General features: G+C 31.1%; 17 protein-coding genes across 26 annotated transcripts; 12 read left to right on the top strand and 5 right to left on the bottom strand.

Moving 5' to 3' along the window:
- The first annotated feature begins 4,234 nt into the window (after window positions 1-4,234).
- Window positions 4,235-7,179, top strand: LOC137830145 (uncharacterized protein C24B11.05). Of its 4 annotated transcripts, none has more exons than XM_068637310.1 (9): window positions 4,235-4,630; window positions 4,881-4,983; window positions 5,144-5,214; window positions 5,451-5,516; window positions 5,617-5,714; window positions 5,987-6,112; window positions 6,208-6,465; window positions 6,587-6,652; window positions 6,780-7,179. In XM_068637310.1, the coding sequence occupies exons 3-9, from the start codon at window positions 5,163-5,165 to the stop codon at window positions 6,930-6,932; spliced, it is 819 nt and encodes a 272-aa protein (XP_068493411.1). In that variant the 5' UTR covers window positions 4,235-4,630; window positions 4,881-4,983; window positions 5,144-5,162; the 3' UTR covers window positions 6,933-7,179. The 4 variants fall into 4 exon arrangements, with proteins under 4 accessions (XP_068493411.1, XP_068493410.1, XP_068493412.1 ...); XM_068637309.2 differs by having other exon boundaries at window positions 4,616-4,669; XM_068637311.1 differs by lacking the exon at window positions 4,235-4,630 and adding an exon at window positions 4,776-4,795.
- Window positions 7,180-8,633: 1,454 nt separating this feature from the next.
- On the top strand, window positions 8,634-11,065 carry LOC137830144 (Polyketide cyclase / dehydrase and lipid transport protein). 2 transcript variants are annotated; one of them, XM_068637307.2, is made up of 3 exons: window positions 8,634-9,200; window positions 10,169-10,336; window positions 10,818-11,065. In XM_068637307.2, exons 1-3 carry the CDS (start codon window positions 8,757-8,759, stop codon window positions 10,992-10,994), a joined length of 789 nt encoding a protein of 262 aa, XP_068493408.1. In that variant the 5' UTR covers window positions 8,634-8,756; the 3' UTR covers window positions 10,995-11,065. The 2 variants fall into 2 exon arrangements, 1 of the variants encoding a protein (XP_068493408.1); XR_011084161.2 differs by having other exon boundaries at window positions 8,646-9,200; window positions 10,169-10,443.
- Window positions 11,066-13,456: 2,391 nt separating this feature from the next.
- Window positions 13,457-14,636, top strand: LOC137830143 (germin-like protein subfamily 2 member 4). Its single transcript, XM_068637306.2, has 2 exons — window positions 13,457-13,699; window positions 13,829-14,636. Exons 1-2 carry the CDS (start codon window positions 13,585-13,587, stop codon window positions 14,374-14,376), a joined length of 663 nt encoding a protein of 220 aa, XP_068493407.1. The 5' UTR covers window positions 13,457-13,584; the 3' UTR covers window positions 14,377-14,636.
- A 7,985-nt stretch (window positions 14,637-22,621) lies between these two features.
- Window positions 22,622-25,486, top strand: LOC137830141 (integrator complex subunit-like protein). Its single transcript, XM_068637304.1, has 6 exons — window positions 22,622-22,892; window positions 22,978-23,193; window positions 23,292-23,415; window positions 23,589-23,662; window positions 24,549-24,706; window positions 24,892-25,486. Exons 1-6 carry the CDS (start codon window positions 22,768-22,770, stop codon window positions 25,059-25,061), a joined length of 867 nt encoding a protein of 288 aa, XP_068493405.1. The 5' UTR covers window positions 22,622-22,767; the 3' UTR covers window positions 25,062-25,486.
- Window positions 25,487-26,103: 617 nt separating this feature from the next.
- Window positions 26,104-27,531, bottom strand: EXPA17 (expansin A17). The gene is made up of 3 exons (XM_068637302.2): window positions 27,240-27,531; window positions 26,779-27,100; window positions 26,104-26,691 (listed from the first exon to the last, which is right to left on the bottom strand). The coding sequence occupies exons 1-3, from the start codon at window positions 27,370-27,372 to the stop codon at window positions 26,382-26,384; spliced, it is 765 nt and encodes a 254-aa protein (XP_068493403.1). The 5' UTR covers window positions 27,373-27,531; the 3' UTR covers window positions 26,104-26,381.
- A 4,000-nt stretch (window positions 27,532-31,531) lies between these two features.
- LOC137828206 (knotted 1-binding protein) lies at window positions 31,532-33,747 on the top strand. The gene is made up of 6 exons (XM_068634675.2): window positions 31,532-31,719; window positions 32,075-32,146; window positions 32,247-32,393; window positions 32,489-32,562; window positions 32,662-32,799; window positions 33,406-33,747. The coding sequence occupies exons 2-5, from the start codon at window positions 32,087-32,089 to the stop codon at window positions 32,792-32,794; spliced, it is 414 nt and encodes a 137-aa protein (XP_068490776.1). The 5' UTR covers window positions 31,532-31,719; window positions 32,075-32,086; the 3' UTR covers window positions 32,795-32,799; window positions 33,406-33,747.
- A 3,326-nt stretch (window positions 33,748-37,073) lies between these two features.
- On the top strand, window positions 37,074-41,160 carry LOC137830138 (uncharacterized). The gene is made up of 10 exons (XM_068637301.2): window positions 37,074-37,294; window positions 37,879-38,008; window positions 38,392-38,530; window positions 38,635-38,847; window positions 39,049-39,187; window positions 39,610-39,760; window positions 39,853-39,962; window positions 40,041-40,138; window positions 40,318-40,387; window positions 40,880-41,160. Exons 1-10 carry the CDS (start codon window positions 37,202-37,204, stop codon window positions 40,967-40,969), a joined length of 1,233 nt encoding a protein of 410 aa, XP_068493402.1. The 5' UTR covers window positions 37,074-37,201; the 3' UTR covers window positions 40,970-41,160.
- A 1,103-nt stretch (window positions 41,161-42,263) lies between these two features.
- Window positions 42,264-43,402, top strand: LOC137830137 (uncharacterized). Its single transcript, XM_068637300.1, has one exon. It carries the CDS (start codon window positions 42,417-42,419, stop codon window positions 43,317-43,319), a length of 903 nt encoding a protein of 300 aa, XP_068493401.1. The 5' UTR covers window positions 42,264-42,416; the 3' UTR covers window positions 43,320-43,402.
- Window positions 43,403-43,552: 150 nt separating this feature from the next.
- Window positions 43,553-48,753, bottom strand: LOC137830136 (DEAD-box ATP-dependent RNA helicase 3, chloroplastic). The gene is made up of 10 exons (XM_068637299.2): window positions 48,192-48,753; window positions 47,977-48,119; window positions 47,470-47,884; window positions 46,532-46,630; window positions 46,119-46,343; window positions 45,291-45,668; window positions 44,741-44,884; window positions 44,523-44,618; window positions 44,106-44,377; window positions 43,553-44,004 (listed from the first exon to the last, which is right to left on the bottom strand). The coding sequence occupies exons 1-10, from the start codon at window positions 48,552-48,554 to the stop codon at window positions 43,917-43,919; spliced, it is 2,223 nt and encodes a 740-aa protein (XP_068493400.2). The 5' UTR covers window positions 48,555-48,753; the 3' UTR covers window positions 43,553-43,916.
- Window positions 48,754-49,407: 654 nt separating this feature from the next.
- Window positions 49,408-53,811, top strand: LOC137830135 (uncharacterized). Its single transcript, XM_068637298.1, has 6 exons — window positions 49,408-50,046; window positions 50,718-50,791; window positions 51,442-51,591; window positions 51,868-52,153; window positions 52,570-52,803; window positions 52,992-53,811. The coding sequence occupies exons 1-6, from the start codon at window positions 49,900-49,902 to the stop codon at window positions 53,355-53,357; spliced, it is 1,257 nt and encodes a 418-aa protein (XP_068493399.1). The 5' UTR covers window positions 49,408-49,899; the 3' UTR covers window positions 53,358-53,811.
- A 1,508-nt stretch (window positions 53,812-55,319) lies between these two features.
- LOC150025991 (uncharacterized) lies at window positions 55,320-56,164 on the top strand. The gene has a single exon (XM_090305492.1). It carries the CDS (start codon window positions 55,566-55,568, stop codon window positions 55,917-55,919), a length of 354 nt encoding a protein of 117 aa, XP_090161618.1. The 5' UTR covers window positions 55,320-55,565; the 3' UTR covers window positions 55,920-56,164.
- A 7,016-nt stretch (window positions 56,165-63,180) lies between these two features.
- Window positions 63,181-63,645, bottom strand: LOC150025990 (Fasciclin-like arabinogalactan family protein). Its single transcript, XM_090304846.1, is given in 1 exon segment — window positions 63,181-63,645. A coding segment is annotated over 1 exon segment (318 nt). The 5' UTR covers window positions 63,499-63,645.
- Window positions 63,646-74,539: 10,894 nt separating this feature from the next.
- Window positions 74,540-80,547, top strand: LOC137830134 (phytochrome A-2). Of its 5 annotated transcripts, none has more exons than XM_068637295.2 (6): window positions 75,051-75,330; window positions 75,827-75,866; window positions 75,957-78,021; window positions 78,367-79,183; window positions 79,642-79,932; window positions 80,157-80,547. In XM_068637295.2, exons 3-6 carry the CDS (start codon window positions 75,969-75,971, stop codon window positions 80,365-80,367), a joined length of 3,372 nt encoding a protein of 1,123 aa, XP_068493396.1. In that variant the 5' UTR covers window positions 75,051-75,330; window positions 75,827-75,866; window positions 75,957-75,968; the 3' UTR covers window positions 80,368-80,547. The 5 variants fall into 5 exon arrangements, with proteins under 5 accessions (XP_090160644.1, XP_068493393.1, XP_068493396.1 ...); XM_068637297.2 differs by having other exon boundaries at window positions 75,053-75,330; window positions 75,952-78,021; XM_090304518.1 differs by lacking the exons at window positions 75,051-75,330; window positions 75,827-75,866 and adding an exon at window positions 74,540-74,631 and having other exon boundaries at window positions 75,952-78,021.
- Window positions 80,548-81,702: 1,155 nt separating this feature from the next.
- Window positions 81,703-86,314, top strand: LOC137830133 (Glutamyl/glutaminyl-tRNA synthetase, class Ic). The gene is made up of 6 exons (XM_068637291.1): window positions 81,703-82,059; window positions 82,615-82,711; window positions 82,914-83,067; window positions 83,398-84,521; window positions 84,698-85,165; window positions 85,909-86,314. Exons 1-6 carry the CDS (start codon window positions 81,920-81,922, stop codon window positions 86,125-86,127), a joined length of 2,202 nt encoding a protein of 733 aa, XP_068493392.1. The 5' UTR covers window positions 81,703-81,919; the 3' UTR covers window positions 86,128-86,314.
- Window positions 86,315-87,287: 973 nt separating this feature from the next.
- LOC137830131 (germin-like protein subfamily 2 member 4) lies at window positions 87,288-89,274 on the bottom strand. The gene is made up of 2 exons (XM_068637290.1): window positions 88,836-89,274; window positions 87,288-88,009 (listed from the first exon to the last, which is right to left on the bottom strand). Exons 1-2 carry the CDS (start codon window positions 88,960-88,962, stop codon window positions 87,465-87,467), a joined length of 672 nt encoding a protein of 223 aa, XP_068493391.1. The 5' UTR covers window positions 88,963-89,274; the 3' UTR covers window positions 87,288-87,464.
- Window positions 89,275-92,259: 2,985 nt separating this feature from the next.
- LOC137830130 (5'-3' exonuclease family protein) lies at window positions 92,260-97,481 on the bottom strand. 2 transcript variants are annotated; one of them, XR_011084160.2, is made up of 19 exons: window positions 97,358-97,481; window positions 97,152-97,268; window positions 96,984-97,042; window positions 96,785-96,844; window positions 96,619-96,672; window positions 96,445-96,493; window positions 96,284-96,331; window positions 96,105-96,170; window positions 95,983-96,033; window positions 95,548-95,667; window positions 95,390-95,474; window positions 95,191-95,272; window positions 94,865-94,979; window positions 94,666-94,722; window positions 94,523-94,569; window positions 94,376-94,430; window positions 93,579-93,764; window positions 92,630-92,722; window positions 92,260-92,521 (listed from the first exon to the last, which is right to left on the bottom strand). XR_011084160.2 is itself a non-coding variant. In XM_068637289.2 (18 exons), exons 1-17 carry the CDS (start codon window positions 97,367-97,369, stop codon window positions 92,651-92,653), a joined length of 1,149 nt encoding a protein of 382 aa, XP_068493390.1. In that variant the 5' UTR covers window positions 97,370-97,481; the 3' UTR covers window positions 92,260-92,521; window positions 92,630-92,650. The 2 variants fall into 2 exon arrangements, 1 of the variants encoding a protein (XP_068493390.1); XM_068637289.2 differs by lacking the exon at window positions 93,579-93,764.
- Window positions 97,482-104,294: 6,813 nt separating this feature from the next.
- Window positions 104,295-107,792, top strand: LOC137830129 (protein NRT1/ PTR FAMILY 4.5). The gene is made up of 6 exons (XM_068637288.1): window positions 104,295-104,621; window positions 104,701-104,761; window positions 104,848-105,065; window positions 105,237-105,659; window positions 105,851-105,966; window positions 106,511-107,792. Exons 1-6 carry the CDS (start codon window positions 104,619-104,621, stop codon window positions 107,493-107,495), a joined length of 1,806 nt encoding a protein of 601 aa, XP_068493389.1. The 5' UTR covers window positions 104,295-104,618; the 3' UTR covers window positions 107,496-107,792.
- The last annotated feature ends 13,871 nt before the right edge of the window (window positions 107,793-121,663 follow it).

Below are 121,663 nucleotides of genomic sequence, written 5' to 3'. Positions count from 1 at the left end.
TTTATTCTCTTTATTTGGGAATCTTGATATTATCTTTAGGGAAATTCTTCCTCCAACATATTAATTTTAACTGTACTCTGTATTTTTTGAAATTTTTAAAATTATCCTCTATTTGATGTTTGAAAATCTGAAACACAAAATAAATAATTCAAAAGTTAAAATCTCGTTAAAAAAAAAATTGAAAGACAAAAAATATATTCCAAAAAAAATTTGAAATACAAAATTTGAAATACATTATAAAAAATAATTTCAAATTTTCAAAAATTTATTCTGGAAATACAAATCTAGAAATGTATTTCAAGAAAAGGATTTTGGAAGTATTTTTCAATTCACATATTTCTTTCATTTAAGGTTATTTTTATCATTTTAATGGTAAATTAGGTGCAGATTAAAATTGATACTGTGCAGGAAGAATCTGTCTCATCTTTATTATGAAGTTTTTGGTGGGCCAATAAAAGATAAAAAAAATTAAGCTTTTAGTCGATAAGGTTCATCTTGTAGTTTTTTTGTCGTTATAAAATTAGGTCTATCAAAAGTAATAATTAACGACATATTTATGTAATTACCATGATAAAGTTTAGCACTAGAATGATGATATATTCTCATGCTTAAGTACAAAATATTAAAATTACGACTCCATATAAAGACGGTTAGTAGAAAACTATCCTAAAAAAAATTGTGGCAATTTTGTAGTTATATTGTATTTTTAACGACGGTTCTTGAGACATAAAGACGATTTTGGGAAGAATCGTCATTAAAAATTGTTTTAGGAGAGATATAAAGACAATTATGGAAGGAATCGTCGTTAAAAAATGTACATTTTTTTTAAAAGTGTTGTGTCGCATGCGTCTCCTTCTCCTATTTTGTCTCGTGTTCATTCTTCTCAATATCACTTCTCTCACTCTAACTATCACGCATTCGTCTCTCTGTCACCACACTCTAGTCGCGACCTCCATCACACCACGAAATCACCATCGTGCAACCAATTGTTGTGCAACCTCCACCACATTGCGAAATCGTCTTCGCAAACCTCCATCACTCTAGCCGCGCGACCCCGCCCCAGTCGCACTGCACCGGAAAAGCACCAGCTCATGTGACACTGCAACCTTCATCCTCAGCCTCAATCACACCTTACCGAAAACGCATCAGCTCCGCGCTGCAACTTTGCACCGATCACAATTTTCGCGTCCACTCGCCCCTCATTGGAGTTCTTCCCTACGCCATTTTTTTATTTTTATTTTATTTATTATTTACTGAATTAGCGACAATTCTAAATTCATTGTTATAAATTGTTAATTTATAACTACATCTAAATTAACAAAGATTTTAAAACCGTTTTGGTTAATGTTATTTTATGCGGTAATAGTTATTTCCAAAACTAATTTTAAGACACGGTAAATTTTAAATTTATTTTCCCTAACTAATGGAAAGTTTCTTTACATAACTTGTTATGCTATGTGTTAATGAAATATATGTTATTATTTTAATTACTTTTCATCACTCTTCGTTGTAATATGACTCTTCCATTTTTAAAGACTATCTCTTGAAGTTATATCGTGTGAATTTTCCATCTCACATTCCAACACATGAATGTTTAAGGTTATCATATTAGAATAAAGCATTATAAAGTTTGAAGTTTAATACTAAACCAAGTTTAAAAAAAAATCAAATTTTAAGTGTTCCTAAAGTTCAAAGATTAAAAAAAACATAATTATTGATAATAACTACCTGATTTCAAAATTTATCACAATTACATTGATTAGTTTGTTATATCTTTATTTACAGAATAAACATGAACTATATGTTCATCATAACCTCCAAATTTCAAGAGTTTTTATATTCTTATCAGTCATTCAACTGTAACAATGTTCATTAAATTTGTTATAACGGAATTGAAAATATTCTCAAACATTATGATCTAAAATAGGGAACATAGATTTTTTTTATTTACCAGAAAAATGATCTGTTTAAAACAATTAATGATTTAGACTTAAATAACGTTTAACAACCTACAAAGTATGATTTTGTTATACAAACTCTAAATCAATATTTCATAATTTGAGAAGGAACTTTTATTGAAGAATTTTTTAGAAAGTTTTGTCCAAAATGTAAATATTTACAAACAACATGATAGCAGTGAATATAATTTCTATTAAAATCTAAAGTCAATATATGTATCTAATAATTTTTTATATTTTGTTTTAATTTAAATTCTTAACAAATATTACCTTCAATGCATATACGAAAATCAAGAGAAAAATTAGAAATAAAAGATGAGGAGAGAAGACCTTTTAAAAAGAAGAGAAAACCTATTTAAAAGCCGTCTTCAAATTGTTTTGTTCAACAAACAACCTAAGAGGAAAGTGTCAAGATTAACATGATATTTTAGCAAAAACTATTTTTTTTTGAGATTAAAAATTGTTTTGTTTCTATTTATATTAGAATTACGGCTTTATAGATTTGAAATAGATATTTTGCATAAATATATCATATATGACTTTTTTTATTAAAGTTTTAGAAAAAAATAGCTATATAATTATAAGACATCTTAATCCGAATAACCTAATCTTAATACATTTTGACATCTCCATTAGCATCTAGTATTTTCAAACATGCTCTATTTATTTATATTAAACACTTCACATGGGATGTTATGATTAACACTTCAGATGAGATGTATATGTTGTTCACCTTAGCCCACTCATTCATTGAAGTAGAACTTGTCCATTCTTTGGGCCACTTTGACAAATTCTTTCACATCTTCATATTTAAAACCTTCATATGCTATAATATGCTAATTAGATTGTTGAAATGTTTTGTTACTTTGGCACAATATTCCCAAACTTTTTCTGAGTTATTTGACCTTCCATTTTTTTTCATAATTTTTGTTTTGTTTTATAAGGTATTACACATAGATAAATGTTGGGATTCCTCCTTAATTTAATGGGAGACCATGATCAATGATTGATAACTGATCCATTGAATATATTCAATGATGGTCATTCCAAAAGTTTTTTGGAATTGTAGCTCTTTTTTGAAAATGTAATGAACATTAATCTCTTTATGAAGAAGTATTCCTCTCATCCTCTGTATAAAGAAAATTTTGAGGGAGAGAAAAACAAGCAAGTGAGAATAGCAACATAGAGAGAAATGAGAGAATAAATAACCACCATAATGGTGAGATTAGAAATCCTAGTGAGATGCTAGAAAAACTTTGTATTCCATCTTTCTTGGTTGAGATTATAGATTCTAGTGAGATGTTAGAGAGACTTTGTATTTCATTCTTCTTGGGTGAGATTAGAAATTCTAGTGAGATGCTATATAGACTTTGTATTCCATCATTCTTGGGTGAGATTAGAAATCTTAATGAGATGTTAGAGAGACTTTGTATTCCATCATTCTTGGGTGAGATTAGAAATCCTAGTGAGACGTTAGAAAGACTTTGTATTCAATCCTTCTAGGGTGAGACTAGAGATCTTAGTGAGATACTAGAAAGACTTTGTATTCCACTATTCTTAAGTGAGATTACAGAGATAATAGATATCCACCATAGTATGAGATTAGATATCATAATTATAATATATATATATATATATATATATATATATATATATATATACACACGCGCGTGTGAAGTGCAATCCTTACCTTATACTTATCTTATACATTAATTATTGGTTTTGTAGGATTGAATTAAGTATAAACATAATTAGTAAGATATTGTCTATAGCTAGTCATATACCCTTTAACTAAGTTAGTTTTTCTTATTTATCTCTAATGTATTATGATGATAAAAAAAGAAAAAACTCTCAACAAAGATCTATTTATACCTTATTGATGCTTAAAAATATATTTTCATAGTTTTGTAAATGTATGAAAATATGAAGCATAAAATAAGGAAAATACAAATGTAGTTTGTGAAACTTAACCAATTAAACTTGTCATTATTATGAAAAGGGTTAAAGTTGTGTGGGTCCAACGTGGAAGATTTATTTACTCCATTCCATGTTGCCGTGGCAATATAAACCACCACCTCTTTAGTGCTGATGATTTGGCTTCTACCACTACCAGCCTAACATTGTCACATGCATGGACGGTGGTGCCTTCTGTTTTGTACGCAAAGGACATTAACTAATAAGTTTTTGAATGGTCCTTTATGCTTTATTTATAATCATACACAACAATGATGCTTGTATATATGCATATATATAGTTATATTCCATCATAGTTAAACGAATAACCTCATCTCTACACTTTCCTTGGTATGAAAATCTCATGCCTACCACCACATATCCTATGAACCAATTTATCCAGTTTTCTTCAAGTGAAGCATGTGGAGATAACACATTTGTCAACATGCATGGAGTCATGTAAGTTTGCAAATATCAACTCCTAACTAAAGGATTGAACCTAATACTTAATGAAAAATGGAGCAGTTATGGCAGAGAAAGTGACTGAAAAAGTAAAGATAGATGACAAAGTCTCAACAATTGAAAAATGACGATGCTCACCACCTCAGAAATAGTTTGTCACCTCGCACATTATGCGTAGTGGTGGGGTCCTCCTACAAATTCATATGCATATATGAATAGATTTTGTAAGCCACGAACCACCATTTCGTGCAGTAGAGGTATTACATTGGAACACTCTAGTTTACTTTCGGGTAAAGGTACTATTACGTTTAGTTTCCTGCCACTTATTGCATTTGTTTTTTATCTCTGTTCACTAATGTTAATGTTCATAAAGTCTAGATATGATTTTATTTTAAATAGGTTTATTTATGTGGTTCACATTGGTAGGCATGTTTCAACGCATTGATTATTTAACATAAGTCATGAAATGACTAATACTTACTAACTTGCTATTTTCCTAACAAGCAGATTCCAGTGGAGAGTATCGAACTATAAATTCACCATTTGGCTTCTGTGTTAGTAATCCTGTGATCTACTTGATCAGTGGTGTATTATCTTCTGATCAAATTTGGTGAGTTAATGCTTAAACTTTTATACTCCTGCTTTGAAACTAGTTAGCTATGCATGTTTTAGTTGGTTCTATTTCATACTTTTTCAGTTGCTCATATTCTTATAAGATCATCAAAGTGCAAATATAGTGTTCATTATGCTATTACTGATGTTTGTTGCAGATTTTGAACTTCAGCTAAGATGGATACTGCTCTCAGGAATGCTGGAGTCAAGTACGAGTGCTTGCTTTTTGGTATGATTGGTGCAACTCAGTAACCTTTTTGCCTCTTGATTTAACTTCCCTCCAGCCTGCTAGAAAATTGCCCAATGAAATATTGGCTCAGTTTTATTTGGAATTGTTGGACAATTAGCAAACCTTAAATAATTCAAATTTTCTTGTTTCAAAAGGGAAATAAAGGTTAATGATGGTGTGTTTTCCCCCTAAAATAGAAAATGGAACTGATTTCTAATTCCAAACGTTGGTCACAGATATGGATGACACTCTCTACCCGTTGAGCATAGGTCTCAATTTGTTTTGTCGCAAGAACATACAAGGTACATATTCTAGTGTTATAATAAAATCGTGTATATTCTAATTCAGGTAATCTCATATGTGATTCAAGTACTATGTCAACCAATCTTTTATCTTTTGCAGAGTATATGCTAGAACACTTGCATATTGAAGAAAATGAAGTGCCAAAAATGTGCTTGGATTTGTATAGAGAATACGGAACAACTATGGCAGGATTGAAGGTATGAAGATTTGGTTCTGCCTCATTTTTCTCTTCATCATACTTCTGAAATCGGTTCACTGTCAATGATATGAACTCACTGGTTTTACGTAGTTTGAAGAGAAATTATTTTTCTACAATGTTTTCTACAACTAGGATAGATAGATAAACATAGGAATGAAAAGAAAGATAAGATAAGAACCATGATGGGATGAAAAGAGACAAAAATGAATCATTTGTAAGAATAAATAATTCTAATTTGAAGCCTTAATTTGATTTAATAATTCCTCTCAGGTCCTTGGTTATGAATTTGACAATGACGAGTTTCATGCTTACGTTCATGGAAGGTTACCATACGAGAAACTGAAGCCTGATCCAGTATTAAGGAACCTTCTGATTTCCATGCCTCAACGTAAAATAGTATGTCAGGAAAAAAAGTTAAACCTTGTACATTTTAAATTTGTGCAGTGAAGAGCATTCCATAATATCCTTTGACTTGAAAATGTTATTTCCAGATATTCACCAATGCAGATCACGCACATGCAGTTAAAGTTCTCAACAGAATGGGTTTGGAAGATTGTTTCGAGGGCATCATATGCTTTGAAACGCTTAATCCTCACAAACAATACATGGATTTACCGAATGATAATCATGTTCTCACGGATATAGCAGAGAGTGGATGTTTCAATTCCCACACACGTATCCTCTGTAAACCATCTGTGGAAGCCTTTGAAGCTGCTATTCGGACTTCTAATGTGGATCCAAAGAAAACAGTAAGATTGAGAACTACATGGGATTATTACTTATGTTATATGGTTATTTATATAATTTTTTTACCCTCATTCTAAAAACTCTAGGAATCAATTCATAGCAGTTCTATCCTATCTTCTGCAGATTTTCTTTGATGACAGTGTTAGAAATGTTGCAAGTGCAAAAGTGGCTGGACTTCACACTGTTATAGTAAGCTCTAGTCTGCTATCTATGCATTTAACGAGAAGATAGAAGAAATTAAATAACTCAACATTCCTGTTCATTTGTTATGCAATATGGCAATGTAATCTAACAAGTAATAACCTATTGATGGCAGTTGGGGCATTCAGATTTGGTGCCTGGTGCTGATCATGCCCTGAATAGCATTCACAATATCAAAGAAGCATTACCTGAAATATGGGAGATTGAAGAAAGCAACCAGCAGCAAAAGATTCAACCCCCAGCAGTGGAAACCATGGTCCTAGCTTGAGTTTTGCTTCCATGAAATATTTTAGCACACTTATCAAGCAAATCAAGAGTTACAATAAGTTTGAAATCTCTCCATAGCATGGCGGTGCTTAGATATATAAATGTTCAAGTTGGCATTTTGAATGGATGAGAAAGTTGTAAATGTAAATTGCAGAGCCAAAAAATGGTGAGAGAAAAAGCATCTACTCATGTACTAAATAAGGTTTTCCATTGGTCTGGTAAATGGTAATACAAGATATGTTGTTGTATCTCTCTGAACAATAGTTCACTAAAATGCACCAACCGAGAGCAATGGTAATTCAGACGCATATAAACACTGCAAATATCCACACCCCTACACCCTTTTCAACTGAAAATATTAATTGACAGTTTGAAAATTGTACTGCATTTCAGTGTTAAGATAAACTATATAGTCAGTTCACCAGTAGCAATCTTGCATGGCCTCTGAGGGCTATGAAACTTTCTTGTCTCCTGTGTTCAGGGTCCTCTAAACATCCATTCCATCAATGCAATCTACAGACACAGCATTAAGGTTCTCTAACCATGGAGTCTACAACATAAATCAACATCATTTACTTAGTAAGGCCAAAACATAAACAAATTTTAAGCTATGTGTGTATGCAATGGTTGAAATGAAAAACCTTTGGATGGCTTAGCTAAGGAATTGAGCATTAAAATAAGTGAACCTACATTGCCAGAAATATTTGTGTATAATGGACCAAAAGTTGTTGCAAATGTATTTGGTCAACTTCATTTAAGAAAAAAAAAAGAGTTGATTTTTACTATAAGTAATAATTCTTCCTAAGGACGGATATCGACCACAAGTGAATTATAAGTTCTTTGATTATGCCCATATAAAAATTATTTATATCGATTTTTCATATATAATTTTTTTTTAAGAATGTCGTCTAATTTTTCGATCTCTCGCATAATTATAATAACAACTTAGAACAAAACTCAGACGCTAATAGCAATTAACATTTCAAGTTTATTCTTAGTTTTCTAGGATTAGATTGCTTACTGTGTCGCGTTAATAGGCTAAATGATAAAATATAAAAAAAATGTTCAATCTTTCTTTGCATCTTTTTCTCTTTTTAGTTCAAATTATTATTCTTTACTCAAAATCTTCGATCCTTCCTAAAAATCTGCAATTAATACCAAATTTGAAAATAAAATGTTCTTATTAAATAAAGCTCATAAAAATATAAAAAGTATAAATTTATAAATTAAAAATTATTTTATATGTAAATTAACAATAAATCTTTATAAATGTTTATATTTTAATATAAAATATTACTGAAATTAGACACTTTCCACAACTTTAAAAAAATTAAAGAAATTTCGTGACAGAAACACATAATAATACTTAATTTTGACAAAATTGCATTTTTTTAGCTTACTTTTAATTCTTCATATTTGATTTTGGTTTTTTAGTATCAAAATTCGCAATTTTTTATATAATACTTAATTTTGTATACGGTGTTTTCTTGTCCAACTTAACGTTAATCCTTACATATTTATCTAAATACTATTTAATTAATTAAAATATAAAACACAAAAATAATTCATGATACAAAATTAAAAATTAGACAAAAATTATAAGTTGTGAATTTTTCTTATCAATAGCAAGCATTCATTATTATCCTCAGTGTAATAGATGAAGGTGGTATTTTTAATTAACTATTTAATAACAAAAATAGTTGGGTTAAGTTGTAAAGATTTTTGTTTTGTTGGCGACAAGTTCAAGAACATGGCTCACGTAGTTTTGCGTTTTGCAAGAAGAAAAAGAGTATGGTAGAGAAGAGAAGAGAGCACCACAGAAACAATGCGCGCCATTCCAGTTTCCTCAGAATCACACTCCGCTTTTCTATTCCCTCAACCACCCCCTTCCTTCTCTTCTAATTCCGTTCCCATAACTCACTCCTCTCTCTTCTTCTTCCACCCTTTTCATTTCAAGCCCCATCATTCACTATCCACTCCCAAACCTTTCTCCTTCAAGTGCACACCCTTCTTGTGCACTGCTGCTTCAGAACCCGACCATGTGGGGGTTGAAGAGTCGGAAGATTCCTTAGTTGAGGATGGGGTGTGCATAGAGGTGACGAAGCTGGATAAGAACTCGCGCAGGATCGAATCGAGGATTTCCATTGAAGCTTCTCTTTCTTCCATTTGGAACATCTTGACTGATTATGAGAGGTTGGCTGATTTTATTCCTGGCCTAGCTGTCAGCCAGTTGCTCCAAAAGGGTGACAATTATGCCCGTCTTTTGCAGGTTCCTCTCTATCACGTGTTGTTCTCCAAATGGGGTTCTTAAAGTTTGATTTTTTATGAAATTAGTTGCATTTTTTTGGCTGTTTGGCTCACGGTGCATTGTGCTGATTTGATTAATCTCAAATTAGGTGCTAGGGTTGTTTTGGGCCTGCTTTCATTTTCTGAATCAAAATCCTTTATTCTTTATTAATTTGGAGACGTAATTAGAGTATTTCTTATTTCATTACTGAAGTTTATTTGTATTGGACTACCCTCGTGAGGACTTGTGCAGTGTGTATAGAAGTTTAATTGCTTTCTGTGTTGCTGTTGCTACGTAGGGATCTTCCTTTACGGGATAGTTTATTTTGCTTCTCTGTTGTGGAACTCATGGTTCTTATTACCTAGCCGCCCGGAAATTGCTATGTAAACAAGAGAGAGGGCACTTATGAATGTTTACCGAGTAACAACTTGTTAAAGCTTTGTCTTGTACTTCGTTCTTTCTTTTTGTTGTTCCATGTATTATTAGAAAACAAGCATCGAACAAGTGTTTTTAAAACAAGAGTGAATTTTTAGAAACAAGCTCCATTTTGGTATAAAATCAAATGCAGGCTAGGCATCAATTTTGGGTGATGATGGTGGCATGATACGTACATACATGAATACTAATTTTAGTGAGTGATATGTATTACAAACTTCGTTGGTGCAGCATTTTATCTGGAAATGAGAGTGTGACCATATGCTTACAGTACTATTATAGTTTTGGTTACAATGAATGATTCGGGTTAACGTCAAACCTTTTATATGATTACATTGTGGTAAGGTCAAACCATGGTTTTACCTAATTTACTTCATCTGAGTTGCAACCTTTACAAATTAATGTCACTGTATGTTTTATTTGACTGTTACCTGAACTAAAAATTTACATCATTTGAAGTATTTTCTTTGCTAATGTATTTGACTTGAATTATATTTATTATTTTACCTGAACAGATTGGACAGCAAAATATAGCATTTGGAATTAAATTCAATGCGAAAGGAATTGTAGATTGTTATGAGAAAGAATTGGAGACTCTTCCTACTGGTATTAAGCGTGAAATTGAATTCAAGATGATTGAAGGAGATTTTCAACTCTTTGAAGGAAAATGGTCTATTTTGCAGGTAGGAATTAATATGCTCCCTTGATTTCAGAAATCTTCTGGATCCAGAATAATATATCGCATCAATTTGCATAATATGAGGCACTTTATCATAAATATTGTTCAAAGGTCAAACTTTTCGTTTCTCAGATTGATGTTGTGAAATTCTGCATGCATCATTAATGGCTGACCTTCCTTGGCGAAAAACTAGAAGTGGAGGGTGATATCATATTTTGGAAACTTAAATTTAGTAATTAATTTAGTCTATTGACTAAGTTGTGATTATGATTTATGCAAAAGTTGACAACTAATATTTATTTTGACAAAAAAATACCTCCTTTGCCTTTAGCTATTGACAAAAAGGAATCTCCTTTGCTTTTTAATTTGTTTCAATATTTATTTTGAAAGATGTTCAAATTTTATATTACTTTGAAACCACATATTCAACGGGGTTGGTTAACATACTATACAATAGTAATTAAACAATGGTAATGGTTTTGCAGCATTTCAACAGTGAAAATTGTGAGCCGTCTCAAGTCCGACAAGGTAGTACAACTCTCTCATACGTTGTTGATGTTAAGCCGAAGTTGTGGTTGCCTATTCGTCTCATAGAGGGTAGACTTTGCAATGAGATAAAAACGAACCTTGTATCAGTCAGGAACGAAGCTCAAAAAGAATGAGTTATGTAATTAATGATATATTGTGGATCATACAAAAATGAATGCAAGTATAGTTTACTCCTCCTTCCTCATTTGGTAAATCTTCATGCTTGGTCTTACATGCCCTCTACATAAGAATATCTTCAAGGTCTGCCCACCCTGATCTTTACATTGAAGGTTGAATCAATATTCATTTTTAGACTTGTTGAATGTTGGGTTTGAACTAACTATAAAATTCGGGTGGTTCCAAGTTTTAGAGTTAATTAATTTTGTCATGAGTTAAAGTTCGTGATGTATATAAAATCAGCCAGTGTTTAATACTTTTTACAAGATTTTATTCAATGAATTGTATGAACTTAGGCAGGGCTCAAGACGATGATTTTGTAAATTTTCATCCACATTCTGCAGCATGGTTTATCAAAATCCAAGAATGACTATTTGTTATTCACACATGGATCTTGTTCTTCATTGATTATTTTACTGGTTTATGTGGATGACATGAACTTAATTGGACCTAATATCAATTATGTTGTTATTTTAATTAAAGGCTCTTGGTTTTCTCAAATATCTTTGAAGCTTGGAAATTGCTAAGCCTATCAAAGGAATCTTGAGTCAGAAAGTTAACTTTATTGATACTGATAGTCATTTCTTAGGTAGCAAACCTAGAACAGACCTATGGATCCAAATTTGAAACTTAGTATAATGAATTGCGGATTATATAAAATATTATAAAAGATTGTTTGGAAGAGTTACCTAGACTGTCTTTTGGCCATACATTGCTCAATAAGATAATTTCGTAGTCTTGGCTAAAAGGGTGTTTTAGAATATAGTAAAAATATGTCTCCGTCATTTATATTATATCTGCATTTGTTAAGGCTGCTTAGGTACAGGAACCAAATGTCAACACGTGAGTTGGTATGGGGTTAGTGTATTCAATAATGGTTATTTATTGGTGTAGATTGTTTGGTTCCATTCAATGGTGAGAGTAATTTGGAGTTTGTAGAGCCATTGAATGAAAGTGAAGGTCATCCATTTTCTAAACTCCTGCCACTAGTCCAAGCCTTCAGAGGTTTACAATTTATTCGAGTACCTTGATATATACAAAAAAAAATATAGTAAAAACATAAAAGCTAACATTCAAAATGGGTAGTTAGGTTCCATGTTTAAGAAGAAACTCTACCAGAATGGGCTTCTCGAAGGTCTCATGCCCGATGGAAACTCTCCACTGGCATTGATGTAGAAAATACGAGGTCACACTTGCAAGCTTGATAGTCAAGAGAATCAACTTCACCTAATAAATCCCCAACATCACTGCTTCCTGCAATCACAAGAACAGTTTATGATAACGAAGTGAATTGATTTAATTTGTTGAATAATGTATTAGGAATTCATTTTTAGACAATAAAAGCTATTCAATTAGGTTCTATCCCCATTTGCCATGTCTATACAACAACAAAGCAACCTAGTCAATTAATACAGTTTAGGTTGTTTCTTGCATGGCTGGGATGGAAATAAATTATACAGAATGTAGTGCTTGATTAGGGGTTTATCAACAGAGATATTTGTAAAAGAAAGATAAAAAAATGAAATTTAATATTTTATAAATTAAAATTAAAGTTAATTTTAATTTATAAAAAAAAATATGTTTTTAGTTCTTACACTTTTTTAAAAATTTGATTTTAGTTCCTACCTTTTAAAGAATTTAGTCCTTCAATCGTTAAATACTTTTTTTTCCAAAGATTTAGTATAAGCGATCACTTTCTTTTTAACTTTATATACATTTAATCCATTCAGTTTTTTTAAAACACTTTCCTTCACCTAATTCATAAGGCGTATAATAGTGTGTTTTCAGGACCAAAAGCACAACAGTGAAAGTGAAACTATGAAAGCAACGGTAGAACTGAAGCTCTGTGTGTCCAATGTAAAGGCCAGTCCATTCCCAAGGTTGTTCAGATTTGATATTTGATGCCTTGCCAATGTTCAAAACTCGATATATCTCTTAATACTGACTCATAAATATAATACTCTGATAACTACTATAGTACTGTAGACAGACCAAACAAAGAAAAAGAAAGCAATCAAATGATAAATGTGATTAGACTAAATAATATGTATTAATAAATAGCCAAAACATAAAAACATGAGTGGTTTACTTTTTGAACTGAGTTTGGTTGGAGAAAAGGAAAAGTGGAAAAAATAACAGATGATGAGGTTTTGAGTTAATAACAATGCATGGGAACACTGGATCTGTCAATCATCTTACATCTCTCAATTCTCAACAAACATTTTTTCATTAGATAGCCAATAAGCAACATCCAATTAATCTTTACATTGATTCCTGTAAGTATTTTTACCAATTGCTTTGAATTTAAGTTGAAGGACTTCATTAATGCTTTACCCTCACATCACTACTTCCATCTACCCTGTCCATAACAATTCCCTGTTTACAAATCATGCATGTATATATAAAGAGAGCAACTTGCCACATTTCTCACCATCCAAAACAAACATTCCTCTCTTATCTCTAGCTACATAATAGTTTTTTTCCTGTTTCCACTCATCGATCTAACGCTTTGCTCTTGCAATTGGTATAACTATCATCATCCAAAACATGTCACCAACAAACATTTTGGCAATTTTTGTCATCTTCTGCTCTGCCATCTCCTTTGCCTTTGCTTCTGACCCTGACACACTTCAAGACCTTTGTGTGGCACTTCCCTCTTCAGGTACTATGCATTACCATTCACTATTTTTTTCTCTCTCTCCCTGCTCTCATATGGTTCAAATAAATGTGCCAAAGTTGTGTTTTGGAAAATGGTATAATAATGTCAGTGGTGGGAATTAATCATGTGCAGGTGTGAAGGTGAATGGATTTGAATGCAAGGCAGAGGCAAATGTAACAGAAGCCGATTTCTTCTTTGCTGGCTTAGCCAAACCTGGAGTAATCAACAACACATTGGGATCTGTGGTTACTGGAGCCAATGTGGAAAAAATTCCAGGACTTAACACATTGGGAGTGTCTTTCTCTAGAATAGACTATAAAGCTGGGGGACTTAACCCACCTCACACACACCCTCGTGCCACTGAGATTGTGTTTGTGTTGGATGGTCAATTAGACGTGGGGTTCATCACCACAGCCAACAAACTCATCTCAAAGTCCATTAAGAAGGGTGAAATCTTTGTGTTCCCTAAAGGTTTGGTGCATTATCAGAAGAACAGTGGGGATAAGCCTGCTTCAGTGCTTTCTGCCTTCAACAGCCAGCTCCCTGGCACCTTCTCTGTAGCTGCAGCTCTTTTCAGCTCAACACCAACTGTGCCTGATAATGTTCTTGCTCAGGCTTTCCAGATTGATACTAAAGAGGTTGACAACATCAAGGCCAAGCTTGCTCCTAAGAAGGGTTAATTTAAATCCTGCTTAATGATAATCAAGAGAGAGGGATATGACTCATTGTATCTGTTATGGTGTTGCACTTTCCTTGTTATTATTTTTCTTTTATCATGTGTCCTTTCCTCGTTTATGTCCCATTGAGTATGATAATATATTTGTATGGCGGAATATGCAGTAGAAGGTGTCACCTTTTATGTGGGTATACTCATTTCTTGGTTTTGTGGTTCATTATTTTGTCAACACTGATCAATAAAGATTAGACCTTTACCACCTCACTTTCTCTTTCATGTTGGTTAGAAGTTAAATCAGTTTGGTAAGACGTCAGAGACATCTTATAATTGGAGGCCATCAAATAACCTTTTTAACTTAGGTCCTCTCCAGTCAAACTACTCTTCACTCCTACAAAATCTGAACCATCAATAACAGTTGTTAAAGAGAGAATGGGATCAATGGTTTTATGTTGCAGAGAAAATTCTTCGGCAGAAGGGATAAAATTAATAGGGTGATGAACCACGAGTAAATTGGGTTTGGTGGAAAAAGATATTCATGGTGATTAATGTCCATATATAAAAGAAAACCAAAAAGTCTCCCTCCGCACATCAAGACAGCTGAACTTGTGAATTTGTAAATTATGAATTATAAGTAGACACAGGTTTCATTTTTGCAGTGTGTTCATTTCCAATCATTTCTCATTCCCTCAGGATATAAGTGCATGCATGCAATTAAGTTTGATAGGATCACTCCATTGAAATTGACTCAGATTTTAAGCATATATGTTTTTGTTTGATTTGGATTATCTAGCTGTTCTTTCGATTAAGAAGTACTAATTTATTTGATAACATATCCTCTTTATCTATATGCTAAGAACTTGCATTTTAGTGTATGCATGGTTTTCAGTTATCATAGTTTCCAATACACGTTGAATTGATGTTCCAAGCTTTCAAAATGGAAAACCAAACACAGCATTACTTGTTTGCCTCTTATTTGCCTCAAGCGGAGAAAAAAATACTAGTAGTTCAGGACTCTTAAAGTGTGTGATATGTATGTAACAGCATTATTAATATTAGTGTAACATCCAAGGCCGAGACCCTTGGTAACCACTAAACTTCAATTAACACAAAATTAAAATTAAAAGGAGTATTAGAGGTAAAATTATGCAAGATTTCAAAGGATTAATCCATAAAACCATGTTAATACAGATTCAAGAATAAGAAAGCACAATTCGTCCTTATATATAGGTTCTCCCACACCATGTCAAGATATTCATTTATTGAGCATTAATTATACTAAACAACCAAAGACAGAAAACTAATTTGACCGTCGAAAAACCTTTTATAAATATCCTTCTAACACTATCGACCAAGCACCAATACTTCAGCACATACGACAATAGTACACAACAGGAGAAAGATATTTTCTCGGTCCAATCAGAAACAAATCGCCCTGCACCCCACCGAACAGACGATAACAATACAATACACAACTGGATAAAGATACCTTCCTGATCCAAACACCCAACAAACTCTTGTTAAGATAAGTTTTAAATGGCTATGATACCATATTAGTTTTATAAATCTCATATAGAGAAAAAAGAGAAAAAATAAATAAAAAATAATATTTTATTAATAAAAAATTGTTACTCACTTGCATTGTTAGTATTATATTTATATAACACATAAAAAATAAAAGATAAAAAGAATAACAAAAATTGATAGAGATAGAGTAATTATGACGGATGGAGCATTAAAACTAATAAGTTATAGTTACAATTGAAAAAGTAAATGAAATCATATTTATCATCTAATAAACTTTTCTAATTTATTGGTAAAATTAATAATAGTTCAATTTATATTATACATAGACTAATCATTACGAATCACCTAAATTTGCTTCACTTATTTTAATACTTCATATATATATATATATATTCATATTATCAATGTTTTCATTTGTTTCGGATAGTTCATACCAATATTTTACTAATATATGCTGATAAAGTGTCCAAGTTCTTGCATTTACCTGTGTATTGTAGCAGTAGGTGGGTGGTTGAGGGTAGCAGTGAAGGAAATGTGGTTGTAGAATGTTGAAGGGTAAAAACGTTACGTTTAAACTTTGGCATCCCATTCTCAAATGATGCGTTACTGCTAAGAACATGGGACATTCCAAACAAACAACTACAATAGCAGCAGCTGGCCCAAACAAACGTGCTGCCATAGACAAATGAAAACCAACTACTTCAATCTAAACACAATAATTACATGAAATTGTAAATCATTATTATTGTTTAAAAGATTAAATTAGACTGAAATAGAATGAGATAACTTTTTTGTTTTATACTAGATTAATTTGATACATTAATAACATTACATTTAATGTTATCAATCTGAATGTAGAGTTTAATTTATTCAAATTCAATTAACTCACTAATTTCGGTATATTGGTGAGTTTCAGGTAAATGTATGAAAACTTGTGTTTAAATATTTGAAACTAAAGTCCTATACACTATATTAATTTAAAATAATTTTATTTTAAAATTTTAAAAATAGATAATTATAAACATCTTATAATTTAATATGTAAAGATAAGTAAAAAGAATATTATGACTAATTAGCCTTAAAAAATATTTTTGATTTCAACTATCCATAATGTTGAAAGAAATAAAGTGAAATAAAGTCATCCTTGTTGTTTGTTTTATAAAAGAAACTCTGATATTTGTTAGGTTTCATAATTTGAATAATAAAACATTAATATAGAATATATGTAATATCACATATAATTATCTTAATTTGTTACTTATTTATTTATTTATTTATTTGTTTTATATACACGGCTATTAAAAATATTTTTTTCAAGTTAAAAGACATGCATTTTTATTAACTCACTAATTTAGAAAAAAAATTAATTAAGTTTTAAGTCATCATAAATTTAATTAAAATAATAATAATAATGTAAATATTAATAAAATTAATAATAATTATAATAAAAAATATTATTAATAATAATAGTAATAATAATATTAATATCAACATTAATAATAATGTTAAGATTAATAATATTAATAAATATAATAATAATATCAATAATAATATTAATATTAATAGTATTAATAATAATTAAAATAGTTTTAATAATAATATTATTAATGATAGTATTATTAATATTATTATTAATAATATTACTATAAATAATAATATTAATAATATTAATAATAATAATAGTAATAAATAATAAAAACACAATAATAATAATAATAATAACAAACTTCATTACTAAAGCGCATTTGGTTTAGTGATTATAAATTCATGTAATCAGTCGATTTAATTCAACTTCTTCCTACAACAAAAACATTAATATTATTAATAGTTTTAAGATATGATAACAATATAATAGTTGTACAAAATAATAATTAAAAAAACGGAATCACAACAATATTATTTTATATTAATTATAAAATTTCATATTTCTTAATATCTGAATTCAATTAAAATATATATAAATAAGTAAATATTCAATAAAAAAATTAATACAAAATTGATTAAAATAATCAAATCTGCGATGGATATATCACTTAATTAACCATGCAACAGTGGAACTGCGAGTCAGTGTCGCGCTACTAAAGCCCCAATCCATTTCCTAAGGTTATTCAGATTTGGCAATTGAGTCAAAGTTAATCTCTCTTTTTTTTTTTCTTTTTTTTTGTCAGCAAGTTAATCTCTCTTAATGACTCAAAATATAATATAATTAAATTGAGAATTGATTTTTCCAAAAATTTAATTTAGTTCATATAATAAGTACATTATTGAAACTATTAGTTTTAATGATTAAACACCTTTTTTTCTCTTAAATTTAGACATATTTTTTTCTTCCAAATTTAAAAGTAATATTTAATTTAGACATATTGCATGGATAAAGTCTACATCTGACTATAATATGGCATCTCTCACCAAACTCCTCTTCATTAGACTGTCAATGTCTGCATATTATCTGCAAGCAACAACCTAATTCATACGTTGATTTCTATTTACATGAATAATTTTCTTTTCTAAGAAAGACTTGAAAAGTTCATAGGATTCCTATCAAGCCTTATTACACAATCGCTTTGAATTTAAGTTTAGGGACCACCGAAAAGCTTTATCAGCACATCTTTCCCATCTACTTACTATGTCTATAACCACTGCCTGTTTACAAAATAATGCATATATAAAGAGCCCAACTTGCCACAATTTTAACCATCCAACACAGACATTCCACTCAACTCTTATCTCTAATCACATCAAAAAATCTTTTTTTTTTCTACTTAGCATTTTGTTATGGTCCATAACATTAATGAGTAGCCCGATAACAAGGATCAAGCCAAAGAGATAAAACACCAAACCTAAAAATATTTTGATGATTATGACTACACTATTAAAGGTAAAAGGAAGTAATGGTTGAGAATCTCAGGAAACAAAGGGCATAATAGTATTTTTCTCAAGTTGTTAAGATCTCATAGATTTATTTTTCTGTTGAGACATATTTTTACTCTGTTTTGTTTTGTTTTTCTTTTTTTTTTGTTTTACTATTTTGGCTATATGTATGAGAATCTTTGAGAGTAAATGGAAGCAAAAATAATTATTTAGTCCTTTATTTCTTTTGGAGGAAGCCTAACCTGTAATATAAGCATTGCAATTTGGTGTTTTCATTGAGAGCCAAACACAGAGAGATGTCATGCCTATGTCCAAAAGTGATGAAAAATATTCTATTATGAAATTATTAGAGAGGCAGAAAACCTTATAAGAAGCAATGAATATTCGCATGACCAATTTGAAAACTAAGATGGCACTTCATATTGGAACCTGAGAAAATGCAATGAAGGATTCCACCCTTCAATCTTTTACTCGAACTTCCTTGAAACTGGATATGCCCTGTTTTGATGGGTCTGAACCATTAGCATGGATTTTCAAAATAAACCAGTTCTTTGACTACCACCGTACTCCAGAGGACCAAAGGCTTCAATTGGTTTCTTTTTTCCATGGAAGGAAAAACTCCCGCTTGGTTATAGTGGATGTATGATAACAACTTAATCTTAAGTTGGCAAAATTTCCTACATGCCTTAGAGGTTCGTTTCACACCATCACATTACAAAGACCCAAAAGGAGCCCTCTTCAAACTAAACCTCAATCGTGCGAGAATATCAAAATCAGTTTGAATCGCTAGCAAATTTTATCGTGGGACTCCCTCCTCCCTTCTTCCTCAGTTGCTTCATTTCAGGTTTTAAATTCGAAGAGAGGTGCAAGCCTTTTGATAAGTGCCTAATTTCAGTAATATTTCATATTAAAATATATGCATGCAGATTTATTGCTATTTTACATATAAAATAATCCCTAATTTATGAATTTATACATTTTTACATTTTTTATGATCTTTATTTTAATAAAAACATTTTATTCCCAAATTTGGTATTAATTGTAGGTTTATAGGAAAAATTAGAGATTTGGATTAAAGAGTAATGATTTGAGTTACAAAAAGAATATCGAAAGGTCCCAGAATGTAGAAAAGTGCCGAAAAAGCCAATTTTGCAATAGGAGATTCTTGCTCAAGCGAGAATGCTCCAGAATAGTTTTCGGAAATTGACGCCTTACTTTCTCAAGTGAGGGATTATCGCTTGAGCAAGAATGTGTCAGACATATTGAGTCTTTATTTTATATTTTATCACTTAGCCCATCAGCGCGACACTGGAAACAATATAACCCTATAAAATTATGTTAAATAGGGGGCTAGAGGCTCAACCATAGTGTGCCAAATTGAGAGAAAAACACCATGGAGTGAATTGTAACCCAATTGGGAGAATGAAAGGTGCTAGAAGTATGCGTGGCTAATTCTATCCTTTGGGATTGTGAGTAATATGCTCAAACTCTTATGTATTAAGGTGATATCTTATATATTAATATTCAATTCTTGATTGATTATTGGTATTGTTGTTTTACTTTTAATTTTCTGTGACAAATTGAGAATCTTAAATCTGACCGAGATATATTTTTAGGGTTTAGACCTAAACATCAATACTTAAAATATTTGAGGGCTAGAGATAGACTTGAAATGTTAATTATCATTAACGTTTGATTGTGATTTCTAAGTTGTTTTTATAAGTATGCGAGAGATGGATATTTAGGAAACATTATGCGAGAGATAAATATAAATGAATTTTCTACGGTCATCAATTTCAATTAAAGAACTTAATATTGACATGCTAATCAAAATACATAAGAGTGAGAGAAATGAAACCTAATCCCTATTTTTCCAACTTGAAGCAACTAATTCTTTATCTGTTTTTTTATTGATCATTGCCAACACACTCAATTCAATACTCTTTTTATTGTTTGTTTTGTTCTATATTTAGCAATTATTGTACTTGATAATTCATTGTTCCTTGTGGGATCAATATCCGTCCTTAGGGACAATTATTACTTCTGACAAACGCGATGCACTTGTCGTAGAAAGTCATCAAGTTTTTGGTGTTGTTACCAAGGAATATGTTTGATTTGTTGAGTATAGTTTCCTAAATATTGTTAATAGTCCCCAACCGAGCTCCAAAGCCACTGTGAAAATAACCTGTGTTATTATTGTGATGAACATTATCGACCTGGTAAAAAATGCAAGCAGAAGTTCATGTTGTTGATAATAGAACCCAGTGACCCAGAAACAAATGAGATTGATTTGAACAACCTCCTTCATATAGAGGCCCGACGCTAAATGAACCTTATTTGACCGACCTGCCAGACACAAACCCAACCCAAATCAGTTTACATGCATTGATGGGCCAATTAATTCCGCAGACCCTTAAAGGGTTCTCCAATTGCGACACTAGTAGATAGTGAGAGCACCCATAATTTCATCCAAGATCGCACAACCAAATTCTTGGGTCTTCAGGTTGCCCCTTAAAAAAAATCCACTTCTTAATGGAGAGGAGCTCTCATGTTCATCTGTTTGCAAACAGATACCGTTACCGTTGGGTCCTCACACATTTCCTGTGAATCTATATACGTTGCTATTGAGTGGGGTCGAGATCGTATTTGGAAACGTTAGAACCGATGTTGACTGATTATGAACAATTGACAATAAAATTTATTAAAGCAAGAAAATTAGTTGAACTTAAGGACCAAAACCTAATTTTGTTTACATAATACATATTCATTAAATTAAATTAATATGTACTCATAATTTAATTCTCCAATTTAATCTACTTCGTATAAATCTAAATATTTTCAATGAATGCAACTATTTTTAGGAGTTAACGTTGAATGTACCCACAATTTTGTTTTCTTCAAATTTTAGCATTTTCAAGAGTTATTCCTATATCTATAATGCCACGTGTTTTTACCACTTGGTTTTACTTTTTTATATTTTTAATTTTAACTTTTAACTTTATTTTGATTTAGCATAGAGCTTAAAATATTTATTTTTTAATCATCTCATATCCTTATATTTTTATCTTATTAATATTTTTTATTTTCTTAATTGTTTATCACTTTTTATTATCCTCTCCATTTTTCCCCAAAAATTATGAATATCATTTTTCATATTTGAATAAGAGTATTTTTAGGTAAACAAGAAGATAAATAATTGTGTTACCTAGGCACTTGGGTTTACTTTTTTATATTTTTAATTTTAACTTTTAATTTTTTTTTAATTTAGCATAGAGCTTAAAATATTTATTTCTTAATAATCTCATATCCTTATATTTTTTATCTTATTAATATGTTTGATTTTCTTCATTGTTTATCACTTTTTATCATCCTCTCCATTTTCCCCCAAAAATTATGAATATCATTTTTCATATATGAATAGTATTTTTAGGTAAACAAGAAGATAAATAATTGTGTTAACATATAATAAATTTGGTAGTAATTATCGAGTCACAAATTAATATATCATGGGTTTCTTATTTCATTATGAATTTGTACATTAAGTTGCCTTGAAATTGGAAAACATTAGACAGACATGAGAGAAATTCGTGATCAAATTTCAAACTATTACTCTTTTATCTTTGTCTATACATATTATTGTTAATGTATTAATTTGTTATTTTATACTTATTTTGAATTTAACTAATTTGTTAAATATTGTAAACAATTAAAGTGTATAAAATATTAACATTATTACAAAATTGTGATAATAATATAGTCTATATATTCAAAATATCCATTTAGGATAAATTACCAATATAAAAAATTATCACCTTGTTTACATGTTAAAGCAATAATTTTAAGGGGGAGTCAAAATCATATTTTTGAGCTAAATTTTATTGAAGGAAACAAAAATATTAAATTGAGAAGTGTTGTTAGCGAGTGTCGAAGGGGTAAAACGTTACGTTCAAACTTCTTCGCTGCATTCGCATACGATTCGTCTCCGCTAACATTAACAACGATGGAGGATTCGAAACCACAACAGCAGCGAAAGAAAAACTACCGACAGAGAAGCGCTCCAACAGACGAAGATCAGCGTCTTCAATCTCAGAACAACAATGAATCCGACGACGAACGAGAAAGAAGGTTTGACGCTTATTTCAATTCCGCAATTCTTATACGGAATTTTATGTCAGGGTTTCGGTTTCACTGATGCTATTACGCTGTACAGAATGGCATTGGAGGAAATCAAGCTTCTCCAGAAGCAGCGGGAGAGGAAATCGGGAATTCCAGCAAACCCTAGTTTGCAAGCGCAGAGTGGAACCGTCGGCGCTTTGGCTGCTAAAGCCGCCGAAAAGAACGACGGTGACGGCGGCGACAAGGATGAGCTCGTTCTTCAAGATACCTTCGCTCAAGAGACCGCTGTTATGGTTGAAGACCCTAATATGTGCGTCTAAATTATATTATGTTGTGTTTGTGCTGAGGCTTTTGAATTTGGATGTGGTTGTTGATGTTGGTGTATGTTGTATGTTGTTTGTTGATCAGGGTGAAATATATTGAGCACGAGTTAGCGAAGAAGAGGGGAAGGAATGTTGATGCTGCTGATCAAGTTGAGAATGAGCTTAAACGTGCTGAAGATGAACTTTATAAGATCCCTGAGCATCTTAAAGTGAGGGACTCTTCTTTGTTCTTTGCTCTTCTTTATAGTTTATAGCACCTGGTGACAGTATTAAGGATGTGAATTATTTGTCTTATAGTTAGTGTCTGATACATCCTGCTCTTTCGGTATGGATTACCTTTTCTTGGATTCTCCCTTCTTTTAAAAATGTTGTGTCCTGTCAGGTAAAAAGGCGAAATTCAGAAGAAAGCTCTACTCAGTGGACTACTGGTATTGCTGAGGTTCAGCTTCCAATCGAGTATGCTTTCTCATGCTTGTGCTGGGCTGTATTTGAAGTTTGAATTATTTATTGAAGAAGCATTTAATAATTGAGTGTATTTTTTTAAAAATGTTTATTTCTAGTTAATCATAGTTTGTATGTTATTCATCTAGGGGATAAACTGATCTGCAGTTTGATTACAATGGCTGCCTTTTGTTGACAAGTTAAAAGAAGACAGATCATGTTATTCAATGTTTGGTGCATTTTAAAAATAAATTACAGTAGGACATGGAGTTAGGGAGTGGTACTTGTTTTGTTCCACTGAAAGGGGTGGAACCAAGGAGGACATAATATACTTTGTTGTCTGCACACAAATGCTAACTTAGTGCCCGTATATGGGAAACAAGCAACCATATTTTAAGGACATTGGCATTGAGGCTTATTTTTTTCAATTTATATACTCAAAATTACTCGTCTTGTCCTTGCCTCCTTGCTTGATTGCTTTTTAAGGGTAATGATTTTTTTTTCGTTTCTTATATGTTGCGAGTACATGATGGTTCTTGTTTATTGTGTCTTTTTTTATCTATTTCAACAAGGGAAAAAATGGTATACTTTTTTAACCGATTTGACTTTGCATTTATAATTTTTTCCTGTTGAGTTAAATGTTGGCTACGTGTAGTCTCTGGGTGATTTTTAGTACCCATGATTGGAAACAAACAACCAAATTTTATGAATTTTGGTTTTTCAGCTAAGTGCTTTCATTCCATGATTAATATTCACAATGTTAATCTTTTCCTTGGTTCGTTGCTTTTTAACTGTAATAGTTTCTTTCATATGTTGCAAGTACTTGTGTTGTTTGTGGTCAATCTATTTAACGAGGAAAAAAGGGTGATGTGTCTTAATCGGTTTGATTTCATGTTTGCAGATATAAATTAAAAAATATTGAAGAAACAGAGGCTGCCAAAAAGCTTCTACAGGAAAAGAGACTTATGGGTCGGACAAAATCAGATGTCAGCATTCCATCGAGTTATAGTGCTGATTATTTCCAGCGTGGCAGGGATTATGCTGAAAAACTTAGAAGAGGTTTCATTTCCTTGATGCTGTTATTTTAGAGTACATTCAAATACTTGCTTGTTTACAGTCTCGATTTAGTTATCAGTGTATTCATCTTATGGCATTTGCCATAATAGATAGAAGTCTGACACTTTGTTGATTGTTTTAAAGCAATCTGTATCCTAATTACTGACTAGAAAGCCCCCTATTTGCAGAACATCCAGAGTTGTACAAAGATAGAAGTTTACAGGATGATAGTTCTGGATCCAAACAAAATGATTTAAGCACTGATGCTGCTGGAGCAGTACAGAGGCAGGCTGCAACAGATGAATTCATGTTAGAGCGCTTCCGGAAAAGAGAACGTCACCGTGTAATGCGAAGATGACATGAATGTATATTTGTGGCATACCTTGCAACAGTCCATCAAAGATTGGTGGAGGTCCTGCCTCTGTCGATTGGGATGACAATGCCATTGATTTGCACCAGTTCCTTAGTTCAAACTGTAGCCGCCAAAGATCATAGGGCTCTTTGAGCATTAATTTTTTGTTGGTTCTCTTTAGATCAAAAAAGAATATATATTTATTCACTGCCAGCGGCCTGTCCGACTGTTCAGTGGCTTATGTTATGAGGTAGCAATAGAATTGTGATAATCAGCGTTTCTTTGACTTCCTGAGAGGCTCTAAGATTGTATGAACAGTTTTAGCGAGGGCTACAATAGTGATGGGGTTACCTGCAGACTTGTAAGCCGATTTGGATGTATTGTAATGACACTCAAAATATTTAATCTATCCATTGAAAAGTTTCCTGCTACGTTGGTAATGTCAGAGTGCTCGTTCGAATTGGTGTAACAACCTTGTGTCAAATAATTTGTGTTACGATTGTATATTCTCGTATAATTAAAATTTATCTTGTTTATCTATCAAAACTAAACACATGTCAGAATTTTCAATAGATCTTTGTTCAATTGAGTTGGGTTAGACCCTTGACAATTTGATAAAAACAACAGTTTATACATCTTGTTCAATTGAATTAGATCCCTTGAAAATTTGATAGAAATAAAACTTGATTGTGATTACATGAAATTTTTAACTGTAAAGATGAGTAGAATTAATAGTAAGTATCTTAGTGTAAATAATTTAAATTTAATATTTAAAGTATCATTTTTAATTCTACCAAAAACTAAAATAGCTTATCGAAATCCTACTTAATGCAAAGAAATTTGTTACTTTTCCTTTATTGGCAGGTGAATCATTAGTTGACTCAATGCTAACTTAGTAAGTAGGCATGTTCAGATAAGAAAAAAGAGGGCTGGTAAAAAGAAAAACAGTTAGCATAGATGTTCTGCTTCGTGGGGATATATTTAGCAGTGTATTTGAACTACGAGCCTTTTCAGGGATGGTAGTACTGGGTAATTAGTCTTCATAATCTTAGAAAGTACTGGGTAATTAGTCTTCATAATCTTAGAAAGATAAGTAATAGGTATGTAGATAATTTTCCAAGATATAAGTGCGTAACTAGATCCACTTGTCTGGCCTTACATATTTGGTGGGCTTCATCACGAAATGCTAAAATTTCGGAGCCACAATCCCTTGAAAGCATAAAAATTTAACATACATTCCTCATATAAACCAGTCAGAAGCTGGATATAATTATAAAAAAGACGAAGTAGAAGAATGGTGCGTAAAATTTGTATGTATTCTTCCATTCATAACTGAACCTTGCTGATGAAAGACTGGCCAAATCTCCAATTGGACGGTGCCAAATCATTAGCTGTGAGAGTCTTTCCGTTACTGAGTTGGACTCTGAAGGACAAGCTCTGGCCGTTGAGGTAGCTTAAGCTTTGCCAGTTAGAACCCCAATTCCTTGACATAGATTCCCAGTTACTCATTTTGGACCCTTTGATCCAAACTAGAGAGATATCCCCTGCTCCTCCTACGTTGCTTATAAGCACCAGTTGGAAATAGTCCTTACCATTGATGGTAAATCTGATCCCTCCACTTCTTTTGCACCCAACTCTGCATCAAGTTTGAACATGTGTAAGTTGAAATAATTTTCACTCTCCACAAAATAAAAGAACACTGACATAACACAATATAACATACTTTCTGTAAAAAATTGGTACAATTCCAGCCTTGTACTTGGCTATCATCTCAAAGGCAGGTTGAGACATGTCAAAGTGTGGTCTAGGAGGATTACACCAACCCCCATTGTCACTGGGTAGTGCATAGTTTGGAGGGCAGAAATTTGTAGCAGTGATTGTAATGGAAGTGCCCTTGAGGCACCATTGGGGCACTTGGTTTGCGTCACAAACTATCTGATAGCAACCACCACATGACTTGCCATCATTAAACAAAGCAGTACTCAAAGCAGCTGTTTTTATTCCATAACCATCTGTGTTGAGATTTCCATAGCCACATGCACCACCTATACAAGTACAAACAACCAACTCTTTCATATCATGTGAAACTAATTCCTCTTATTTTGCACTTAAATTCGAATTGAAGAATGCTTTAATGTAATTCAGAAAAATAAAACATTAGTCAAAATGTAGAACATTTTTTACCCATTGTTCCTGAGGCATCACTTCCACCGTAGAAAGTTGCATGAGCTTGCAACCAACCTGCGGATGCTACTCTAAGTTCTGTGGTGAATAACACCACAAGTAGTATTAGACCACTGAAAACTAGTTTCTGCATCTTCTCAATCTCTGAGTATGATTCTGAGCAAGAATTTTCTTAGTTTTGCTTAAGATGACAAACTCTTACGATGTATTTATAACTGCTGGTAGGGACGTTTTTGCCCATAAAAAAAATTGACTCAAACTCAAATTCGTATTATCTAACAAAACAAGTGGTGTTGACCCAAAAAATGTTCTCTTATTATAAAAAGAATTGGTATCTAATACACGTCTTAAAAAAATAGAAGGCAGTTAGGTGGGTGTGAAGAAGACTCAACCCATCAAAATTGTACCCAAAAAAACGCTAATTGCTTTAATATAATATACATCTTATAGTTTCTTCTTATGATTGTTTAGTCTCAATATGCAGTGAAAGAACATGCTTTGTTGGTCATAGGATCCGTGGTACGTAAGTGGTACAGTCAAATACAGCACTTGCTTCAAAGTAAATCATGCATAATAGTGATAAGTTGAATAAATCACTTTTGAGTATTGTCAGAATGTTACACTATTTTAAATGCAAACTAACTAACAACAGATAGAAGAGAAGATTCTTCTCCTCCCTTCTTAACTTTAATCATCTCCAGATCAATAATGATTTAACTACAGATTCAATAAGTTGAATCAATTAAACCACGACATAGAACAAGGACAGATCTTTAAAATATTGAAGGGAGGAATTAAAAGACATTAAAGCAGTAATTTTAAAAGCTGAAAGCTAAAACAGATTTTAGAAGAAGTTCTTAAGCAATCTTTACTTCACTTGTGCTCGTATGTATTAAAAGGTGTTGTTTGTTACAATGTGCTAATAGTGATTTTTTTAGATTATAGTTTATATTCATAAAATTTGGAATCAACAGGTTTAAAAGATGTGAGTTGTTCCCAGTTGATCTGAATTCGTAGTCTGTGAATGCTGATATCAGGAAAAAAAATGCTAATACAGCTTTCCAGAACAATTTTGTAATACACTTTTTACTATTAGTTGGATAGAATTTACAAAAGCATTGCTAAATAAATTAAACTTCACTTGTTAATCACCTTCCTTATTTAATAAGTCTGGTGTAAATATTATTTAATAATAGGATGGATATTAGAAACAAAGTCAATTTTTGCAAGCAAGAGGATGGAAGAAAACACGAGCTTTAATGGTGGTAGTAACATGCAATGGCCTTACCTTGTTTATCAAGAATGGAAACATTTTATATTGCAACTGCTTAAGAAGTTTTGACAATGATAAGTCAGCTATGAATATGGATGAATATATGGCATATATTGTGCCTTATCTGGCGGAGCTACGCCCATATGGCACATGGCTGATGCCATTCCTTGCCATTGCCATGTTCACCAAATCACTGCTTCACATACGAGGTCCCCTTTGGCCATTGCTGACTCTGAACTGCTTGTATATTTTCCCCTTAACCAATTTAAATCTTTTTTTCAAACAAAGAAAGATGGTGATACTAAAACTGAAAGTGTTTTATATGTTTTTTGTCCTGCATTTTCATTCTTAATAACTTTCATGTTAGTGATTAGTAACATTAAATATCGTAATTCACACTGATACTCTGTTTGTTATGTAGAAAAGAATACTGATTATAACTCATTCTATTAGTTTTTTCACTAATATTGTTTAAAATGTCTAAAGTTTAAACTAGAGATAAAATTCAATACACGAAAAACATATTTAACCCAAGATAATATTATAATAATGTTAAAATATCTTCTAACTCATTTTCCTCTTTAAAAATTACAATAATTTAATAAGATAAAATTAATAAGAGAAGAATAAAATTATATTTTATCTTTCCACCAATATTCTATCTTATATATTACCATGTAGCCAAACACTCATTTATTAGTATAATGACGGTTAAAGTTAACAATAACATCTTTTATATATATATTTTCGCTAGACTAACCTTGATCCAATGTTAATATATATGGTATTATATTGAGAAGAAATGGAGGACAATTAAAAAAAATGTTATGTGAATCCCACGATATATTATTTGGATATAAATCAAGAACAAAAACCTTTTCATCTTTTATTCAAATACTTGGTTTTGCCATTTGAAACTTAATGATGTATTACATGAACCCTGCTCTCTCTCATTTATTGCTACATTTACAAGATGATATTGCTTTACCTAGAATGAGGGGTTATTTGAATCTAACTTACTATTTATTTTAAGAAACTTGTTTTTCAATATGTTAAACCTAAAGAAAATAATTTAATCATCTACTACAATTAAATTACCAAAATTTAAGGTGTATGTCTCAGTAAACATTTGAAGACAAAAATAAACAAAACCAATTTCTTTACAATTAAAATTATCTTACAGTGTGTAGAAATTATTTTCTGTTAATTTTTTCAAAATTTAATTTTTAAATTATGAAGGAATTAATTTTCAATTTTCAATTTTTCTTCTAAAAAAGATGTTTCCTCCAAACATGTTCTTACTATATTCTCACGTTCTCACTTTTATGTTTTATATTACACCGACATATATATGCTATTAATTTAAATCCAATCAACTAGTTTTCCTTGTGAACTTACTTGGTTAGAATTTAGTGAAAGTAATTAAAAATTCTAAACAAAATTTAAAAATAACTATAAGCTATTTGATTGAATTTTTTCTATAAAGTAACCAAATTTACTAATAATGTTGGAGATCCCACATCGACTAGAGATTAGAGCCTTTCATTGTATATAAGTGGGTGCAAACCTCAACCCTATGAGCCGGTTTTATGGGGTTGAGTTAGGCTTAAAGCACCCTGATTTTCTGATTATCTTTTTTAAAAGCTTTTTTTCCGGAACATATTTTCTCAAACTCATGAAATGTATTTTGGAAAATAATTTTTTTCAGAATAATACGTTTTGAAATGTATTTTTTAAAATGGGTTTTGGAAAGAGCTTTTCAGAATGAGAATGAATTAGATAAGAAATTTGATCATTTCATCTATTTAATGAGATGCAAGAAGAAATACAGGATGTGAATTGATAGTTGACTGATTCGACACCGAATTGTAAACATGAAAAGACTAAACTGTCCTTAATGAACTTGACATTAGGTTAGTGAGAGATTTGCACCCAATACATGCACCCAACGTTTTTCTCTTCTTCCTTTCTGCAGTGAACCTTACGACGCAACACTCATCTTCGTCCGTCACAACCACCGTCGCAGACAGCATTGTCGTAGGAGCACCACTGTCGTAGGCAGAGCAGGACCTCTGAGGCATCGAAACCCAGGAGCGAACTTCGAAGAAGGAAGCATCATCGGAGAAGACAAGGTAAGTGTTGCGAATCTATTTATTCAGAATTCATGTATGCCTGCGGATATATTCATCCGAAACTCATCTGTGCCTACCGGATATATTTATCCAGAATTCAACTTTGGATACCGGATATATTTATTCGGAATTGATGGTTTGAGCTACGGATATTTTAATCCGTAGCACATTCCATGTCTTCCGGATATTTTTATTCGTATCACATTCACCATTCAATATTTTCAAAAGTGAAGAGACAAGGGCATAATAGGATTAAAAAAAACGTCGGGTGCTAGTCACAATTGATCGGGTGCAAGAAGCAATTGCCTTAATAGTTTGATGTGAATTGATATTTTTGTTGTTATCGAGTCTTAACTGTAGTGTAGAAGGTTTAATATTTAGTTTTAGATTTCTTTTTGCACCCTATATCTCTCTTGTGTAATTCTTTAAATACGAAAATTTCTACTTTGTCTTTGAAATTTGAAAGATTTTTAAATTGATTATGTAATTGGAAACTCTTTTTACTTCAAAATTGCGGAATCTTAAACTTTTTTTTACTTTCAATTTATACAATTGAAAGTAGTTTTTAGGTAGAACATTTTGGATTGGATAATCCATAAATTATTTTTTAAAATTTATATTACAGAGTTTGGAAGCTTCTTTATGTAAAAAGTGATTTGGGAGGTTATAGAATCTGGAAGTTCCTTTTATATTGCATTTCAATACACTTTTTTCTTTAGTTCATGAAAAATATAAAACAAAAATAAATAATATAAAACAAAAATAAGGGTGGCGGCAATAACAATAAAAGGAAGACTTAAGGGGGTGCCGGTAGCAAAAAGGAAAGTTTAATCTCTTAACCACCTCTATGGTTGCATATTGAAACTATGAGTTCCACGAATAAATGTCCGTTTTGCAATCTGCAGTTTGATACGAGAAAACGCGCGCATTTCAAAATCTGAAACGAGAGAGGTTTCTGTTTCAACCGTGGACTTGTACATTAAAAACATTTCTACACTTATCATATTCTTCGCTCTTTCATCAAACGAAAAACTAAATTCATCAATCTTATTTGTTTCTTGTTTCTGAGTTTTTGGTGAGTAACTGATACGTGCTACTCAATCTTTCATCTATATTATTACACTGTTTCTTTCGTTTCTAATTTCTAATGTCTTCGATCCTGCTTTCGCATCAGGTTTGCGTTGTCGTTCAGCTAACATGATTGTGTTATTTGGAGCGACTCTATACTGAATATGATTTTACCTTGCCTTTCTAATTTGGAATGTTCAAACTCAGACACTGTGCTAGGGTTTCGGTCAAGTCAATTGCACTTCAGTCTAATATATGCTGATATTTTACAGTCTTAGGTTAATTTTGTGAATGTTTCGGTTATACTCATAAAATTGCTTCTAAGTTGCGAACATTAACATCATATGTGGTTTAATTTGTAGTTTTAGGCGTCAATGTCAACTCTAAGGGAAAGCACAGAGAGCGGAGCTACGAGGAAACGAATGAAACCGGAGGTAATTGTTTTTTTTGTCTTTCAATCTTTTTGTATCCTGAATTTACCTTCCGTTCTTTTCGGCGTCATTTATATCTTGTTTTTTATTGCATAATAAATAGGTGGAAGAAAAGGTGGGAGATGAAGCGGAATCAAAGACTGTAGAAGAAGAACAACAACAAGAATTTGAGGCCGACGTTACTGGATCTGAAGAAATGGAACTCAGTATCTCTCTTATTCTTGAGAAGATTGAGAATTATACCCAGAGGGTAGCTATATTTAGTTATACACCGTGTGAAGCTTGGAATCGTTGTGTATAATTAATTCATCTAACTCTTTCACATGCTGAACGAATTGCATGTAGGTGTCTGAGCTCCTAGAATCAGGGAAAACAATGTTAAGGGCGCTAAGCGATGAATTTGAAGGGAAAATTATTATGTGAGCTGTGAAGTTGTCACTAAACATTCAGAGATAAGAACTCTTTTACCTTTAATATTGTTAGCTTTCTGCGGTATGATCGTACTTCACAATATGTAGGATTCACAAGCATCAAGTCGAAAAATGGCAGGAAGAAATCAGAGAATTGCGTGCACTCGATGCTTCAAATGAGGAAGCCAATGCTCTTCTGCATAATGCTCGATATCTTCTTCAGCCCATTCGTGATGACTAGTGAGGGTAATTTTCTGATGTCTAAGATCGTTCGCCCTTGTTCCCCCATGTATTAATAAGAAAAATATATAACCTTGGTATGAGTTCTTTTATTGTCAGTAGGAATTGAACAGAGGTTTAGAATAACTCACGCAACCTGTTCAGCCAATCGAGTTAGACTCTCTTGACCTTGGTAGGTGTTTGAATGAGTGCTATGATACCCAGGGAAATACTCAAGCAGTGTTGAGTCATATGGAATTTAAGATTGAATTAGTTTGAATTGGACTGTGGTCCATCATCTGGCTAATCTTAATGTGCAATATATACTCATCACAATTGGTTAATATGGGTGGAATAGCATAATTTTTACTAGTAATAACACTCGATCGGCAAATCTGTCGAATTTAATTTCGACAGCTGGCAATTCAAAAGCAAGAAAGCTGTTGTTTTAATTTAGCAAGTACTACATGGTCAAAAGATGCGTGTCAAGTCCTTATTTCTTAATGCATTTTTTATCTGAACTTGCCTTTTCTTGAATCCAATTTGTTTTGACGAATTTCCCGACTATGAGTTGACCTATGCTAGGACCTAACATTTGTAAGGTTTGACATTGAGATGTATGTTCACATGCAGGTTTTCCAAGGTTTGCGGATTGAGTGAAAAATCATGAGATCTATAATGTCTTACCATTTACCTGGATCCCATTTGTGCATTGTTAGATGTAGTCTCTACATATACATAGAAAATGTATAGATGGTTAAATAAAAGGAAAAAAATTCAACATTACCAATTTAGTGGTTGCTTTGCTTGGTAGCAAGTGAAGGGGAAAACTTTAAGGTTTATAGATATCGATACACTGTGCAGGAAATTAACTTTTATAGCTTTATTTGTATTCTGCTATATACTTACTGGCTAACAATAGGTTGAGAATATCGTACAAAGGACAATATGATATGAACATTGCATTGAAGAGAACAACTAGCCATCAGTGGAAAGAATGATAGCATATGCATGTTATGTCACTGTTTATACTCTAGTCTTTGTGTATAGATTCCCTTGTTCAGTAGTCATGAATCACTGAAGGACATAAACCACAGAAAGGATAAAAATACTCTACACCTGATGAGTTGTAATCTCATCGTTAACGCTATTCAAAGTACATGACAGTGTTGGCAGATTTAAGTTATGCTGAGGCAAGGATTACTCTACGAATGAGGTGACCTGAGGAAGCAAACATAATTACGCTATTTGCACGTTTTTTAAGTCATCCTCTTATGGCTTTTTTTCATTTAGCATGGATTTGGGTCTAGAACGCAAATATGGTCACCTATATTTCTCGATCAAAATGTTTGTTAAATTCATACAACTTCACTTTTAACTTGGACAAGTAAAATGAAACATAATTGTTGTTTCCACATTATTCCTGATTTGTTTTTCCAAATTATTGAATTGCGAACATATTTTAGTCAGTGGTCCCAAATTGCAGCAGGGAAAGAAGGGGTTGGAGATACGGAGAAAATGCAGAGTATGTAACAATTCACGATGTTTTAATGGTGTAATTTTCATTAAAAAAATATTGGTTTATTTGAGCTTTTCATCTTTTTTGCTTGTTTTCGGAATACTTTTTAAGTTTTTGAATTTTTATAAAATTTATTCAATAATTCTTTTATTATAATCAAGAGTGTTACAACTATTTTTTTCTAACAACCTAAAAATTAAAAGATTGATAATAATTCAGCCTTAAATATAATATACAAACTTAATGAAAATTTGACACAATACATTTTAAATAACAAAAAATATTATTTTAATAATCACGTTTTTTATTTTATCTTCTTCACTTATTTTTTTATTCAACATTAATAACACTACACGGGCACTTTTGATAGAGTCACATTGGTTTTCTTTTACTGAAACATATTTTGTTTTAAACTTTAACATGGTTATTTTTAATAAAATGGTTGGACCACATTAGATCTTCTGCAGATTAGATAGTAAACTCTGAACATGCAAACAATTTATTAGTTTTATGTTATAAAACGTTTTACAAGTATAAAAACATAAAAAATAGAATAAATAAATATTTTAGGATTATATTCATTAATTCATTTTTCTCAATTTATGTTTTTTACATTTTAATATGTGAAAAATAAATTACAATAAAAATGAAAAATAGTAATGAACAGTTGTCATTTATGGGTCATTTAATTCTAAGGTATAGAAAGAATTATTTGCAAAAATATTAAATTTTAATAATCAATTAGATTAAAATTAAATTGACACTATATCACTTGTCCTCTAGATAGCAAGACACACGTCATAGTTGACACATGTCATAGTGACAAACATATGACGGATTGATCTATTATTCTATATCTTACTTTCACGCTAAGTTTTTGTTCGTAATTTTTTATGTGACAATTTTTTTTAAAAAGGATCTTAAAATTTTTATGATAATTTTTTTTAATGTTATATTATTATAATATAGTTTATATTTATTTTGTAAAAAAAATATAAAAATTTATTTCAATAATTTTTTTATTACAAGTAGTAAGAGAGTATAAAATTTGAACTAAGAAAAAAAATCAATTTCACAAGATAAAAAATATATTTAATCTAAAAATAATTTTTCTTTCAAGTCACAACTTAAAAAAAAACTTCGGTGATCATATAACTCAATAATTACTTCAAATAAATTATCTACTTTTCCCAAAAATACCAAAAACTTAAATAAACTATTTTAGTTTATTTTTCATTAATCCTCTTACTAAATTTTATCAACAAACAATAACATATAAAAAAGATATATTTTAAATGACTGACATTAAATATTTCTTTTATTAATAAATTACTTTTCACCTATCATTACTCCCAAGTTAAATATATATATATATATTAAATCATTTCACCACTTCCTATCTACATGTGTTTACAACACTTTATCACTTACTAAACAAATTAATAAAAATAATAATTAAACAACTTCCCAAAGAAACTCAAGATTGGATGTACACAAGCAAACTTCACAGTCAAAAGCTAATAAAACATCAATCAAAATATGGTGTATTTTGAAACCCCGAATTTCATGATTTTCTTATTAAAAAAATATATCAAAGAGATAAGAGAGAAGATATAAGATTGTTAAATATACGACCGCTATAAATTCAATATTTCTCATATTCAACAATCAATCCATACAAAAAATAATAAAAAAATTCAACAATATCATAATAATTATTTAAATTGTTGTGTTAGATAACTTAATCTAAATTATCCTGTTTATAATGTTTTTAAAATAAGTTACACACTACAACTAAATCCTCAAAGTTCACACTCTTTTGTTCTAATTTATTTGTCAGGGATTTCAACATTAATATTTCACATAAAAATTATTGAAAACTTATTTTACTCATAAAGAAATAATACTAAAAAAAGTCTGTCTTTGATGATTATTAAACTTGACCTAAATTTTATATCCATTTCTGTCATCAAAATTTTCTTAAAAAAAGTCTTACATTATTACAATTGAAACGTCATAATTACATATTTAAAAAAATAAAAAATAAAAATTTAAGGTTTTTGGAATCAACTCCTTATTCTAATAAGCTTATATAAAAGTGATATTTTAAAATTAAATATTTTATTTAAATTTCCCCTTAATAATAACAAATAAAAACGAGAAGAATAAAATTAAGATAGGAGTAAAAATCTTATATTTAAGAGGAGATAAATAAAAGAAATGATAATTACTATGAAAATAAGGAAAAAATAATTTTTTTTTTTATTTTGTTTGGATTAAAGAGTAAATTTTGGGATAATTTAAGGAAAAGTGAAAGGAAAGTAAATTTTTTTGAGTTAAAATAAATACAATTGAAAATGAATGAAAAATTTGTAAGTTATACGATAAATATAATTAAAACTATATTTTTAATTAAAAAATAAGATTATAACTTTTTTTATATTTAAAAATAATTAAAAAAATAAAAATTTAATTTAATTTATTTATTAATATATTTAATTTATTTGTAATTAAAATATTATTTTCGGTATTGTTGTCAACTTTTTAAAAAATTATAAATTGTATAAAATTGTTGGAAGATGAAATTGTTAATTTTTGTTTGTTTCAATTATAAATAAAATCTCAATATTTATAATTATAAAAAATTAAAAATTTAATATTTATAATTATAAAAGATGTCTTCAAAATTTAAAAAATGTGATAAAATTTTAATAAATTAAAAAAAAGTTACCCATAAAACTGAAAAATGTTATAATTTTTATTATTAGAAGACCATATCACTGCTTATTATTGTTTCTCTTTTGGATGATTATATTATATTATTTCTTTAGGGTCAGGGTTTTTGTTGCTCACACCGTCTTCTCTGCAGCGCGAGTCACCTAGGGTTTACAATCTCGCAGTTCAGAGAATATGGCGACAGTGGTGCCAACCTCCGAAGAAGACGCTGCACTCTCCGTCGTTCGATTCACCTCTGAACTTGCTTGGGCCGATGCCGGTCCCGAGGTCTTTCTTCCTAATTCTTCTCTTTATCTTCCACTGTCTTCAGCACTTCTCTGTGTTTTTCACTCGATGTAATTATAGATGCCTCCTTTTTTTTTTCTTTGCTTTTGTGTTGGTTTCGGTATGAAATATTTGCTTTCCATTGTCTGCTTGGGACATGACGGTCTGTTCAGGATACACTGTCTATATGCTTAGTTGAAAATGCTTGGAGAACTTAAAATTTAATCTGAATTTGTAAAACTCGGTGATTTTGGATTGAATACTCAAATTTTCCTTGGAACTTGTTCTGCATCATTATTTTTGCTGTAGATATTTCCAGATTCACGTTGCTGTTCAGAAAATGAAAGAGGGAGTGACATTTAATTGTTCGTTTGGTAGGTTGGATGGGAAGAAATTGATTTAAAAATAGCAGGAATAGTATTTTTTGTATGTAGCTTTAGGGTTGGTCTACAATATTTTCCTCTATTGCTTCTCTGTACACTCACTCTTCTTGTTACATTGTTACATGTGTCGCGTTGTTGCATTATTGTTTGAGTTTGGTGTTTGTATTATTCATGAATTTAGTTCTTCCCATCATGTTTTGTCAGGTTGCTGAGCCACAAGTTAGTAGACTCTGCATGGAAGCTGAAGAGTTTATTGTTATGGGAAAGTGGTTGGAGCTAGCATCGTTGATGATTACCTCTGCTGAATTGATTTTCTCAAAGGTTTCCGAAAAAGGTAGAGTTATATTTTTTGCTTGATATTGGTATAAACAGCTTTTGGTGTTGTATTCCTCTTGCATTTTGGCCTAGTTCCACTTCATTGCTGAAAACATGAGCCGTATTTGGTGTTTATGTGTTATGCAAATCATCTTTGCTGGGATTCTCCTGCAACTGTGCCACTTTGGTTGGTTGTGCATTGTTGACCTGTGGTATTCGCTGCTGTCTTTCTTCTTTATTCTCTTGCATTCGTGGCTTCCTTGTTGGTTGTTTCATTTCTCGCTTTTTGCTTTAGAATCCAATTTGTTATTGCATAGAGAACTGCTCAGGGTGATAGGATATGCCATTAATGGTCCAGCTCAATGTGAGTGTGTTAACAAGTTCTGCCATATCTTGTATCAGATATAGAGTCCATCTTCACTATCATTTGCAATCTTGTTACAAAGACTGTGAATCCAGATGAAGCAATGGAGATTGTAAAGGTTGTAACTGCAAAAATACTTCAGCAGCCAAACGAAAAGCCTGCCGTGCGATTGAAAATGTAATATCATATGATGCTTGGTTTTAAAATTTCTGGTGATGCATGCTGCTGTGAATGTTAATATTATTGTTTTTGAAATATCTTTTCTTATCTTTTCTCTGCAGTTTGATCAATCTGTACAATCTTTTGGAGACTCCATACTGCCAGTTTTATGTCTACATGAAGACTCTCAATTTAGCCATTGATGGGAAAGTCACTGAATTTATTATACCTTCATTCAAAAAGATTGACTACTTCTTGAAAGACTGGAAAATTGGGATACCAGAACAGAGAGAGCTCTTTCTTGCCATTTCTAACATTTTGAAGGAAAATAGAAGGTATAGCAGAAGTGAATTCCTATTAATGCCAATTTTATTTATTTCCTCTTAAACTCTCTTCAGGGTGGGAGTACTGTACTACCTTAAGTTTTTTACCATCAGACTGCTCTCCTATGCGACAGCAATCTTCTATCTATCTTTCAATCCTCTTACATGTTTTTTAAAGACAAGTAATTAGTATTTCATCTTATTTTATCTCAGCATGTCAAAGGATGCTTTAAAGTTCCTGACCAGTTATCTGGCAACTTTTTTGGGAGAAGATGCCCAAGTTTTGAGTGAAGCCAAGGAGGAGGCTGCACATGCAATTGTGGAATTTGTAAGGGCTCCTGACATCTTTCAGGTACCTTCTCCAATATGTAATTATGATGTTTAATAGATTGTACAATCTTTCAGTTTCATCTTCCTTCACTGTTCAACTATTTCTAGGAGTTAACTTTTGTATTGTCTAATAATATCACATGTTTTCGATTGCTTCTGTTGCTTTGATGCTGCATGATTTTGTGGTCTGTGTCTGGATGTGTATAATTATATATAAGTATGAACCAGTGGAAATTACAATTTTCTGATCAGTACTTAAACGACATAAGGTGATTAGGGCACTTTCTTGTTATAGGGTAGGCCGACTTTATTTAGAAATTGCAATTTTTGTTTGCCATCATGGTTTTTTACTTAGACACCTAAGTTTGCCATTTTTAATGCCATTGTTGGTCTAGATTGATATGAGTTCTGGAAAAAAAATTCACTAAGTTGATTATCATGTAGTGCGATATTCTAGACATGCCGGCTGTTGCACAACTGGAGAAGGATGCCAAATATGGTTTGTTATATGAACTTCTTAAGATTTTTGTCACCCAAAGGCTGGATGCATACTTAGACTATCATACTGCAAATTCCACCCTGTTGAAAACTTATGGTAAACACTGTTCATGAACGATTATCATTTACATGTAGTTACATAACTGCGTTTTACTTGATGTTACTATCAAAATGTTATGATGTTGTTAGGCCTTGTACATGAAGAATGCATTGCTAAAATGAGGCTGATGTCATTGGTCGATCTTAGCTCTGATGCATCTGGCACCATTCCATATGAACTTATCAGGGACACATTGCAGGTAAATTTGTATTTGGTTTCTATGTGTTGTAATTGTGTTCTTCGTATCATAAATGAAATCTTGCAATGCCTCTTTCAGATCAATGATGATGAGGTGGAACTGTGGGTAGTTAGAGCAATAACTGCCAAGTTAATTGATTGTAAGTTGGACCAAATGAATCAAGTAGTCGTTGTTAGGTATGTTCTACTTCCATCTATTGTCTTTCTCTGAACCCTACTATCTTTCTATACTATAATCTGGACACATGGATGTGCACCTCTTGGCCATGATTATTTTGTTGAGCATCATATATCTCCCCATGTTGAAAATTCATTTTGCTGTTATGCACAATTTAAAGCAAGTGTTAAATTTGCAGTCATCCAACTGATCGTGTGTTCGGTCAGCACCAATGGCAAGCACTGAGAACAAAGCTAGTGACATGGAGGGTAAACAATTTCTTGTCTATAATTTTCAGAACTATAATTAGTTATGCCATAATGCACACAAATATTTATAGTATTCCAATTTTTGTACAGCCATCCACATAGTACGAGGATGACAATTGAATTCATAAATTCATTTTAGAAAGAAAAGAACTATCGTTGTTAACGTTTTTTAATCAGAATTTTTGAAATGCTTATGACTTTTTTATGAATAAAAATGCAGTTTGTTTACCACCAACGTAAAAATTTCATTTATTCACTATTGATGGTGTATACATTTTAAATATTATTATTTTTTCCTGGAGAATGTTTGCATCTGCTTATCTAGCTAGCTTTTCACATTAGATCATTATTATGCGATATGTTCTACATGATGGTAGTGCACTTACTCGGATTTTGATTGTTGAGTGATATGTGATGAAGTGTCATTGCTTCGGCACAAGTAACTGATGTTATATTCACTCTGACGTTTGATTACATGTTTCCTATTTTTAGGGAAATGTTGCAAATGTTATCACTACCATTCAGGCAAACAAAATAACGGAGGATGGGCCCCAGGCAGCCCAAGGTTTGGTAGCTCGGTGAGGACGTTTTCAAGTGAAGCAATCTGAGTATCTAGATTTTATCCAGGTGGAATTTTTTGATCTTAAAACAGTGTAATTTGTTTTGTTACAATTTTATAAATTTATTATAGTTGACTACTGACTCTAATTGTACTACCCAACTTTGGGAGAGAGCTATTATTATTGAATTTTACGTTTTGTTGACCTGCCTCACGATTGCGTCGAGGATATTCTCCCAGTCGGTCCTTCACCTTTTATTGACCCAAAATAATAGCTAGACTGAAAGTCGGAATTTGTGGTCTTATCTTGTCAATTTAGTTGGGAGTTTAAAAATGCCATATTTGCCTAATTGCTCGAGGTGCTACTTTTTTGCTGTTTGAATCTGAAAAACGGTGTGGTAGGGTACTTGTTCTCAAGATCACTGAGTGGTGTGTCTCGCAATTGCTAGAGGTGATACATGTATTGCGTAAAATTAAGATGCACAACTTAAGTTGTCACATCAAAAATTGATATCTAACCATGTTTATTCTGCTTAATACGTGTACAATTACCGAATGTCATTTTATGCTGTGGTATTTTTCACTGTCCTCAACAAATGAGAAATTGTCACGGTGAATAATCTCACTTTTAAAAATTAGATACTTGTTCAACTAAAGTGCAACATGAACTGAGTTAGAAAGATCAGATACAGTTGAACCTTGAAGCAAGTCTTATTTTAGTTTAACAATTAATTTTTTGATAACTGGATACGAGAAAATGTACAGGGACTTTCATTCAATAGCAAAGATGCAGCTAATGTTATCGTTGTATATCATTCCTAAAATACTTATCAATCCTGTTATAACTCTTGTTTGGTAAATTATTTAGACGGCAATATTCTTACCTTTTTTAATTTAGATAGTGTGATGTTTTTTCTTCATTATTTTTAAGTAAGTGAAGGTTGCTTGTAGTGAACTTAGTGATTAATGTAAGTTTTATAATGATTATATTTTTGTTCGTTTTCCATTTTTTTAAACGTCAAAACCATAAAAAATCAACAAGATGAAAAAATGGAAAATAAAATTAAAAAAAATTACTTTTATTTTAAAGAATTCGAAGACAATGAATCTTCTAATCAACTTTCTCACAAACAATCAACTGATAATAAAACATGAAATTAAAATAGAGATGTGCAGTTGTTAGAGGTAATTAAAAAAATGAAATTATGTTTATTTAAATTATTTAAAAAATTTAGAAAAATTAAAATCGATTTTAAAACTAATATGGAGGTGAAGGTACTAAGTTAAGCTGCTATACTTCTAGTGTGTCGTAGGCTAAATCGCCCGGCCCAATGTCAGAAAAAGATTTACCAGGGCGCCGCACAGTCGGAATGTACTAGAAGGAATCCAAACATGAGTAAAGAGACTGATTGCCACCAATTACAACACAAGTGAGTGGAGTGATAACAACAGAAGAGAACAAACACGACAATGGCTTCTTTGTGTGGGCGAGGCACAATAACAGCAATACGTCGCACTTTAATTTTGACCTCCAACTCTAACACTAATGCTAACACCTTCAACCACACTTTTTCCTCACTACTTTTACCGCCTCCATCCCCACCCATTTCGGTTTCAAATTCTCACGCCCTTCAGCGCCATTTCAGTTCCACCAAAAATCCCGTCGACACCAAGCTCAACTTCTCCCTCTCCGACTCCGACTCCGACTCTGACGACCAAAACATCAATACCCAAAAAGAAACCGGCAAAACAAATAGGGTAGTCCCACCCCCTTACGACCCCTTCAGCAAGAAGCCCGCAACAGAAGACCCGAAGGACCCAAAGGACTTGCAACAGATTTTCCACGACATGAGGAGCGGCGATGGGTTGTTAAACCACGCAGTGAAGATGTTCGACGCATTATCCAAAGACGGTCTGACCCACGAGGCACTGGAGCTCTTCGGCCAGATCAAGGACAAGGGTCAGATGCCCGACGTGGTGGCCCACACCGCCATCCTCGAGGCCTACGCCAACGCTGCGCAGCCAAAAGAGGCTCTCAAGGTTTACATGCGCATGCTCGCTTCTGGGGTGTCGCCCAACGCCTACACCTATGCTGTTCTCATTACGGCTCTTGCTGCTGATGCAAAGTTTGTGAAGGACGCTATTAAGTACCTTTTGGAAATGATAGGTAAGGGGATGAAACCCAATGCAAAAACTTATACCTCTGTGTTTGAGGGGCTGCTGAAGGAAGAGAGAATAGATGAAGCTACATGCTTGCTGGAGCAAATGAAGGCTAAGGGGTTTGTTCCCGACGAGAAGGCTGTGAGAGAGGTTCTAAACAATAAAAGAGGCCCTGTGTTTAGAAATCTCATAAACGTTCTTTTTGGCAAGTAGTCAAACGTACTCAACTCTCACTGTAACATTGTTTGAACATGTTCAAGTGTGATAATGAAATATATTTCTTTGTCTTTGGTTTATACATGTACTATTTGTTCGTTATGCATTTCACTTTGGTCTGCATGGATGACAAATAGTAGATAGCGTAATACAAACACTCGTCACAACATTGGTAAAATTACGGCCGAGACTAAATTGTGTGACAGAAAGTAATATCATGATTCATGAACTAGTGAAAACCATATTCCTTGTCATTTTTTGAAACATGACGGTTAAGCTGACAAAACAGCATTGTACAGTTAACTGTTCTTGCCACAAAAAATACAATGATGCCGCAATGAAATGATAAAGAGATATTACAATAAGGGTTAAGACAAAAATGTTCATTCTTTAGACGGGTGGAGACCTCTCCGTAGAATACTAATAAAACAATAGATATGTAGTGTAAGATCGATTCTGTGATTCTTTGGGGAAAGCATCTTCAATTTCTTGAACCCCCCACGTGCATAGTGCAGCTCAAAGCATCTTCAGGGCATCCATAGTGCAGCTCCCTAAGTATGGGATTAGGTGGTGCCAGAGCGAAAGATGTACAGACTAGAAAAAGTCTCGTTTTTGGCGACAATCTGATGCTCGATGCCCAGGTTGTCCACAATTAAAACAGGCCCCTCCGTGCCCGCCGCCTCTGCAAATGCACGTTCAAATTTCGTTACGTATTAAATATTACATAGATAAATAGACACAAGTAAAACAGTTACTATAAGTTTATAACTTGGGATGTATAACCTGTTTGGTGATGAAAATCTGTTTGATCGTCCACCTCCAATTAGCCAGTCATCGCCGCTGTTTTTTCCCATTCGAGACCTGTTGTTGCCTGATCTGAAATTTCTACCGCCTCGTCCAAACTCATCATCAGAGTCTTGGCCTCCTTCCCATCCCCGTGAACTTTTAAAGCCTCTTTGATCCCTAGAATTAGAACCCCTTCGGTTACTTCTGTCTCTGTCAGAAAACTTCCCGTAGAAATCACTTGCAGGTTCATCATCTTGCAAAGGAGGTAACTGCCAATGCAATGTGAATTTACATTTGTCAAATTGTTATTCCAATACCATAAACTGATACCAAAATAAGGTTGCTTAGTAGGGGGAGTACACTACACAAACAACAAAAATTAGAAAAGAAGATTAGCCAAACTTTGTTATTTACCTTGGTGATTTTGGAAATAGTGTTCCCAGATGGAACTTCCTTTTTTAGCAACTCTCTAGCAATTTCCTCCGGGAGATCAAAAACAGCTCCTTTAATCTGATACAAACATTACCAACTTTAGAATAAATTGAATGGTGCGATGATTATCTTAGTAATACTGAAGTTCCTTACAAAAAAACTAGCAGAATAGAAATAAATAGTAGTACTCAGCTACAGACCCTCTCATCTGCAATTAAATGTATTTTTCCAACTTCATCAGCAGCTGAAGAATAAACATCAGAAAGAAACCCAGTGACAGATCTTGCAGAAAAAAATCTTCCAGAAGTGTCTGAATCTCGAGTCAGTTGCAAAGTAATCCATCCCTACAACACCCGAGTTTTAATAAACAATAAAATAACCCATGCCCACACATCAGACACACACATACATATATATGAACTTTGATATTTAAGAAAAAAAAAAACAGTTAACTTAGAACCAATATTGTGTTCTAATTTTTCTTTGACGATTAGTTCCAGCTTAAAATCAAGGATCAACTGATCAAAATATTAAACGAGTAGCAAACGTTAAATATCAAAACCATTTATACCGTGATATTTAGCTTTTTATTGTGCTGAATAGATTTTCATTAGATTCAGATGGCACATCCTTTTCATGAAATATAAATCATTATGTATAGTATCCCAGAAGGAATATGGGAAAACAATAAATCCTTTAGAAAATTTCAAGACTTAAATTGCAATTTGAAAACATATGCTTCTACAACACCTGTTCATGATTGATAAGAGACCGACATGATGGAGGTCTAGAGAATCCACTCATATGTGCTAGAGCAGCTGCAAGGGCTCTTGCTCCTTGTTCTTCAACCAGTTTTTGTGCAGTTGCAGTGAAAAATTCAACAGACTCTGGATGAACTCTATTAAGTGTAGCAACAACTTGCTCAGCAGATGACTCCAAAATTTCTTCCATAGCTGGTGGACTAATGAATTCAAATTTGCAGCCAACATCATGCTCAAGGGATCTAACTGTTCTCTTCTGGCTACTGGTGTACATCAATATGGCAGTACCCTCTTTTCCTGCACGCCCAGTGCGACCAGAGCGATGTACAAAAGTCTCAGCATCATTGGGAAGTTCATAATGTATAACCTGAAAAAACAAAGTAACACCAAGGAGCTTCTCAATATGTTGACAACAGACAGCAGTTCGGTATTTGACAAAAGTATGAAAGTAGATTTGATTTCAACAAGATTGTATTACAAGTTACAACAAGCAAACCAAACTTAAGAATTGAGATATTTTAATCTCAAATAGGCAATAAAGATCTAATCCAACCTAGGGATAAGATATCTCAAGACTCAAAGTACAAGACCCTCATTTTCCAACAATTGAATAAAACATGAATCTTCATTAAAAATCCTAATATCTAAATTACAATAATCCAAGTGGCTGGGTTTACTACTTCAACGTTAGTTGGCATCAAGTATAAAATTAACAATAGAAAATAAATAAAAAAATTGCTAAAATTTCAAGAAAAATCTTAATAAAATAAAAAGTTGGAAAGAAGGACTTGACCAAAAATCATCATTTTGGACTTACCAAATCAACATTGGGAATATCAAGTCCACGAGCTGCAACATCAGTGGCAACAAGCACTGTGAATTTCCCTTGCCGAAAACCATTTAATGTTCTCTCTCTCTGATGCTGAGATATATCACCATGCAGTGCTTCAGAAGCCATACTACTCGTTAATGCCATCGATACTTCATCAGCATCCCTTTTTGTCTGCGTAAAAACAATAGTCTTTCCACCCTTTGCATAAACCTAAACAGCACAATAACATTCAGTAAAATTATTGAACTTGAAGTATATTCACAAATTTAAAACTAATTAAATTTGACACACATGTAGTTTAAATTTGCAACAGTAAAATGAGCCTTAGAGAATTCTTAGCCATAAGTTCATGTCAGGGTATAAGATTGTGATTTGTAAAATCATAACAGCAAACTTACAGTTATAAGATCAGAAAGAACTATCCGTTTTGAAGTGGCAGTGGCTGATAAAGCATAAAGTTTGATCCCTTCAGCAAGTTTCTCTTCTTGTTCACCAACCTTGTTCAGAAGAAAAGGGAAAAACATCATAATCAATTTCCTGTCATTAAAACACATCTTAATCATGACTAATTTTCATTCCAGAATAATGTAAGCATTATTAGAATGCACAATTGCATCTGTTTGAAAAAAAAAAGAATCAGAAGAAAAAAAGTCAGTTTAGTGGAAATTCATTCATGCTTTCCCTCTGTCTCTCCGAATCCATTATATCAAACATACAACAAAATGTTTCCAAACAAATGAAAAAAGTTTATGATGAGGAATTGCATCACTGATGTTGTAGATTATTTAAACACACAGTGTAGTTATGACCAGCTTTTTACTCACCCAAAGAAGCCATGTAATAAGTCAGTAACACAAGCTAAGGATTATGCTAATGCGGTCAAGACAAAGAACCTTTCTTTCCAAGGTTCCATCCAGGTCAGTTTTAGTGTTTTGCACCAATAAGTTACAAATAGTAGGGGGTGGTTACACGTACACCTACTAGATTTTGTAGTCAGGACAGATTGAAATACAATTGATAAATTACTAATTATGAAATAATAATCCACTTGTAAGTACAGAACATGTCTTCTATACTGGACAATATTTTGAAAAGTATCCTCACAGGCTCACTCATTACCAAAGCAGACACTGTTTTAAACCACAATCCAACATATCACACAGAGCCTATTTCCCTGCACAGCACCACTTCTTGTTATGAGAAATCTAAGATGACCATGTTATGTGTCTCGTGCTAAACAATGAATCTACACTCGTAGTCCATAAATAAGTAAGTGCATAACAACTCTGCACATTCAGAGAGAAGACAAGCCAACAAAAGCAACAAAAGATTTTACCAAATCAATTGTCAAAGGATTGTTCAAATGCTTTCTGGACAGTTTCTTGACCCAACCAGGCATGGTAGCAGAAAACAGCATGGTCTGGCGCTGCGTGGGAACCTTATCCAAAATGACCTCCACATCCTCCTCAAACCCAACAGCAAGCATCTGATCTGCTTCATCAAGCACCAAATACTGCACCTCACTCAGATTAAGGCTACCTCCATTCACTAGATCAATTATTCTACCCGGTGTTCCAACCACCACATCAACACCGCGCGAAAGTGCACTCTTCTGTGTTACATAAGAAACACCCCCATAAACACAAACCGTTTTCAGGTAAGGTGCTGATTCTTGCATCTCCTTCTCAACTTGCTTGGCCAACTCCCTAGTAGGTGCTAGGACCAATGCCTTGGGAAGATTCCCATGCCTCCTGCAAAAATTAAACACAAACGCACACGTGAATATATGAAGCAAGATAACCTAAAAGACTAAATCATATGCATGAATAATAATAGTGTGGACCTGTGAGAATTTTGCTCATGACCATCTTCATCAGCAGTGAGGCCCTTGAGAATTGGAATTCCGAATGCCAATGTTTTGCCAGTGCCGGTCTTTGCTCGAGCAATGATATCTCTACCTTCTAGTGCAGGCAGTAACACAGCTCTCTAATCACACCATAGAACAAACGTTTACATTTGTGGTAGTTGAAAAAAAAAAGAAAAAAAAAGTACTGATACCTGAATGGGAAAGAGGCTTGTGATTCCACGTTTTTGTAGGGCATGGACGAGGGAGGAAGGTAAAGACAACTTGGAAATGTCGAGTTCGTGGTCGCTGACGTGGACAGGGGTGGTGCCGGGTTGGTGGTCATAGCCAAATTGGAGGCTATTGTTAACGTCGTCCAGAGTTAAACCCTCGAAGGGTTGTTGGGTGAGAATGGAAGAAGTGGGGGTGGCAATGGCCGAAGGAACGGAAGAGAGCGTGGGGTTACGGGGAAGGGCGTTGAATGAAACGGAGGTGGTTGGTCTTCTGAGGAGTTGGAGAGAGGGGTTTCTGAATATGGAAATGGAAGAAGAGAGAGGTATGGTGGAAGAAGAAACCATGTTTGTGCTGTGAAGAAGAATATGAAGAAGATGAAGAAGAAGAAGATGAAGCGGCGAGGGGATAAGGCCACGCACTTTGTTGGCTCTGAAAGTATGGCCTTTTAAACCTCTCTAAGGCCTGTCTCTCTTGCACTGAATCAGAGATACTTGAATTTCGATTCGGATCTTTTCCGGGTCATGTCTGCAATACAATTTATATAATTATCATTTAATATTTAACCTTTTTTTAAATATATTTCATAATTTATATAAATTTGGTTGACATAAAAATATATCATGTATTAACAATGTGATTTTATTATTTGTTAAATTTTATGTTAACTATTTAAAAAATATTTTTTTTATTGATTAATCCTGTAAAGCACTCCTTTATTAAACATGAACATAAGAGTTAAATTAATTAATATTAAATAGCTTTTAAATGTGCGTAATTCAGTGTTCAAATTATTTTACAATATTTCTATTTCTTTTCTTCATTATGTACTATATCTGTTTATGTTTACTCTGTTTTTCAATTTATATTATTAAAAAATCATTTACGATGTAGAATTTCTTAAATTATAATTTACAATACATTTGGATTAAGGAAAATAAAATAAAAATATAAATTTATTCATAAGTTAAAATTAATTTATAATGACATAAAAATTTACTTGTAACAGTTTTTAAAATTACTTATTTAGTTATATAGAATGTAATTTTAAGTTGTCATAATAAACTAATTTGACTTTTATATGTTTATTCAAAGCTAAGCCTATAAAATTGTGTTTTTTTTAAATGCCATAATTTGAAAACGTGGAATTAAATAAGAAAAGTTACGGCATTTAAAGAGATTAAAAATTAAACAGATAAAGACGATTAAGAAGAATAAACAAAAACATTAGACAGAGAATATAGGAGTAAGAAAAAAGTGTGAAAAATAATATAGTAATAAAACCTTAAAGCAAACATGAATTAAATAAAGCATAAAAAATGATCGAAATTATATATTTTTCTGTACCGTTGTGCATGTGAGCACTGGGGGAATAGAATTAGAATTAGAAAGGAAGAAATTGAGGTATTGGCGTGTTAGCGGCACTGTGTCTCCCCTTCCAAATTCCGATTCCTTCATAGCCGCCATTCTTTGGTGTCCACTGCATCTTCCTCTCCTTTTCCCGTTCATTCTCTTCCGACAACTTCCCAGATCTGCTCCTTTTCCCGCCAACAATCTTTTTCTCCCATTCTGCCTAGGGTTTACACTATCCTCTTTCTACCGGCTCCTGCATCAGCCTTCGTGTCATGAATTCGGCTCCGTTGGCACCACTCGCCGATTACCGCTGACGGAGATTCGAAATTCGGCCTCAAAATGGTTCCAATCTTATTGTACATCGTCGCTTTCCTTTGCACGTGCGGAGCTATTGCGTTGTCCTTGCTTCACATTTATAAACATCTTCTCAATTACACCGAGCCTACTTATCAGCGCTTCATTGTTCGTATCGTTTTTATGGTCCCGGTAAGTCATTCATTATTAATGCCTCTTTCGGAATTTGATAATTTATCATTGTAATAATTATTATTAACGAAGTTTTGTCCTTTTTATTTTCGGAAAATTAAAATATAAATTGTTTTGTTGTTTTTTTTTACTATTGTTTTGGTATAGCAGCTGAAATCTGTGCTGTTGTGCTTTGTTTTATTTGCCGTCTTTAGTAGCTTAAGTGATTATGTTACATTTAAACTTAGTTGAAATATGAAATTAAATGCAAGTTATGGCGTGGGTAGCATGCATGTCAGAAAAGATTGTTAAATGAGGTATTTGTGTTAATGGAGAAATGGAGATTGTGCGTTGTTCCATTTTCTTCGTCTTTGAAATTGAAAGTTCTGGAAATCTTTGCAGCTCCTTTGGTGGTCGCACCTTCGTTTATTTGGTTTTTGGTTTGGTTCTAGGCCACACCTGTTTTACTTTCTGTATCTGAGGCTTTTTTGCTGATCATTCGTTACAATTACTTTCCCGTGCCGTGTATATGTGATTCCTAGTTCGTTAAAAACATTTGTATATATTTTATTTACTCTCTATTTTCATGTCACTGAGCTGTTGATCTTTTACTGGGAAACATACCGGTTTGCTTTCTGTTTTCTGTCTGTATGATTTGGTCCACTCAATTTTAAAATTTAATTTTCTAACAGGTTTATGCGTTGATGTCATTCTTGTCGCTTGTTCTACCTGATGGTTCAATCTATTTTAATTCAATCCGGGAAATGTAAGTTATTTTATGTTTCTGTTTTTGTTGTGGTTGTTGCCATCTTGAATTTTAATAATTTATTTTATTATTTTGTGTGTTCGTTTGTGTATCCTGGTTTACATGTCAATTTTTATTTGTTCCTTTTGTTCGTGTAATTTGGGAGATAACCTGTATCCGTTTATGGCTGAACTACATGCAATTATTCTGCTTAAATCTTATCTGGGTGAATAGTCAGATCAGAAGTAGTTCTAGGTGTCATTCTGTCCAGAAATCCCTAGAAGTTTCTTGTGGAACTTACTGGTTTAGTATCCTTCTCCGGATGGAATCAATCCAACCCTGCGTACAATTTCATGTCTTTTCCTTTTAAAAAAATAGTTTAGCTTTTGTACATATCTGATCATGTAGCCACTGAACAGAGCTTGAGAGTAGTATTATTGTTATTCTCATATTCTGTTCATTACGTGACTACTGAGAGGTGGCAAAGGAGGATGTTGCAGCAGAAACCCTGCTTATTCATGTGATGTTGACAGTCTTTTACATTTTTGAGTGTCCCTGCCTTTAATTCGTTAATGTCATTTGTTACTAGTTTAAAATATAAATGAATTTGTGACCTATTTTATCAACTGGAAGCAGTGCATTTAATAACATTATCCTGGCTGCTTTTTCAGCTATGAAGCTTGGGTTATTTATAATTTCCTATCACTGTGTCTCGAATGGGTTGGTGGTCCTGGAGCAGTAGTCCTAAGTTTATCTGGACGGATTCTGAAGCCATCATGGTTTCTGATGACTTGTTGCTTGCCTCCAGTGGCACTTGATGGGTGAGTTTTTGGTAATCTGATTCATATGTTTTTAATTTTTTTATTTCAAGTTTCTGTGCCTGAAAATTGATACCTAGAATTTTCCTTAGAATTAATGTATTGCCAACTTTTGTAAGTGGGATTATGTAAGTTGTGTTATTTGAAAAACTACGAAGTTTTGTGCGAATGTAAAATCTTCGGATCCCAGGGAAACAAAAGTATGATTCAAACATGTAATGTGAGAGCTTTATTATTATCATAGTTGATGATCATCTCTCATTCCTGAACATTCTGCAGGCGTTTTATACGCAAATGCAAGCAAGGGTGTTTGCAATTTGTGATTTTGAAGCCCATTTTAGTTGTTGTTACACTTGTACTTTATGCAAAGGGGAAATATAAGGATGGAAACTTCAGTCCAAAGCAATCATACTTGTATCTCACAATCTTCTATACATTCTCCTACACAATGGCTCTGTATGCTCTTGCTTTGTTTTATGTGGCATGCAAGGATCTGCTTCAACCATTCAACCCAGTCCCAAAGTTTATTATAATAAAGTCTGTTGTATTCCTAACTTATTGGCAGGTACTTCTCATGCCTCTTTCTTTTTATGGTCTATCCTTTCCTTGTATTATCAACTCTATCTGTTGCTTTGTGTAAGCTATAAGACTTCACTTCTCTAGTTTTTTGCTCAAAACCCAATTATTTAAAACATCTCCCAACTATATTAATAACCCCCATAAAAATCTCTAGTCCAGAACTGATTCTAGTAATAATGGAGTGAAGACTATGACTCATGGGTTTGTGTATATATGCTAAGATGTCATTTTGCTATACTGCCATGATTAATTTTTGGGCTGTATAAGACTGTAACTCTTGTCAATCATGCAAAAGTTGTTCTGCTATTCTATGAGATTTAGAGTTTGAAAATGATTCACTGTTAATTTGATACTGTATTCCTGATAGAGGTTTGACGCAACTTTTTGTTTCTGATATTTTAGGGTGTCTTAGTTTTCCTTGCTGCAAAGTCAGAATACGTTAAGGATGCAGATGAAGCTGCTCTACTTCAAGATTTTATCATTTGTGTTGAGATGCTTGTTGCAGCTGTTGGACATTTTTATGCATTTCCATACAAAGTATATGCTGGTGCTAACATAGGTGGATCCCGTGGGTTGTCAGCTAGCCTTGCTCATGCTTTGAAATTAAATGACTTCTACCACGATACCGTCCACCAGGCCAGTCTCACTTTTAATATTCTTCACATAGTTTTACTTTACCATCATAATTCTATGCATCAGACTCGATGTATTACTGCGCAACCATCATGTTGCAGTTCTAGTTCCATGGAATTTTCTGTATAATTCTTTTGTGACTCAATTTGCTTGTTTAATATCTGCTGACAGTTTGATATTGCTTCTGGCAGTTTGCACCGACATACCATGATTATGTTCTATACAACCACGGTGAAGGTGAAGAGGGACCTAGGAAGTATAGGTCACGAACTTTTGTTCCAATTGGCCCAGAAATGGACACTGTGAGAAGAAATAAGCATTTGTTTGGAAACAAACCAGATGACATACAGCTCTCGAGCTTTTCTTCTAATAGTAGCTCTGCCTCAAATTCTGGTCTCAATTCCGAAGTGTCACATACTGGTGGAGTAAAATCTTCCTTGCTCGTGGATGTGTCAAATTCTTTGTCTGTGCCCTACGATATGACACTTATTGACTTGGATGCATCCAGTTATCCTGAAAAAGTTCCAGCAGCTGATAAAGCCGGTACTCGGCGATAATGAACATTCAGAGCCAAGTTAGTGGGAAAATTGTCACTGTTGAAGAGAGGAGAGAGTAATAGGGGCATCCTGCATCCTTCTCTTCTAGGGGAGAATTGAGTTAAGTGTGGTTTGTTTGATTCCAGGAAAGCGTGTAAGCAGCAGGTCTGGCGCTGATCGCTATGTCAATGCTGCTTAAAAGCCCTAATCTCTCCCAAGACCCAACAAAACCAATTTTTGATAATTGGTCTTCCGTGTTGATACTGTGATTGTCTCCACTGATTGCGTATCGTGTGCACATCGTATATACAGAAACAGAAATAGTTGGCTTACTTCAAACACGACAGATCCTGAGTTGAGTGAATTTGGATTATAACTAAACTAAGATCGATTATTTTCTCCTTCGCACCATGAATACAAAACAATGTTGGATTTCATACAATATCATTGCCATCATTTTTACCCTTTTTCAAAATTTGCTGTATAGATTTTTATTTCAAAGATTTTCTGCTTCGGGAATGTCTTCGCTTGCAGATGATGACAATATCTATTGTATTACTGCTAGCTACTCATGTGGGCTGAATCACGTTTTTTAATCCTTAGTTTTCCAAGGATATTTTTTTTTATTGCTTCGAGACAAAGGCCTCAAATAACTGAAACCTTGCACGACCCATCTTTCATAATTTTATATTACGCAGGAATTTTTTTAATTATACTAATGTGCAAAAATAAGTGCTAGCCCTTCTTTTCTTTTCTTTCACTCTTAATAACTAAAATGTAATGTTACTGTCTACATCTACGACAAAAAAAAAAGGGTATCATCAATATACTAATTTATATCAATAGTTTGCACTTCCATCATGATCATATGTGAAATATAAAATGACCCAGTAATTCCTTCATAAATTGGGATACATCAAGCATCTTTTAATATTTGTCAATTGGTCGTCGCCTTCATCAATAGCTTTTGAAAACAACTCATGCTTCCAATTCACACAATTAATTATGATTATCTTCAACATGTAGCATCATCCTCTTCATCATCATCATACATTTCGTTTCATATTGTTGCCATTTTTCGGTTGTATTCAGGCACTATCTGCTGTTGTCGCCTACATCACAACGTTTGGTAGTGACAGTAACTACTGGTCCTTTTTGCATTTATTGGAAGACGCCTATGCTCATGCTTTGGTTCACCAACAATGCTTTTGGTCCCACTGGTTCGGCAATGATGCTCCTAGACCCCCTTCATTGGATGTCTCTGATCCAACCCTACCAAAACATCCGTGGAGCCCACAAAAGTAGAAGGAAGATCGTCTCCACTTGCATGGACCTATACGGATAATATATGTAGGAGGAGATCATGGGAGTTTGTTTCTGCTTAAATAATATTACTCATATACATACACAACATAAACTGCCACAATCTATAAACAGAAAGTAATAAGTGCAGGGTCAAACAAGTAAGGTCGATCACAAAAGTCACCGTCCATATAAGTGAGTTTCTTTTTAGATTAAAGTTTAGGGAAAGAAGATGACACGTCAACAAAAATATCTCTCTACTCAGATATCTGATATATTAGAATATCCAGTTTTACTAAGCTCAACAACCTCTTGGAGTAGTCTAAGTACATGTATGTATTCACTTCATCCAAAATCACTTTAAAACATCAGATAATAGTTTTAGATAAATATTCTTATGTGTGTAAAATGATTGACTTAAAACAACTTTTAGTAATTTTTATGTTTGGATAAAAAGTATTTGTACTGAATTATATCATTGACTTCTAGAATAAAAACTTCTGTTATTAGTTTTTCAAACTGTTACACAAATCCATGTCCACGTGTTAAAGTGCTTACAATAATGTTACATGAGAAGAGAGAAAAAGGAATACGAGTGTTGTGTTTGACTTTAGCTACCATGGTGGCTTAGCAAACATAGCAAAGTAAAATTAGGGGCGTTGAATTTCTACAGCTGAGAGTTCCTTCAGACCCTTTTACTTCGCCTCTTCCACATACTTATCTTATGATCTCTGACAAAACCCTTTTTTCTATTAAATATTTTAATGGCTCTGACTTGAAGAAGACAGAGCCAATTATATTAGCTTGTGTGCTACTTTTCCTTGTGTGTTTTCCCTCTCTTCTTCTTCTTAAGGACCCTCTTTCATACTCCACCGTTTTCTCTCTGATTCAGAACGGTAGTGAGCTTCAGATATCAAGTATCAAGGCATGGGTAGTGTGAGTTTGAACCCATTGTTTAAGAGTGAACCTTTCGGGTGTTACTACTACAACAACAACAACTACTACCCTGAGCAGAACAGCACCATGTTGGAGAAGAGGCTGGTATTCCTGAGAAGCTACCAGTTCTGCAGAAAGAAGAGTCTGACAGAGAGAATCAAAGGGTCTTTGGTTCGTGCCAAGAAAATTGTGTGGCTAAGGCTAAGGTCTGCCTGCAAACTGAGGAGGTCCTTGATCTTCTTTTCCAGGTTTAAATGCGGTTTCTATTACCGCAGGAGAAGGTTCTTCCAGCTTCTACACACCACCAACAACCGAAAAAACGAATCTTCCTCATGTTTATGGTAAATCAAAAAGAGAGAGCGAAACCTCATCTTCTCACATTCAGAGTCAGACACCTCTATCATTCTTTTCTTTTGTTTCTGTTTTCTTGTTATTAATCAACCAGCTACAGTTTCTCAATGAGTTTGTGATGGCCATTTGAAACTGTTACACATATTGTTCATTAATCTCAACAAGTTTGGCTTTGCTTCTGTTTCTGTTCCTCGTTTAATCGATTTGCAGAAATAGAAATATGGAAACTGTTTCTTCTTTGTCCCTCTTTATTTTAGGTGAATTTTCTAGATCAGTGTATAAGAAAATGAGCACAGAGCCATCTACATCTTTAATTTAATCATGTTTAGTATTTCCACGTATGTTTTCATTGTTCACCAAAATTGAAGTGATTGATTAACCAAGTTGGGCAGAGAGAAAATGGTCAATTCTAAACCAGGATTTCATGCATGTTATTAGAATTAGAAACTTCATCCCAATATTATAGTATAAAGTATGCACATACACACACTCCAATGAACGTTTTGGGAAGTACTTCGAGTGTATGGTCCGGCAAAGCTGTAAGGAGTGAGGATTATGGTGGGGGACCCTTTTGTTTATTAAAGAGATTGCAATTTGCAATTTAAGTCTAAGATTTGAGTTCTCTATGATGGAACGAAGCACAAAAAAGTATTTCGAACTTCCAGGTTTGAATAACAGGCTATTAAAATAAGTATTTGTACCTCATAATTTTGAAGTTATAATCTAGTATAGAGTTCACACATCTTATCAGTAAAATTGGTGAAGAATCATCGTCACCATGAGTTTGAATGTGTTTCTTTTTTAGACATTCGTATGCAGAGGCAGCTATGTTTGGTGGTTGCTTCTTCTGACCATCAAATTTATCCATGAAGAGGATGGTGTGAAAAGGGGAAACAAAAGTTATTAGAATTTCTGGTCAATTTATTCACAGTCCAATATAAGGCACAGTGCCCATCACAATACTTTTCCACCAAACTAGCTTTTAACACTTTTCCGTTTTTAATATTAAAATGAGATTTTTTAAAAGGTAAGAGATAAAAGTATTTAGTTTTTATTTATTAAATTAATACCAATTCAATAAAGAAAATTAGAATGTCCTGACAGTAGTATACAAGTTTTTAATACATGTTACTCAATTATTTATCATAATATTATAAGTTTATTAATTTTTACTATAATTAAAGTAGTATATAAGATGAGTTCGTATTGATTGATGATGCAAGAATCCTTTTACTAACATTGTATGGATTTTAAACTTTCAAAATATACTCATTATGCTAATTACGAATCTTCAGAATTAATTATTTTTATTTTAGTGTTAAAATTTTAATTTTGAATCCTTAATTTTACCTAATACTTCATTGTTTTTATGATGATTATTTACTGCATAGTGATGCATGTAACGTGTATTATTGCGATATCATGATGAAAGCATTTGACACAGTTGATAAATTGAAATAATAAAGGCTAAACTATAAGAAAAAATAAACCAAATTTAGGGGAAAAAATTTTTTGGTCATTGAAAAATGTACTTTTATAAGATTTTTTTTCCTTGGCATGTTGTGTTATTATTTTTTTATTGTGGTAATTAACCAGATAAATTGAGACGTTGTGAAAGGTGAAGTAAATAACACGTTCATCATATTTAAAAACAACTAAATAAAAAAAGCTTGAAAATTACTCAATGTTCATCATACTTATTTATTCTGTGTATTTACCATTTGGTTTTTAGCTTGAATTTATTTAGTTAAATATATATAACATGTTGTGTGCTTCTTCACAAAACCACATGACTATTTTCTAGTGGTCAAATTGAATCTCCTCAACATCACTCTCATTAACACATTAATTCATTAATTAATCTATTTGTGGTGACCAATGTGAATCACCAGGTTTGAAAAGAATTTTTTTCACTACCAATTTTGGCAGATCCATGATATAAAAAATGCATAGGAAACTATAGTTTAAACATTTTGATGAACAGGTACAGCTAATGAGCTTAGGAAGAAGTTGACAATATCAACACAAAAATGGAGAAAACTTAATGTGGTGTGAGGTGATCATGCATTTTCTTCCTTAAACCCTGTTGGCTTCTTCTAATTTGATACAAATTTTATAAGAATTTAAGTCCAATTTGTTTATGCAAGATAAAAAATATATTTAATATGATATTCATGAGAAATTATTTAAAAATATTTTTTACAATAAAACTTATAAGTAGAATACATTTATCTTCTTTTTTTTATTATCAATACATACCAAGATTCATATTATAGCTAACATAAAGTTTACATGACTAAAATTAGAATAAGTATATTCATCACAATATATACATACAAGTATAAAAATATCAAGTCCTAAGTCCTTTTGTAACGGATTTTTAAAACTATAAAAACTTCTACTAATATATAAAAGATAATTATACAATAAACAGTCCTACAAAATACAAAACGATAAGGTATTTTGTATTAAGATTAAAGTTTATATATACTAGAGAAAACATATATTATGTATTCACATTTCTATTGCAATTAAAATATATATTTCTTATTATATTAAAATATGATTTTATAATTTTTATAAATAGCTAATTTAAAAAATAAAAATAATAAATTTTATATATATAATTTTTTTAAAATAGTATTCAAAATTGTACCGTCATAGATAAATAATTTAGTTATTTTAAAATAAAAAGAAGGTATTCAATTAAATAAATAAAATATTTTTTACTTGTTAAAAGCTAAAATAATTCAATTAACATATGACAATACATATAATTATAGATAACAACAAAATAATAATAATAAAAAATATAAATCAAATCCAACACTATTGAATTCATTTCAAACGTTTAGAGATGTACTTAAACATAAAATGCATACATGATAACAACAATCAAATAAATATTTTCTGAAAATACTTGTATTAAAATTGTCCATAAGATTTTAGTTTTTTTATATAAATAAAATCTTATAGATAAAATAAAAGTTAGATATGTTGACTAGTAATATTACATGTAAGAATTTCTTAGATTCTTACTACCAAATGTCTTAATATATTATTTATCATAAAGATAATATGTTTCATTTTCATTGTAAGTTTTAATATTTAATATTCAAACCATAAATCGAGTTAACATATCATCATGGATGTGATTTAACTAACCAATTTCTAATATATCGTACATAAATTCAATAAGACTATTCTAAATACTTATATATAACAAGTACAAACATTTACAATCATATCAATTTATACAATTTAGTCATGCTATTTCAAAACAAGTAAAATCAGTTAGTGAATGAATTTAAATAGAAAATCATCGCATTATTCCTATATTGATCTATATTGATATTCATTGGGTGAATCTATTAAATCCCTTAAACAAATTAGAATTGACTAGGGCAAATCAAATTTAAAAATAATCATGATTTTTTTAGATTTGTTGAGTAAAATATCATCTAATGATCAAATTATACAAAAATCAATAGTTGTACGAAATTTTATCAAAACCAAAATTTAAACTAATTCCAACAAATCTAAAGCACCCAATAACACATATAAAACTTAGTTTGCAAGGTAAATCCAATAAATCCAATGTCATTCAATTTCATCGTGTCAAATTGAAATTTAAAGGATAAAAAAAAATAACAACTTCACCACCACAACCAAATTTAATTTAAATATATCATCTTAACAATTTCAAAATCAAGTATATACACAATAATTCCAAAAGGAACTACCAAATAGCTTTCCTTAACTTGAATTTATCTATGTTCAAAGCAATAATAAAAAAGTGTAGAATATTACCGGACAAAATCATTATTAGACTTAATTAGACTTAATTACAGGATTAATGAGTCTATAATTAAACTTAATTATAGGAATATAATCAGTATTAATGGATCTATAATTAGTCTTAATTACAGATGTTATATGAGAAAAAGAATCTGTACGGTTCTAATGCTATGGTTATATATATGTATCATTGCTATAGATGAAAGACATATTAAATAAAACAGAAAATATTCTTTCATAGAACACACAAAAAAAACTTCTAAGAACCTAATGAAAAATACTAAAACAATTAAAACACAAATCAAACATTGAACTAGTTCAAAAAAAATTAATAGAGAAGTTTTAAAGAAAAAATTAATTTATTTTAAATTCGATAACGATCGGGCATGCTATGTTACCTTTTAATCGGTAGTATGTTTTCTTGAAAAACATGGAAAACAAAATAAACAAATTAGAAAAAATAATAGAAAAGAAAAGAAAGTAAAAGAGAATAGAGAATAAGAAATGAGAAAGTAAAATTAGTTCTTCCTATTTTTATATTTTTAAATAATATTTTTTTTATATGATGACAAAATATTGTTGTAATATGAGGTGTCAAATGGAAATATTAAGTTACAGTGATAAAAAATTATATTTAAAAAAAAAATGAAAAGGGAAGAAAAATATTAAAAAGGAAGGACAGGAAATGGGTCATAGGTCCTGCTTCACAATACATATATTAAAAAAAATCACTTCTTTTATTTATTTTTTTTTCAAACCAGCAAAAGATATGGGCTAAGCCGTATCAAGGCCCTGTTGTAGCCCATTTTTTTAATTTAAAAACATATTTAAAACCAATTCATCATCCAATTGCAAGGAACCCAAATTCCGTGTTTAATTAAGTCAACAGTTTTGTTTAAAAAAAGGTCAAAAAAGTAATTATCAATTTTTTTGTGGTATTAATTTTCAAACCTATTATTACTTGAAATTTTTTAAATAAACAGTAATACATAAACATATTTTACTTTTAAACAGCTAAATAATATCGATAACTTTTCTCTATCTTTATTTTTCTATCACATCAATGTACTCTCTTTTTTTTTCTCACGTTAAGTATGATTTAGTATTTGAAGTGTTTATCTATCATTTTTCTTCTTAACAAATTTTCACTCAAACTCATTACTCATATTTTTATTTCGAAAAATGTTAATTGTAAAGATATTCTACTGTAGTTGTTAGATGTTTAATCAATAATATTCTTTAATTAACAAACTTTAAAAAAAAAATTTAACTAAACATTTTTAATTTATTACTTTTTTTATTTTGTAAAAATTCATTTCTTTATTCATTAATTACATTTCTAACTATTTTAAACATTAAAAAATTATTTTTTAATGCATTCAAAATTAAAATTATCAATTTTTTTAATTTATTATTTATTTATTTATTTTTGAAATTTTGCTAGATAGAGAAATAAAAAAATAAAAAGATCCTAGATAGAAAAATAAAAATAAAAATGTGCTAGATAGGAAAATAAAAACAAAGGTGTTAGATGCGTAAATAATAGTGTAAATGGTACTAGAGAATTGAGCCACCAAAAATTTATCATAGTTTTTTTTTAAATAAATTATGAGTCATTATATTTCTATATAATATTTTAAAATTCATAACTTTTATATAATGACAGTTTTTTAAAATAAATTTATCTTATGAACTAAAATCAATTTATGCACTCAACTTCTATAAAAAAAAATGTCTCGTTTGACTTTTTCAAAAGATGAAATGCATAAATTAGTTTAGTACAAGAGATTTTTCGTTTAGTTTATCGTCTGGTTTTTCAAGAAACTCAAGGAAAATTCACCTAAAGATCATTTTTCCGAAACTCATGTGTGTAGTTTGCAGCTTTTCTCATTTCTCCTGCAACAAATTATTACTATTATCTAATTTTCAATATAAATAGGAGAGAAATACTAGCCACACTTGTAAAGAATCTATTTTCTGCTAAAACAATTAATTGAAAGAAGAACATAAAACCACAGCGCTTAAAATCAGTGTGGATAATATTTTTAAGATTTAACTATGTTTTAATTCCTTAAAATATGGAATAATTTTGATTTTGTTTATCTAAATTTTAAAAAAGAGGTATTTTTGTTTCTGGATATTAAAAAAACTACATCAGTATCTAAATACAGTTATTGAATTAAAATTTGAAGATTTAAGGTTTAAAAATATTTGTAGTCCATTCAATTGTGTTAAGGGACTAAATTAAGAAACCAAAATCGGTATTTCTCCAAATTTTAGGCACTAACTATATAATTAAACCTATTTTTAATAAATACTTACAGAAAAAAATCAAAAATAGAAAAGGTGAAGTAGATGTATAGTTCTGCTAGAAAAGGACAAATTAGACAGAGAGAGTTCATAGGCTTAGGCTTGTTCTGGATCTCAACTACACATGCGTTCAATGGTGAAGCAAATGATTGGTTTGGACCTCTATTTTTAAGAGGGGTAACATTTTCTTCTTGTTATTCTTTTGGGATAATAAACCTTTTTGCTCTATTATGCTTGATGGTGACCAAACATTTGTAACTTTTAATGTACGTGTGGTGGAATTTCTCAGTAACTTTTTCTAGAATAAAATAAAAAATAATAATTTTTCTATAAGTTAAAATTAACTCATGTAAATTAATTTTAACTTTTCTTCTCATTTTTATTTGAGTTTTTCCAGAAGTTGCACTTTCAATTTCAATGATTGAATGGATGCTTAAGTTTCTTATACACAAGATTAGAAAGTTTTAAATAGATATATCATGCAAGGCATTGTCATATCGCAGTCCATTCTTTTCAATTCATAACGTTGCAAGAATATTCATCAATGATCCTTTTAAGTAGCAAGTGAATATTTTTGTTTTCTTTTTTCAATAGTTCTTTCTACAGAGTTGCTATTACTAAAATCAAGATCTTCTTCATACAGCACTTTCATGAAAATTTGGAATAATAGTGAATAAGCTAAACTTTCAGGACTCATGAGCAATTATTACACCCTTCTGTTAATGGACTCTTCTTTTCTTCCACTCTCCTCCAATGTTGGCAGGCTTATAGAAAATTATTGGAGTCACTGGTTATGCAGGTTTACAAATATTTGCAGCAACAACATTATACATCATATAGATGTTGTCATTACCGAAAATAAATCAGACATGTACTATGTCAATATAATTTTATGCAACCCAGCCAAAAATATCTGGTCAAAATGAGGAAAAGTACCCAGAATTATACTACAAATCAACATTCAGTAATTTTACATTATGGGAAGGAAATAAACTGTACATACAACACACATAAAATAGTTAAAAAATAGTTAACCAGTACACAACATTACATCATATAAATTGAAATATTGCCACCTTGCATTCTGGTATTTGTGAAGAAGAGGACTTATATATATTCTTATTGGAACAGAGTGAGAAGATTCAGATTAGCATTGAAGCTACCCAGAAAAGGTGCCTTTGGAGGCAAACCCAGTAATAAATAGAACATAAGACTGCTTCAGATTGACATGGGGTACTAAACACCGTGCTGACTTATCTTTTGCTTGAACCTTCTTCCCTTGCTTCTTTGCCATACGCATATGCCTTGGTGATGTCAAATTCTCCTCACACAATTCTGGCTCTTCCTTAATAGTTGAAAGCTTAGCCCTCAGAATCTCCTCCATGTCCTTCCTGGACTCAGTTCGTAAGCATTTCCTGCTTGTGCATGGCACTGATCGCCATATTTTCCTGCATGCTCTCCTCATTTTTGCTTCTTCTTTCAATCTTCACCAATGCACATATCCTCTTACACATCAAACACTAACAAAACTATGCCTCTTGATGATGCCTTGAGTGAGCTTATGACATCTCTGAGTTGTCAATTTTAGAGCTAACTCTTCTCTGAATATATAACTCTGATTGATAAAGCAAGTGTTGTAAATGTACGTATATAATAATGATCTAGGAAATTTCCGCGAGTAATCAATCAGATTAGTTGGAAAGCTTGCAGCTTTGGAAAGGGGCCACAAAAAGTTGTCACTGCCTGCAAAAGCAATAATGCTCATTCCTTTACAACGATGTTTTAATCATAATGAGCTTATAGATTACAGTTTTTTCGCCAACCAAACTAGCATTGAATAGAAATCATGCAAGGGATTAAGTTTAGATTTCATTCATTATCTTTTGAGTAGGTACTGATAATTAATGACCCTTTTGTGTTCCAAGTCCAACTACAAATTTTCAAAATGAACTTCCCTAAAGCAATTCTGTGGTGGGCTCTATATGGCTTTTTCAAGATGGTTTAACATTTGTGTTTGAAGATTGAACAGCGCGAAGAAAGATGAAATTGAATGCCAAGGGTGGTAATCTGCCACAAAATTCTCCTTTATTAAGATAAGATGGTACACAGTGTTGCTTAATTATTGTTTCACATTCTGTGTAGAAGTTTGCCCCCAGTAACCACTACAGAAATGACCCACCTTGCTTTAGTTCATAATTCGATATACACCAAGCCCTTTATTTCTCCCAGAATAAATGCTTAAATTTGTCCTTCCAATGATAGAACTCCTTTTACTGATTTATGTTATTTTTTAAAATATTCTTATCATCCAACTAACCTTTAAAAAATTAAAAAAATTATCATTATTTTGTCAGAATCTATTGTACCCTTACCTAATGCCTAAATAAAGGACCAGTATAATAACTATAAAATGATCATAAATCTCTCTATGGTTATGCATAGGAGTATTTCTCTAATTTGGTACTGGTGATTCAGCTGGAGTAATATTCATAATTTTCATTTTTTATAGTAATTTGTACTGTGTATTATCAATATATATAATTAGTTTGTCCTTTTATTTTCATGTGTGTTATATAAATTTGTGGGAGAGATTAGTACAGGGGATTTTTTTAATGCAATATTTTGTTTTAAAAGAAAATATGACTTTAATGCATGTTTTATAGTTATGATCAAGATTCACAATGTTGTCACTGTAATAAACTCAAACTCAAGTAACAAAGAGAAGGTCGAATTGGATAAAATAAATTGGGATATTCTGAAAGAGAAAGAAAAAAAAAAGGAATTAGGTTGGAATCTTGTACATTTTATAAAATTTATTCAATAAAATAAAATAAAACTAAAAATTACTTTTAATTGACAATATGAATTTTAGATAAAAGATTTTTCGTTTGATTTGAACCTAGTCCATTCTATTTAGCCATAACTAATTATCATATCTGACAATTACTTTTTACACCCCCGACAAATTGAAAAATCCTCTCTGGGATACCCATTTTCAAAACTATCCAACCCAAAATGAAAGGGAAAATCAACCTATGTCACATTGATTTTTGTCAAAGTCACCAATGCAATGCATGAAAGAGGAAAAAAATCAGAAGTATTTTTTTTTCTTCTGTTAGAATATTAAATAAACTTTATTCTTTATTAAACATGAGAAGATAAACGATAACAATTATTAAAATTGGATAGATATTAATCTAAACTCTTTCTATACTATATATTAATCACCTTTATGTATAATTTTTATCTATTACTGCATTCGATAATATCATTAATTATTGATTTCTTAATAATTTATGTATAAACTATCTCTATTCCTAGATATTTAACTTTATGAGTAATCAATCTATAACAAAATGAATTTTCATATTATAGGTTTAGACTATGACTTTCTAACCATATAAGCATTGAACACAAAGATTGAGATAAAAAAAAACATAACGTGACAAAACAACATAAATTTAATCACTAACAGAAGATAGAAAATACTTTAAAATGTTTAAATGATTAAAATAAAAACATGAAATAATTAAAATTCACGAAAGTTAGATAACTACATTTAATTTCAGTTAAAGAGAAACTAGAAATACATTCTAATGACGAAGCAAACTAATATGAAGACGAGAGACTTGAAATGATTAATCACCTTCACTTAGTACATTATCTTCATTAAGCTAGTTCTAAAATGGATTCTTCATCCTTAAAGTATACTTAGAAGGATGAGAGTATGAAATGTTTTACGATAAAATATTTTGTTTTGATAAAGAATTTTAAAAAAAAAGAATTATAAAAATTTATAAGAATAATTGAATTATTTAGTTTAAAAAAATCAAATTTTACCTAACAAGTTAAAATATAAAATTCTTAAAATTTTCTCCACTTTTAAATATCTGTCTATTTTATTTAAGTTCATGGACTTGACTATCATGAACTTGAATTTGATCTATAATCGTAAACTTCAAGTTCATGGACTTCACATCAATTTTTTATTGATGTTCATAAGAGATTTTTTAGATTCAAATTAACTATGATTTTTTTGTGTTGTCATTGTTATATTATTTTTTATTTATATAGGTTAATATTATTTTTTAATTAATGTTAATTAAGAATTTATTTTAGTTGATGTTTAAGTTTAACACAAGCTTTTTTTAGTTGATGTTACTTAAGGTTGTTTTTAATGGATGTATGTTAGGATTATTTTTCAATCAACATCAATCAAAATGTAGATGATAATTAATTTTCAATCAAAGTTAATTAGGATTTTCTTAATCAATATTGATAAACCTATTCTTTGGATTAATAAATTTTATTTTTGGTCTGACGTTGTTGGAACTATTTATCCATTAGTACTGGTTAAGATTATTATACCATTAACGTTAATCATGATTTCTTGTACTTCAATAGATGTCAATAATATATTTTCCGTGGAAGTTTGTTGCAGTATTTTTGTCAATATTTGTATAGTTTTTTTTATCGACGTCACCAGTGATATCTTTTGTTAAAGTTAATTATCATTCTTTTTTAATGTCTATTAAAAAAAATTCAAGATTCCTCTTTGATTAAATTTTTTTAGGATTTAGGTTTCAACAATTAAGATTTTTTTTACTAATATTATATGAAAAAAAAAATCGTGCTGAGTAAATATATAATAAATAATATAATAAATAATATAATACTAATTTATTTATTATACCTTTTATTTTTGTCAAAAAATCATATTAATTATACACTTAATATCCATATAAATAATCATTTTCTTACTATGATATACTATTCCGATATTTAATAGTAATATTATCATTAAAAAAACCATGAAATAAAATTAATTTGTTATAAAAATAATAATTAGTTGTTATAATGATTAAATAGAGAACATTTTAAATATTAATTAGCTATCCGAATTTTAAATAATAATTATTTATATTATAAATTTGAGAGAAAAATCTTGGTTGCTTAGATACCAATTTAGAAATCATTTAATAATAATAGAAACTAATTTAGAAACCAATTTTTTTAATTTATAAAATAATCTCTATTTTAATTATTATTGTAATTAATTATTTTTTATTTATAAAATTAGTTATTATTTCATAATTTTATTTTATTGTAGTGTATCATACTTTTAAACATCAAATTTATCAATTCAACCCATATTTCATGTCTATTAATCTCCACAGGCCATTTTCACATTCCCAATTCAGAAACCAAGTATTTGACTTAATTGTAAGTGAAATTTAGTGTATTACTTCACTTTCTTCTCAAAGAAGACAAACACAGGAAAAACTATTATCCTATATTAGGATGCCTTAGGTCCCACCTAGAAAAACTTTGGCCTCCATTTTATAATTCTAAAATTATTTTAGAAATTATAGAAATAAATATTAAAAATAGACTTTTAAGTTTAAATTATAATTTCCAAATTATTTTAAAAATTATAAAAAAAGTATTAAAAATAAACTTTTAAGTCTAACATAATTTTATAGAATTAAAATTATTCAAATTTAGACTTTCTTATCCCTATAAGAATCAAACTAGTTATAAGTATTATTTTAACTTATAAGATGAATTTGTTTAGTCTAAGATAAATGAATTAAGATGTCACATTACAAATTTACAAATAAGAATAATTTTCATACCAATTTATTAAAATTAAATTAAACTAAAATTTCACTCCCTAATAATAAATAATTTATTAAATAAAAAAATCTAAATTTAAACTCCAGAATTAAAAAAAATTGTTTATTGTGTCATAATATAGTGGTGGGAGAAGAGAACAAAATTGATTGAGAGTAAGAACTCCACAATAGAAGAAATTGCTTATTGAAACAACAATAAATAGCCTCACTTATCATATCTGGACTCCTTTATTTTTTGTATCAACCTTTATTGGGTTGAGAAATTATGGTACGACTCTCCAATATAATATAATTGTTTATATATATATAAATATATAAGTATATGTACTTTTGAGAGTGCTGAAATGTTGGTAAGATATTGAGCTAAGTACACTGGTGGTGGATGAAGAGACACGGATGCTTACCCATTCACAAAAAGCCGAAAATTCTACAGTTTTCAAAATGCACCATTTATTTAATGTATTAAATTATGAGGGACAACTAAATATTCATCACCGATTTATATGGTTCAATTGCTTCTCAAATCACTCAATATTTCTCCTCGTCCCCTAAAGATAAAGTAAAAAAAATACATGGATATAAGTGCTTAGACATATATAATAAAAGAAGTCAGTGAATTTTTTTTTATCATTATACATATTATTAATTATGTAACACTGAACGATTAAGATAATGTGAAATTTGATTATATTGTGTAATCCGATCACATTCTAAAAAAATTGAAATATAGACTCATCAATATTTAGAAAAGTATTTGATGACATATAAGATCACTTATTTATATTTTAAATGAAATGGTAGATTAATTACTTTTTGTTTTGTTGATAAGTTTTTAACATTATTAATAATATTGTGTTGACTCAAATCACTACCAGATGACAAAGACATCTTAACATCTAAATCAACCTTCATACAACAAATCAAAGCATTATCATGATTAGCGAATGATCACCACCCACCTGAAGAACTAATTAACTTGAAGATGACAACATTATTAACCTAATAAAAGAATAACCTATAATTAGACTCTTCAAAGAACTCTAGTAATTCCATCGTTGTTACTAAAAAACTAAGAAATCAAGTTTAATCACATCAAGACTCTTAGTCAAATATCTTTCCTTGAACCTATGACACTTATATACATGCACATTTGAGAGGATTTTAGCCAAAATAAAAAAAATACATAAAGTGTTATTTTCTAGTACAATACTTTATTTAATAGTAAAAAAATATAATTTTTTCTTTTCAATACTCTCAACTATACTCAAGTTTGGAGAATCAATATATCATTTAAAACCTAAAACATGTGAAGTACCAAAAATGACATTATATAAATCAACACTATAAATATAATTAAAAATTAAATAATAATTAAGTATTATCACAAACAAGTCTATCCATATAAGTAAAAGAGACATTCTTATAAATATGTGAGTGTATGAGTGTCTTTGACAACTATATCCACTCTTTGATTTTTAAAATTGTTCTGTTTTTAAAATTATTAATCAATTGCACGTTTTATAAAATAGGAAACACCTAACAATTTTTCATTCTAAAAATCATTCTTATATATTATATAATAGTTTTAAATCATTTTGGATATAAATATGATGAACAAAATATGAATTTAAAAAAAATATCAAATTAATTTATAAACATCCAAAATATTTTTTAAAAATATGAATTTGGTTTTAAAATATAATCTAATTATGTTCTTTAAAAAATTATATGTATTTGAGTTTAATTTCAATTTTGAATTTAGATTGAATTTGAATCTAATCCTTTTCACTCTTAATTTTATTATTTCATTATATAGATTAATTAATTTATGATTAATTATTTTAAAATTTAATTTATACTCTTGCTTCCTAAAATACAACTAAAAACATGTTTATAATTAATTATATTATATAATTAATATTAATTTTTTTTACATCAATTATTTTTAATACAATTTTTATTATCTTAATCTAAACAACCTATTATTTATTTATTTATTATTCTTCTTTCCAACTCACCTCAATCTAATCTCAACATAAGGGTGTGTCAAATCTGACTTTGAGTGCCGTGACCTTGTAACCCTTAACCCATTGTACTATAACTCATATTGGTGAGTTTATTTATTGTTTTTTGTTTTTAAGAATATACCATTTTTAGTAAAATAAATAGATTTTGACTTTTTTTTATGTGATTGTAAGATATCATCTTTCCTTTTTATTTCATTAATCTTATCCATGTGATAAAGTAGTTGGTTCCAGAATATTCTTTAGTAGTTAATGTATATTTACTTAACAATATTAAAAGATTTGAAATATGCAGAAGTTAAACTACACTCATACTATGAAGTATAAATTTAACATGAAAAATTTTATAATTTTTTTTTATTATAGTATAAATTATTAGAAATCAAGGAACTTTAAAGCTCCATGCTTTTGTTTTCTTCATTTATTTGCTACATTGTAATACATTCTCTTAAATATTTTATTATTGACTACAAATTATAATTTTTTTGTAAGTCTTACTTTTTACTCATTAAGTTCACCCCTTAATTTTATTATATTATCAAATATATATAAAGAAAATGCGTTAAAAAAGTAACTCATAACTACTTTTCTCTGTTATATCTTGATGTTTTTTATTGTAAATTTGTTTTTGTCGTTTTTTTCCATCAAAATGAACTCTTTTTTTTTTCAGTCAAAGTTGGAAAAGTTTAACCTAAATGACTTTGTGGATAGAAATGGGTCTACTTTTGTAAACGAAGGATGACCACACGTTTTATTTTAGTTGGACGAAAGGAAAAAGAAAAAGAAAAAAGAGAGGAGGTTAAACTCTCGGAAACGTTTTATTTTCCCAGCCACACATCTATTTCAAAACAGTGACTAAATAAACCTATAATTATAATAATCATGACACTAACCAAACTTAATTATTCGCTTTATATTAAATTTGACCTGCTTAATTATACTATTAGCTCTACCAATTTATATTAGCTTTCTTTTCTAATAATTGTAGAGATTCACTAAATCTCTTCAATATTAAAAGAAAAAGTGCTACAGTAAGAAGATACTCAGCATTAAATTAGAACAAAGACTCATAAAAGTTATGGTTTTTAATCATTTTAATAAAAAATAAAGAATATATGAACATATAGTAGATGAATTAAAATTTCAATAGAGATTAAAAAAAACTCTAGCGTGAATTAAAACTCAAAATTTCTAGGGGAGAATTAGTATCTTACTAATCTTACTAAAAATGTTTAAACTATATCCCTACTCAAATAATGAGCATTTATAAGTGCATGTAAATGTACCTTTTACTGAAGAAAATATATAGTTACTTTTTTGTTTCTTTAAACAGTTATGTGGCTTGATTTTGATATTTAATTTTGTTTCGGAGAAAGAAAAAAATTTACTAATTATAGCTCTGACCCTAGCTTTTAAATTATTTCTTTAAATATTTTTTTTAAAAGGAGACAAAGATAAATTAACGATGAAAAAATAGAGAATAAAAACATGGTATTTTTTTCTCAAATTATCTTCATGCATTATTGTTAAACAAATTATAAATTACTAATAGATACAAGAAAATCATGAAATAAAAACCAATTTTAGAGACCAAAATTAATTAGTTGTTATAGTGACTAAATTAGAGACCATTTTAAAGACTAAAAGAAATTTTGATTTCTAAATTAGTTTATATTATTGTTAAATAGTTTCTAAATTGGTATCTATTTAACAACCAATTTTTTTCTACCAAATTTAGAATTTAAACAATTAAATACCAATTTATAAACTATTTAACAATAATCAAAACTAATTTAGGAACTATTTTTTTTTTAATTTTTAAAATAGTTTATAATTTAATTATTATAGCAATTAATTTTTTTTCTTCTAAAATTAGTTTTTATTTCATGATTTTCTTGTGGTAATATATATATTAAAATTATTGAATCTTGATGAAAATGACATTATTAATATATTGGATGATGAATATAATATTTAATAATTTAATTATAAGGTCGGATAGTTCAACAATAAATAAATAAAAAATATAAAAAAAAATATTAGTGTTAAAAAACATACACTTTAAAGAATTTTAATTAAAAGATTTATGTTCGTCTAATCAATGTTATAAAAAAATTAAAAAAAAGGTTAGATTTAAAGTAGATCTCGCGAATGTTAATTAGTAGAAAAAATATGGTAGTATCAATTAAGCTCACATTATGAGTGGTGAAAAAAAATTAGTTTAGTTTAAAAGCATTTTTATTTTATTTTTAAATTTAAAACTTGCACCTGTAAATTATAATTAGAAACTCAATATCATTTCAAATCTAATGTTAATTGTAATTCAAAATTTAAATATAATATCAATTTTCCATATCCAAACCAATATAAATTGTAATTTCAAATTCAATTATAACACCAACCAATTAATTGTTTACTTTATAATTTCAATTATAAAGAATTTTTTTTAAAGAGGTGATAAACTCAAATGATATTGAAACTCAGGTTAGTGTCTTGGTGGTTGTTGTTAGGAAAAAATTTGTTAATCACTTTCCACATCCCACTCCATTGTGTTGTGTAATTTTCATAATTTGTAATGTTTACTTCCCCTAAATCTATCAATTTATCTATATGTATGGTTAAAATTAATATGTCATTGCTCCTGTCAAATTTAATAATTCAATTATAGTTCTTAAAAAAAATACTAGTATATATACCAATCATATGGATGTTTTCTGTGTTTAGTAAAGTTTGAAGTAAATTGAGTTTACAAATCTTTATTCCATATAGATGTTGCTTTTGGTCTTTGGGGAGTTCTTGAATAACGTTATCAATTAATGAAAAATAATTTATCTTTTAGAGAAGTAGTTAATAATTTTGTACAGTCAAAAATAAGGAAAAAAAGTGGACAAAGTGAGAAACGGGTGCTCTTGCTGAGTGCTGCCCTTTCTTCTTCTTTTAACACTTTAAACTTGTTTTTCTCTCCTGAAAATTTGAAAGTCAGACAAAAATTCACCTTATTCTTTAATGTTTTAATATAAATTTATGTCCACTTTGTCTCCAAAAATTTAACTCTTGTCACTTTTTTCTTATTTTTAATTTTTAAAAGTTTTTAATGCCGACATTGAATGTGTGCAACTAACTTTACATTTTATTTTATTTTTATATTATTTTTGTCGACTTATATTATTTCCAATATAATGTGAAAATAGATTCAACCTTAATTCGGACTTTTATCTCCAAACACCGATGATGAAAACAAATGGGATGTGTTGAAGATGAGATAAAAATAAAATATATTTATAAAAAAACTCCAATATTAAGTTGGTGAGTGAAATAATAAATCAAAAGAGTAATAACGTTAGGAAAATGTATTTATTCAGTGATTTTCGGAGACTTGTATAACATCACATCTGACGTATGCTACATATTTGTAAGATAAGAAACTTATATAACATCACCTTTGACTTTTGTAAAATATAAGTCATATGTATGGTTGTTCAACAAGGTGTGAGACTTTTATGTTGTCCCACAGAACCAAATATCGAAACCATTGGAATGTTTGAAAGGGATGTAAGAGTTAGGGTTATGCATTGCCTTTCTTCTAATATTCCCTCTTTGGCTTATCATACAAAAAATACCCACGATTCAAGTACACCTAAAAGTTAAACTCTTTACATAACATCAATTTTCATAATCAACAAATAATCTCAAATCTCCACACTCATAAACCTATCATCAATTAGATATTTCTTAATATTAGTGGAAAAGCTTTTGACTCATAATTTAGGCCTTTACTAATTTGTCTCAACACTCAATTGCATCTTTCATCATCAAATTGATCAACGAGTTCATGAAATTAAATTTCAAAGTTATAACATAACTCTAAAAGAAGCAATGATAAAATGAAAATGATTAGAGTGCATCGATAAAAAAGGAAACCAACAGAATATTTCTAATTTGGTCGTTTAGAAATACAGTATAAAATTAAACCACACTTTGTTTTGTTATTATTTATAAAAAAATGATTTTATTTATAACCAAGACATGTTTTCCAAATTGATGTTTTAGCAAGCATAGAAAATTAACCCAAATGTAGAAACCGTCATCTCCAAATAATGAAAGACAAGAAGACCAATGCCAAAGGCCATAATTGATGTCTAAAATAAATGGCAATCCTTGAAACAGGTGTTCATTAATTAAACATAGTAATTTAAAATTAGAAAAAAATAGAATAAAGGTGGAGTAAGTGCAGTGGGGAGAAGCAGTTTGTTGTTTTATGAATAAAAGAATAGCAGATAAGTTTATATATAAAAAAAATAAGAAGAAACCTTAAAGGGTAGGAAAATGAGTAGATTTAGAAAGATGTTGTGCAGACCCTACAGAGGAAGATTACAGCGCTACAAGGCATGGGCTCATTTGTTGGTTTACGTCAGTTATTGTTGTGATGATCCAAAGATGACAGTGCCTTGAATTCAAACCCAGAATATGGCATGGAATTTTCAAACTATTCTCTTTTTTTTTTCTTACTTACTTTACAGTGTCACACACACACACACTCGCAGACACCATCTTCCAGTTTTTGAGCTGCAACATGACACAGGTTTGAGGAATGCACGTGACACCCATAACTCACTTTCTTCTTCCTACTATTATTATTCTCTTCTCATCTCCAAAGCCAAGGCATGGGACGGCTATCCAATCAGACCCAATTACCCCACAAATATTAATAAAATAAAAAACCAATCTTTCTTCCACTCTACGCACTCCTTTTCATTTCCTAATTTAATATGATTAGGGTAAGCTATAGGATCTAGAAAATGAAAACAAGTTAGATTTAACATCCGACACATTAAAGTTGTTGTAAGATGGGTCTAATTGGGAGGCGCGATGAAATCCGAAATGGAAGGTGAGTGTTGAAAGGAAGTGATGAAGTGAAAGAAGGGGGCAACAAGCGTAGTAATACCTCCCATCCATGATCAACAACTGTCCTTATTGTTTGTTTTAGTGAACCAACAACAACGCCAAGCCCACTTGCTCATTTTTTCTTACTTTTTTTATCATAAATAAATGCGCCATTTCTCACACTCAATCTCAACTTTTGTCCCCTGTAAAACCATATCTATTACTTTACTCAAATCTGTTCTCTTATCAGAATTAATTACTCTAAATTTTACATTTTTTAGTTAAACGAGGAATCTTTGTTGGCAGCTCCAACTTACTGTTCATAGCCTTTCTAAAACCATTTTAATATTATACGCACTCGCCAGATGAAGGGGGAAAATGATAGTGTTATTCTAAAATAATAAATGTTCATCTTTGTTTTTTGGCCACTCATAAATATCGGAAGCATTTAACTGTTTGACGAATAATGATGATTTTGTTTAATGTTTTATTTTAGTCTGAGTTCGTTCCCCCAGTAACTCCCACATTCACATTCACATGGTTGCGGAAGTGGGTACTATAAAAATGATATCTTTATGGCATGGCGGTCCCTGGTCACAGTTGTGGTGAGTTCGAAGAGGGAGTTTGGTTCCATGGAGAGGGAGGGGAGACATGGGTGTTGTTGCCCACTCCTCTTTTCTTTATTTTAACCCTTAGCTTCTGTTATCCTCATTGCTTCCTTCCTTTTCTTCTTCTCACTCTTTCCCTTTCAAGGTTCGTTCCTTCCACGCTTACCTTTTTTCTCTACTCTCTATTCTCCTGATTTTACTTTTACCTTTCTCCCTCTTCCTCCTTCTCTGCGCTATCCTGTCTTTTCTTCCCCCCATATATGTTATCCTATTCACTTTGCTCTTTTTAACGTTTGTCATGTGTGTCTGTTTTTTCAGTCTAATATGTTATTGTTTTACTGGAATTGTTTTGTCGGCTCTTACTTGTTCTCTGTATTAATGTACAGTATGATCAATTTTCTTCAAAATTAAGAATAATAGGGTCCGGTTTTATTCTAGCAGTAAGCATGTAGAGTTGGATGATTGGGTTTCAGAATTTACATAGGCTCTAGAGAAGAGATGGGCAATAATGATGTGTATCTATTGAGATGTGGGGATTGTTGGTGTTCTGTGATTGGGTAATAGAATAAGTTAGCAGTAGCACGTTAGCCTCTGGATATTTTGTCATATTTAAAAGGTGTTGAAAATTTGTTCTTCTCCAGTTGAATTGTTACGTGAGCAGGAGCAGAGAGATTGGCATTGGTATAAATGATATTGGATTTAACTTGTTTTCAGAGGTTGTCATACGATTCTAATTAACTTACCCTTCTTATATTTACATTTGAAGTGCAGTTTGGAGTGAAAATGTCTTCCTCAAGGCCCAGCCAATCGTCCAGCAATTCAGGGAGATCAAGACATAGTGCTAGGGTTCTTGCTCAGACAACTGTAGATGCAAAGCTCCATGCAACTTTTGAGGAGTCTGGTAGTTCCTTTGACTACTCCAGTTCGGTTCGAGTCTCTGGTACAGCTGATGGAGTCAATCAACCAAGGTCTGATAAAGTTACGACAGCTTACCTCCATCACATACAGAGAGGAAAGATGATTCAGCCTTTTGGATGCTTGTTGGCTTTAGATGAGAAAACATGTAAGGTCATTGCATACAGTGAGAACGCTCCTGAAATGCTGACCATGGTTAGTCATGCTGTCCCCAGTGTTGGTGACCACCCTGCCCTTGGCATTGGCAGTGACATAAAAACTCTATTCACAGCGCCTAGTGCTTCTGCATTGCAAAAGGCTCTAGGATTTGGGGAGGTTTCACTTCTTAATCCGATCCTTGTTCATTGCAAGACCTCTGGGAAGCCCTTTTATGCGATTATTCATCGTGTTACTGGCAGTTTGATCATTGACTTTGAGCCAGTCAAGCCTTATGAAGTTCCCATGACTGCAGCTGGTGCCTTGCAGTCCTACAAGCTTGCTGCCAAAGCAATTACCCGGTTGCAATCTTTGCCTAGTGGGAGCATGGACAGATTATGTGATACAATGGTTCAAGAAGTTTTTGAACTCACAGGCTATGACAGGGTGATGGCTTATAAATTCCATGAGGATGACCACGGGGAGGTGATTGCTGAGATAACAAAGCCAGGCCTTGAGCCATATTTGGGTTTGCATTATCCAGCCACTGATATTCCCCAAGCTTCACGCTTTTTATTTATGAAGAACAAGGTCCGTATGATAGTTGATTGTTACGCAAAACACGTGAAGGTTCTTCAAGATGAAAAACTCCCATTTGATTTGACTTTGTGTGGTTCAACCTTGAGGGCTCCTCATAGTTGTCATGCTCAATACATGGCAAACATGGATTCAATTGCTTCCCTGGTCATGGCAGTTGTAGTCAATGACAACGAAGAAGATGGGGATACTGATGCTGTTCAACCACAAAAGAGGAAGAGACTTTGGGGTTTGGTAGTTTGCCATAACACTACTCCCAGGTTTGTTCCCTTTCCTCTTAGGTATGCTTGTGAATTTCTGGCTCAAGTATTTGCCATCCATGTGAACAAAGAAATAGAGTTAGAATACCAGATTATTGAGAAGAATATCCTGCGCACACAGACACTCTTGTGTGATATGCTGATGCGAGATGCACCCCTTGGAATTGTATCACAGAGCCCTAACATAATGGATCTAGTGAAATGTGATGGAGCAGCCCTCTTATATAAGAACAAGGTATGGAGATTAGGAGTGACACCAAGTGAATCCCAGATCAGAGAGATTGCTTTGTGGTTGTCCGAGTACCATATGGATTCCACAGGCTTGAGTACGGATAGCTTGTCTGATGCAGGCTATCCGTCGGCTCTTTCTATGGGTGATGTTGTGTGTGGAATGGCAGCTGTCAGAATAACTTCGAAAGATGTAGTATTTTGGTTTCGGTCACACACTGCTGCAGAAATCCGATGGGGTGGTGCAAAGCATGAAGTTGGAGAAAAAGATGATGGTAGGAGGATGCATCCGAGATCGTCATTCAAGGCTTTCCTTCAAGTCGTGAAGGCAAGGAGCTTGCCGTGGAAGGACTATGAAATGGATGCTATTCATTCCTTGCAGTTAATACTGAGAAATGCATTCAAAGATACTGAGAGTACAGATTTACAGACAAACGTAATCAACACAAAACTAAGTGATTTGAAGATCGAAGGGATGCAGGAACTGGAAGCAGTTACAAGCGAGATGGTTAGGTTGATTGAAACAGCAACAGTGCCTATTTTGGCAGTTGATGTCGATGGGCTGGTCAACGGGTGGAACATAAAAGTTGCCGAGTTGACAGGTCTTCCAGTTGGTGAAGCTATTGGAAAGCATTTACTCACACTTGTTGAGGATTCTTCAACTGATAGAGTCAAGAAGATGCTTGACTTGGCACTGCTAGGTATGTTCTTTCTCCATCTTATCCTTGTCTATACTCTTATTTTCTTTATTTTTCAAGCCCTGTCATCCATAAGCAAAAGCTTAAAAGACGTGTTAGTGTGTGTCTTTTGTCTAGTATGTTCCTAAAGCCTCCCTTGAATATTGCATTGAGGAAGAATTCTCAGAAGAAAAGTAGGCTTTGTTGACAGTTTCTTGAGAAGAAACGGAACACCCTAGGATTTGTGTGTTCATTTTTATTTTGGGGGCTCGGTGGGAGGAATTGGTGCAATTTCTCTGATACAATGGGATTAGATTCTTTTAACCTGCTTTGCATATTTTCAAATTGTTGCTTTGTTGTGTTAATCAGGTGACGAAGAGAAGAATGTTCAATTTGAGATCAAAACATTCGGGTCCAAGATAGATTCTGGTCCTATTAGTTTAGTAGTAAACGCTTGTGCAAGCAGGGATCTTCGAGAGAATGTTGTTGGTGTTTGCTTTGTGGCCCATGATATAACTGCTCAGAAGAATGTCATGGACAAATTCACCCGTATTGAAGGTGATTACAAGGCAATTGTACAGAACCCCAATCCATTAATCCCCCCTATATTTGGCACAGATGAATTTGGTTGGTGCTGTGAGTGGAATCCAGCTATGTCAAAGTTAACTGGATGGAAGCGGGAGGAGGTGATGGATAAAATGCTTTTGGGAGAGGTTTTTGGCACTCAGATGGCTTGTTGTCGTCTAAAGAATCAAGAAGCTTTTGTTAATTTGGGCATTGTTCTTAATAAAGCCATGACTGGCTCAGAAACAGAGAAAGTTGCTTTTGGTTTCTTGGCTAGGAATGGCAAGTATGTAGAGTGCCTACTCTCTGTGAGTAAGAAGTTGGACGTAGAGGGCCTAGTTACTGGGGTCTTCTGCTTCTTACAGCTAGCTAGCCCGGAACTCCAGCAAGCACTACATATTCAGCGCCTATCTGAGCAGACTGCCTTGAAGAGATTGAATGCATTAACTTACATGAAAAGGCAGATCAGGAATCCTTTATGTGGAATTATATTTTCCCGGAAAATGTTGGAGGGTACTGAAATGGGAACAGAACAGAAACAATTTCTGCATACTAGTGCTCAATGCCAGCTGCAGCTTAGCAAAATTCTTGATGACTCAGATCTTGACAGCATCTTAGACGGGTATGATATGCGGGTATTGTTATTTTTTCCCCTTATTAACAAATTTATGTGGTGTGAAGAGTTGATCAGTTGGAGCTCCTATTAAGGCAGAGAAGTTCCAATTTGAAACCTCATTGAAACTCAAGACTAGAAAGTTAACCTCATTCGTGCAAAGATATTGGGTTTTTGTTGTTATCATGTTTTGTCAATCTCATAGTTCTTGTTGTGCAGTTTTGTCATGCTTTTTTAGGGTGTTACCTATATAGAATATTTAATTATAAGCAATTTTGAAAGAAGACATCAATCAAAGATAGATGCTTTCTTTTCATTCACGCTGTGATTCAAGTCAATATGTAGTGCTAGATTAATTTGTGTGTGAATGCACAAACATGACTTAAAATAGAGAGTTTCCCTCATTTATTTGTCTTGCCATGTTTCATTAACAGATTTATAAACCTTCTCTCCCTTATGTTTAACAGTTACTTGGATCTTGAGATGGCTGAATTTACTCTGCATGAAGTAATGATTGCCTCCCTTAGCCAAGTCATGACAAAAAGTAACGGAAAGAGTATCCGAATAGTGAATGACGTTGGAGAGCAAATCGTAATGGAAACTTTATACGGTGACAGTCTTAGGCTTCAGCAGGTCTTGGCTGACTTCTTACTTATTTCCATCAATTTCACACCAAATGGAGGTCAGGTTGCTGTAGCAGGCTCTCTAACCAAAGAACAGTTAGGGAAATCCGTCCATCTTGTTAAGTTAGAGCTCAGGTAACTGTTCCATAGACATTTTTGATTTATCTGGATATGCTATTTCTCTTAATGTACATGCACTGTGTATTTGTGTGATTTAAATGCCAGGAGAAAACATCTGACATAGACAGAATGCATGATTAACATAAAAACTTCCATTATAACATGATATACAACAGCTTAGCTTAGTTTGCATTGCAACATAAAGAACTAATTAGTGTTTATTTTTGGTATTTATGTAGCATAACACATGGTGGAAGTGGGGTGCCAGAAGCATTACTGAACCAGATGTTTGGAAATAATGGACTAGAATCAGAGGAGGGTATGAGCCTACTGATCAGCAGAAAGCTGTTGAAGCTGATGAATGGAGATGTTCGCTATCTAAGGGAAGCAGGGAAATCAGCTTTTATCCTCTCTGCTGAACTTGCTGCAGCCCATAATTTGAAAGCTTGAAGTTTTGGAAACAGAATAAGATGATGCAACACAATCTGTTTTGTACATCATAAAGAGGACGGAGCTAGAAATTAATTGCATCCAATGTAACTCTTTATTTGTTTCACGTTTCTTTAACTGCTTCTTGTAACGTACGTTGTAGATAATGTATTATTAATCTTATTCTCATTCCTTCATCTATTCTCACTCCAGCTTTTCTTTATCCTTCACCAAACAGCAATCGTCACCAAGCATTTGTTGCAAAATGAGACGTTAAAACCTCTGCTGCTTTTTATCTCTACTTCTTACCCATCGTTTTTTGACGTAACTTCTTTTCTGCATCAAGCTGTTTAAGCTGTCTTAAATTATTAATTCTCATTAAAAATTATTATTAAATTTATAAAAAATATGTTCATGTAACAATAAAATAAATAAATAATTTTTCTAATTCTATAACAAGTAGTTTTTTTAATGTAAGTACTTCATTGATTTAAGAAAAATATTACATTTAAAAAAAAAAAAATGAGATATATTAATAAAAGTAAAATTACAAATTTGGAGAGGAGGAATTATCTTTGTTAATAGTTATAAATGACAAAAAAAAGTTGAAATATTTTGGACATAAATAAAGTTGATTTAACTTGCAATTAATAGATTGCCTGGTTTTATGTTTTATGAAAAAGGAAAGAAGTTGTTGAGGGGTCTTATAATAAAAGTATTTTTGTCTTGTGATCTAAACATAGGGTAAGACTTTTATTTGTTTAAATATCTTTCATTTCCTTAGAATTCAAATTTCCCCCAATTTTTTATAAATATTTTTAGAACAGTAAAGTTTGTAATATTTTAACATTGCCAAAACTATGGGCTGAAATAGAAATGTTTAGTTTAAAGCTATAAGACACTTCTTTTAAATGAGGTATCGGTGTCAGATACTTATATCAGACACCGACTCATATGACATCTGTAGGACACGTATTCGTGAAGTGTTCAATTTAAAAAGTATTTGTTAGATTTCTGATAATTCTAGTGCGGTTCTAACACAATTTTAAAAATAAAAAATACATTAATTTTTTAAAAATTCAAACTTATTGTATAAATTTTTATTATGATTATAAAAATAAGAAACAAATCATTTTGAATCAGTCATGAAGAACATTTTTCTCCTCAAAAATATAATCTAGAACATACTTATGCACATAAATCTTTATTATCAATTTATATAATTCATAATTATATAATATATAAATTCGTGTTTCTATATCCTACATTTTAGATATTATATGTATATTCGTGTTCATGTCGTATCCGTGTAAGTGTCCTAAATAGGTTTAAAGTAACCCAATATGAAAAAATTTCAATGGGCCAAGCCTTTGAAAATCAGGAGTAACGGGCTCGGGTTCAAAGACTCACAGTTGGAGGAAAGAAAAGAAAAAGTCAAAATTGGAATGTGGAGAAGTGAAGAGTGAAGATAAAAACCAATTTTGCTTCAACACCTTAACCTAGACGAACCTACCAAGGAGCAAGCAACACAGTTCTGTGTAGTGTGTATTATTTAGTGTTAATCTAGCATAGCATGGACATCAAAACCTTTGCTTTCGCCGCATCTTCTCCGCCGTTACCGGTAATCGCAGCAGCCAATCTCGCCGGAATATCTCTCTCGATTGATACCTCTCTCTCTCCTGACTCAGCCCCTGCATTTCTCTTCTCCGATGGGTACATTTCCGATCTCCTCTCTATTTGTTTATTTCTGCAAATTCTTCAACTTTTCGCTTCCCCAAAGTTCATTTCTCCAAAGTCTTCAACTTTTCACACCCACTATGTTTATTTCTCAGAGTAACAACTAGCAGCACTGGTTAAATGCTTCAATATAAAGAATCAGAAACGTCGTATTTTTTATGTGCATTGAAGTTCGTTTTCAATCCTAGATGACTGCCAATTTTTTTTCAAATTGAATTCTTAAGTCCTCTTTTGTGTAGGGTCGACAATTTTGGAGCCACGGTAAACATTTAGTACGTTTATGATGTAGTGTGATGTGGGTTTTAGGTTTAGTATTTACGCGACTGTCATGTCCGTGTGGTTACCCTTTTGAATGGATTTTGGCAATGTTCAATTTGGTTCCTTTGTCTATTGTGCTAAATAGTATCTCTAAATTGAAGAGAGAAAAAACAAGGGTTTATGTGATACCTAGATGTTAACCCCTATTCTCCTACTAGCAGTGCACCCTTGTCTACTATCTATTATTAGTTGACGACTGCATTTACTTTGCAGGCGAAAATTGCAAGGAACTTTTTCTCTTCTACGTTATATTGGGCGGGTTGCCAGTCTTCCCAATTTCTATGGGCAAAAGGCATTTGAATCTAGCCAGGTGATTTTCTTTGTGTAACATAATATAAGAATGCAGAGTTCTTAAAGATGTTTTAGTGAAAATGGAAGGATGAGTATTTTTCATGACAAATATATAGTGTTGCTTTAGATAAATCTCTTGAATTGTTTTTTCAATACTCTTTTTGCTTCTAGTTGGGAACTCACTATCATCTTTTTTCTTCGTTTCCCTTCTGCTTTTTCAGATTGATGAATGGCTGGAGTATGCTCCTATCCTCTCATCAGGCCCTGCTTTTGAGAATGCATGCAAATATATAGACGAGTACTTGGAGAAGCGTACGTTTTTGGTTGGTTATTCATTGTCAATTGCAGACATAGCAATCTGGGCAGGTCTTGCAGGTAAAGATTTTTTATGACGTCTATTTTTTATACAACAGGACTATGAAAGAGAAAATCATGGTGTTTAAGATTGCACTTTAAGTTTATGGCTATGTTGTATTGTATCCATGCCAACAAACTATATCAATGCAGGATCTACTAGGTTTAGTTTAGTGTGTGGCTGTGTCTTTTGAACATAGGAACTATGTTGTGGCCAATAATTTTACATAATGCTGTGGTAGTGTATAGCCAAAAAACATCTTTTCCATTTCTCTATTTTTATTATGTTAGCTTGACAGCCAATAGGGTATGACTATTCAGATAGATTCTATGTGTGCTATTGTTTTGCAGGTTCTGGAAAGAGATGGGAAAGTCTAAGGAAGTCAAAGAAATATACAAATCTTGTACGATGGTTCAATTCAATAGTGACAGAACATGGTACTGCCTTGAACGAAGTCACGTCAGCATATGTTGGCAAAAGAGGATTGGGAGAGCCAGCAGCAAACAAGTCAAAAGACCAGTCAGTAATCACTGATAGAGTGAAGAAAGTGAATGTTGATGTATCTGAAAACCACAAAGGATTAAGCAAACCATCAGCAGAAATAGATCTTCCAGAGGCTGAAGTTGGAAAAGTTCGCTTGCGATTTGCACCCGAACCAAGTGGCTATCTTCATATTGGACACTCCAAAGCAGCTCTGTTAAACAAATATTTTGCTGAGAGATACCAGGGCCAGGTTATTGTGCGTTTTGATGATACCAATCCTGCTAAAGAAAGCAATGAATTTGTGGACAACCTGTTGATAGATATTAGTACATTGGGTGTTAAATATGAAGAAATTACATATACATCAGATTACTTCCCTGAGTTGATGGAAATGGCTGAAAAATTAATTCGCCAGGGTAAAGCGTATGTTGATGACACTCCACGTGAACAAATGCAAAAGGAGAGAATGGATGGCATAGAATCTAGATGCAGAAATCATAGTGTAGAGGAGAACTTAAAATTGTGGAAGGAAATGATTGCAGGAACAGAGAGGGGCTTGCAGTGTTGTGTCCGAGGCAAGTTGGATATGCAGGACCCAAACAAATCACTTCGAGATCCCGTTTATTATCGTTGCAATCCAATGTCTCATCATAGAATTGGATCCAAGTATAAAGTGTATCCAACTTATGATTTTGCTTGTCCATATGTTGATGCTAGAGAAGGAATCACACATGCCCTGCGATCTAGTGAATACCATGATCGCAATGCTCAGTATTACCGGATTCAAGAGGACATGGGTCTTAGAAAAGTTCTTATCTATGAATTCAGCCGGTTGAATATGGTCTACACTCTCCTCAGCAAACGAAAGCTTCTATGGTTTGTACAAAATGGGCAAGTTGAAGGATGGGATGATGCACGATTTCCTACGGTTCAAGGAATTGTGCGTAGAGGTTTGAAGATTGAAGCGCTGATACAGTTTATTGTTGAGCAAGTAAGTAAAAGTTCTTGCTTTCATTTACTAAATAAAGAAAAAGAAGTATGCATTCTCTTTCAAATTAGAAATGATGAGTAGAATGTGTTTATCAATTGTTTTGATTTTGTATGTGTGCATTCTTATATTGGTCATATGCTTATGAACATTGATGACTCTTCTCTGATACTATACAGGGGGCATCAAAAAATCTCAATCTCATGGAATGGGACAAACTCTGGACCATTAATAAGAAGATTATTGACCCTGTCTGTCCTAGACACACTGCTGTCATTGCAGACAGACGTGTGTTGTTGACTCTCACTGATGGTCCTGAGAAACCGTTTGTCCGCATCATACCTCGACACAAGAAATATGAAGCTGCCGGAGATAAAGCAACAACTTATACTAAAAGGATCTGGATTGACCATGTTGATGCAGAGTCTATATCAGCAGGTGAGGAGGTAACTCTGATGGATTGGGGAAATGCCATAGTGAAGGAAGTAGAGAAGAACCAAGATGGAAATATAACAGGGTTGAGTGGTGTTCTGCATCTTGAAGGATCCGTGAAGACCACCAAATTGAAACTCACTTGGCTTCCTGAGATAGATGAACTAGTTAGCCTGACATTGGTGGAGTTTGATTACCTAATTACAAAGAAAAAGGTATGTGTTCATCCAGTTGTTTCAGCCCATTGGTTTCTATCACTAAATTTTTAGGAAATATAAACGATTTTGAAAGAATGTTTTTTTTTTACTTTTAATTGCGCAATTGCCAGCTTATTTACTCCTTGTTTCTTGTTTTCCTAAGTTTGTGTTAGAAACACTGAAAACAATACAAGTTGTTTCCACTATTTCCTACTGAAGTCTTTGAAAATTGAAACAAGGTGGTATTTTTAAATTAAAATTTTCTGTAAGCAAACAGCATAATAGTAATTTTTATTTTGTTAATGTTATGTTTATACACCGTTTGTATCTTATTATTGGAGCCAAATCACCCGAGTAGAGTGAATCTATTAGCATTACTTCTAAAAAGTGTCCTATGACACATGAGAAAAAAAAATGCAGATATAATTTTTAACCAGGGGTAGGTTAAAACTGGATAGGATAAGAAAGTAAACGTCATTCCCACTCCCCCCTCCTGTCACCACCACCATCATTTGACCTACAAACGAGCATCACTAGCCATCCCCTACCATTAATGACCTCACCACCATTCATAGCTGCTACTTCTTAGTACTCGGCTACTATAACCGTTGTTGCCACCTCCACCGAACTCCCCTGAGGATTTTTTTTCTTCTAAATGGATATTTGTCTATGCCATTTGCACTGGCCCACTTTTATTTGTAATCACTGCTATTAATAAATTTTTGTTAACAGTTATACTTCATGTTATTCTTTGATTGCAGCTTGAAGAAGGGGAGGATTTCGTTGACGTGCTTAACCCATGTACCAAAAAGGAGACTTTAGCGTATGGAGACTCCAACATGCGAAATCTTCAGCGTGGAGATGTATTGCAACTTGAGAGAAAGGGATATTTCAGGTGTGATGTACCCTTCATTCGCCCCTCACAATCCATTGTGCTATATGCAATCCCTGATGGCAGGCAGCAGACATCTTTGAAGTGATATTTTTTACCTTAAAACTGTTTGGAACACAACCCACTTTCACACACTCAGCATTGTGGGTGATGAGGATAACAACTTTGTGGAACAATTATGTTTACAACCGCACTGTATTATATTTATAAGCAAACAATTATAAGTGAATTTTGACTAGAGCAATTGAATTAGTCTTTGTTTCTCTTTCGTGACAGATTGCTGTAGCCTTTTTGATAATGCTTCTACTCATTTTACTTTTGCTTATGCCGACAAAGAATCATTTATAGTAACTGGATTATTTAGCTTAGTATGTTACCCTCTCTGTTTTTTAGAGGAAAGAAGATAAAAAAAGTAAACTAATTTGAATTTTTTTTTTAAAGTTAACTTATTTTTCTCTAACTAAAAAACATGTATCGTTGTTTTTTTTTTTAAAGTTAACTTTGGAATGTTTGTAAGTGGAGTTCTCTAGGCAAAGCTTTTTTTTAATTAAAAAATCTATATAATATAATATACACATTATGACATAAGTTTACTGTAGTTTATTATTTTATTTATTACAAATGAAAAGTTTGATCCCCGTTCCTTTCTTTCCATGATTTTATTTATTACCTTGTGATGATTTACAGAAGGAAATGGTTTTATTTAATAAAATTCACTGTTAATTTTTTGTTTAATTTAATAAAAAAAGTGAGAAGAAAATGAAATTAGAAAAATAATTTCATTTACTGTATTGCATATTTAAACAAATTAAAAATTGAAAGCAGAAATTATTTTAAAATCAATGTATTAAATACTAAAATCATCATAACTTGAAGAATTAGTTTAGATATGAGGATACAAATGCCGTGGATTTTACTCTAACAACAGTTTACTGCGATAACGGCATAGGCACAATGAAGGATGCTTACGTTATAATCATGGAGTTTTCAACTAAAAATTTCTGGATAGAGTATTATTTTGAATATGAAGAAACTACACGTAAGAAGCATAAACCTATTATTTTGAGTATTTTGAGCTTTTAGATCAAAGATGGTGTTATATATTAATAATAACCGGAAATGTAATCATCTTTCAAATTTAAATTATTAAACAAATGAATGTGTCTTTCCCATTTGCTCTGATTCTTCTCCTTGATCAAGTTGTTTCAACCAGGAATTGTAAGGTGACAAAAGATTAAAAAGATGATAAAACAAAATCCAGAAAGAGAAATTATTACATTATCTCGATCAATCTTCTAGAATAACTTGGTTTCAATTTATCTTCACATCATATATAGAATCATGGTTTTCAATTTTTTTCAGAAAGAATGAATAAAGTGTATTTATTCTTGACAAGACACGAGGGCCAAACCAATTTAATGGTTTCTACTTTTTAGGTAGAAGCCTGGTCTTGATTTTCTGAACCTCCTTGGTTCCAATCTGGAAGGTCTTGGTCAAGACATGGTCTGGAAGTGATGGTGTGGCAGCAAACAAGGTTGTAGCGATGGACTGTGTTCCTGGAAGTTGGCTATTGAAGGCTGAAATGACAGCAGCAGGGACATTGGCATTGTTCTTCTGGAAGTGAACCAAGCCTTTTGGAAACACAAATATTTCACCCTTGTTAATGGTTTTTGATATGAGCACATTGGCAGTGGTTATGAACCCTACATCTAGTTGCCCTTCAAGTACAAACACAATCTCAGTGGCACGAGGGTGAGTGTGAGGAGGGTTGATGCCATCTGGTGCATAGTCAATCCTTGACAGAGACACACCAAGGGTGTTGAGTCCTGGGACTTTCTCAACATTGGCTCCAGTCACCAAGGACCCAAAGGTGTTGTTGGTGGCTCCTGGTTTGGCTAGTATGCTGGAGAAGAAATCTGAGGCATTAACCTTAGATGCTTCTTTGCAGGTGAATCCATTCACTTTCACACCTGTTTTCCATCACAGTCCAATTACCATCAGAGTAAATACAGTATTGACATTTTAATTCATACTATTCAAGTCATTTTTTTCCCTAGAAGACACTTGAAATTCAAAACTTTTAGCTTTCCAGAACATGCTAAGGTGCATAAAAATTGAATTTAGAAAAAGAAGTCTCTACCTTACACAGTTGCACTTGCCAGTTGTGAATTATGCTGGAAAATGTTGCAATTATGACAATGTTAAGGTTGTTTTTAGAAAAAATAAAAATCAAAGGAGTTAATGATGTTAGTGGGAATACTATATTGGAGTTAAAATGATCAAACAGAGGAGTCAGGACAAAGCAAAATTAAAGTAGTAGGTAGAAGAATTATGTCTTGGACAGTGATGTTAAGTTAGAGTGGTTTAAAGAAAACCAAACGAAGGAAAGAAAGAAAAGGTTCAAAGGATCAACTTTGATTATTCAGAGGACAAAAACTACTAAAATACAAAGAGAGGGGGAAGAGAAATTCTTTTCATTGCATGTTTAAATGAAAAATTGGAAATTTATTGACAAACTGAGCCCTTTTATCAGAAACTCTTCGTTTTCTTCCATTTCAAACTGAATTGTAAGGTAAAATTGAGGCAAAGGCTCAAATTTTCAGATCCAAAAACTACACAAGAGAAATTTGTTTAGTTTAATGTTTTGAACTATTTTAAGGGTATTTTAAAATGTAAATCAAATGTCTTTCTTCTTAATTGGATACACTTGCATGAAAAATTGCAGAGTCCTCTGCTTGTATAATGAATAGAATGAGAAAGAAAAAAAGGAATAGAGTAGTGTAAAAGGAGGAGAACCTGAGGAAGGGTCGGCGACACAGAGGTCTTGAAGAAGGTCAGGATCCGATGAGACGGTGGTGGCTAAGAGAAGAGCCGAAGTGAGAAGAAGAACAAAGTTGGGAAGCTTCATAGTATGGTTAACCATAATATACTTTGGAAGCCAATAAGTTAACAAAATGGAAATGAAAAGAAATAAAAAAAGGCAAAGTAGTTGGTAGTTGGAAAGACTTGGGAGGATCAACACTGCTCTTATATTTATAGCATCACAGATCTCAAAGCTGTGGTTTGACAGGAAAAATGAAAAATAGGGTATTTATTTCTTAATTTTTGGGACACCCTGTTGTTTCTTCTACTCAAAGAAAAGTTATGGAGATGGATCATCCTAAACCCAAGCCAAACAAATACAAAGGCCCCAGAGGCCAGATATTCGGGCCTTGCTTTTCGTTTGTGCTCTTTTCAAGTTTCACTCTCTGCTTTCCTTCATAAATGAAATTCTACGTAGTTTTATAATTAATTTTATCATCAAATCGGTGAAGTTCAAATATGTTTTCTTTGGCACATTAAGTGCACAGATTTAATTTAAGGATAATAAAGTGTTAGGTGAACACACTTCTGCTCACATGGTAGATATAAAGTGTTATCAACGGATATTGGGAAGGAATGGGTTTGATCTTCACATTCTTTTCTTTTTTTTTCAAAACAGTGACTTTAACTCAGTGAGTTTCAGGTTGAGTTTGTGCTAATAGAGGTGGATTCCAACATCCATTCTCAAGAAAATCCATATTCTAGACAGGGAGACCTAAATCCTGAACATTTAAGATATTTAAGAACAGGTGTACTTTTACCTTGAGATGTGTTTAATTTATCTGTGAGATTTTACCTAATATATATGAAGTCAGTTTTAATTCCATGTTTGTCGTTATGATTCTCTATTTACTGTCTGATTAATGCTAATTAATTCAATTTTCTGTCCTATGTTATTTTCTTTACATTATTCATTTACATCAGTTTCATATCTAAATGATCAAAGATCGGCCCAATACCCATAACCCAACGGTTCATATATCAAAATATCATGATTTTAGCATACACAAATTAATGGAAGGTTAGGAGGATACGCTTCCCTTGATTTGTCACCCCGAAAATTATGGCTTATACAAATATTTCTGCAATGTTGATGGTAACCACCCATATTGATATCGATCGTTTAATAGGTGATCTGTGACATTGATTGAGTTACATGGTATCCAAATCCTAAACTATTTGATTTTCATATTTTTTAAGTTTGACATCATCTAAGGATTCATCCTATGGGTGATAAGTTCATTCAAAGTATTCAGTAACTTAAGCTTGGTCATGGGGTCATCGTCCCAGTTATGACTGTACATAACCCTCCAACCATAAGTCAAGTAGGTAAAAGAAGTTTGTCCAGCAAAACACCCTGAAAGTTTCTAAAATGAGTTGTTTCATCTTAAAATAATTTTTCAACGGTCACATCTTTGCACGTATCGTTCCATGTGGCCTAAAGCGATTGGTTTCTCACTTTATACACGCACAAATCTCAATTTTTCCTTCAGATACTCATAATTTGAAATCGCTTGAACTTTCATTTTGGCCTTCATTCTCTTCAAAGCTCTACATTCCTTTGGTCAAAGTTCTTTCGTGTTTCCTCATTTGTAGGTACGTTTGATTCTTCCTTTGTACTTGTGCGCTTTTTGTTTTGCTGACGTGAAAGTGTGGTATTTACTTTTCTAGTGAATCACGATTTAGTGTTCTTAGGGGCAGGAGTAGTTTTCCTTCATTTTACATTTTCCGTGTTTTCTGCATCATAATCCAAAAATTAATTATAAATTTAAAAAATTACTTCGAAATTACGTAATCCGAAAATTTATGAAGGTTGGAAAAGAACATATGAAAAATACAAAAATTTATGGAAGTGCAGAAAGAAACCGTCCTCGAAATCTCCAAGCCTTGGTAAAGCAAGGAGAAATTTTTAAGATTTAGGCTTATGAAGTGGACGAGCCCATATATAAGAACAAGGGCGATGACTTCAAGGACCCATTTTGTTTTTTTATGATACCGTGTTTATAAAACTAGGTTTAAGTTTATCCTTAGATGTTTTTTAAAAGGAAATTCTAACTATAATGAATGTGAATGTTGTCTTCGCCCAACTTCATAATAACAACTGAGTCTTTGTCTGAGTTTTTAGTATATTGTGTACTAATTTGGTCTTATACTAACGTTTGTTTTGAGTTTAAAATATCCACTCGTCAATTATGAGCTTATTCAAAGTATTGAATAATCATGCTGACTCATGGGTGACTTTTTAAATACAATAGTATTATTATTTATGTGTGAAAATAATGGTTCCCTGGTGTAGTTATTAATTTAGATGTACGCTAACAAGTGGTACAAATGTAAAAGACACGTCCTTAATTGACAGTAAGACTTTCAAATCAATGCTAGTGACAATTTATTGTCTTTTAGTTTGTCTATTATGCATCATTGGTTCATATTTCGTTCTCACATCTAGAGTATATAGCTGTCTTCTTGTCGAGGATGTTGACATTCCTTGAGATTTAATACAAGGTTTAATGCAGAGACAATATCTATATAACTTGATTTTAATAAATTGGCAATCCGTTTGTATTGTTACTTACCAAAAGCTTATCCAAAATGCATACTTATTAGCACATGAAGTTGACGAATATGTTATAATGCTAAATGGTAGTGGAGTGGAGATGACCCAAGCATTTTTGTTATGCGTTTCGTACCTCGAATTAAATAAGAGCAATGACTTGCCAGTAATCTCTCTTATTAATTGCAAGGGAAAACAACTAGTGATTTAGTCGATTAAGACCAACCTTGTAACTTGTACACAGACATTAGCTTAATGGAAATTAGTTGCAGTTCCCCATTCAAAAAGTGCCAACGTCTCATTAGAGAACAAAAAAGAGAAGAAAAATCATGATAACAAAAAGGTTGACAGATGACAAATCTCCACCAGTACTTGAATAAACATGTCCCACCCTTGTTTGCTCGACAGAGCACAGGCGCACACTCGATAATTGGTAATTGAAGGTGATGACTTAACATCCCTATTAATCTCCTTTTAGTAATGGAATGTAAAATGTACATCCCGATAAATAAAGTTTAAACAATATTCCCATTTGTTGTCTAGAGTATAGGAAAAGTAACGACTTATCAGTTACGTTAACTGCCAATCGCTATCTAAAACAATTTGCAGCAAAAAAGATCAAGTATATAACTTAACTTGTTTGGGATGAAGCCCAGTACAACTTTCTTCATCCACGAATTCTTACCTACTGTATCGTTTCGGATACCCCAGCACCAAGTGATGTTTAAGTTTTAACCATATTTTGACAGATTGCGTTGAATATATTTGAAAAAATTGCGCCTAAATTGGATGAAGGCTTGTCCATGTTGAAGGTAGGTATAATCAAATACCCATCTCATAAAATAAACAACATAATTAGGTATATGTTCAGTGTAGAAGCTTCTAACAAAACCTTAATTTCTAGTAACTTACAGTTGGGTGCGTGCAAATATCCAGAATTGACAAAATTAAGTGAAATAGTCATGGGATGCAGCAAGAAAGGAAACAGGTTAAATTACATCCAGGAATGGAGGATTAAGAGTATCTCTGTAAAATGAAGTACCTCATTGATCCTCCTTCACGCTAACTGCATCAAACCAAGAGAAAATAGAGGCACGGTCGGTCACGGATGTAAAACATGCAAAAGGGGCAGTCAAGGCGATGAAAAAAATTGAATGACCTCCAGAACTCTAACCTTATCAAGACACAAAGGCAACTATTTCTTCTTCCTACCACCAGCACCCTTGGCCTTTTTGTTAGTTTCTTTAGCATTATTCGGTTGTGTTTCCTGTCCAAAAAAAGTTGTCAGAGCGTGGACCTTCCAAACCATAATAGTAATTTGATCGGGGATGGTGGCTTGACTGCTTCCAGTATTTTTCATTGAATGCTTTATTTTAACAGTGAAGTAGTATTGTTTGTTTAGTTTCTATCAGCATATATTTTTAGAGATGGTGCTCTAAAGCAGATCAAGGGTGCAAGGGACCAACCCATTGCCGGGGCTTTTTGCCAAGTAGCCAACCTAAATGTTAATCAGCATTTCATAACCAACTCAAGCACAAGTAGAATGTCTATTGATCTTTACTGTGCCAATCCAACTTTAATGTCCATGTTGGGCTATATCAAAATATAGCAATTAGGGCAGAAGCTAATAATATATACAACGGATGGCCTTTTATAATCAATAAAATAAAACATAAAAGAGAGAAATAGTAAAACACAGCAAAAAAGAAAAAAGATGAAATATCTCCTTAACAAAGACGCAGAATAGGACATTCAAATAAGTTCAAACAAGCTATGCTGTCCTTATTGCTTTTCTTCCTAAACAATGAGACTTCACGCAACTTTATAATAGTAATTGACAAGATCCACAAGCCTACATGCTAAAGGAATTAAAAGTGAAGCCACAGACAAGAAATCAAAGGTAAGAGATATACACTACTGGTAATAAAATATGCTTGAGTTTTGTAAGTCGGATTGACATAGTTTTAAAACTACTCGAGCAAAATTAATGGAAGAATTACTTAATATCAGAACAGATTGTAAAAAGCTATAATTTATCATTCTGACTTTAATCGTGTTAACACTTATATTTTGGTTACTAAAGATAGAATATGCATAAGCACAGAATGACTTTGGAGGTTCACCAGGGATATTCAGCTTCAGGCACCAAAGAAACACCTCTAGACCAAGGTATGGAGCTCCGAACCCAGACTATACATTGGCAAGCTCAAGTTGCCATAAACCATGGGCCTTGACCAGTTACAAGTTTGCAGACAGAACATCTTATGCTCAATTGCTGGTTTGAAAGATCTAAGCATGCATTTGATTTCCTGTCATTAAGTATAGCCAAAATTATCTAACATGTCGATTTTAAGATTTCTAGTAAATATGGGGAAAAAAATTCTGCTTTTGGTTCTTTTCTCTGATTTGGAAGTCCTCCTATTATTACTAGTGAAGAAAACACGTGAACAAGAAAGGGGGCTGAAGAGCTCCAATCCACATTAGGGTGAAAATGATATGATAAACATTTTGCTTGCCACACAAACAAGAGTTCCTCATCACCTTTTTTAGCAGCTATTCAATCAAAAGAAAACAAAGTGTCACATTTGACACATGAACATAGTGTGTATCTGTACTTCAAATTTTCGAAAGTTAATCTATTCTTCACACAAATTATGTTAATGATACATTTTCATGGAATGGGAGAGTTTTTTCATCATCCATTTTAAACCTTAAGATGATGAATATAATGCAAAGAAACAATAGTTCATCCTTTAGTTTCAGCCAGATAAATTGGGGAGAAAAAACATAATAACTAAATCACAGACAACCAAAATTCAGACCACAAATGTTTTGGTGAAAAACTTCCAAGTTTACTGCAAAATTAAAATTATTCTGGATGTCCACATCTTGGGAGATGATAGACATAATGAATACATACCTTGCGTTTGATTGGTACAGATGGATTTGCTGTTGGCTTAAAAAATGATTCCAATCTGGTGTTTACAAAGAGAAAAAAGAGGAGTTAGGTATGACAAGAAACAAGAAAGGTTTAACACTAATGTCCAAAGACATAAGAATCACCTACCGGCCTTGTGATGATTTGTTCTTTGCTGCTTTAATCTTTTCTATCGACTAACATTCATAGAGAAATCATTTAAAATTTTCTGAAGAGCAAATTGAAATCCTACTAAAACAATCCAAAATAATACTATAGAGAGCTCTACATACCTTAGTCACTCTATCACTGTTGAAGCCATTCTCATTTACCAGAAATGTTATTAACCCCTGTAAGGCAACACAATGCAACTTAATTATATTGCCAAAGAACACAATATATACATAGATAGACAAACAGATATAATGTATATCAGTATGAGAATTCATGTGCATTGAAATGATATTGAAGTTCTAAAACGGAATATATTACTTCTTCATCTGGAGCAGTCCACTTAATATCAAGTTCCTTTTCATCAGTTAAAACCATTGGTTCTTTAAAAAGCTGTCGAGCCTCTTGATATGGCCAATTATCTGGTATTGTGTACCTGAACCAATGCACTCACTATCAGTACTTCCAAGGATGAAAGAGGAACATCATAATTAAATATCATGAACCTTGCATTCAAAAAGAGTTATTTAGATTGGTTATGCCATAACAGAGAAACAAGCAAACCTTATTCCACAAGGTTATGTCATGCAACTGATACAAATTAAATTGCATACACAAGATGGTAATTTTCAACAAAAAGAAAAAACCTCTCTTTGTTTATGTTTTCCAGTATATTTTCGATAGAGCCATGTTCTCGTATGAGTTTCAAAGCTGTCTGTCCCCCAATTCCTGTAGCACACGTCATTTATCAATTATACTATATACATCGCATATAGAGTTCATTCAGAAATCATAAACCCAAGCTTAGACCAGGCATCACACAAATAAAATTGGGTTGAAATATACCTCGAATACTTTCACAATAATCACAGCCAGAAAGAATGCATAAGTCAATAAATTGGTCCATGGTCAGATTTAGCCCCTCCAAAATCTGAAACCAGAGAAATACCAAAGTGAGCATGTCAAAAAGTAAAAAACTAAAGTATGTTGAAAGCTAAAAGGACCTTTGCAATTTCAAATTCCATGACTGGAATTTTTTTGGAGCTTGGATCCATTAGGTGGCGAAGAAATTTAGGAGCTCCAAATGTTAAGGAATCCATATCTTCAGAAGCCACAGCATAAACCTATGATATATAAAACATTCAGTACAAATTTTATCGGAAGTTTATATTAAAGGAAATGTTGCCAATTAATTTGAAGGAATGAGTTGATAAAACTGAAGGCATGGTTATCCAAAGAAAGAGGTACGAAAGCAATAACATAACTGAAATTTAAATGGATTTTATAAGAAAAAGTGGTAAAAATCTAAATCAGTATTTGATCCTTTTGTTTCCAAGACGTCTCTTTGTAGTTTTAAAAGGATTAGTAATAACATTATCATTTTAGTTTTCAATAACCCAGTTCAAAAAACATGTGATACACAACAGGTATGAACTTGCCTTTCCAGCTTTGCAAAGTGCAGCACATTGAGCCTCTGCTTCTGAGGGTGCCTGTAGAATCCAAAGCTTTAACCAGATGGTAAAAATACAGAACAATAAATACTTTAGTAATGCAATGTCACCTCAACAACGGGAACTCCCATAAGTCTTAAAAGTGTTTTGCAGTCTTCATTATGCTTCTTTGTCACCTACAAGAATATGGAGATAGCATCAATACCATGCACCAAAAATCCATGCTTCTATATCTATCTACAATGTGCAAAACTTTTCAAATAAATGAAAATAAGAAACAAAAGCCCACCTTCACAGTCCGTTTACTGAATTTCTCAATGTCTTCTTTATTGGCACTCTAAATCACAAGAAAAAAGCAGTCCACAGATGAGAATATATCGATTTAACAGAAAAAAATTACAGGCACAAAAGGATCCCAAGAGGAAAGACAATAACAAACTGCGCATATACCTCTAAGGCTTCTGATAAATCCTCAGTAGCCTCGGCCCTCTTCGAGTAACTAACAGAATTTCAGTGTGAAAAGCATTATTAAGGAACTTTCTATAAGTTACAATTCCATATTAACCCCACCTCAAAACAAAAATCAGAACTCTCCAAAAATAACAGAATATCCACTCAAAATACCGTTTTGCCAGCTCTTGTTTCTTCAAATCTGGTGGCTTCCCATCAAAAACATATCTGCACACCAGCACTAGAAAAAATCAGCATACACAATTTATACAGAAAAATCATCCTCAGAGGGTTACAAGAAAAGAAAAGCTTGAGAAAGTTAAAATATATAGATAAGTACACTGGCTTCATCCCGGCTTCAAGAAGTCTAATTGTCCGCGATAACATCCCTTGTAAATGACTACAAGACACATAACCAATCCCATCATCGCACAGAGCGAACCATATTTATCATAAAAAGGATGAAACTAAATCGAAAACCCCAAATCACTTTTAAGCTTGTCTAATTAAAAACATGTGAAGTTGATTACTGCATATACCTGGTAACTTCACCGGCTTCATTAGTGAGCATTTCGGTTCCGCTTCTTCCAACGACAATCTGCACCAAAATCCAATACACGACACGTGATATTACGTTAATAACATAACTATAATGCATCAATATTGTTGTTGAAACTACGGTAAGTGTTGTGAAGGGAAGTACAGACAAGGAACTGATAAATGCTCATGCTGGCGTCAACAGCGATCTTGCGACCGAAGTAGCTCTCGAATTTGTTCTCCTTCATGGACTTTGGGGCATTATCCGACAAAAGCTTAGTTAAACCCTAGACAATAATCGGCATCAACAAAATTAATATTAATGATAGTAAATTGAAAGGGAAACAGAGGAATAGGATGATGAAAATGTGAAGACCTTAATACCCATTTGAGTTGTGTACCAATGAAAACAGGAATTCGCAGAGAAAATAAAATGAAAGTTTGATGTGTGACAGAAGAAGAAGAAGAAGAGAAGTGAACAACTGTTTCCCGCGCAATCCTCTCTTCAGTAAACTCTATTTCGTAATGGGCCCTCTCAGCCCATTATGTTTAACGGCCCAAATAGCCCATGAAAAGTCTTATATATTATTATTTTCCAAGTTTTTTTAACATTGCTATAATTTAAAGGCAAATTCTTCCAATACCCAGCCTTTTTGAACTTGCAGCACACTTTTAAATTTTCGAAAATGTCTTTTATTTCGGAAATGAAAATCTGGAATTAAAAATAATATATTCCAGAAAAACATATTCGGAAGAAATTATTGTGATTCAAAAATAAAAATTCAAAATTAAATTTTAAAATTAAAATCCCATTCCAAAAACTAATTTCTCAATACAAAAAAATTGTTTCAAAAACATATTCTAAGAAAGAGGTCTGAAATGTATTTCGATTTGTACCCTTGTTTTATTTAAGTGCATTTTTGTTGTTTACACTGAATATGGTAAGTATTTGCCCTTAAAAATGGCATACGTAAAACCTTTTAAAATATATCACACTTTAAAACTGTTTCTGAAAATGTATTGTAAGTACTTGCAAAAATTCATTTGGCATTACCATTTTTAAACAAAAATATTAAAACTCGAATATATGTGGGTATGGGTTATTGTAGTTGAGTTTTTTTCTTAGAAATAAAAAATAAAAAATGGGGACTTATTTTAAATTTATTATGTACTTAAGATTTGTAATTTAATCAATATTAGTAATGCAGTTTTAATATCCTTCTAGTCTTTATAATTTGGTTTTCCTTCTTTTAGTCTATATAAAATTGTTTTCCTTATTTTTAATCTTCGAAGTAATTTCGTGTTCTTTTAATCCTTGAATTGTTTTTAATCCATTAACGAATTATGTTTAAAACAGAGTATCACATTGCACATTACGTTACATTTATCTGACATTGAAACAAAAAATGACAAAATAATTTTATACAGAACTACGAGAAAAGGGACATTTTGTGTTTTACTAAATGAAAATAATAAATGTAAATGGTTTGCTAAATACAAATACAGTTCTTTATAATATGGTTATTTGTATGTAAAAGTTCTGATACGTACATTCATGTAATGTAAAATTGTGACTCCTCAAATTCAAGCGAGACATAAAGCCTTAAAAAAATAAAATTTTATTTCTTTGTCATGCAAACGTGTTGTTGATCCCATTGAATATACTAACCCCAAGTTATATTTTATAATAGTTACTTAATTGATTGTTTTTACTTTATTCTTAGTGCATATTTGACCTAACTAACCAAATCACAATTTATAGTTTTTAGTTACACTAAGAAACTAATTTATAAATTAAGATATGGGTAAAAATTGTGGTACAACTTGCTTTAATTGAGAATGTAACTATAAACTATTAAGTCTTTTTATTTAATATTGATTGTTTAACATTGTTCGTAATCAGGTGTACCCTTAATCTAAATAATTTTCTTTTCAAAGAATCAGATTAAAATAATTTTCGTGAATCATTGAACTCATTGCTTAACTAAATTAGTTGGCCTCGAAAAAAAAATTACATGAAAAGGTACAGTGTAATCAACTTTTAAGATCTATTTTATCATTTCATATTTATTTTTTTCATTGCTAATTTTGAGTTATTTGAATAGTATCCAAAAATTCTTATTTATCTCTTTGTTTTTGTTAGATTTTTTTTATCAATTTATATTCAAAAGTCTAAATCTTTATTTTACTTTTATTTCTTTAAATTATTCAAAATTGATGCTTTTACTCTGCTCTTCTATTAAACACTCTATGATTATTATTTTTTATTAAATAATAATTTAGATACTTACACTTTTATCCATTTTGAAATAAGTTTGACTTCTCCTTCCATATATGCATTTATGTTAATGGAGGCAAGTTTATGCTCTTGAGCATAGAACCTGTAGTGGAGAATTAATGAACCATCATGATTCATTTGTGTTAGCTTTTTTCAATCAAAACATTCTGTATGGAATCCAAAATGTCTGGGGATAGAGAATTCAGATATTTGTTGATTGAATCAAACTCAACTATTGCAATTTCATTCATTAAAGACAGATATGTCCAGTGCCACACGATGTTTTCCATGTGGTAGAATCTTTTAAAAGTATATAATAAATAAGGGTGGTAGCTATATTTAGTCTCACATTTTCAGAGAAATGGAGGCTTTTTCTAACCATAATCTCTCAAGGAACTCTTTAATTCTTTTTTCTATCTTCTTTCTTGTATTGTCAAACAGATGTTTCAGGAATAATATTAATGTGTTATTTATTATACAATTTAAGCATGTGTAATAATTAATAGTTATAACCAAATAGTAGACTCAAAATCTGGATAATATTAAAATAAATTTCCACGTATTAACAAGTCATAGATTGACATGTTCTTTGGTGTATTTTTCCATAGAAATTTTATTTTAAAACAGGGTTTTAAAACACAATTTTATAATTATATCTTATAATTTTTTGTATAAAAAATATAAAGTTGAAACTGCAAAAAAAATGTGATTCTTGGTTCGAAATACACTCCACGTGGTTACCCCAACCTTTTTCCCTAGTTTTTGTTCCTTGGCAATAATACGAGGGAGTTTCATAGACACAAACCATATGCATATCATACACTTAGGCGCCACCACAATTTTATACTTTACAATAACACCAACGCCAGAAAGGTCAAGTCCCTTCACTTCCACAACACAAACTAAATAATCATCAATTTGAAGCGACACATGATGAACTTACACTACACACCACACGCCAATGCCAGCTACTGCTATTGCTACACTATACTTCAACCTTAGTCTTTTGTTAATTTTTTTCAATATTTGAATATTACGCCAAAATATAAAAAGAAGTTGAAGATTGGTTGATGAAGTTTGGTTTCTTGTGAACGTTAACAATTATCTCTTTATGTGTCACATTGTTAAAGAACTATTGAATTGAATCATCCTCACACGCATACGTAGGCACACTCAGAAGCGACAGATTCTGGCATAAACTCACAGCATGATCAGAGAGAAACAGGGTGTCGTGGGCAACAAGAAACAACAATAGTAGAACTGCCAAGGTTGAAAACTACTGGAACACGGTGTATGTGTCTAGAAGTAGGAAGTCGTAGAAGAAAAAGAGAACAGAAGATGTGTGTAACTTGAGAGAACACATGCTCATTCACCTAAGCACTTTGGAAAAGTCAAGGACCATCGTGAGGAAAAAGTGATATAAGGGGTGTCATTGACAAGAACATAGCATGGAGGGTGGGGTTAATAAATTAAGCTTTATGAAAAAGAACATTTATGAACTAAGGACCATAACACTGTGTCTTTGATGAGATGTAGAAGCATCTATGTAGCCTTTATGAAACTATTATTATATTCATTCATAGAAAGCCACACACACGCAAAGGGGTGTATCATACAGACTAAAAATTGATAGGTTTGGTCCAAATTTTTCAACTGCATTGCCAACTTCTCCCAACACTGGACCAAGTAGTTATAGGTGGCTTTTGATTGGCGCCCACCACGGCAATAACATGTTACTTTATATCTTCCATCAAAGAGTAAATTTGAAACTGAACTCCACTCTTTTACATGTTCGCCTACATATATATTGAACCAAAGAGAATTTGTTTCTCTGCCTACATCTGATCCTAGTCCTACCTATGCTTTAAGAAGTGGGATATGAGCAACAATCCTTTTAGTTTTCAAGTCTAAGCTCAGAATTTGCTGCTAGTTCTAGTTCCATAGATGCTGCCAGTTGTTGGCTGGTTTATATATCAAGTTTAGATGCAATTAATGATCCTAGGCTATCTCAATATATCTCTTCATTTTCAATTCTTACGAACTAGTACTAATCTAGTGTTTGAATCATGAAGACACAATTATATTAAATACTTAAAAAGTGGATTTCGTCATTCAAAACAAGCATATCCTATCCAAATCCAAATCCAACTCCAGCTTATTGACTTCTATAAATAATATTGGTGGTATGTAGGACATTTATCACAAGGAATGTTTTGACATTCTACTCAAAGGACATTAGCAGGATCTGGACTATTATGCGTTGGAAATTCTTTGACACGAAGCCATAGAATACAGATATTGATATAGTGGTCTGCGGTGTCCTTATTTTCTCTGGAGGTAAACACGCCAATCAAACATGGTGGAACATACCAAAATTAAAGAAATATTTTATAATTGACAACGATTTTCAAACAGAAAAAGATTTAGTATGATTGAGATAGTAGAAGTTAGATTGCTATTTTGAAAGAGACAGTTCAAAGGAGAAGCGAGTTTTATCATTGGAACTAGACTAAAGACCAAAGCAAAAGGCGAAACTGAGTTTCTATGAGAGGATAAGAGGGGTTAACCGAGGTTCGTGAACTTTTGCCTAACAATGGAGCTTCCTTGGACATGAAGGACAGCATATGAGCTGTATCATGTGACCCTTGGTTTCAGTATTTGACTTAGGATTTTTTTTTTTTTTTCTTAAAAACATTTTTTACAGTTTTGGGGGCAGGTTGAAGCTGCATGTATCTTGAATTTGAAGGCTCTGGCCGGTTTCGACCTGCATTTTTTTTTGTTAGACACTTTTCAAAATAAGCACTTCAACTTTGTCCTCTTAAAAATGTTTTTTTTTTTCTATATTTTTTGCCACCCAAATAAAATGATCGACCTCCACTTGTCACTGGAGGATGGAAGGTCGGTTTTGGAGAAATGGGCAGCTGAATTGTGCCTCATACACATAGAAATAGTAGGGGTACTTCTGGTTTTTCCCAGAGCAAGGATAATATTGGATCCTTTTCCTTCTGACAATGTTGTCTAGAGCCAAACCAAGGACAAGTTTCAACCCCATTCATTCCCCTAGCCAGTATCATCAAAAATTAAAACTCTACAAAGACAACTTTTTTAATGATAATAACACTAGTTTACATCACAGAAACACTTAATTTAGCACCAACCATTCTGAATGTCTGAATTGATTAATTATTCCTAATAAAGATTACCCTGAGGACATAATTAAGAGGGAATTATTATGGAAAGCATGTGAGATATGCAGGGTTCAGCTGTAAAGAAGATAATAGTCTACGAATTTGATAATATAGCCAGTGGCACTGGGTCACATGGTGTGCATCAAGCAGGGAAAAGTCTTGGCATACCCCCACTTCCAGTTTCTATAAGTATCCTCTTCCTTTCAAATTGACCCGTGAGCAATACTGAAAACCTTTCTTGTTTAGGAATACTGATACAACGCCTCAAACGGACTGTTCAGCCAAGACAAGCATATACATGTTACAAACAAAAGGCTAAATGTTTGTTTTAGTTTTAAGAACTTCTTATTATGTTTTCAAACAAATTTAGTTTCATTCTTTTAAAACTTAACTAATGTAAAAAAATGTGAAGGACTACTAACATTTAACCCAAACAAAACAATTATTAAAAAGAAAAAGTTTGGATAGCAGTGTTTCTCATAAAATAAATAGTGTTTAAAACAACCATTTACGCATCAGAAAGGAAAATTACTTTTAACAATTCAACAACTATTCGAGAACCTAATTTAAAAAATATATAAATTATAAAAAAGGATAAAGGGAAAAATAATAAATTTAAGTGATTGTAAAAATTTATTAAAATGTCTCATAAAAAGTTCTTAGAGAAAAAGATAATACAAAATAATATTATTTTTAGAAAAAAAAAATCCTACAATAGAACAAGTAATGTGTGAAACCTTACATACAACTATAAAAGTATAATAATAATAATAATAATAATAATAATAATAATAATAGGAGAAAAAGGGGGTAATTGTTTTGTGGGTAAATCAATATGTTTGCTATGTTCCTTTGTTGCTCAATGTAAAATTAATCCCTGGAGCACCAAAAAAAGGAAATATATTATATTCCAATTTCCAAAAGTTTTAAAGTTAAAAACTGAAAAAGTAATGACCATTTGTTTTAATGTTATAACCAATAATAATACTCTAACATTAATTATTATCTACTAGGAACAAAAGGAGTTGAAATATAGTAAGTGTATTTAAAACTATCCTATACATTAAGAGAATAATATGTAAATTTGTATTGGAATAATCTCAATTTAAGAAAATATTCTCTAGATAGACTATTTTTAATTTTTTTTATCCTAAAATACCATTTCACTGTCTAATGGTGCATATTAAATAATAAATTGAAATATGCTCCCCGTGAGTCGATTTATATGGAAATGTGTTATTTCTTTTATAAATTTAATATAACATTATACAAATATAAATTTTTAAATTAAATATACTTAATTAATAAATTTGTAAAAGTAGTAAAATATTTTAATGCAATATAAACAGATAATATTAAAAATAAATTTAAAATTATAGTAATATAAATTAATAAAAACATTTAAGGTTATAATTTAAGATTATTAAACTTTATTTTAACTTTTTAGTATTATTAAAATTCTTCTGATGATAATGGTAACTAGTAATTATTTTTAATGTTTTCCTTACATAAAAGTAGTAAAAAGTCACATTTATAATTAATGTAAATATTAAAATTAAATTAGAATTTAATAACGTAAATTATTGTAACGAATTGACAATGTTATTCTTATTGTATAAAAATAATAATTCAATAATTCAATTACAATTTGTTGAAAAAAAATGTAATTGACTATTATTAATTATTTGAAATTATTATTGTCAGTGTTAATAAGAAACGTATTATTTTAAAATGTATAAAATTTTTAAAACTGATTCGAAGCAACATAAAAAAAAATAATGAAAAATCTAAATTAGAATACCATATTTACCCTAATTTGTTGTGGGGCACACACGTTGGGTTTGATTAACATTATTGATGGAATCAGCATCCATAATTAAGCTTTGGAAGGCTTAAAACAGTTAAATCTTTCCTCCATCTGTTTCAAATAAGTGATGGTGAGGCTCATGTCAATAATAATATAACCAGTAATATGTTTGCACAGAGTCCAAGAGAGAACAGAGAGAAAGAGAGCATGATAAATAGCATGGAGGACATCAGAAGCAAACAGTTTAAGGCATTGAACTAAACTTCTCTCCTTACCATATCCTTGTCTGAAGTGAACCTGTTTCCCAAAAACTTCCCTTTTCAGTTATATGTTCACCACCACCATTTTAAATTGAAACTCAAGAATGGTAAGTAAGACTAGTCATTCAACACCTCATTTCTACCTCTAAGGGTTGTTGTTGATGAGTTTCAGATTTTGTCATGCAGGGAGACAAAGAGGTAAAGGATGAACAAAAAGGTGGATTCAGGGCTTCCATGTTTATCTTTGGTGAGCACAGACTCCAGTGGTTGTTCTCAATGTTCTGAAGCTTAGCTTGCAACCGATCCTCATCTTTTCCTTCCTTGTTCATGCAGTGTTATTAGCATTGGACAACATGGGCTTTGTAGCAAACATGGCGAGCTTAGTCCTATACTTTTATGGGGTGATGCACTTTGATCTGTCCAACTCTGCCAACACCCTGACAAACTTTTTGGGCTCAACTTTCTTGCTCTCCCTAGTAGGTGGTTTCATCTCAGACACATACTTCAACAGACTAACCACATGTTTGTTTTTCGGATCACTCGAAGTTCTGGTAAGTGCTAAACAATAATATATTATTATATATATTTAAATATTGTCTCTCAAGTATGTTACTATATGAAAATTTCAAATCCCAATGGTCTGTCCAATGAGACAATGAGACAAAGGTGGTTCAAAAACGTTAAAGTTTACTTCTTTCTGGCATTGGCCATTCACTACACAGGCTTTGGTAATTTTCTCAGTTCAAGCTGCTCTGGACCATTTACACCCAGATGTTTGTGGCAAGTCGAGCTGTGTCAAAGGTGGCATAGCTGTCATGTTTTACACGTCATTGTACTTATTGGCTTTGGGAATGGGAGGAGTGAGAGGTTCCTTGACTGCATTTGGTGCTGACCAGTTTGATGAAAAGAATCCAAGAGAAGCAAAGGCTCTTGCAAGCTTCTTCAATTGGCTTTTGCTGAGTTCAACCTTGGGATCAGTTATAGGGGTCACTGGGGTTGTTTGGGTTAGCACCCAAAAGGCTTGGCACTGGGGCTTCATCATAATAACAGTAGCTTCCTCCATTGGCTTTCTCACTCTTGCTCTTGGCAAGCCATTCTACCGCATCAAAACTCCAGGCCAAAGCCCCATTTTGAGAATCAGCCAAGTAAGTTAAATCAATTTTGAGTTAAGTTAAACAGGAACTTTTGTAAATTAGTTTGTACTTATACAAAAGTTTAATTTATTTTATCTTTGTATTATCTTCTTTTGTAAATGTTTCATCAGAAGTTTATCCAAGCAGCAAAATCAAACTATATATGCAACAATCACCAAATCAACCTTGTTTTTTTGGTGCAGGTTATTTCCGTGGCTTTTAAAAATCGGAAGCTACCACTGCCAGAGTCTCATGAAGAACTTTATGAGGTCTATGAGAGTGCTACATTAGAAAGGATTGCACATACCAACCAAATGAGGTAACTCCTTGTGTACATGCTCAAAATTCATGGTTAACAGCTTGCAAAATAATGCAACACAGCCTAATGATGTTCTGTAAGCGATGAGACAATTAACTAATACATGGTCCAGCACATTGGCGTGTTGAGATTCTTTTCTTCATGTACGACGTAGTAGGTAGTGCCAAGGACTCTGGGCCTACTACTATCACTGCTGCACGCTTGGAGCTGCAGCCATACAGAGAATGATCAATTGGTCACGGAAAATATATCTGAACCACTTGTAAACATCACACAAAATAAACAAGTTCCTGACAACAATAACTCGGTGAAAAAGTTTTAAAACTACAGTACTTTCTGCAATCAACCTCTTTTGTTTTTTTTGTTGGCTTAGTTCCAAGTACTTCACTGAGAAAATGAAAAGCAATTTTCTTCTCAATACAAGCACTATCCTCAATGATTTGATTCTTCTTTTTATTTATTTATTTCTTTTAAATGGCTAACTCCCCATGCATGTTAATAATTGATGGCAATATTATTTTTTAATATTTGTTTGTTGAATCAGGTTTCTAGATAGAGCAAGCATTCTTCAACAGAACATTGAGCCACAAGAATGGAAGGTGTGCACAGTGACGCAAGTAGAAGAAGTAAAGATCCTAACCAGAATGTTACCAATATTAGCCAGTACCATTATAATGAACACTTGTTTAGCACAACTTCAAACATTCTCAGTTCAGCAGGGGAATGTGATGAACCTGAAACTTGGTTCTTTTACTGTGCCTCCTCCATCAATTCCAGTTATCCCCCTGCTTTTCATGTGCATCCTAATTCCCCTCTATGAATTCTTCTTTGTGCCATTCGCACGAAAGATCACTCACCACCCTTCTGGGGTTACTCCACTTCAAAGAGTTGGTGTTGGGTTAGTACTTTCTTTCATTTCAATGGCAGTAGCTGGCATAGTAGAAGTGAAAAGAAGGGATCAAGGACTGAAGGACCCTTCGAGGCCAATAAGTCTGTTTTGGCTATCTTTCCAATATGCTATATTTGGAGTTGCAGACATGTTCACTCTTGTAGGACTTCTAGAATTCTTCTACAGAGAAGCACCTGAAACAATGAAGTCATTGTCAACTTCTTTCACATATTTGTCCATGTCTCTTGGTTACTTCTTAAGCACAATCTTTGTGGATGTCATCAATGCTGTCACCAAAAGGATCACTCCCAGCAAGCAAGGATGGTTGCATGGCTTGGACTTCAACCATAATAACCTTAACTTGTTCTATTGGTTCTTAGCAATCCTAAGCTGCATAAATTTTTTTAACTACCTTTACTGGGCCTCTTGGTACAAGTACAAAGATGAAGACAGCAATTCAATGGTGAATTTGAATGCTCTCAAAAGTGCTGAGGAGAGAAAACAAGATGAGGAAGAAAAGAAAGATGGAAAAGTTAAGGCTAAAGAAAGCAGCCAAACAAGTGAAGCCAATACTGAGGGACCCTCTTCCTCTGATGAAACAGATGATGGAAGGAACTCTAGAGAATGGAAGCACAGATAAGGTCAGGAGGCTCAAGACATGATTTGGTATTAAGGACTAGATATGATAAACATGTTATGTGGAAACACTGAAATAGATAGTGGTTGAAATCTCTCTTATCCTACATGTGTGCTTATTGTATGATTGATTGACACTGTTGATTCTGGCATCATCTGAATGTCGGTTGTGAGCAGAGTCAGAGTTTTTTAATGTGTTCTTTTTAGTTTTGTAAGTTTATTAATTATTCACCTTAAAATGTAATTGTCTACTAAGAGGTGCTTAGTTCATTGTTTAATGAAGTCAAAGAATATATACTCATTTCAATACTCAACACAATAATAAGACATACCATTGCAGTTAAACAATCACCCTTTCATTAGAAAAGAGAAGAAAGAAAGAATCACCCTTTCAGAAGAAAAGCAAATTGGACTCCAGCTTTAATTGGTCATATCAGTCTTATTCATGTTTGGTCTCAACTCTTGTGTCTTCAAATTTTCTTACATATTATCTTTTATTATATAAAAGGGTATTCTAGAATATAAAGATTATATTTCAAAATCCTTTTCAAAAGGAATGAGAATGTATTAGGATTACTATAGGAAGATTGTGATAGGGTACAAGAAATATCTTTCATTTTTATGTTGTAAAACACATGATTAAACGACTTAATCTACTATTAAAAAATCGTGTCAAAAAAAATGTTAACTAAAAAAATTAAGTTTTCTATTAAAGTAACATAGGAAAACCTATTTCTAATCGCATTCACCAATTCATCTATGCCATAAAAAAATTCTAAATGTCATGAGTTTTGGACCTTCCCACTAAATTTTCAAATAGAAAACTTGTTCACCGGTAAAGATTTCTCCTGTAATCAGGTTTGATTGATGATATGCTTGCAATTAGTCTACTGTATAAACTCTGCATAGAGTCTCGAATTCAATTCAATATGAATTTTACAATATTGTGTTCTAACTAAATTTGAGATGTAAGAGAGAGAGTCACAAAAATATTATTGTAATGGTTTAATGAAATACCATATAAATAACATTTTCAAAAACTAATTAAGAGAACTAATTTGGTGACTTAAGTACCACACTAAACGACTTATTATATGTAATAGGCATCATAATGACAAAAGTATTAATTCATTGTTAAAGCAAAAGATAAAATAAGGAAAAAAAAACTGATCTTAATAAGGAAGAAATTACCACACCTCATTAAATATAAAATATAAAGTACAATAACACCTTTTTTTAATATTTTTCTTATGTTGTGTTTGGATTGTGAGAAAAGTTTATTGAATTATGTAAGTAATGTGATGATCTGAAATATATAAAATTTAGAAAAATATTTATTTGATAGTTAAAACATTGATAGATAATTAAATACCAATTTAGAAACCATTTAATAATAATAAAAATTAATTTAGAAAAACTATTTTTTTAGTTTCTAAAATGATATATAATTTAGTTACTATAACAACTAATTATTTTTTGTCTCTCAAATTGATTTCTATTTCATGATTTTCTTGTAATGTAAATAAAAATCTGAACTATATAAAATTTCTAAAATATTAAAAGTCTTAAATAAATACAAACCCTAAATTATTTAATGTCCTATTTAAATAAAAATTTAAAATTTATAAAATATTTAAAATCCTAAATAAATAAAAATATTAAATATTTAATGTCCTATTTAAATAAAAATCTGAAATATATAAAATTTCTAAAACATTAAAAATCTTAAATAAATACAAATTTTAAGTATTTAATGTTCTATTTAAATAAAAATTTAAAACATTTAAATTTTTTAAAGTATTTAAAATCATAAATAAATATGAATCCTAAATTATTTAATGTCCTATTTAAATAAAATATATAATTTCTAAAATATTCAAAACTCTAAATAAATACAAATTTTAAACATTTAATGTCCTATTTAAACAAAAAATAAGAAATATATAAAATTCTTAAAATATCCAAAATCCCAAATAATTTTTTTTTAAAATATTTAATGTCATATTTAAATAAAAATATGAAATATATAAAATTTCTAAAATACTAAAAGCACTAAATAAATATAAATCCTAAATTATTTAATCCTATTTAAATAAAAATATAAAACTTCTAAAATATTCAAAATCATAAATAAGTAAAAATATTAAATAATCAATGTTCTATTTAAATAAATATGAAATATATAAAATTCTAAAAAATATTAAAAATCGTAAATAAATACAAATTTTAAGTATTTAATGTCCTATTTAAATAAAAATTTAAAATATATAAAATTTCTAAAGTATTTAAATTTTTTATATAAATACAGATCCTAAATTATTTAATGTTCTATTTAAATAAAATCTAAAATTTTTAAAGTATCCAAAATTTTAAATAAATACAAATCTTAAACTTAATGTCCTATTTAAACAAAAAAATCAGAAATACATAAAATATTTAAAATATTCAAAATCCCAAATATTTTTTTTAAATATTTAATATCGTATTTAAATAAAAATATGAAATATATAAAATCCTTAAAATACTAAAAATCCTAAATAAATATAATTCCTAAATTATTTAATCCTATTTAAATAAAAATATAAATTTTTTAAAATACTCAAAATCCTAAATAAGTAAATATATTAAATAATTAATGTTCTATTTAAATAAAAATATGAAATATATAAAGATCCTAAAATAATAAAAATCGTAAATAAATACAAATTTTAAGTATTTAATGTCCTATTTAAATAAAAATTTAAAATATATAAAATTCTAAAAGTATTTAAAATTATATATAAATATAAATTTTAAATTATTTAATGTCTTCTTTAAAAAAAATCTAAAATTTCTAAAGTATCCAAAGTTTTAAATAAATATAAATTTTAAATATTTAATGTCTTATTTAAAAAAAAAATAAGAAATATATAAAATTTATAAAATATTTAAAATCCTAAATGAAACAATTTTAAAATATTTATTGTCGTATTTAAATAAAAATATGAACTGTATAAAATTTCTAAAGTATTAAAAATCTTAAATAAATACACCTCTTAAATTATTTAATGTCATTTAAATACATAAAAATTTATAAAATATTGAAAATCCTAAAATATTAAATATTTAATGTTCAATTTAAATAAAATTTGAAATATATTAAATTTCTAAAATATTAAAAATCTTAAATAAATAGGAATTGTAAGTATTTAATGTTCTATTTAATTAAAACTTTAAAATATATAAAATTTCTGATGTATTTAAAATTATGTAGAAATACAAATCCTAAATTATTTAATATCTTATTTAAATAAAATTTAAAATTATAAAATATTCAAAATTTTAATAAATAAAAATCTTAAATATTAATATCTTATTTTAAAAAAATCAGAAATATATAAAATTTCTAAAATATTCAAACTTCTAAATAAAAACAATTTCAAATATTTTATCTCGTATTTAAATAAAAATATGAAATATATAAAATTTCCAAAATATTAAAAATCTCAAATAAATACAAATTCTAAATTATTTAATATCCTCTTTAAATAAAAAATAAAATTTCTAAAGTATTCAAAATCTTAAATAAATAAAGATATTAAATATATAATGTCCTATTTAAATAAATATCCAAAATATATAAAATTCTTAAAATATTAAAAATCTTAAATAAATACAAGTTTTAAATATTTAACTTTCTATTGAAATAAAAATTTAAAATATACGTATTCTATAAAATATTTAAAATCCTAAATGAAAACCATTCTTAAATTATTTAATAATGTCCTTTTTAAATAAAATTTAAAGTTTCTAAAATATTCAAAGATGTTAGTAAATACAAATCTTAAATATTTAATGTCCTACTTAAATAAAATATATAAAAAATATATAAAATTTTAAAATATTTAAAATCCTAAATAAAATTAATTTTAAATATTTAATGTTGTAATTAAATAAAAATCTTAAATATATAAAAATCTTAAATATATAAAAATCTTAAAATATTAAAAATCATAAATAAAGACAAATTTAAAATATTTAATGCACAATTTAAATAAAAATTTAAAATATAGAAATTCTTAAAATATTCTAAATCCAAAATAAATAAATTTTTAAATTATATAATGTCCTATTTAAATAAAAATTTAAAATATATAAACTTTTTTAAATATATAGAATATCTAAAATATTCAAAATCTTAAAGTAATACAATTTCTAAATTATTTAAATTCTTATTTAAATACAACTTTAAAATATATAAAATTTCTGAAATATTCAAAATCTTATTAAATAAAAATTTAAAATATATTAAATTTCTAAAATATTAAAAAATCCTAAATAAATACATATTTAAAATATTTAATATTTTATTTAAATAAAAAATATGAAATATAGAAAATTCCTAAAATATTCAAAATCTTAAAGAAAAACAAATCCTAAATTATTTAATGTCCTATTTAAAAAAAAAACTGAAATATATAATTTTTTTAAAATATTCGAGTTAAAAACATTGAATAATCAATTATTTTATGTGATAAATGAAGTAGGTAATCGATTATGTATTCAAAACATGTAGATAATCAATTATGCATATAAGAAAAACCTTAGCATAATGTATTATGACTTAAAATTTGACTTATAATTGATTATTCACCACATTATAAATCCTAAATAATCGATTATCCTCTTAAAAAACAATATAGTCGATTATTTGTTCCATTAATTGATTATGACTATCCTCTGTATGATTCATAATCAAAGTTGTTTAATGTTCACATATATAACTCATTTTTCACAAACAAAGGACAATACAGTAAAAACATAGAATCTAAGTGACTTTCCTCTCATATCTATGTTGTTGAGAGAAGAAACAATCTCCACTCACTCTCTTATCGATCGTTGCACACTTCCTTACACACAAATCCAAACACTCATGATCCGCATTCGATAATGAGTCGTCAAAAATAAAACCACAAAAACAACACAACATTAAAGATTAAGAACTATATAAAGAAAATTAAAACTGTTTTTTCAATTTATCTTTTAAGTAAATTGAGTTTACAAAATAAAGAAATCTACCAAGATCCTTTATATAAAAAGGTTTGGTCGCATTAAGTTTGAACCCAACCAATATAGGTCTTCCACTTATTTTATTTTATTCCTTAAAAAACTATATATTTCATTGAATGTGAAACTTATAACAGCTTCAAAGAGTGATTAAAATGTAATCAAAATAATTGTTCAAAGTGGTGATTATGATTGAATGCTTAGTTAAATGTTTAGATTTCTCCTTTTTCTCATTGTTTCTAATGATTTAGTTTTTCATTACAAAAGTTTGTAGTTGAACAGGCTTGATGACAAGTTGGGCAATGGACTTGATCATCTTTGTTTTTCACTCGAAGGGATCTATAAATATAAATGAGAAAGTGATTCTATGATCATTATAATCAAGGGCAATACTTAAACATAAACTTGATCTCTTTTTTCACTTCTATTTATCTATCTCCCAAATACACCACATTAATCTTCAAATTGTGCTTTATCTTTTCTCTGTCTTAAGCTTCATTATTTTCCTGGTTTTATGCTAGTTGTTGTCCCCATTGAAGTATCATACAGTGCCAGCACCCTTTTATGGAACAAATGGTTGAGAATTTGGATCCATGGAAGATGAAAAAGAGTTGGAGGCAAAGTTGGTGTTGACAAGCCATTTCTTAGTCAGCTATACTATGCCAGAGTCATCGCAACTGTAACTTTGCCTTTGGTTTTTTCAGCTTTTACAATAAAAGTTTGAATTATTTTTTCACATGGGAAATTAGGGTGAAGTATCTACCAAATTCACGGATTATGAATTTTTCTTTCAAATTTGATTGTTACATTTTTTACTACCAGATGTCAAATTGTCGACTAGTCGACATCTAGGATTTTTCAGCTAACGTATTTGCTTAAAGTTCACATGTCAACTAAATTTATATTAATTATGCAGTAAAATCTGATTATTTATTAAAAATATAATTAGTTAAGTATTGAACCATTTTTGAAATAAAAAGATAATTAATGTTTAATCATGAACTTATAATTTTAATATGTTTATGTTTGATTTAAATGTCCAAATGTCTTTGTAGGTATCCAACCTTACTAGACAGGATGAGAAGAAAAGAGTTTGAGTGACTGGCAATTTGAAGAGTAGGAGATATTCGATTTAAAAAAAAAAATTAAGTATTCTCTTTTAATATTTTTTTTAAAAATTAGAATTGAGAAGTTTATTTTAAGATATCTTAGATAGAATATAGTACCATAGTAAACATTTGAAGTCATTGATTGTATCATAATTAATAATGTGAATATTATTTTATTATTGTTTTTAACTAAATGAATAAATTATTACTTTATGTGTTAAGTTATTTAATTAGAATTTGTTGTGATGAAAGAATTTTAATGAAAAAGTTATTTCCAACCACAACATTTTGAATGAGATTTTCTATATAGATGATTTCAATGTTTATTTAAATTTTACAATAGTTATATCTGATTTTATCTAGAATAATAGGATATTTTAGTACAAGTAGTGGAACTTGGTCATGAAGTTAGTTAAAGGTGAAATATTACTAAAAATAACGCATATTTTTGATGAGAAAATACATAAACTTGTTTTAGTAATAAGAGAATAAATAAGTAGATAAGTGTTGGGAAAATTATGTTTCCATTGTGAGAGTTGAATTACAATATTTGTTTCTTCTCATTCTGTAAGGATAACACTCAATCTCATCCAACAAGAATATAATCTACTGTCTCTCTAGCATCTCATTAGGATTTATAATCTCACCATTTTGGTGAAAACGCCTCCACTATGAAAGTGAGATTACAATATTTGTTCCTCACACTCTGTGAGGATAACACTCAATCTCACCCAATAAGGATGAAATTCAATGTCTCTCTAACCCAATAAAGATGAAATTCAATGTCTCTCTAGCATCTCCGTAGAATTCATAATCTCACCATTATGATAAAAAACACTTTCATTATGAAAGTGAGATTACAATATTTGTTCCTTTCACTATTTGAGTATAACACTCAATCTCACTAACAATGATGAAATACAAAGTTTCTCTAGCATCTCACTAAGATATCTAATCTCACCCAAAAAGAATGGAATACAAAGTCTCTCTAACATTTAGCTAGGATTTCTAATCTCACAATTATGGTAGATATCTACTCTTTTTTTTTCTCTCTATGTTGCTTTTCTCATTTTTCCTTCTTACAGAGAATGAGAGGAAGGCTTCTTCGCAAAGAGATTAATGCTCATTACATTTTCAAGAGAGAGTTACAATTTTCAAAATTTGTTTTAATGGCCATCACATTGATTACCAATATTATTTAATCATAATCTCGCATTAAATTAAGGAGAGATTCTCAACAATTCTCCCACTTAATTCTTAATTGACTTAATTGAGGGTATTAATAATTCAACTGCCCCACAATAGTTTTACCGATATTCATTGGTCCATCAAATTAAGGAGGGATTCCCAACAACAAGTGGACAAATATCTACATAATAAAAATTAATTTATAAGTATTCATGATTTAAATTACAATTTTATTATAAAAAAAATTACAAAATACAAATCAAGCTGTAAAAATTATATATATATATATATATATATATATATATATATATATATATATATAAAATCAGTGATCTTTACCTCTATGTGAGATCAAATCATTATGTGACTTTATACAATAGGAGCCTCCAATTGCAGCATTACCATGCTATTGCTTACTATTTAACTTATTGGTATGTGAACCAAATCTAAATAGTATTTCATAAAATAGTTATAGGTAAAGTTAGATTCACACATGCATAAACATCTTTAGAATGACATCTGTTGAAAATAGTTTGAGTAAAACAAAGTGCATGTACTTTTTATAGTCTTCTCAAACAGGAAAGCTCCATTGAAACATCCATGAACTAGTGAAGTACCTTCTTTATATGACTCCAAAGAATGACTATTCAAAAGTCTAAGAGAGAGACTTAATTGGTTCAAGTTTGGTCAAAACTGACCAATACTACAGAAACCTAATATGTACAAGTAAATTTCATATTTTTCTCTAGTGGAAAACTCTTTGAAAAACTTGTCAATATTTTATAACAAATTGTGGTAACAATTGAGGAAGGAGAATCTAAAATTGAACTTTATAAAATGAATAATTAAATAGAAAAAAACGTAGTGATAAATAAAAGAAGATAATATTTAAATTAAAATTTACTATATTTGTGAAGTGAGATGATAATATTTTATATATGAGATAATTGATTTAAAAAGCTAATGGGTAAGAAGTGACAAAAAAAAGTAAGGTGATGAGTTAAATTGTTAATTATCTTATTTTAATATAGTTAATTATGTTATTTTAAAATCTAGGATCATTTCAAATTTGCAACATTAGCAATGTAATATTCCTTTTTATAAGAATCTTGGATTGAGCAAGCACTTACCATAAATTTAGAAAAAGTTAAATAAGTTAGGTGATATTCTCACACAAAAAAAAACAAAAAACTATGTAATATACTTTTATTTTTGTCATTAACAATCTAATAATATCTTCAAAGTTGGCCCAACAGTCTGTTTAGACAGCGAAGTGTCAATTGGAACTTGGGCCCAAACAGTCTGCTTGAACTGAAGAATACGAAATGGGCTCATTCGGCCTTAAATTGGGATATCGTCATCAATTCTAGTACATTTGAATAAATATGTACATGTATAAAATATCATAAGAATAATTTTTAAATATTAATTATATTATTAAATATATTAAAATATTTAAAATATATTTAATTAGATAAAAGAAATAAAATATTTTTTAAATATTTAATGTGCAATATCAATTATTAGTTTTAGATGTTAAAAAAATATATTATTTATGTAAACAAAAATACAATAAACATTACTCTTTATCCACAGTGTTTTACAAATTTTAGCAAAATTATAGTATTAATTTTTGTTGTAGAAAAAAATTATTTTATTACTCACTTGAGAATAATAGAATGGTGATCATGATTATGCATGAAAACCAAAATTAATAAAGGTATATTTGGACAAATTTTATTGTAAGAATTTTGAAAATAAAAAAATAAGAAAAAAATAATGAAGTTATTTTGTAGAAGTTTTATCATTTAGTTGTTTTTAAAAGAAAATAATTTGTGTATACTTAAAAAAGATATTTATTTTCTCTAAAAAATCTTATAAAAAAAGTCTATGTAAACAATATCCAACATATTATATATCAGATTTTTTATTGCATACCAAATTCTATACTTGATAAATCTAATTAACATTTTAAGTAAACAATGTTTTGAAAATTGAAAACGGTTATTTGCTTCTTTTAAATTTATATCCGCTAAAATTGGTATTAAGAAAATTTTGTTAGTATAATTGGTATCTTAAACATTTAATTAATCTTAACACTCATTCTGTAACAAAACCGAACAAATTCTATAAAAGACTAGTTTTTACAATTCTTAATACCTTGCTTCCTATTACATATGCGATTGTGCAGTGATTTAGATATACAAAACTTGAATAGATTGTGCTGTGATTTACATATACAAAACTTGAATAGGAGGATCACTTGCCATTCATTCTATTTACAATTTGTATTATTCTTAATCATGAAATTATATTTGTTGGATTATCTTCTCACCACATAACTCATAACTAATAGTAAGTTATGTAATTAGAAATTTAAAAACTGATCACTGTGATAATCAAAGTATTATATATCTAGTTTATCATTAAATTTACTACGAGAGGACGAAATACATAGTCATCAAACTGCATTTTGTGAGAGACGTTATTGAGTATGGAGTGATAAGAATCAAGAGATAGACTTAGAAAAAAATCCCAACAATGTGTTTATGAAGTCCTTGCCAAGATCTAGGTTCATACATTGTTTGAAACTGATTCATTTTTCGTTTAAGGAAAAAGAAAGTTAAAGTTGTAAGCTCTTCCATTATTTGGAGTTAATGTGGATAATTGTGATGATTGACTCAATAGCTTAATCAAACCGTAAATCGTCTAATGTTAAGGAGAACTTAGACCATCTAGTATGTGTTTTTTATAAATGTCTTAAAGATGTTCAATTTGATCCCTTCAGTTAAGTTTTAGTTTTCACCAATGACGTTAACTATTGATGATGTGGCGCACACAGTGGCATTGGTTTGCACACATGGAATGAAGGAAATTTTAGGCTTTGGAAATTGGAAAAAGAAGATTGAGAGAGAGGGAGGTGGAGATGGCTTAGCAACTGTGGTGATGAAGTCAAGGGAAGGGCGCGACTAGAGTCTAAAAGTGTTGTAATGTTTTGTTTATTATTAGAATTATTTTTAGTTAAAAAGTAGAATGGTTGCTGATATATGATCTTTGGCATTTGACTCACGAGAACTAAAACATTTCTTAAAGAGTTGAGTACTCCATCTCGTGATTCAAAAGACCCTTATTTTTCTTCACATTACTTAACTTCATTCTTCACTCAATACATGGCTTGCTTATGGAAACAACATTGGTCTTACTGACACAATTCTCAATACGCTGTCCTAAGATTTTTATTATCCACTATTGTAGTTGTTTTGCTTACAAACATGTTTTGGAACCTTGGCTCCAAAATGTAAGACCAAACAAGAAACTTTGGCATGTCAATCTCATTTGTTTTGTTGTGACTATTTCATCAAACATGAAACTTCCCCATCAATTATTGTAGTGAAAAGCAACAAGATGGGTTGCATATATGTTACTCTTCTCCTTCTTGGTATTAAGAATTCTAATGTAGTGTCGCCTCCACCTCCCTCTTTCTCAATCTTCTTTTTCCAATTTTCAAATCCTAAAATTTCGTTTAGTTCACGTGTGCAAATTAATGTCACTGTGTGCACTATATCATCAACAGTTAATGCCGTTGGTGAAAACTTAATGAAAGGGACCAAATTGATTTTTTTTTAAATCACTATATTAAATTGAATATTAACTCCAAATATAGAGAAAAAAATATAATTATACCAATTTTAGTAATATTTGTATAAATATCACTTAGTAATCTTTGTATAAATACCACTGAGAGTTTTTTTTTTATAAACATTCTCTTATCAGTAAAGTATTTTCTTTAATCCTCTTTTTGTTTTTTTACTTTATTATTATTAAGACAAAAAATATAATATAAAAAATGACATGATATCATACTTGATAATGATATAATTAGAATCACTTTGTAGTTCCCGTGAATTATCTTATATATATATATATATTTTTTATTTTATTTATTTTATTATTATTATTATTATTATTTTTTTTTTATATTTTTCTTTTGAAGTTCCTTAATTTTGTAAGAACATAATAATGTACTTAAAACAACATCATGTCCTACCGTTCTTTCTTCTTTTACGGAATACATGCATAGGGATGGTCGGGAAAAGGAAATACATTATATTATTTCTGAGAAGACAAACCATGTGTAGAAAACAAGTATTTTGTCTTCTTAAAAAACAAAAAGAGAAAATAAAAACAAAACAAAAAATGGATTTTTTTAAAATTAACTGAATATAAATTTGACAATGATTAGAGATCCAGATGCAGAGTCTGTCCTCGTGCACTTCATCCCTCTCACCTTATAATCTGAATTGAATGCAGTACTTTCATACTATCATGAACCATACATTTTTAAAAACTTTGTTAGATAAAAATATAAGAAGAACATGTTTCTCTGTCCAAGGATTCTATGGACCTAAAATAAGATGGTAATAATATAATATACTCTGTATGTTCAAGAATCAAAATTTAAATTACCTGACCAAGAAGATTCTAATACATGTAGAAGATACACCTGAAATAAAATATAAGCTACAAATATCTCTTATCTACCCACAAAAACTTAAGCTTCAAAAGGTTAACATATGCAATTGTTTTATATACTTAAACATTTATAGATCTAAAAAGTTAAAATATTTAAAAACAATTTTAAAATTTTCTTTCTACAGAGTTAAAATCTGACTTTACTTCAATTATCAATCATCAAGTACAAAACATTGACTTATTATAACTTATGAGTAAAGAATTCATACAGCTAATAATATTAAGAAAAAAACTAATAATAAACAGAGAGAGAAACTACTGTACTACCACCGACGCATTCACATGGTTTTTTTGACAATTGCTAACCATATCTTAACTCTTCCAAAATCTTAATATATATATATATATATATATATATATATATATATATTAATTTGCTACTTGAGGCATCAAATTATTAACCATTGAAAATAAATAATAGTTTGGATCTGCCTTAATGACACGAGTCACATGATTTGACCTATGTTTAAAATGGTAGCCAGCCAGACCTTAATCTGTTCTTATGTTTGACTGCTGCTTCTTCCTCTTTCTTATGTTGCCGTTTTTAATTTTGTTACAGGCTTATGGATCTTACCATCACTTATGACTTCAACATTATAAATTATTTAAGCTTAGTTGTATAGTTTTTAACATAATTATACATTTTATCATTCCATCACAACTACCCTACTACTAATTTTTTTGTCGCATATTTTGTCAAGTTTTCAAATTTCTTTGTATATATTTTTAATATTTTACTGATTTGTTACTTACATAATAATGATAACATGTAAGTATGATAACAAAATGCACAGAAAGAGACTTCACAATAAAAATGTAAAATAATAATAGTATGTAACATTAAGCGAAATATTTCATATATTTATTTAAACACTAATTATTTATAAATATCAAATGTTTTATATTTAAACATGATTGTTTTAAAAAAATAATATAAAAAATAAATTTGTATTTGTATCACATGTTTTAATCCAAAATTCAAGCATTTTTTTTAATGCACTGGGAACTATCACAATAACAGATCTCACTACAGCAAGCCGCGAACTGGTAAAAAAAAAAAGCTTTGTTAATATTATGAATACTAAATAACATACATTTGACATTATTTATAATAGAATTAATTACCTTTTTCGTCCCTATATTTATAGCCAATAGTCAATTTGGTATAATGGTTTTTAAAAAATTCAATTTGATCCCTAAGTTTTTTAAAATGTATTCAAAATGGTCATTTCTATTAAATATCACCAAAGGGCGTTAAGTGGTGCTTATGTGGCAGACACGTGTAAGTTACGTGGATTGTGCTTACATTACTTTGGTGAATACTGAATTAGGGTTTAGGTTATTCAAATTGGGGATTTCGAATTTCTGATTTAGGGTTTCTGATACGAGGATTGCTCCCCTGGTTGGATTCTGTGATGCGCTTCCCTGCTTCGATTCTATTCGGAGGTGTGCTCCCCTCATTCGATTCTGTGGTGCGATCGTGAGTTACGATGGTGAGTTGCGTTCCCATGGTCGATTTGGAGGAGCGATTATGTGGTGCGGTTCAGAGGTGGTGAAGGGACAGCGATTGTGATCCAGACCGTGGTGTCGTTATGTGGTTGCTCCTTTATAAGGTTAGTAATTTTTGACTTAGTTTCATAGTGGTTCTGTTTTTTTATTTCACTCGCACCACAGAATCGAATGAAAGGAGCACACCTCTGAATGGAATCGAAGTAGGGAAGCGCACCACAGAATCCAACCAGGGGAGCAATCCTCGTATTAGAAACCCTAAATCATAAATTCGAAATCCCCAATTTGAATAACCTAAACTCTAATTCAGTATTCACCAAAGTAATGTAAGCACAATCACGTAACTTACACTTACACGTGTTTGCCACATAAGCACCACTTAACGTCATTTGGTGATATTTAACCGAAAGGACCATTTTGAATATATTTTAAAAAACTTAGGGACCAAATTGAATTTTTTAAAAACCATTGTACCAAATTGACTATTGGCTATAAATATAGGGACGAAAAATGTAATTAAACCTTTATAATAATATTTTTAAATTAAAAAATAAAATAAAATAAAAAATTAAATTATTGAAGTATAAAATATATGTTTATATTGTTGAGGATATTAATATATGATCATTTCTAATAAAACCACCAAAACCACTTGGAACAATCATAGAAACAGATCTCACATGCATCCATGTCATCCTTCTCTCTATTTTTTCTATATAAATTGGCCAAATACAGTGACGATAGAATATCACGATTCCAGACCATGAATTTGTGTGTGGCATGTGGT

The sequence above is a fragment of the Phaseolus vulgaris genome, chromosome 7 (genome assembly GCF_051622355.1).
Source record: "Phaseolus vulgaris cultivar YP4 chromosome 7, ASM5162235v1, whole genome shotgun sequence".
Lineage (NCBI taxonomy): Eukaryota > Viridiplantae > Streptophyta > Magnoliopsida > Fabales > Fabaceae > Phaseolus > Phaseolus vulgaris.
The sequence above is the reverse complement of the archived record's forward strand: the minus strand, read 5'-3'. Positions and strand labels throughout refer to the sequence as shown.

Bases quoted from the DNA above. Each gene is read 5' to 3' on its own strand.
- LOC137830145 (XM_068637310.1), top strand. From the start codon at position 5,163: ATGGATACTGCTCTCAGGAATGCTGGAGTCAAGTACGAGTGCTTGCTT. The intron at 5,215-5,450 runs GTATGATTGGTG...CGTTGGTCACAG, and splicing joins GTACGAGTGCTTGCTTTTTG to ATATGGATGACACTCTCTAC. The intron at 6,653-6,779 runs GTAAGCTCTAGT...TATTGATGGCAG, and splicing joins CTGGACTTCACACTGTTATA to TTGGGGCATTCAGATTTGGT.
- LOC137830144 (XM_068637307.2), top strand. From the start codon at position 8,757: ATGCGCGCCATTCCAGTTTCCTCAGAATCACACTCCGCTTTTCTATTC. The intron at 9,201-10,168 runs GTTCCTCTCTAT...TTACCTGAACAG, and splicing joins ATTATGCCCGTCTTTTGCAG to ATTGGACAGCAAAATATAGC. The intron at 10,337-10,817 runs GTAGGAATTAAT...ATGGTTTTGCAG, and splicing joins GAAAATGGTCTATTTTGCAG to CATTTCAACAGTGAAAATTG.
- LOC137830143 (XM_068637306.2), top strand. From the start codon at position 13,585: ATGTCACCAACAAACATTTTGGCAATTTTTGTCATCTTCTGCTCTGCC. The intron at 13,700-13,828 runs GTACTATGCATT...AATCATGTGCAG, and splicing joins TGTGGCACTTCCCTCTTCAG to GTGTGAAGGTGAATGGATTT.
- LOC137830141 (XM_068637304.1), top strand. From the start codon at position 22,768: ATGGAGGATTCGAAACCACAACAGCAGCGAAAGAAAAACTACCGACAG. The intron at 22,893-22,977 runs GTTTGACGCTTA...TACGCTGTACAG, and splicing joins GACGACGAACGAGAAAGAAG to AATGGCATTGGAGGAAATCA. The intron at 23,663-24,548 runs GTATGCTTTCTC...TCATGTTTGCAG, and splicing joins GAGGTTCAGCTTCCAATCGA to ATATAAATTAAAAAATATTG.
- EXPA17 (XM_068637302.2), bottom strand. From the start codon at position 27,372: ATGCAGAAACTAGTTTTCAGTGGTCTAATACTACTTGTGGTGTTATTC. The intron at 27,101-27,239 runs GTAAAAAATGTT...GTACTTGTATAG, and splicing joins TGATGCCTCAGGAACAATGG to GTGGTGCATGTGGCTATGGA. The intron at 26,692-26,778 runs GTATGTTATATT...AACTTGATGCAG, and splicing joins GTACCAATTTTTTACAGAAA to AGTTGGGTGCAAAAGAAGTG.
- LOC137828206 (XM_068634675.2), top strand. From the start codon at position 32,087: ATGTCAACTCTAAGGGAAAGCACAGAGAGCGGAGCTACGAGGAAACGA. The intron at 32,394-32,488 runs GTAGCTATATTT...AATTGCATGTAG, and splicing joins TTGAGAATTATACCCAGAGG to GTGTCTGAGCTCCTAGAATC. The intron at 32,563-32,661 runs GTGAGCTGTGAA...CACAATATGTAG, and splicing joins TTTGAAGGGAAAATTATTAT to GATTCACAAGCATCAAGTCG.
- LOC137830138 (XM_068637301.2), top strand. From the start codon at position 37,202: ATGGCGACAGTGGTGCCAACCTCCGAAGAAGACGCTGCACTCTCCGTC. The intron at 37,295-37,878 runs GTCTTTCTTCCT...ATGTTTTGTCAG, and splicing joins GGGCCGATGCCGGTCCCGAG to GTTGCTGAGCCACAAGTTAG. The intron at 39,188-39,609 runs GTACCTTCTCCA...ATTATCATGTAG, and splicing joins GGGCTCCTGACATCTTTCAG to TGCGATATTCTAGACATGCC.
- LOC137830137 (XM_068637300.1), top strand. From the start codon at position 42,417: ATGGCTTCTTTGTGTGGGCGAGGCACAATAACAGCAATACGTCGCACT.
- LOC137830136 (XM_068637299.2), bottom strand. From the start codon at position 48,554: ATGGTTTCTTCTTCCACCATACCTCTCTCTTCTTCCATTTCCATATTC. The intron at 47,885-47,976 runs GTCCACACTATT...TAATTTTTGCAG, and splicing joins CATGAGCAAAATTCTCACAG to GAGGCATGGGAATCTTCCCA. The intron at 46,344-46,531 runs GTAAGTTTGCTG...TGTGCTGTTTAG, and splicing joins TTCTTTCTGATCTTATAACT to GTTTATGCAAAGGGTGGAAA.
- LOC137830135 (XM_068637298.1), top strand. From the start codon at position 49,900: ATGGTTCCAATCTTATTGTACATCGTCGCTTTCCTTTGCACGTGCGGA. The intron at 50,047-50,717 runs GTAAGTCATTCA...ATTTTCTAACAG, and splicing joins GTATCGTTTTTATGGTCCCG to GTTTATGCGTTGATGTCATT. The intron at 51,592-51,867 runs GTGAGTTTTTGG...AACATTCTGCAG, and splicing joins CCTCCAGTGGCACTTGATGG to GCGTTTTATACGCAAATGCA.
- LOC150025991 (XM_090305492.1), top strand. From the start codon at position 55,566: ATGGGTAGTGTGAGTTTGAACCCATTGTTTAAGAGTGAACCTTTCGGG.
- LOC137830134 (XM_090304518.1), top strand. The intron at 79,184-79,641 runs GTATGATATGCG...TATGTTTAACAG, and splicing joins CTTGACAGCATCTTAGACGG to TTACTTGGATCTTGAGATGG. The intron at 79,933-80,156 runs GTAACTGTTCCA...GTATTTATGTAG, and splicing joins CTTGTTAAGTTAGAGCTCAG to CATAACACATGGTGGAAGTG.
- LOC137830133 (XM_068637291.1), top strand. From the start codon at position 81,920: ATGGACATCAAAACCTTTGCTTTCGCCGCATCTTCTCCGCCGTTACCG. The intron at 84,522-84,697 runs GTAAGTAAAAGT...GATACTATACAG, and splicing joins TACAGTTTATTGTTGAGCAA to GGGGCATCAAAAAATCTCAA. The intron at 85,166-85,908 runs GTATGTGTTCAT...CTTTGATTGCAG, and splicing joins ACCTAATTACAAAGAAAAAG to CTTGAAGAAGGGGAGGATTT.
- LOC137830131 (XM_068637290.1), bottom strand. From the start codon at position 88,962: ATGGTTAACCATACTATGAAGCTTCCCAACTTTGTTCTTCTTCTCACT. The intron at 88,010-88,835 runs GTTCTCCTCCTT...GATGGAAAACAG, and splicing joins TGTCGCCGACCCTTCCTCAG to GTGTGAAAGTGAATGGATTC.
- LOC137830130 (XM_068637289.2), bottom strand. The intron at 95,475-95,547 runs GTCCTTTTAGCT...CTCTGGTTTCAG, and splicing joins TGGAATTTGAAATTGCAAAG to ATTTTGGAGGGGCTAAATCT. The intron at 94,570-94,665 runs GTATGTAGAGCT...TATGAATGTTAG, and splicing joins ACAGTGATAGAGTGACTAAG to TCGATAGAAAAGATTAAAGC.
- LOC137830129 (XM_068637288.1), top strand. The intron at 105,066-105,236 runs GTAAGTGCTAAA...TTCACTACACAG, and splicing joins TCGGATCACTCGAAGTTCTG to GCTTTGGTAATTTTCTCAGT. The intron at 105,660-105,850 runs GTAAGTTAAATC...TTTTTGGTGCAG, and splicing joins CCATTTTGAGAATCAGCCAA to GTTATTTCCGTGGCTTTTAA.